The sequence below is a fragment of the Panthera uncia genome, chromosome A2 (genome assembly GCF_023721935.1).
Source record: "Panthera uncia isolate 11264 chromosome A2, Puncia_PCG_1.0, whole genome shotgun sequence".
Taxonomy (NCBI): Eukaryota; Metazoa; Chordata; class Mammalia; order Carnivora; family Felidae; genus Panthera; species Panthera uncia.
In genome coordinates, this window is record NC_064816.1 from 109,802,568 (window position 1) to 109,946,746 (window position 144,179).

A 144,179-nucleotide genomic window follows, 5' to 3' on the forward strand; every position below is an offset into this window, starting at 1 on the left:
CAGAGAGAGGGAGACACAGAATCTGAAGCAGGCTCCAGGCTCTGACCTGTCAGCACAGTGCCTGATGCAGGACTTGAATTCATGAACCGTGAGATCATGACCTAAGCCAAAGTCAGATGCTTAACCGACTGAGCCACCCAGGTGCTCCTATGCCTTTTTTTTTTTTCTTGCCTTACTGAGTGGCTAGATCCCCCAGTACAATATTGAATAAAAGTAAAAGAATTGTTTAAAATGTTTAATTTTCTAATTTTTTAAATCAGTTTTTTAAATATTTTTTTAATGTTTATTTATTTTTGAGGGAGAGAGCGAACAAGCATGAGCAGGGGAGGGGCAGAGAGAGGGGGCCATACAGAGGATCTGAAACAGGCTCTGTGCTGACAGCTGTGAACCTGATGTGGCCGCTTGAACTCACAAACTGTGAGATTACGACCTGAGCCGAAGTCAGAAGCTCAACTGACTGAGGCACCCAGGCGCCCCATAACTTTATTGTTTTAGCTGCAGGTTCTGGCAAATAGCAAAATTTGTCTGCAGCTTTCTCTCTTTCTACCCTCTCCCTCCTCCTGATGACTAGAACATCTGGCCCATGCATATTATTCAAAATGTCTGATTGTAGTCAACAGATGTGATTTTCAAAAACAAAAAGAATAGTAAAAGTTTAGCATTTCTCTTGGGGATTAGTGAGCAACGTTTTATATTTTTTCATCATGGCAGCATCGTGTGAGGCAGCTAAAAAATGGCACATTTTTTTGTTGGATGCTATGGACTTGATGCCCCCCCCCCCCAAATTTATATGTTGAAGCCTTACCTCCAATGTGACTGTATCTGAAGATAAGGTCTTTAGGGGGTAATTAAAGTTGAGTGAAGTCAGAAGAGTGGGGCCCTCTTCCCAGATAACTATCAGCTTTATAAAAAGAGGAAGACATCTCTCCCTCTCCCTGCCATGTGGGCACATGGAGAAAAAGGCAACTGTCTCCAAGCCAGAGGAGAGCTCTCACCAGACACTGAATCAGATGGCACCTTGATCTCGTACTTCCCAAACGCTACAATTCTGAGACAATAAATACCTATCGCTTAAGCCACCCAGTCTATGCTATTTTGTTATGGCAACCTGAGCTGACTGATACATTGGATGTGTGCCAGTGATACCCAAGGGGAAAAGCCCTCGCTGTGCTTGGCCAGCCCACGCTACATAAGAAAGCAATGGTGGTACATCTTGTCCTAAGGTCCTAGGGAAGAAAGCAAAGGAAGTGTGATTCAGTTTTTATGCTCGAGATCTCATTATCAGCAGCAGGAGAGATTGCTAGGGTTCCCACAATGTTTCATGACAACTAAGTGGAACACTCTACCTTGATCAGGGAATGCTTCCCAATATGGAGGTAGCATGAACCCTGTAAAAACAGAGGTCCACACAGACCAGCAAGCCCAGGGATACCTCGAGGGGTGGTTCTCGAGTTAGCATGCCTCGGAACCACCTGAGGTGCTTGTTCGAATTGCAGATACCTGCCCTACCCTTCCAGATGTGGATTCAGTAGGTCCAGCATTAGGACGAACAACTATGCCAGTTTGCACGGTACTGTCCTGGTTTCACTAAAACCACGCTGCTCGGGAAACACCTTAGTTCTGGGTTTAGGTGCTGGAATCTGCCCATTTAACAAGCATTACAGTAAATTTGGATGTGAATAATCTTCAGACTATCCTTTGAGAAATGCTGACCTGGAGAGTTGATGTTAACTTACAATTTTTATCAGGTGGAAGGAGAAGATGTTATAAAGAGCACCTGTGAAAAGAACTTGCTGGATTTTAAGCATATTCACTTTTAAGCCCATATTGTGGATGGGAAGATGACAACTTACATATTTCAGTAAACAACACCCACCAGACTTGAGCACCTAATGTCCTCCTTTTGCCAGTGCCCAATTTGTGACATTCATGGTAACTTTTGCTTCTGAAACACTGCTTTCCTTTTCACCCTTACTGCAGACATCATTCTTGTTGACTTCGACATCTAGGTGTCCTGCTTCTTGACTTCCTCACATTCTGTATCAATCAAAGTCCAGTCAAGAAACAGGAACGATGGCAGTAATTTGTACAGAGAGAATTTAATGTGAAGAATTGTTAGCTAGGTATAAAATTCTTAGCAAGGTAACTGAAAGGGTAAATTGAGAAGACTAAGTTATTGCTGCCATAGGTAGCGACCATCCCTAGGGTGGAGGAAAGAGAGGAGGCCAGGATTATCAAGTAGACAGTGAGAAGAGGGCCTGGAGAGCGGAAACCCACGCCTCCGAGGAGCAGTCTGCTCCGTGGTGCTGGTGTCTCTGAGATGGGCTCCAGAAAGCCGCTGCTACCAGGGTTGGGAAAACACAAACTGGACCCTTTGGCTGCTGTGGGAAGGAACCGCTGCCTGGGTGAAGAAGCATGGCTGGCGTAAAATGGACAGAAATGGGAAACAGGAAGGAGCAGGCCCCTTCTTCCTCCTCCAGCCCTACAGTCTCACTCTGGACTCCCCCACGGGCACGGCGTAACAGGGAGCCATGGTGGAAAAGCACAAGTGAGTTGCAAAGTTCCAGCCCTACTATCACAAGGGAAAGTACAGAAAACGAGCTTGGAGGTAAGAGACAAGGGTGTAACAATGGGTGCATCTCCTCTGACATTTTCTTCCACCTCACCTTCATTGGTCTCTCCCATGATCATATGCTAGAGATTGTCACCACTGATATCTGCATTACCTCTGGAACAATAATCCCAAGCATCTCACTCTCTGACAGCTTACTGCCATACCTAAGGCTCACCGGCTGTAATATTGTTGTTCCAACATCACTTTGACCTCATTAAGACCTCCGATCCATTGACACTTGATAGACATTCACCACTGAGCTTTTTCCAGCTGCACTTTCCTCCTTCAACAGCTTGGATTCCATGTTATGATAATCACTTCCTTCCCCTTAAATCCCTGAATTTTCTCTCCTTGTGTACTACTTGCCCATCAGAATGCCATATCTAGTTAAGTCCAAACAATCCAACCAGTTCATGCCTGCACCAAAGCAGCTGACCATAGACAATTTTCACTTTAATTGACCCTAAGTTTTGAACAGATTCTCAATATTCCTCAACAATTTGACTATATCTTCCTTGTGGGTTTACTTCTCTCCCTTCCCAAGTAAAATGTCACATTCTACAATTTCTCTTTTTCCCCCAGTCTCATTCACTCTACCTCTCTCCCCATCACTGCCAGCACTGACCTGCTCTTTCATTTAATGGCAAAACCAGAAACAATCATTGGGTAGGGCTCCCTCAACTTTCTGTCACTGGATAGACCAACCTGACTGTATCTGAGCCTATACTATTTGCTTTTCTTCTTGCAAAATGGGTGATGTGACTGTTTCTAACAAGGATCACCCCTTCTGTTTGGGCTCTGGCTTTCATCTCCTCTCTTCTTCCCAAGGACTTCACTCCTGCAACTATCATCTCCTAATTTCCTGGAATCAGCTTTTCCCTCTCTATTGGATTCTTCTCTATGGCTTATGAAAAGCCTCACAACCTGAAAGAAAGAAGGAAAGAAAGAAAAAGAGGGGAGGAGAGAGAGAAGAGAAGATGAAAGAGAAAGAAAGAAAGAAAGAAAGAAAGAAAGAAAGAAAAAGAAAAAGAAGAAGAAGAAAGAAAGAAAGAAAGAAAGAAAGAAAGAAAGAAACAGAATCTTCGAATTCACAAAGCCCTTTCAGCTACTAATCCATGTCCTCCGCTTGACAACAAAATGTTCTGGAAGTACCTGTGGTACCTATCTTTATTTCCATATGTCCTACTCTCTCCAGAACCCAAATTATTTGGGTTTCTATCAGCATTAACAAAGACATGTGTTGCCAATAATGATGGTCATTTCTCTTTTTTTAATACTCAAAACAATTTTTTTAATGTTTATTGATTTTTGAGAGAGATGGAGCCTGAGCAGGGGAGAGGCAGAGAGAGAGGGAGACATAGAATCTGAAGCAGGCTCCAGGCTCTGAGCTGTCAGTACACAGCCCAATGTGGGGCTTGAACCCACAAACTGTGAGATTGTGACCTGAACTAAAGTTGGACGCTTAACCAACTAAGCAACCCAGGTGTCTCTTTCTCTCTTTTTTAATGTTTATTTATTGTTGAGAGAGAGAGAGAGAGAGAGAGAGCAAGCACACACGCACACTGTCAGCGCGGAGCCCGACGCAGGGTTTGAACTCACAAACCGTGGGATCATGACCTGAACCTCAATCAGGAGCCGGAAGCTTAACCAACTGAGCCACCCACGGGCCCCTCTGTCTTATCATTCATGACCTCTCTGTGGCAACAGATTCAGGTGGCCGCATGACTTCTCTCAGTTTCTGAGACATTGGGTCCTCTGGTTCTTCTATCCAACTGGCGACTCTGGCTGAGTCTCCTTTGCTGACCCCCTCTCTTTCAGTTCCACCTCTAAATGTTGGAATGCCCAGAGCGCGATCCTGGGACCACTTCCCTCATCTGTTTCCAGCTCTTTCTCTCTAATCAGCCTCATCCAGTGACTCCTGATTTAAATATTCAGTTGTCTGTTTTTCCATCTCCACCTGGATTGTTTTCTTCAAGTTTCATTTTCCAATTGTTTGTTGCTAGTATATACAAGTACAAATGATTTTTGTATATTGACTATTTCCTGAGATCTTACTAAATTCACTTATTCTAGGAGTTTTTTTGTAAGATTCCATTGGACTTTCTATCAGGACAATCATGGCATCTGTAAATAACCACACATCTGTTCTTTCTTACCAATCTTTATGATGTACCTGACAAGTAATGACAAAAAGGAAACTGGTATAGCATGATTAATAAAAGATAAAAAAGATGAGCTCCTTCACCCTGGAGACCTTGTAGGAATATGGTCCTTAGATGTCAGCTGACAGGCCACTTCCTTGGAGAACTTTCCTGACCCCAACACCAGTGTCCATCTGTAAAATGAAGCAGCAGTAATACTAACCTCTATGAGTCAGGTAGGGCTTCTGTAACAAAATACCACCGACTGGCTGACTCAACAGACATTTATTTTCTCATAGTTCTAGAGACTACAAGTCCCAAATCAATTTCTTTTGTCAGGTGTGCCTTTTTTCTGAGTCCCCTCTCCCTGATTTGCAGATGGCTTTTTCCTCTCTGTGCCTTCACATGGTCTTTCCTTTGAGTATGTACATGTCTTGCCCTAATCTCTTCTTTTTATAAGGACACCTGGCATGTTGGATGAGGGCCCACCATATGACCGCATTTTGCTCTAATTACCTCCTTAAAGGCCCCATCTCCAATTATAGTTACACTTTGAGGTACTAAGAGAGGGTTAGGATTTCAACATATGAATCTTGAGGTAGGAGGATACAGTTCAGTCCATAACAAGCACCATAGGGATTAAGAGAGATTATGTAATAATAAATGGGAAAATCCTTTAAGCATGTAAAATAATTATGTTTTTGCATACCTGCCAAAATAATCTCAAATATAAAAAAAAAAAATCTATGGGAATTCAAGCTGGTGCAGCCACTCTAGAAAACAGTATGGAGGTTCCTCAAAAAACTAAAAATAGAACTACCCTACAACCCAGCAATTGCACTACTAGGCATTTATCCAAGGGATACAGGTGTGCTGTTTCGAAGGGACACATGCACCCCAATGTTTATAGCAGCACTATCAACAATCGCCAAAGTATGGAAAGAGCCCAAATGTCCATCGATGGATGAATGGATAAAGAAGATGTGGTATATATATACAATGGAGTATTACTCGGCAATCAAAAAGAATGAAATCTTGCCATTTGCAACTACGTGGATGAAACTGGAGGGTATTATGCTAAGCGAAATTAGTCAGAGAAAGACAAGTATCATATGACTTCACTCATATGATGACTTTAAGAGACAAAACAGATGAACATAAGGGAAGGGAGGCAAAAATAATATAAAAACAGGGAGGGGGACAAAACAGAAGAGACTCATAAATATGGAGAACAAACTGAGTGTTACTGGAAGGAGTGTGGGAGGGGGGATGGGCTAAGTGGGTAAGGGGCACTGAAATTATTGTTGCACTATATGCTAACTAATCTGGATGTAAATTTTAAAAAATTAAAAAAACAAAAACCAAAAAAACTATGGGTTATGGATGCCTGAGTGGCTCAGTTGGTTAAGCATCTGACTTCGTCTCAGGTCACAATCTCATGGTTCGTGACTTCAAGCCCCGCATTGGGCTCTGTGCTGACAGCTCAGAGCCTGGAGCCTGCTTCAGATTCTGTGTCTTCCTCTCTCTGCCCCTTCCCCGATAATGCTCTGTCTCTCTCCCTCTCTCTCTCTCTCTCTCTCTCTCAAAAATAAACAAACATTAAAAAAAAATTTTTAGGGGCGCCTGGGTGGCGCAGTCGGTTAAGCGTCCGACTTCAGCCAGGTCACGATCTCGCGGTCTGTGAGTTCGAGCCCCGCGTCAGGCTCTGGGCTGATGGCTCGGAGCCTGGAGCCTGTTTCCGATTCTGTGTCTCCCTCTCTCTCTCTGCCCCTCCCCCGTTCATGCTCTGTCTCTCTCTGTCCCAAAAAAAAAAAAAAAAAAAAAAATTGAAAAAAAAAATTTTTTTAATCTAAGAATTATAAAGAGAAATTAACAAATCCATAATGCTGATGTGAGAGACTTTAAATGTATCTATCTCCTGGCAAATTTTTTATCCAGCTTACCAATATTTTAGGAAGGATATAGAACACCCATACATACAACTGATAGGATTCATAAATCCTCAAACACATTCAAAAATGGACTATGAGGAGGCAATAAGCAATATCAGATATTTGCAGCGTCAAAATCACACCTGTCATGTTCTCTAATCTCAACACAAAATAAATTATAAATCAAAAATAGAAAGATAAACTCAAACCAAACAAATAAAATTTGCTTCTGAGTAACGTGCAGGTTCAAAGGAAATAAAATACAAAATATGAAATAGTGCCAAGAAATATTCAAAGTGCTTCCAATCACAACTTGAGAATACAGATAAAGACAAATTGGGGGCAAAGGTATAGCCTTAAATTAAAAAGCATTAGAATAGAAGACTTATTGAACATAAATGAGCTAAGCATTCAGCTGAGACTTCAAAAAAGAAAGAGTATCATTAACTCAAAGAAAATAGAAGAAAATAATAATGATAAAAATGACAACGAATACAATGAACGGTGACGCAACACAGAAAAACCAAGCTGATTCTTAGAAGAGACAGATATCTTACATAGCTGTCTGGCAAGACTGATGATGGCAAAAAGAGAGAAAAGGCGCTCGTACACAATGGACACTAATGAGCAAATGCAAGGAAATGGCTATTCCTGAGCTTGGGGAAGCTAGAGGGAGATTCTGGTTAAGAATAGCCCAGGCACTCACTGTTTTTTCCCCAGGTGAAATGAGGTCTTCCAGATGCCCGGCTTGGTTTAAGGTAGAAGAAAACCCAATGTTTTCAAGCATTTCCTTAAATAGAAGCAGTAAACAGTAAATTTGGGCAAATTCTTCCTAAAGAATAATGTGAAAAGGTAAGGAGCGAGCATGAAATTAGCCTTCTAAGTTCATCCAGACCACTCATGGGTCTCTGGTGGGTTCACATCCCCTTTACAGGATTTCCAGGATTAGGGGAAGCTGCAGCAACATTGCATTGGCTCCTGTCCTGTCTGGCCACTTCCTTTCTGCTAATATATATTGTATATAATATATGTATTATATATAATATATTAAATATATACTTGAGAAAAATATAAATATATAAAATTATTTATATATAAAAATATATATTATAATAAACATATATATGTTATATATATATTTAAGAAAAAGAGACAGCATGAGTGGGGGAGGGCAGAGAGAGGGAAAGAGAGAGAATCCCAAGCAGGCTCAGCCAGATGCGGGCTCGAACTCACAAAACCCTGAGATCGTGACCTGAGCCGAAACCAAGAGTCAGAAGCTTAACTGACTAAGCCACCCAGGTGCCCCTCTGCCAGGGTTTTGGAATGTAAATTGGTCATTTCCTGTGTGTGTGTGTGTGTGTGTGTGTGTGTGTGTGTGTGTGTGTATCTATGTGTGTTGTGTATGTGTGTGTATGTGTATATCTGTATGTGTATTTGGGTGTGTTGTGTATTACTCCTGGGGAGAGACGCCTGAAGGAGTGTGTTAATGGAATTTACCCAGTTTGCCCCTGACTGCCAATTGGCTCTGCCCCGTGGTTACTTAAACCTGAGCTGATGGCAGAGTGCCCTCAGACATGGCTCCCTGATGGCAGAGTGCCCTCAGACATGGCTCCCTGGTTTCTCAGAACCACACAGCCAAGGTGGTCTGGCTAAACGAGAATCCCTGAAGTAGGGGGATGCCTAAAGTTTGGGTCATGGACCAGTATCTGATGCCTAGAGCCCCAATAGTAGTAAAGTAGGAAAAGGTTGAGGGACTGAGAGTGCTTCACACCCCCATCGGACTTGGGATTGAAGTCCCACAGGCAGAAATTGGATCATAGCTGACTTTTGCATGTGGGAGGTAGTGAAAATGAACCTTAGAAATGTTTATTGGAGGGAGTAGATTATAAAGAAAAAATAAAAGTCTTCCTGACTATTATAATTATATATACATGAATACATTCTCACAAAATGAACTATGTACACATATAGAAAGTAAAATCTTCAAGTTCCTCTTTATTCTTTTCACCTTGCCCCTCACCCATGCACATCAACTCCCAGAGGGGATCTTGAGTCAATGGTGACTGCCCCATCCACTTTAGTGCATTTATATATGTGTTACATGATTACTTTTAAGTAGATTTTCTGTTTTAATGTCTGTGGGTCAATCTTCCTGTTCTTTTCAGATTAGAACCTTTAGCTCAGAAAGAAGAGTCCAGTCCCTGGAACTATATGGCTTGGTGAAGCTGGGGTTTGTTTTTGGTTTTGTTTTAATGTTTATTTTTGAGAGAGAGAGAGAGAGCACGCGCACGTGCATGTGATCAGGGGAGGGCCCGCACGAGAGAGGGACAGAGGATCTGAAGCAGGCTCTGTACTGACAGCAGAGATCCCAGTGCGGGACTCGAATTCATGAACCATGAAATCATGACCTGAGACAAGGTGGGACGCTTAACCCACTGAGCCAGCCAGGTGCCCCTAACTGAGGTTTTAAAACCAGAGTTCAGAGTCCAAGGGTCTCAGAAACACTTCTTTTTTAGAGGAGAGGCTTGTTTTCTAAGTGGAAAATTAAAAATGCAGTGCTGTTTTTGCAACTTTCTGGGAGTCTATAATTATTTCAAATCATAAAATATAATAATTTTTTTAAAGGCAGCATGCGGTTCAACATGTTTTCTTTTCCTTGTCTGTGCCAATCTGGAAGTGTGTGTCCAGATGGAACTTTCGTCGGCCTGGGTCTCTGGGTAACTGTGATGAGCAGACCTCCTTGCCCACCCACAGTATATGGGTAGCATATGTGCGAAATATGTTTTGCAACAACAACAATGAAAATAACAAACAAACGAAAATACAAACAGACTGACAGACTGTGGCTTTTGTCAAGATGCCTCTCTCTCTGATCACTCGCTCTGGGGGAAACCACCTGCTGCTTTGTGAAGACACTCTGGAAGCTTATGAAGAGGCACAGCGGTGAGGAACTGGAGTATTTGGCCGACAGCCAGTGTGGAACAGACCTGTCAACAAACACAGGAGTGAGCCAACAGGCAGATCTTCCCTCAGTGAAGCCTTCAGATGATGGCAACCTTAAAGAGGAACCTGCAGCCAGAACAACCCAGCTAAACCACTCCTAATTCCTGATGCTTAGATAGTAATAATGAGATAATAACGTTTCGCTATTTGAAGCTGCTAGATTTGAAGGTAACATGTTATACAGCAAAAATAACTAATACATACTGGCAGGGATGCATTACGGCTTTTGGGAGCGCTTAGGAACTTTTACTTTTGTAGATGCCTTTCTACAATTGCTAAATTCTATTTTGTGATCAAGTTGGTATAAAGAAAAATATAATCCAGGCTGGATTCATGATTATATATTCACCATTATTATGTTCATTTTTTTCTTCTGATTTTATTTTATTTTTTTTAACATTTGTTTATTTTTGAGAGAGAAAGACACAGCGTGTGAACAGGGCAGGAGCAGAAAAACAGGGAGACACAGAATCTGAAGCAGGCTCCAGGCCCTGAGCTGTGAGCACAGAGCCCAATGCGGGGCTCAAACCCATGAACGGTGAGATCATGACCTGAGCCAAAGTCAGACGCTCAACCAGCTGAGCTACACAGATACCCCTTTCTTCTGATTTTAAAAGAAATTAAAATATTTTTCTGGGTACTACAGTATCATGTGCCCTAGGCACTTGCCCTCTAAGTCCAATGGTTGTCAGTCTCGCACATGGGAATGGTATGGGAGGGCCACACAGTCACTGAGGAATACTGAATACTGAAGAATAAGTTACTAGCCCAGAGAGTCCTCAAATCCAAGAAAGAAGTCTAATACCTGGTAGAACTATTAGGATTTGGGCAAAATTCTACCGCAAACTTGTGGATCCTACTGGGTCTTGTATCTCAGGTAACCCGGAAGAATACAGACTGCGTGGGGAACTGAGTACACGCTACTCTAAGTTATTACTAAAAGGCAATGACATGGGGTGCCTGGGTGGCTTAGGTGGTTAAGCATCTGACTCTTGATTTCAGCTCAGGTCATGATCGCACGGTTCATGAGTTCGAGCCCCTCATCAGGCTCTGCGCTGACAGTATGGAGCCTGCTTGGGATTCTGTCTTCTCTCTCAACCGCTCCCCTGCTTGCTCTCTGTATCTTTCTCAAAAGTAAATAAAAATTAAAAATAAAAGGCAATGACATGCGCTGCACGTGTGAGGTCCACTGAAATTTGGTGTGTTGGGTATGACTACTCGGGCTGATGGTAGGCTGGGCAACACTGTGTTTTGGATTCAGTGTCCTCCTGAAATGGATATCTGATATTCAAAATTTGAATTAAATCTGGAGGTAGTAAAATATCTGGACTCACAGACAGTAGGACTCACAGGAGTAGCTGGCTTGAGTTTAAATCTTACCTCTGGTACTTCTTTGCTGGGTTACCTTTGGCAAATTTCTTAACCTCCCTGGGCCTCAGTTTTATGATCTGTAAAGTGGGAATAATGACAGAACCTACCTCATGGAGTAGTTACAAGGATTACATGAGTTAACACATATAAAACACTTGGAATAGTACCTGGCATAGACTAAGCCCTCACATTATTATTATCGTCATCAACATTTATTGCTATTACTGAGCTTTGTTGGAGCTCACTCTAACTACCGATGGGCATTTCTATTACTCTCCTGACGGACTACGCAATTCTGTCTCAGGTGTGTCAGCGCAGCCTTCTTATAAAAAGGAGCCACCGAGTGCCCTTTGTTGAATGGAAGGCAGTAGTCAGGAATACACCAACCGGGAAGACTCAGGTGGAGAGCCAGGTTCTTGGACAAGGGCAGCAGAGCACAAAGACTGATGATGCCTTAGTGCCCTCGAATGAACACTCTCCATCTGTGGCTCAATAGGCTCCACTTTTAAGATCCTTCCCAAATAGTTACACACCATGATTTGGTATTACGTGACGGCTATTGGTGGTAAACTGCCATCCTGGGGCCAAAGTTTGGAGTGTGTCCGTGGAAAGAACAGGGAATAATCAGTCTGTTAAGTCAAAGTTGGGCCAGCCATGCTGGCCACCTGGTACCTATTCACACCAGTTCCAGGATAACTGCCAAAAGTCGAATAAAGCCAAGTGGACAGTGGACATTTGGGTGTTGTAAGACAGCCCATGTTTGAGCTCAACAGTTGCCGAAAAAATTGGGCCCATCAAGGTCAAATGTGAATGGTACATATCGGTGAGAGTTTTATTAATCAACCTATAGAACATTGAGTGGGTTCACAGAGTATCAGGACGTGGTAGGCTGCACATTTTGCTCAGGTAGGTCTCTTTGTACCTCTGAAAACCAAAATATTGCTGCAGAATGGGGACAAAGTGAATGTAACCAGGCACAATCTCCAGTGCGTACAAAGCATATACTGCTGGCAGATGGATGATATCAGAGCCCTGTCCAGAGGGCAAGAGGGATCTGCTGCATACCAAAGGAAGCTGATATCTCTTCGGATTTGGAATTTGTGTTCTTTACCCCTGAGGCTTTGGCAGCTAGCACTCTACAAGGGCAAAGCTTCATCAGTGAGGACCCCAAGCCTAAAGCTTCTCCATCTAGGGTACATGTTCTGCTAGTAAACAATATAAGACATTGTCTAAAATAATGGTAAGCAGTTATATCACACAGATTATCTTCAAAGTCAAAATAGCTGTTAGAAAAGTAGAATCGTTGGCTAGATGGCTCCACTTGATGAAACCATTATAAATACATGAAGCTTATAAAGAAAATTATAACATATTATTGAAAGACATAAAAGAAAATCTGAATAAAATTTTCTGTTTGATGAATGAAAGCACTCATTGTCCATAATGTAATACACAAATTAATCACAGTCAAAAGGCCAATAAAATCTGTGTGCAATTTAGCAAAGTTTAAATTCTGAAATTTGTACGTAAGAAGAGGCTTTAAGAATAGTGAAGATAATTCTGTACAAGAAGAACAAAGAAGAGACATGCCTTACCAAATATCAAAACATATTAGGAAGACAGAATAATTACTGTGGTTTTAAAACAGAAAAATAATAGAATAGAAAGTTGAAGAGAAGATCCATGTAGATACGGGACTTTAGGACAGAACACAATCAATACTTAAAATTAACAGGGAAACAAAAGACTATCAGTAAATATTGTTGGGATAATTGATGAGCCTTTTGGGGGGAAATTTTTACATTAAATTGACAAATTTAACTACATCAAAAAAGCTCTGACAAAGCTAAAAGATAAGCAACGTTTTGGTAAAAGATGCTGGGCCGACCGTTTGTATCTTTCCTCCTTCTCAAGGCTCCACTATAACAATTGTGAAGTCATAATCAAATGTATAAACCCACAAGGGCAATGAGAAGGGAAAAGGAGATACCACTGGGAGAGACTTCTCTATCTATTTTCAGACAAGCACGGTGAATGGATGCTAAGTGATTTAGTGAAGTGGAAGAATTTCAAGCTAAAATCCATAGGGGGATAGGGAGACAGGACCCAACCTGCTTCATGAGCCTGGAGAGGCTTGGGACATGGAGGTATTAAGTATGGCTGAGGGCAGGGTGAAGCGGGACTCTGAAAACAAGCACAGTGGTTCAAAGTCTGCACAGAGTATGGTTCGATGGATCCCCAGAATTCTTCCCTAACTCCCTGTAGAGCCAAGGATCCAAGCTGCAGACAGAAAATCAGCAGTTTCCTCTTCAGAGAGACTGGGCAGGAAAAGCCCACATACTGACATCTAAGGGTCCCCAACTGCAACGCGCAGTGCTGTTCCACTGTCCTAAATTGAAGCCCACTGGCCATCAAGTCGGGTCCATGCCACCAGAGCTTCCAATCAGCATTGTATGGCCTCCTCTTGAAAATAAGTGATATTGAGCATCTTTTCATGTGCTTGTTGGCCATCTGGATGTCTTCTTTAGAGAAGTGTCTATTCATGTCTTCCCATTCCTTCACTGGATTATTTGTTTTTCGGGTGTGGAGTTTGGTGAGTTCTTTATAGATTTTGGATACTAGCCCTTTGTCTGATATGTCATTTGCAAATATTTTTTCCCATTCTGTCAGTTGTCTTTTAGTTTTGTTGATTGTTTCCTTTGAAGTGCAGAAGTTTTTATCTTCATGAGGTCCCAATAGTTCATTTTTGCTTTTAATTCCCTGGCCTTTGGAGATGTGTCAAGTAAGAAATTGCTGTGGCTGATGGGGGGTGGGAGGGAGGGGAAAGTGGGTGATGGGCACTGAGGAGGGCACCTGTTGGGATAAGCACTGGGCATTGTATGGAAACCAATTTGACAATAAATTTCATATTAAAGATTTTTCTTTTAATTAAGTACTAAAAACAAAATAAAGAAAGAAAATAAGTGATAAAACAAGGAACGCCAGGCATTTTAGAAGCTGCTCTAACATGAAAGAAATTCAAGCCAAAAGGAAAAATAAACCTGGCAAAAAAACCAGATAATTCAAAGAGAAGAAATATTTTCAAAGTCTTCTTTGTATCCTCAAGGAGATATTGGAAGATATTATACCAATATATGAGAACAGGATGCCATGAGAAAGGAACAATAATAGAATAGATAGTTCTCAGAAATTAAAGATATGATCATCAAAACAAAACATTCAATGAAAGGTTTTAAAGATGAGGTTTAGGAAATCTGAAAAGTCAAACAAAAAGAAAAAAGAGAAAGTATTAGGGAAAAGCTAAAACACACATAGAATTAAGGTGGGAGTTCCAATATTTGATGATGATGAGTTTCAGAATGAGAGAACAGAGAAAATAGAATGGAGAATAAAATAGAGAGAGGGGGAGATAGGTAGAAAGAGGGAAGGACAGGAGAGGGAAGGGGAGAGGGGGAGAGGGGGAGAAGGAGGGAGGGAGGGGGAGAGACAGAGAGAGAGAGAGAGAGAGAGAGAGAGAGAATGAGATCCAGAAATGAAGGGCATGAATGTCCAGACTCAAAGAATCTACTAAGTAGCTAACATCACAGGGAAAATATATCCTCATCTTCATGCAATTCCAAATTACTGTAAAATTTCAAGAACACTGGGTTTTAAAAAGAAAACGCCAAAAGTTTATAGAAAGTACAAACCACAAGTATCATGATACTATCAGACTTCTCAAGTAGTCTGTATCTAGAAGACAGTAGAGAAATATTACCAAAATACAGCAAGAAAATGATTTTTAATTTTTTTTAACGTTTATTTATTTTTGAGAGACAGAGACAGAGCATGAGCAGGGGAGGGGCAGAGAGAGAGGGAGACACAGAATCCAAAGCAGGCTCCAGGCTCTGAGCTGTCAACACAGAGCCTGATCCAGGGCTTGAACTCACGAACTGTAAAATCATGGCCTGAGCTGAAGTCAGACACTTAAGCAATGGAGCCACCCAGGCACCCTAGCAAGAAAATGATTTTTAACCACAACTAAACACCCAGTGAAATTAGCAACTCAGTGTAAGTGTAAAATAAGCTGTTCTTTTGTACACGGAAAGATATTAGAGGATGGACTTCAGCAAGACCAGTGGTAAAATAAGGAAGGGTCTAGGAAGGAGTGTGTGCAAAAGTCAGATGGGAGCCGGGTAGGGAGCCGTAAGGGGGAGGTCACCAGGAAGGGGGGGAAATTTAGAAATATATGGTCAGATGGAGCATTTGGGGAAAATACAGAATAGCATATTAGACCAGGGAAGAGGAGCTTTGAGACTTCAACAAAAACATAAAGCTGTGCTCTAAAGAAATTGTAATGATGATGTATGATTTCGCTCTACAGAATTATGACATAAATACTGATTGTTTGGCTAAGAGTAGTGAAAAGTATATTGGGAGGGTGAAAGAGGGGGAAGTAAATGTAATATAAAAAGGAGCACATTTTTATCTGTTGGGAAGAAACCACTGGACAATACCTAAAATTAAATAAATTAAGAAGTAGCAATAGCAGTATATTACTTAGAAATATGAAAATTGCTAATAGAATCACAGCTAAAAACAGCAAAATATGGATGACTCTGGGGATTAGGAGCAAAGGAAAAATAATTGAAGGGACTTCTTATTTTTATTTAAAAATATTACTGGGGCGCCTGGGTGGCTCAGTCGGTTAAGCATCCGACTTCAGCTCAGGTCACGATCTCGCGGTCTGTGGGTTTGAGCCCCGCGTCGGGCTCTGGGCTGATGGCTCAGAGCCTGGAGCCTGCTTCCGATTCTGTGTCTCCCTCTCTCTCTGCCCCTCCCCCGTTCATGCTGTGTCTCTCTTTGTCTCAAAAATAAATAAACGTTAAAAAAAATATATATTACTAAGGGCAGATCTAGGTTGCATGTTACTTGAAGTTCATATCATTGTTGGGGGGGTAGAGAGAGTTCTCTCCTTGAAGCAAAAGAATAAAATTTATAAATAAAAATTAGCTTTAGGGGTGGTGCCTAGGTGGCTCAGTCAATTAAGCAGCCAACTCTTGATTTTCGCTCAGGTCATGATCTCACAGTTTTGTGAGTTTGAGTCCCACAAAGGGCTCTGTGATGACAGCAGATGTAAAAACTTAAAAAAAAAAAAAATTAGTTTTAAGAGTGAATATTTACAATGAAAAGTGCCACAAAAATTACAAAGTTAAGAAGAATGCAAATACCACAGAGATTATTCAGTCCTTATTCAGCATGGGTGATTGAAATTGGTTATTACTGATAGTTTAGGAAAGCTTCTTTAAGCTTCACAGCTTAATATTGATAATGTCGTTTATATTGTTAGAATTTATGACAAATTTGGGAAAAGCTCTATTCACTTTCTTTAACATACGAGCAGTAAAATTTCAAGACATTAAAAACTTTCTTCTGCAATGACTGATCTTAAATAATCTTTATTTAAAACATTTTTTTTAAATATTTTTTAATTTGGAGCACCTGGGTGACTCAGTCAGTTAAATGTCCAACTTGAACTCACGTCATGGTCTCACGGTTGGTGAGTTTGAGCCCTGCATCAGGCTTTCTGAGTCAGCACCGAACCCTCTTCAGGTCTCCATCCACCTCTCTCTGCCCCTCCCCCACTCGCATGTGTGCTCTCTCTCTCTCTCTCTCTCTCAAAAATAAACATAAAAAAAAAACTTAAAAAATATCCTTTAATTTGAAGATACTCCTAAACCCATTTGTCATCCACATTCTGGCAGTGATATATTATGTATTGATGTAGTGATTTATTACAACAAATAACTTCCAGGCATGAATGAGAACCTAATCCTCTATAATACACATATTTGATCATTGGAAGGATGTTCTAGCTGTATACATTTCAAACTTTTTCTCCTCTCTTAGATACCTCCAGTGCTGGAAGAAAGGAGTACATTCATGTTGCAGGGTGACATGTGGCTCCAGACCTTGTGTCATGACACGAGGTGAGCTGTCAGGACAAGCAGAAATATTCCTGAAGGCTGGTCCTCCACTGTGATGGCCAACGGTAACTTCACTCTATGTGGAAGCAACTGTGAGCTACGTAAATATAATCCCACTACACCCAAACAAAATGTCTCCAAACTAAACATCCCCTTAGTCTGATCCCTATAATTATAGAACCCCCAACATGAAGGCAAGGAGGAGCAGAAAGAGACAGCAATCTCAGCAGATTTACGTGAACATACCCTGCTTCTGCAAATTTTGTGAAAACCCATGACTGTGTGCATACTTTGCTGGCACGTCACCGGGGGTTCTAGAAAAAACTCATGCAAGTGAAGGCCTGCAAGTTTAAGCTTCATTAGCCTCAAAGGAAATCCACTTTGGATATGAATTTATTATTTTTAACTATGTACACATATTATCTTGATAAAAACAGAATGGAAAGAGAAAATATTTTATATAACTGGGAAAATACTGGGATCATACATAACTGATAAAATATTAATATCCAGCATATATTTATTTTTTTTAATATATGAAATTTATTGTCAAATTGGTTTCCATACAACACCCAGTGCTCATCCCAAAAGGTGCCCTCCTCAATACCCATCACCCACCCTCCCCTCCCTCCCACCCCCCATCAACCCTCAGTTTGTTCTCAGTTTTTAAGAGTCTCTTATGTTTTGGCTCCCTCCCTCTCTAACCTCTTTTTTTTTTTTCTTCCCCTCCCCCATGGGTTTCTATTAAGTTTCTCAGGATCCACATAAGAGTGAAAACATATGGTATCTGTCTTTCTCTGTATGGCTTATTTCACTTAGCATCACACTCTCCAGTTCCATCCACGTTCCAGCATATATTTCTTAAAACCTCACACACTGGAGGGGCACCTGGGTGGCTCAGTCGGTTAAGCATCCGACTTCCACTCAGGTCATGATCTCGCGGTTTGTGAGTTTGAGTCCCACGTCAGGCTATGTGCTGACAGCTCAGAGCCTGAAGCCTGTTTCGGATTCTGTGTCTGCCTCTCTCTCTGCCCTCCGCTGCTCACGCTCTGTCTCTCTGTCTCTGAAAAAGGAATAAACCTTAAAAAAAAATTTTTTTTAAAACCTCACACGCACTGGAAAATGATAAATAAGCCAATAGCAAAATGGGTGAAAGGTTATGATCTGTGTCACAACAAAAGGGATATAAAAAGAGATACACAATTGACCAGAAACTAAAGAGAAGAATGATTTTAACAAACAAGGAAATGCTAATTTTTAACAAGATATGGTAACCCAGGATAAGCATTACTAAATATCACCACATTATGGGATCTTGTACCATATAAGTAACAGGTCTATGAGGGTAAAGGGGTTGTAAACATAACATTAAAAACTATGAAGTCTTGGGGCACCTGGGTGGCTCAGTAGGTTAAGCATCTGACTCTTGATTTCAGCTCAGGTCATGATCTCACGGTTCATGAGTTCAAGCCCTGCGTCAGGCTCCACATTGGAGCTTGCGTGCAATTCCCTCTCTCTCTCCCTCTCTCTCTCTCTGCCCCTCCCCCCTCTCAAAATAAATAAACTTAAAAAAAAAACACTATAAAGTCTCAAAGATAATATGCTAAAAAAGTAATTAAAATGAAACAAACTGACTACCCCCAAATATCATCACAGTTTCAAACATCTTAAATTCCTGGCACATCGGCCTTTGCCTGGATTAAAGACATGAAGTTTGCTGGGTGAAAGTGGATGTGGGAAAGATTTGCTGAATCCAAACAGTGGAGAAGAAGCGCGGTGAATGGGATCATTATATCTGCAGACAAATGTGACATCAGAGGTACAGGACTCATCATCCTGATTTTCTTTCTTCCAGTCTGGATTAAGAGAGAAGCCTGCTTTTGTTGTTGTTTTCAGTTTCCTCCTTTCTATAAAGCAGCAGCTTGTATGGCTCCAAATAAGACCAGATTCCAGGAAATGCTAGCCTGCTGTGCTTGGCATTATAGTCGATAGTTTCAGTCCATGGCAAGTGCTTTTCAACTCCACTTAAAGCAGAGAAAACTGATGTGTTAGGCTCTCCTTTTTGCTGGGTCTGCAGTCTTGTCTCTGATGGTAAAATGCATAAGCCTGTAGGCCCATTGCTCCTGTGGTATCACATCCATTTTGTTATCATTTCTTTCAAAAATCATTTATTGTCTCGAGATCCTCCTCCATAATTAAGGCTTTCCCTCTTTGTTTAGTGTGGGGGCTCTTAAAGCTAGTAGGATTGCTCATGTTTGGGATTCTGTATTATACACTTTTTTTTTAACTTCTAATTTCAAAATAATTATAGACTAACAAGCTGCGAAAACAGTAGGCATGTCTTTACCCAGCTTCCCCAGTAATAACTTCTTATGTAACTATAGGACTTATTAAAAGCAGGAAAGTGACACTGGCACATTTATTAAATATTTTCATCAAGAAAACTACACAAACTTGGACCAACAGGGTGATGTCATCACAGAGAAAGTGAAGGGGGGTAGGAGAAAGTAGATGAAGATATGCGTGTGTGTGTGTGTGTGTGTGTGTGTGTGTGTGTGTGTGTTTTCTGTACTCCTCCGTGGGTCACCATTTTCAGCTAGATGATGTTTTTTGTGTTCACTGGCAAAAAGCATGTTCACTTTCTTATCCCTTCTTTCTCATGACAGAGATAACAGAGCAGGTGCTTTGCAGGAAGACACGGGTGTCCTCCATCGGGTCCTCAGGCTGGAGGACTCCCTGATGGCCACGCTTTCCTTGGCACCACAATGCAATCTAAGACACTCCACCCACACATCCTCCCTTCCTCCCCTCTCTCCTGCACTTGAGGTTCGACCTGTAGTGGGGTGCTCCCCTGACTCCCCATTTCTGTCTCAGATGTTTTTCCTAATACATTTCCTGCATGTGTCACCCTGTCTTGGCATCTCCTCAGGGATTCCAACTAACACACACATCTTGGTGGTTTTAATTCCCCACTTATCTACTGCGTATAAACAAATTCCAACATCGCAGTCACATGTGATAATGGAAGAGAGATTGTACCATTTCCATCCTCCTCATAATTTTTGCAAACCCACACTTTATTTCCTCCTAATCTCCTCTATTTCACAAATTAAGTCCTTATGAGCCATCTTGGTTCAGCCTTAAACTGACATGGATGCCCCAGTGCCTGCTTCTATAGGAAACCCAACTGCACTAAGCACAGCATGAGTTTGGGGTCTTACTGAATATTCGTGTGTCACAGGACAGGAAGTCATATCATAGGGAGCATGTCTCAGCCATTTCAGTGGTTTTAATCCCATGGCCTCTTCCTCTACACAAGTCTCTTTAGCTCTTGGCAGGTGATGTCCATGCACAGATTTCTGTGAAGCCTAATTTAATCCTACCCTTTCTCCCTCATCCCGGTCCAGTCTGGTGGCCTTCCCTAAAAATGGCAAGACCAAGCACATGAATGAATAAATCAATGAATTTTATACAAGAGAAGAGTAGACTGTCCAGGAAAATAAGATGCCTAGAAGTAAGACTAATAGTTCTGGTTACCATGCCACTACATAGCATTCCCTGCCCTTCATATCCCCATCCATTCTTTCTACATGAAGGTTCTTCCCTCATGTCACAGAAGGCAACTTCCAGAACTTAGAGGATAAGAGAGCTAGCAGGGCTCCATTCTTTATATATATTTCTAATGAGTTTTTATTGTTAGATATTTTTAACTCTTTTACAGATGAGGAAACAGGAACTCAGACATGGTGAGTAACTTGCCCAAGGTCACACAGCTAATAAGAGATAGAGGCATGATTAGATTAGGTAGAGGCATGGGTTCACAGTATCCTAAAGGCTTTATTCTTTGCATTATATCACCACACTCCTCCCGCAATCGATTGCTAATAGATTGGAGGAAGGCTGTTTCCCTAGAAAGGGAGGGGTGGTCAAAATGTGGCAGATACTGTCAGGACCCACCTGGGTCCTCTTGCTTTCAGTCACATGCTCAGGGGTCTCCTACAGGCCAACAGCTTCTTGTCTCTCTCAGCTGAGGGCATTTTTCAGGCTATGACAGGCAGCTCAGTAAGCATGTGGGTGGCTGAAAGTACGAGAGAGTTCATGTCCTGGGAACAGACCTTATTTTCCCCTAGATATATCCCTTTTTCCCTTTCTCCCTCTTCAAGTGGGATAATTCTGAGGTATGGTTCCTCCAAGGGTGCCCAGTGGAACTAAGCCCCAGTTGCCCACAGCAATTACCTGTTCATGAACTTTCCCTCATTGGTTTTCCTCTCTTCCCCTGGCACTCACTGCTTCCTGGGATCACCTCCCAAATAAAGTTACTTGTATTTAAATTCCCCCACAGAGGCTACTTTGGGGAGAACCCAAACAAAAACAATCCTACATCACAGCTCTGAATTCTTTTTCTAGGCAACATTGCTGTGTGCTTTAATATATATAACATATACTGTAGCTCTCCTTCCCTTAGTGGCTCACCATTGTTAACTGGATATCCTTCAAGTCCTTAGCCTAGTATTCAGGGTCCTCTAGAATGTGACCACAGCCTCCTTACCTTACCCAGTCTCCTCTAGGGTATCTGTCCTCCAGCCACACCAGGTTACTCTGTTTCAAACATTCCCTAGCCATTTGTTTTCATAGGTGGTTCCAAAGCCTAGCAGCTCCCTTTCCAGTAGGTCTAAATACCACTTAACATTTGCACCTCAACTTTGCCACACACTAGGCTAATTGCTTGACATACTATATTAGTTAGGGTATCACACACTAGCTAATGTAACCTATTACAGTCATTTGCTATAACCCCAAATCTCAGTGGCTTACCACAATAGAAGTTTCTTTCTCACATGAAGTTTGATGAGTATTTGGCAAGGTTCCTTCTATCTTGTGGTCCCATCGTCTCCTAGTACTTTTGAATCCTCTGCTGGTTCTTCTGCAGGTGAAAAGAGAGCCATAGAGAATCACTTGGGAGGTCTTTATGAGCCAGGTTTAAAAATAGCATACATTAATTAGTGTTCCTCTCTATACCATTGACCATGACCCAGTCACGTGGCCTTAAAAAGACTCAAAGGATGCTGGGAAATGTAATCTAGCTTTGGTTCCCAGAAAAGCTACTGAATCCATTCTGGTGAGCATCTAATGTATTAATTATTTTCTGTCACAATAGATTAATTAATTTATTTCCCACAACAATCTTTTTAGGGTAGGTACTATTATTATAGATAGGTAAGCTGGGCACAGAGCAATTGAGCAATCTGCCAAGAATTATACAATAAGTACACGGCAGACCCAGGTACCTGAACCCAGGTAGTCTGGCTCCATCTGTTAACACTTGTACTTGTATTGCCTCTTTAAATCCTTCCTGCTCCAGTAAGTGGAGCTTAGATGGATGGATAAACTAATCAACCAAATCTTTCTCTTTTTTCAGAAACAACTTATCTGAGCTTTTAAAACCAACCAAGAATCACATAGCTTCATTTGGAAAAGACATCTTTGAAACTATCCTATCACTTCAGAGATGTGGAAACTGAGGCTCAGAGAAGTGACTTGTCCTGCAGCATCAAGACTGGGAACACACTCTCCTGATTTCTATTCTAGTGCTTTCCCCACCACCTCCTGCTTCCTCCCACAGCCCTATTTGTATTGTCATCATTTTTTGGCACCAATGGACAAGGTCATACTCAGTTAAGTACTGAGGCAAAGAGCTCTGCCCTCTTCTCTCTTGCTATCTTGCAGTGAATTTTCCTGTCACTTTCCAAATCTCCTCTAAATACCACATACTTTAGTGTTGACAGCTCATGTACCTTGTGGCCACAGATATTTCTTATTTGTGGTAAAGTAAGCTCATAAAGGGAAGGAAGAATTTCGCTCCAGCCTTGGTAGTGTTTGTGCATCAGCAAATTACCAGTTTTTTTCTGACACAGGTAGCAGTTACTTTTATTTTTTGGTCTTGCTTTTTAATCTACTACTTTCTAGATTCCCTTTCTGAGCCAGGGCTCATCGGGTTTGCACACATTTCTAAGCTTACTAACCTGTGTGTAAATACCCTGCTTCTTTGTCCCCTGAGAGGGCTTCTTCTTCCTGTGTTTTGCACCATTTCCTATAAGATTAAGCTCCAGTTCCCACTAAGGCAGCAGACTTAATGGTGTAGCCTTTAATGCCTGCCTTCCCATCTCAGTATTACTTGTCTACACTTCCTTATGAATGTTCCCTAACCTTTCTCAAATAAACTCCTTGCATATAATTCTTTGTCTTGGGATCTGCTTCTGGAAGAACCATGATTCTGAGTCATAAGAGGCTAAACTAAGCAGTTTCAGACAATTATGTGCAGGACTGTAAATTTTTTTGACGTCTTAATATACATAGTCCAAAACAGAACTCAATTTGCTGTTACTTCCACATTTGGAATGACCATCATTCATCTATTCCACTCCTTGAATGATGAGACTTATTCAGCAGGCTTTTCCTAAGATGATTTTTTTTTTTAATTTTAATGTGTATTCATTTTTGAAAGAGAGAGAGACACAGAATGCGAGTGGGGGAGGGGCAGAGAGAGAGGGAGACAGGATCCAAAGCAGGCACCAGGCTCTAAGCTATAAGCACAGAGCCTGATGCGGGGCTCGAATCCATGAACAGCAAGATTATGACCTGAGCCAAAGTCAGACACTGAACTGACTGAGCCATCCAGGTGTCCCTCCTAAGATGATTTTATTCAATTGTTTACTTCCTGGAGCCTAGACTCCAAGTTCTAATCTTAGCTCTGCTTCAAGCTATATGGGAGAGCTTGGGCCTTGTTCATCTGAAAAATGATATGGTTAAACTAGGTGTTAGATGTTCCCTAAAGTTCTAAGAATTTGACTCTATGGTTTCCCAAATCTTTTTGCTTCCTTTTCCCTATTGAGGGTTTCCCCAATTCTTGTATTATATAAGATTATAAACAATGCAAATGCCCATCAACAGATGAATGGGTAAACACATTGTGGTCTATTCACACAATGGAATATTATACAGCCATAAAAAGGAATGTAGTACTGACACATGCCATAACATGGATGAACCCTGAAAACATTATGCTACGAGAAAGAAGCCAGGCACAAAAGGTCAATATTGTATGATTGCATTTACTTGTAATGTACTGAGTAAGTAAATCTAGACATAGAATGCATACTGGTGGTTCCCAGGGGCTAAGGAGAGGAGGAGCAATTGCTCAATGGGTACAGGGTTTCCTTTTGGGATGATGGAAATTTTTTGGAGCTAGAGATGGCAGCTGCATAATATCGTGAATGCACTAAATGTCATTGAATTGTTCATTTAAAAATGGTTAATTTTGGGATGGGTCAGTTCATTAAGCGTCCGACTTCAGCTCAGGTCATGATCTCACAGTCTGTGAGTTAGAGCCCCTGTTTTGGATTCTGTGGCCCCGTCTCACTGCCCCTCCCCCACTTGCACTCTGTCTCTCTCTCAAAAATAAAATAAAAACATTAAAAAAAATTTTTTTAAATAAATAAAAATGATTAATTTTGTGTTATACCCACTTTACCAAAATAAAACATCTTGATCTATAGAATGCTGCTGAACTATTTTTTTCAGGCTACTGCTAAAGATCTTTATCATAAAAGTATAGAGAGTTACTAAAATGATACTTTCAATGGTAATGGTCAAAATTTATCAGACTTCTACTATGTGACTTGAACTTTACAATCATTGTCTTTAATATAGCAATTTCCATCTGTACTGCATAGATAAGGCCACTAGGGCTCAGAAGATTATGTCAATTATCCAAGGTTAGGCAGGTAGGAACTGGTGAAACTAAGACTTCAGGCTGTATCTATCTGGACATATATCAAGATAGAGTTAAATTCAACTTTATCAACATACATTAAATGTATATGAGCTAAATACTCCAAGTAAAAGGCAGAGATTGTCAGACTTCTAAAAAAGAAAAATGAGATTCAACTCCATGTTACTCACAAGAGACTCACCTTAAATATGGAGATGCAGAAAAATTAAATGTAAAAGAATGGAAAACACTATACCATGTAAACAGAAAGTATAAGAAAGCTGGTGAGGTTTTATTAATATCAAAGTCAACTTCAACACACAGAGTATTATTAGAGAAGGACAGTGACTTCATAATGATAAAATGAATTTCATTTAGATACTCAAAACTATTTAATCTCATCACATTTTTTATTGCTAACATCCTTGGTCACCACTGCTAGTGGAGGCCCCTACCATTAGCTGTTTTCTCCAAATCCCTATATTGTTGAGTCTGTTTACCCCTAATCCATACTTCTAAACCTCTTCGCTGTTCTTTCTGGAACTCTGGCTTAAGGGAAGTAAATCTCTTTCAATATAAATCTCCTTACTGATTTTAGATCAATAACCAACAGTCATAATGTACTTGGTCACTATGTTCAGAATCATTTTCTCTGTCACCATCTCCAAACCTTCAGTTTCCCTGGGGGATGTCAGTGGCCTCAGAGTGTTTTGTCCTTCTCAATGCAGTGAGCTTTATATCCATGACACATCTTCTAGTCATCATCATAGATAAATATCAGTCCTTGTCATCACCTAGAAACACTACACTCTGAACTTTTAAATTCATGATGTTTAATCTGGTCATTACCTGTTCTCCTTGCATTTGTTTATTCCACAATTATTTATTGACTGCACATAGTCAACAAATGTGCAGATACTGTTGCAGATGTTGGAGATATTTCAGTTCATAAAATAGGTACAATTCCTATATTTTTGGAAATTATATCTAGTGCTCCTCGAATTCTCTTGTTCTATTACCACATCTCTTCTCCCATCTCATTGAAGACATTTTTTTTTTAGATCAATCCTCCTCTTTCTTCATTACTTTTCCTAGCCAGCCAAAATTCCATACCTACTATTGCTTTCAACCATCTTGTCTATTTTTTTTATAACAGTTACCTTGTAATTTCCTTATGCTACATTTCCACTTTCAGGCAAGATGAAGTAACAAAGACATGATTTACTCTCCCCTCTTGAACAACTAAAAAATCAGATAAAATATATGAAACGGTTTTTAAATATTGGACATCAGGCAGTGTAGGATAGTGTTCACTGAGAGAAGGGATTATAAAAAGTGGACCCCATGATTGTCCCAGCTCACTGCTTGGCAGCCATAATTCAACAAAGAAGAAATCAGAACCAGGGAGTTGCTCTGAATTGATGAGATAGGATTGGGAATCTCTGGGGCCAAGTAGCTAGAGTCTTCGCGGCGTAGAAGAGCTGTGCAGAGAGAGAGGAATTCCCTTGAGTCTTCAGCTGAATATTATTCATCAGTGAGTACATGTGATGATACTATCCAAAGCCAGGAAAAGAACTACCCCAAGATCTCAGAGACAGTCCTTACAACTCATAAGGGGCCAGGAATAATTCATAATGCCACCGGCTAGAGTAGAAAAGTCGTCAAAAGCCCATGGGCTTTGGATAGAGTTCTCTGAATAATCTTGTTTTAGTAGTGATGAAATATTAGCCCTAAATTAAAGGCTGTTCTGATCTTACTGAATAAAGCTTAAAAGCAACCCTCAAAAAGAGGGGCCAAGATGGTGGAACAGCATGGAAGTTTTTGTGTCTCTCATCTCTGAAATGCAGCCAAATCAAAACTAAACCATCTTTCACACCTAGAAAACTGATTTGAGGATTTACACAACAATCTGCACAATGTGAACCACCAAACTCGGCAGGTATGTGGCATGGAGAGGTGAACTGGGGGAGAGAGAAGCCACAGAGGGCAGGGACCTGTTTCTACTTGCGGAGACAGGATGGAGTCGGGGGTGGGGGGTGGGGAGAGAGTATGGGAAAAGCACCCCCACTCTGAAAACAGCTAGAGAGAAAGATTCAGAGCGGCAACAGCTATAAAGGACTTAACAAAAAATGGAGAAAGGAGAAAGGAGAGGGTTTAAATTCCATTAAGACTCTATCAACAGGGAAAGCACAAAGTCTGAAACTCTGCAGCTCAATACCTGGTGGTGCTCTGGAGGGAAGGATGAATCCCTGGGAACAGATAGTGAGGTCTGAGGGGTCCTCGGGCCACATGGGGAGAGGTGGTAACCCTGCTGGGAGGACATTTGGTAGAGGCAGTGCACCCCTTCCCCCACCCCCATAGACAAAGGTCCCAGCAGACCCTGGAGAACAGCCACATTTGCTGATGTTGGAACAAGGAAGTTAAGGGTGAAACCTAGTACCAGACGTGTGTTGTGATTTGCCATAATCCCTGAAACACTGCTGCTACACAATCACGTGAAATTTTTCTGGGCTGGGCTGGTGCCTGGCTGCAGTCTTTGGGCATTGGCAGCAGCATGGTCCCACGAATGTTTCTGGGTGCGGCTGGCACCCTGCCAGTGGTCAGGGAGACCCTCCCCCAGAGGGTCAGAATGGGTCAAAGCTGCAGTCCCTCAGAAGTGAGGGGTTAGGAAACAGCCCCATCTGAGATAAAACTCAGGACAGAGGTGCTGCCTTGCAGCCTGACAGCTTGGTCACAGGCAGTGTGTTTGTTTGTTTGTTTGTTTATTGGTCACAGACAGTTTAAAAGTAGTAAGTGGACAGAGCCAGAGACAAAGAAGGGGTGCTTGATTGCCAGGTGGGGAGAGCACAGAGTTCTGATACTAGAGACTGGGTAGCTGGGTGATGCCATTTTCATCCCTCCTTTGCACGTGCATACACGCCTACACATGCCATTGCAATCCACCCCAGTAAGCTAAGCAGCAGCATCTAGTGGAGAATGGAGCCCCTACACTAAGCCCCGCCCAACTGGGCCAACTGCCCTCTTGAGGAACACCAAAAGTCTCTCCACCTGCTTGGTTTATGGACTATAAAGTGGTTCCTAGTTTGACTTCTAGGGTAAACCAGATGTAATTTCAATTGTATTTGATTCTGTTCACTGGTCCATCTATTCAATTTTTTTTGCTTTCTTTTCTTATTCTTGAATACATAAAGAGAAAAAATTCATTTTATTTTCCATTTTTATTAACAAGATTTTTTCTTTAATTTTTCTACTATATTTTTCACTTTTTTGTAAATTTTTTAAATTCTGTTTTACTTCCATCATTTCATTTTATTCTATTTTATTGTACCCATTTTTTCAAATTTTCAAACATTTTCCTTTTTTTGTTTGTTTTTTTTCTCCTTTCTTATCTCTATCAATTTTTTTCTGTATCAATGTTTTTTCAACAATCAGACTAAAACACACCTAGGATCTAGCATCCTTTATTTGATTATTTGTGTGTGTTGTTTTTAATTTTTAATTTTTTTTTTATTTTATTAATTCCTTTTCTTCCTTCCAAATTACAAAACAAAGGAATTCACCCCAAAAGAAAGAATGGGAAGAAATGACAGCCAGGGACTCAATCTATACAGATACAAGCAAGATGTCTGAACCAGAATTTAGAATCACGATAATAAGAATATCTAGCTAGCTGGGGTTGAAAATAGATTAGAATCCCTTTCTGTGGAGATAAAAGAAGTAAAAGCTAGTCAGGATGAAATAAAAAATGCTCTAACCTAGCTGCAATCTTAAATGGATGCCACGGTGGAAGGATGGATGCAGCAGAGCAGAGAGTCAGTGATATAGAGGACAAACTTATGAAGAATAATGAAGCAGAAAAAAAGAGGTAGACTAAGGCAAAGAGCGTTATATAGGAATTAGAGAACACAGTGTCTAATTAAAAAGGAATAACGTCAGACTCATAGGGGTCCCAGAAAATGAAGAGAGAGAAACAGGGGTAGAAGATTTATATGAGCAAATCATAGCGGCAAACTTTCCTAACCTGTGGAAGGACACAGACATCAAAATCCAGGAAGCACAGAGGACTCACATTAGATTCAACAAAAACCGACCATCAACGAGGCATATCACAGTCAAATTCACAAAATACTCAGGCAAGGAGAGAATCATGAAGACAGCAAGGGAAAAATGTCCTTAACCTACAAGGTAAGACATATCAGGTTTGCAGCAGACCTATCCACAGAAACTTGGCAGGCCAGAAAGGAATGACAGGATATATTCAATGTGCTGCATCAGAAAAATATGCAGCCAAGAATTCTTTATCCAGCAAGGCTGTCATTCAAAGTAGAAGGAGAGACAGAAAGTTTCCCAGACAGATAAAAATTAAAGTTCATGACCAATAAACCAGCCCTGCAAGAAATTTCAAGGGGGACTCTCTGAGGGGAGAAAAGATGGGGGGAAAAAAAAGACCAAAAGCAACAAAGACTAGAAAGGACCAGAGAACACCACCAGAAAGTCGAACTCTATAGGCAACATAATGTCAATAAATTCATATCTTTCAGCATTCACTCTAAATGTCAATGAACTGAACGCTCCAATCAAAAGACATAGGGTTGGGCACCTGGGTGGCTCAGTCAGTTGAGCGTCTGACTTCGGCTCAGGTCATGATCTCGCGGTGAGTTTGAACCCTGTGCCAGGCTCTGTGCTGACAGCTCAGAGCCTGGAGCCTGCTTCAGATTCTGTGTGTGTGTCTCTCTCTGCCCCTCCCCTTCTCATGCTCTCTCTCTCTGTCAAAAATAAACATTAAAAAAAAATTTTTTTTAAAGACATAGGGTAACAGAATGGATAAGAAAACAAGATCTATCTCTATGGTATTTATAAGACACCCACTTTAGACTGAAAGATACCTTCAGATTGAAAATAAGAATCTATCATGCTAATCGTCGCCAAAAGAAAGCCAGAGTAGCCATACTTATACCAGAAAATCTAGATTTTAAAATAAAAACTGTAACAAGAGATGAAGAAGGGCATTATATCATAATTAAGGGGTCTACCCACCAAGATCTAACAATTGTAAACATTTATGCTCCAAACATGGAGCACCCAAATATATAAATCAATTAATTGCAAATCTAAAGAAACTCATTGATAATAATACCATAATCGTAGGGAATGTCAACACCCCACTTAAAGCAATGGACAGATCATCTAAACAGAAAACCAACAAGGAAACAATGGCTTTGAATGACACACCGGACCAGATGGACTTAACAGATATATACAAAACATTTCATCCTAAAGCAGCAGAATACACATTCTTTTCCAGTGCACATGAAACATTCTCCAGAATAGATCATATACTGGGACACAAATCAGCCCTCAACAAATACAGAAAGATTGAGATCATACCTTGCATATTTTCAGACCACAACACTATGAAACGTATTATTTTTAAAATATTTGCAATACTTATTTGAAAGAGAGACAGAGACAGAGAGAGAGAGAGAGCATGAACAGGGGAGAGGCAGAGACAGAGAAGAAAAGAGAGAATCCCAAGCAGGCTCCATCCACAGCTTAGCTTGGAGCCTGACTCAGGGTTTGGTCCCATGACCATGAGATCATGACCTGAGCTGAAATCAAGAGTTGGTTGCTTAACCGACTGAGTCACGCAAGCACCACACTAATGGCCTCACTTTAATATAAGCCGCTCTTTAAAGGCCCTATCTCAAAATACAGCCATATTCTGAGGTCCCGGGGATTAGGGCTTCAACATGAATTTTGGGGGAGAGGACACAATTCAGTCCACAAGAACTTTATGCTAAGTTACATAAGCCAGTCACAGAAAACTAATTCTACCTCTATGAAGTATCTAGAGTCATCACATCCAGTAGAACGGTGATTGCCAGGGATGTGACAGGAGTAAACGGGGAGCTGCCTAATGGGTACAGAGTTTTAGTTTTACAAGAAGAAAAAATTCTGGAAATAGGTTGCACAACAATGTGAATACACTTAACACACTAAGTTGTATACCTGGAAACAGTTAAGACAACAAATTTTATCTTATGCATTTTTACCACAATTAAAAACAATAAGGAAGAAAATAGAGTATATGTGATTGGTCTACTTCGTCATTCCTGCCACCCTTCATGACAGCACCATCCTCACCTTCCTCAACGCCTTTATTATCATTAGCTAGGAGATCCCATTACCTCCAGGATGTCCTCTAGGAAAGTATTACCGATGTCTCCACACAGCATGATGAGACTCTTCCAATCTTCCCAAACCTGCTCATCTTTCTACTCAGCTTCTCTTGGTGCAGGTTATCATTCTCTTCCCACAAGTTCAAGCAAAATCATCTGAGTCATCCTCATCTCCTCTGTTCTGCCCCCATGCCTCCACTTGTCGTCGTTCAGCAAATCTACCTCTTCACTGTCTCTGGGCTCTGACCCTGTGACCACTGCCACTGTGTTGGCCACACCCAGTCCTTGCCCAGACAGCTTAACAGTTGTCTCTCTACCACCAGTTTTCTGCCCTGTGGCCCCACTCTCTGAATCCACTGTTTTAGTCCCTCTTGGCTGCTATAACAGACCACTATAAATTGGGTGGCTTGAACACAGCAGAAATTTATTTCTTACAGTTCTGGAAGCTGGGAAGCCTACGATCAAGTCACCACCAGATTCGGTGTTTGGTGAGGATCCACTTTCTGGTTCATGGGCAGCCATTTTTTCTCTGTAACCTCACATGGAGGGGAGGAGACAAGGAGTCTCTCCTGGCCTCATTTTTAGGGCATGAATCCTATCCATAAAGGCTCCACTCTCGTGACCTAATCACATCCCAAAGGCCCACCTAATACCACCACATTTGGCGATAAGACTTAACATATGAATTTTGGGGAGACGCAACATTCACCTGATAGCCTCCACCTTCTGCACTGCTGCCAGAGAGCTCTAACTCACAAATTTGATCATTCACTCCCCTGTTTAATGGCCCCCCCAGGATAAAGTGCAAATAAGACCACCCTGGACTGACCCTTGCCGACAGAGCAACCTCTTCTCTCACCCTCCCTCCCGCCCCCCCACCCTCCCCCCCACACACACACCTTGCTTTCACAGCCCTGCAGAAAGGATCTAACACAGCCTGGGCTGTGTGCCTCCACATCCCAGGCCACTCTCCCTCACTGTTTATGTGAATCGGCTCCTCCTTCTCCTGAATTGAGGCCTTTGTATAGACACGGCTTCTGCCCTGAGCAATCGGCACTCATCTCTTTCCACAGGATGTCCCACTCTGGGCAGCAGGCATCTTGGATGGTCTACACTTCCCATCTGGTACTGAACCCTGTGAGAGCAGAGACTGTGTTCTTCCTTCATGCTACACACATTTACTGAGCTGACATTGATTGTACATCACCGTACCAGATCTTTCCATCCTCATCACCAGTGCTTAGAGTTCTTGGCATGCAGGGAACTTGATAAATGTTTGTGGAAATGAATTTTAAATCTTTTCAGTTTAATTAGCATTAATTAATTCACTGACTTCAAAGCGCCTGCAGGATGTGAGGTGAGACATGGCCACTGATGGGGTGTATAAACTAAGAGGACAGGAGAGAGAAAGGAAGCAAACAGTTAACGTTGTCCAGTGCAGGGAAGCAGAATTTACCAACCAAACTATGTCACTTTCGGCATGAGGATTATTTTGAACTAAAGGCAGTCAAAACCCAGCAGATTCAGGAAAAGCTGTTTACCTCCCCATCAATGGCCCAAATTTGCTTTGGAAAGGGGCCTGTATCAGGAAGAAAGATTACCAGTGACAATTACTAGAGAGAATCTTTTCCTGAAGAAATGCCTCTGCCTTCCCTCGAACAGACTTCCTCCCGTTTACACTCCCAAACCCTACCCCTTTCCGTAGCTGCTTAGCCAGCAGCCTAACTTCCCGAGCTGAGATGTTATGCCCACTCCAATTACCCGGCTGCCCTTTGAGTCCTCATATCTTTATGGGGCTCCTTTAAGCGTGTAAGTTTGTTTTTCTCCTGTTAATCTGTCCTATATCAATTTAAGTATTAGCCCAGCTATGGAAGTACAGAAAGGAAGAAGGGAGAATTCTTCTGCTCCTACACCCGTCATGCCCCAAGGGATGGGGACCAGCAGGGCAGGGGCCTTGGTAAAAGCCAAGCAAGAGTCTAAGAGCTTGGCCTGCAGTTAATGAGAATTCAAACAGCAAATTTGTGTTTTCCTCTCCCTTGTGTCACTGGGAGACAAATCGAAAATGCAATCAGCGTAAGTGGAAGTCTCCACGGAAGGAGAGTTACAAAATAAGGGCTTGTCAGCAGGTCACAGCTTGGCCTGCGGAGACCATTTTGTGATTCTCTAAAATTCTGCTCTGGTCTTTTAGGCATGGAAATCCTCAGACGTAGAAAGAAGGATCATTTGCTTTGATTTTAGAATTGCTTGAACACTGACCAGTATCAATTAAATTTCTATGTCCTGATATCATTAAATCTACCTTCCAATTCACGATGTGGCCTCCATGTCGGGTCTTCCCCACGTACCCAAGGGCCGCTGTGATCCCTCATGGCTCGGAACCGGAAGCGTCAGGAGCACTGAGGAGCACTGCTCACCCCAGAGAAGGGAATATCACAGTCCAGACACTAATTACTCTGGGGCCAGCCTGCAATGCAGACAGCTCCAACGGCGAGTAATAGCACCAGCGGTGAGGCAGTTACCGGCACATGGGCTCCTCCACTTACTAGCTGGCTAACCTAGTGAGTCACTTCTACTTTCCACGCTTCAGCTTCCTCATTTTTAACGGGGGATAAAATTAGTATTTAGAACTGTTGTGAGGACTAAAGGAATGAACATTACATCAAGGTTTTAGGATTACACCAGGCTCCTAGTCAACGCTGTGTCAGCGTTAGCTACTATTACCACTTATCAAGACTGCAAGACGATCCAGGCACTGCCCTGAACCCCTTGTTTGGCTAATTCTATGTGTCACACACACTGTGTGTGTCTGTGTGACACTCCTCTGGTAAACAGGAGAAAGCAAAGGCATAGCTATGCTTACGTGGATAATATTTTCAATAAACAATGAATCAAACTCAAGTTTGCAATGCTTCAAACTCCTATCACTTACTGCCCCGGATTATAGTTAGTTAGGTACATGCTTTATCTCTTTTTGAAGAATGGAATTGTTTGAGATCAAGGTTCACATCTGACCCATCTCATCTGTGAAGGTGGTCTACGTGATGCTACAATAATGGCTCCCAAAGCTTAGTGGTTTAACGAGCCAAAACTTGCTCGTTCCGGCTGCCATCAGGGACCATCTCAACAGTTACCTCTTTAATCATCAAATCAGGAAAAAAGAAATATGATAAATTGTATGCTGGTCCTTGAAGGATGGTCTTGGAAGCATCACAAATGAATTTCTGCACAAATTTCATTGGCTAAATCACGTCACTTTTTCACATCTAATTTAAAGGGACAGGGAAATACAATCTTGCCATGTGCCTGGAAGGAAAACCAAAATGTTTGTGAATAGCCTCATTAACAACCACACTAACACAGCAGTTATCACCATGCACAGAGTAGGCATCCAATAAATATTCATGAAGTGAATGAGGTGTAGCAAGCATTTTGATCAGAATCTCAACTTGACTACACATTTGAATCACCTCAGAGTCTTTACAAAATTCCAGAAAGCCGGGCCACACTCCATACTATTTACATTGCCATCTCTGGAGGTATGACAGAAGCATCGGGATTTTTGAAAGCTCCCGGGTGATTTCAATGTGCAGTCAAGGTTGAGGACCGTTCGGTTAGACTGTACCCCAGGGTATCATTCCGCACAAGCCATCCCCACCTGAAAGCTACAAAGGAGTGCTCAGAACTGGGTACTTTGTTTCTGTTATGTGACATTTGGATTCCTGAATGGATTCAGTCAATGAATGGAATAAATTTAAGATTGCCAAATTAGTCATGTTTCCAGTAAGAAAATTGTCATCTCATCCTGGAAAACTCTGCATTTAATTTTATTCTCTATTGCTTGTTCTTGCCTCATATTCATTCAAGACCTGCTTTCCCAGTTGGACAGGAAGGTCTCTGAGGGCAGAGACCACACCTAGAACTTGCAGACACTCAGAGGGACATCTGAGTTGACCCCAAGTTGGGTCCTCAGTGCCTGTGGCTTTCCTGATACAGTTCTCTCTGCTACATGGCTACACTCTGGAGAAAGCCCTTAGGTTATCAGAGCAGAATGTTTGCTTCTCTGCTTACCCTTTATATTTTGCCATCTTCCAAAAGAACTTGATGTAAGGGACAGAAATTGAAATGCACTTGACAAAAGGCCATTGAAAAATTACAGGAGTAAGTAATTAGCGGCATATAATTATCAAAATTAATATTTAAATGTGAAACAGGCAAAACAATTTTGAGTTTTTATGCATAAAATATGTAAAATGCTTGATATTCTGAAATTGAGGGACTTTATCAGTAGGTCATTACCAATCCAACTTAATGTCTGCAATCCCTGCTTCCTCCAGTTTTGAAAGCAAATTGTGCAAAACAGGCAACTCCCAAAACACACAAGCGTGTTTGTTCCACAATAACTTACTTTTCCAAAAGCATTCTTAAATATCTACTTCTTAGCATCATTCTCCCTCCCCTAGAACTTCTGCCATGACTTTAGGTAATCTATTATCAATTACATGATCAATATTATCTAATAACAGATAATGGAAGGAATTCTCCAGCTCAGGGGATCCACAAGTTCGAATTTGCTAGTTCAGAAAGCTCCAGGGCTTTAGGAGAAATCCACAAGGCACTCGGAGACAGCAGAGCACAAGGATTCATGCATCCATGGAAAACATGTGGTCAGAAGTCTCCCAAATGCCATTTTGGGGAATTCTCCTTCTCCCTTTGATTTCAGTTACTTTCTTTGATCTGTTATTTTGCCTCTGGTCTTCAAAAAAACATATATATATATATATATATATATATATATATATATATATATATGGATATTTAATGTTTATTTTGAGAGAGAGTGTGTGTGCACGCCACCCAGGTGAGTAGGGGAGAAGCAGAGAGACAGAGAGAGAGAGAGAGAGAGAGAGAGAGAGAGAAATTCAAGCAGGCTCCGTGTTGTTAGTGCACAGCCCAACACGGGGCTCCATCTCACAAACTGTGAGATCATGACTTGAGCAGAAATCAAGAGTCAGACGCTTAACTAACTGAGCTACCCAGGTGCCCCTCTACTGGTCTTTTTGAAATTAAGCCTTAAAATGGCCAGGTTTCATTCATAGGGAGCATAATTTAATAAGAATAACCATATTTGATCAAGTTTATTAGATACATATCCTATTGAGAATAGAATTTACTATTGATTTAATCTTTGTTTCTCCCTACAGTGTTCTGAATAGTGTCTTACTCACAGCAAGTGCTCAATAATTGTTGAAGAAATAAATGAATTAATGTGTAAGTTATGACTCGAAACTCCTGGTATTTTTTAACCATTTGGGCTTTTTATTACTCTTACATATCAAGACCTAGCAGTGTTATTCAAAGTAGCCAAAAGGTGGGAGCAACCCAAGTGCCTCTTGATGAATAAACAAATGTGGTGTATACGTACAATGGATGATTCAGCCTTAACAAGGAAGGAAATTCTAACACATGCTACAACACAGATGAACCCTGGGAACATCATGCTAAGTGAAATAAGCCGGTCAAAAAAGTCTGTATGATTCCACTGATCTGAGGTACCTAAGGTAGTCAAATTCACATAAACAGAAAGTAGAGCCGTGGTTGCAGGACTGGGGAAGAAAAAGGGAGTTCTTGTTTAGTGGGCACAGAGTTTTTAGCAGGGGAGACTGGTTGCAACACAACGTGAAGATACTTAACACTATTGGACTATACCTTTATAAATGGTGAAGATAGTAAATTTTGTGTGTATTCTTACCACAGTCAAAAAATATGTACCAGGACCAACCTGACCCCCAATCGGCAAGTTATTTGAGGTGTTAGCCAAAAAAACTTAATTCAGTAGCTAGTTTGTACTTAGAAGAGCAAACAGCATGTGCAGGTAAAAATCATGGCGTGGAGGACTAGTGAAAGGAACTGGAGATACGTAGTCTAGAGAGAGATTTGTTTTGGAGGTTACTGATTTCCTCAAATACTTGAAGAGCTGTTTTGCGAACGAGGGATTACAGCTGGCCCAATTGCCCCCCAAAATGGAATGTGAGCTGAGTGAAAGCTTTTGCAATAGATTTTAGGGGCACCTGGATGGCTCAGCCCGTTAAGCGTCCAACTCTTGGTTTTGGCTCAGGTCATGATCTCATGATTCTGAGATAGAGCCCCATGTCGGACTTTGTGCTGACAGCATGGAGCCTGTTTGGGATTCTCTCTCTCCGGTGATCCCTGCTTGAGCTGTCTGTCTCTCTCTCTCAAAATAAATAAATAAACATTAAAAAAAGAAAAAAAAATGGATTTCAGCTCAAACTTTCTGTAAGAATGTTATTTAAATATTATATAAAACCCAGGCCCTCTTCCTTTTCTTTGAGACATTCCTCCTCATCAACACTCACCCTGTCATAATAACTTGAGTAAAAACATCCTCTTAACTGTCTAGTGTGTTTTGTCTTTCACAGGCGAGATAATCTTTAAGTAGGATACAGGATCACCATATATTTTCCCATCTAGGATAGTTTGGAGCATGAAGAGGATACCAACAAAGTAAACATATAATTTCAAAAAACACTTATTTTTTTTTATTAAGAACTATTTGTATGAAATTGGTAAACATATAATGGTTCTATTCAGATTTTATTCAAAATAAAATTCTAAAGCTAAAAATTACGTACATCAAAACAAAATCTTTTTATACTAACGGTCAAAATAATCCTTCAGATTATACCCAGAATGATACTAAAAATAATGTAAGCATTAAAAAAAAATCATTCTGGGTACATATTTCTTCATTTTAATCCATTTCCTGGCTGTATTTGTCTGCACAGTCATTAGTATCTTTCCAGACAGAATATGTGGCCCTATTTTTAACTTTTTCATAAAATTGCAATCAGTCTTCTTCACATTTATATTTTATGGTTGATGTATTTGAAACTGACCTTTTTCGGTAGGCCATATTTTTCATTGAGAAAATGTTCCTTCTACAAGTGTTGCTATACCTGGTAAGGTCAGAGCAAATGGTACTAAATGAAGGCTATCCGCAATTCTAATTATTTCGTATTAAACTGTGAAAATCTCTCTGCCCCAAAAGCCTCATGGGTCCTGTTTTATCTCCATTCAGAATGTCTTTCTTAGACAAATGTTTTTATAAGATAACATTGATCAAGTAACTTCTCTACTTATGATTCTATTGAATATTAAGCCAAATTAAGACGCTCCTCAGGGTGCCTGGGTGGCTCAGTCGGTTAAGCATCTGACTTCAGCTCAGGTCATGATCTCATGGTTCGTGAGTTCGAGCCCCACGTCAGGCTCTGTGCTTACAACTCAGAGCCTAGAGCCTGCTTCGGATTCTTGTCTCTCTCTCTCTCTCTCTGTCTGCCCCTCCCCCACTCATGCTCTATCTCTGTCACTCACAGATAAATAAACATTAAAAATTAAAAAAAAAAAAAAAAAGACGCTCCTCAATGTTCTGCTCTAGCAGAGGATATAAGTTTATCCAACTGAAATTAGGGGCACCATTAAAAAAATGCTTTCTACATGTGGAGATATTCCAAAAAACAATTGGACAATTTAAAAATTGTATCTTGTACACCCCTTGAGTGTTTATTGGCTTATTAACTCAGATCCTCCCTTGCTTTCATAGTAATACATTTCAACCTCTTCAAAAGCGGAAGTTTTTTGAAGCTCTATTTTTATGTATCGAAGGTTGTATGTAAAGATTTCCAACAAAATACAACTAAAAGGTAGAGGATTAACTTCTTTAAAACTTCTACACATCACAGAACACTTGCATTGATTTACAAAGCAGTTCTTAACAGCTAAAAGTTTTTTGTTTTTAAGATTTTATCTTTAAGAAATCTCTATACCGAGGACAGGGCTCAAACTCACAACCCTAGATCAAGATTCGCAGGCTCCACCCAATAAGGCAGCCAGGTACTCCTAACTGCTAAGAGTTTCTAAAAGCCAACTGATGGCAGGCAGGAGAGGGAGTGAATGCTGCCATGTTCCATTATTTTTCTTTATTTTTTTTTTATTCTTCTAAAATGTTTGTTTGTTTGTTTGTTTTATGAAATTTATTGTCAAATTGGTTTCCGTACAACACCCAGTGCTCATCCCAACAGGTGCCCTCCTCAGTGCCCATCACCCACCTTCCCCTCCCTTCAACCCCCCATCAACCCTCAGTTTATTCTGTTTTTAAGAGTCTCTTATGATTTGGCTCCCTCCCTCTCTTTTTTTTTTTCCTTCCCTTCCCCATGGTCTTCTGTTAAGTTTCTCAAGATCCACATAAGAGTGAAAACATATGGTATCTGTCTTTCTCTGTACGACTTATTTCACCTAGGATAACACTCTCCAGTTCCATCCACATTGCTACAAAAGGCCATATTTCATTCTTTCTCATTGTCACATAGTATTCCATTGTGTATATAAACCACAATTTCTTTATCCATTCATCAGTTGATGGACATTTAGGCTCTTTCCATAATTTGGCTATTGTTGAGAGTGCTGCTATAAACATTGGGGTACAAGTGCCCCTATGCATCAGTACTCCTGTATCCCTTGGGTAAATTCCTAGTAGTGCTATTGCTGGGTCGTAGGGTAGATCTATTTTTAATTTTTTGAGGAACCTCCACACTGTTTTTCAGAGTGGCCGCACCAGTTTGCATTCCCACCAACAGTTGCAAGAGCGTTCCTGTTTCTCCACATCCTCGCCAGCATCTATAGTCTCCTGATTTGTTCATTTTGGCCACTCTGACTGGCGTGAGGTGGTATCTGGGTGTAGTTTTGATTTGTATTTCCCTGATGAGGAGTGACATTGAGCATCTTTTCATGTGCCTGTTGGCCACCTGGACGTCTTCTTTAGAGAAGTGTCTATTTTTGAAAGAGAGAGCACACATGCAAGCATGCGAACTGGGGAGCGGCAGAGAGAGGCAGCCAAAGGATCCAAAGTAGGCTCCACCCTGACAGCAGAGAGCCTGATATAGGGCTCGAACTCATGAACCGTGAGATCATGACCGGAGCCGAAGTCAGACACTTAACCAACGGAGCCACCCAGATGCCTTTCCATTTTTTTCTTTAAATCAACAGCTTCATTACAAGAATTCTGACTTTCCGTTATTCTGTTCACATTTAAAAATCTATTTATATGACAATTACTACTTCCATTTTGATCAAATATTGCAACTTATGTGAATGAAATTATAAATATATATGTAGTATAACCAATTCCAAGTGTATTTCTGTGCCTTTGGGTTTTTTTTTTTCCATAAGAATATTATTTGAAGGTGCACAACATGGTGGTTTGATGCATGTACACATTGTGCAGTGATGTCCATAATCAAGCTATGTAACATACCCACAACCTCACATACTTACCTCTTTTGAGGTGTGGTAGGAACACTTAAGATTTACTCTTTCAGCCAATTTCAAGCATATAATACACTATTAGGAACAATAGTCACCAGGCTGTGCATTGGATCCCCAGAACATCTTCCTCTTGTAAGCGAGAGTTTGTATTCTTTGACCAACATCTACCCACTTTCCCCCACTCCTCAGTCCCTGGTAACTACTGTCTACTCTCCTGTTCTAGGAGTTCAGCTCTTTTACATTCCACATATAAGCTGACATAGTATTTTTGTCAATATCTCAGTAAAGCTAGGGGAAAGAAAATACATTTTATGACATGATTCAGAGGTCCTCAAGGTTTTGTGAGAAAGCCCCCTCAGTAATGTACATGATACTTGTTGAAGGCAAATTTCATTTGAGTTTCCTTCTCACTTTCCAACTGTTTCAAAGTTTAAGCTAAGGCAGATTGTGTTTTTACCACAAATAACTGAATTTGCCAAGGCTGTGGTTTCACTTTAATAGTGAAGAAATTTCAGATTTCAGGCTTAAATACTGAAAAGCTAGGAAGTATCAGCTCTTAACCTGCAAGCCAGCCATGTGCCTTTTCAGCATTACTTAAGGAAATGTAGGACAGCAGCGGTGATATGTATTTTAGACAGCACATTACCCAGGCTTTATCTTGACTCTGTCAAAGAGTGAGCGGTAAAAAGTCCTACTCTGAAGAAGCCCTACCCTGACCTTTTGTTCAGCCAGAAGAGATGGCATTATTTGAATTGTCTGAACCTAAAGCCCCATTTTCAGCATCTGGAGAAGCAACAAATCTCTATTGTAAAAAAAAAATAATAATAAGTAAATACATATGTCTGGATTTTCAGAAGGGTATGATTCACCCACTTAACAACAATGAACTAGTCTTCTTGTATAATTTCTGGGTTTTTTGGTGTAAAGTATAAATAGCAATTCCATGTTTCTAATACTCTAATAATAGATTGGAGAAAGACCAAGAAGGACAATTAATAAATTGAGAACTGCAACGAACTTATTACAGGAACAACAGCAACTGTCATTATTCCAAGTGATATTTTTTCTGTAAGAAAGGTTATCGAATAAATATGTGTAAACAAAAAAAGAATATCGTTTTTACCATGACACTATGTCCACCAGCATTTGTGTTCACATCATTAGTTTAAAAACTCAAAAACTGGGGCACCTGCACCATAGTACATCCACCCAGTGGAAAAATACGTAGTATGCAGCTGTAAAAAAGAAAGGGGAAGATCTCTGTGAACCGATATGAAGTAATTTCCAGGATACACTGTTACATGTAAAAAGCAGAGTTCAAATACAGCCAGAAAGAATATAAGAAAATATACATGTATCTGCTTACTTGTGAAAGAAATGTAGGAATGAGAATACCAGAAATTAAACTCTGTAGGTTTCCAGAGAGAATGAGTGGGAATAGGGTACCAAGAATAAGAGGTGGGGGGAAGTCACCTTTCTCTGAGCATATATCTTTTACAGCTCTGACTCTTAGAATGATAGCAATATTTCATATACCTCAAAACAGAAATAAAATAACCTGGAACATGGAAAAAACCCAAAATGGAACATGAACAGTAACAGATAAACCTACTTGTATAACAAATGAATAACACAGTTACCCTGGAGAAAGTGAGAGAGAAAAGGGACTAACCTAAATAAATTTAGAAAACATGATTTTAACTTGATATGTAAGATAAGCCTTAAAAAAAAAGCTAAAGACACTGTATACAAATGCCTGAGTCAATTTATTTCTAACAGGGATGTGGGCTAGCCCTTCTGAAACTCTTTTATGTGTACCTTAGGATTGAACAAAGAAGCAAATATAGATAAAGAGAGTAGGTTTCAGAGAAAGAGGTTACAAATAAAGAAAGAAGACAACCTCAGGGAGAATGAACACTATGGTACTGGATTAGTCAGCGTCAAATAGTGTGTGTGTGTGCGTGTGTGTGTGTGTGTGTGTGTGTGTGTAGGAAGATAGAGAAATAAATATAGATGTATGTGTACGTATGGGTTAGTACACACATACAATGTTGCTTGTCTGCTGGGTCAGCCTTAGGAGCAATGCCACGGTGGAAGCAATTAGTATATAGTACTGAAGTCAAGTTTAATTTCTTTACATAACCTACTGTTGTTATGTAAGATGTTTATATTAGGGGAGGCTGAATGAAGGGTGTACAGGAGTTCTCTGTACAATTTTGCAACTTTCCTCTAAGTTTCAAACTATTTCAAAAGTAAAAAAACACAAAAATCCTTGTTGAACCTAAGGTTTCTTATCTGAAAAATGAGTGGTTAGCACCATATGTTTTATAACATCTATCTTGGATATGAAATCATGAGTCACTGGTTGCCATGCTGGACAACTGTCACCCCTCTACCAGCAACACATGTGCTTGAGCAGTGAGGGCCATCTTGATTTACTAAGATGGTATTTTGTTTCTAAGGAAGGGGCACTGAGGTATATCCACATTACTTTGAAGTGGCTGTTGGAGTCTGTATTTCTCTAAGAAATGACTAGATCCCACCTAAAAGCTAGCCATTTTCTTACCCCTAAGTCAATGTTCAAAGTTTGAGTAAAAACAGAAATTAACCATTGAATAATTTAATCAGTTACTCAGATCTTATGGCAATATCAGTTTTAGTATCAATAACCAGCATTTATTGAGGGTCTGCTCTGTGCAGGGTATGTTGCCTGGCTGCATATACGGAGACATCTAAACCCTTAGAGCTGCACAATTGAAACTGATTATTGACTCCTTTCTTCTAGACAAGGACCCTGGGGCTGAGAGGGATCAAGTAAGTGAAAACCCCAAGATGTGAATTCTTTTAGGTACAAAGCATATGATCTTTCCACAGGGAAATTCTAAGCCTTTAGATATAAACAAGCTGAGGAAAACATGAACTAGCACCACAACAAAAATTGGGTGTCTTGGCACTCCACCCTGTTATCTCACAGTGGGGATGGGGAAAGAAATAATCAAATACAGCTCATGTTTCTTGGCCTCTTCTTTTAAACCAAATGTTTGTTATGCTTGGGGATGGGATATGGAAAGAGAGAGGGTTAGCCTTGCAAGCTCCATTGATATCATAGATGAAAGTGTATATAGCCCCTCGAATTACCAAGTATATGCATATTCGGATATGACTTTCCCATTAGCGCCATCCATATTGTACCACAGAAAAAAGTATTCTCTTCATTATTCACCACTTTCCTGTGATTTGTCCATTGGAGGAGAGAAGGTTCTTCTAGAAAGACAGCAAAAATCTTTCTTTAGACCCTTAACCCTAATGGGCTGTTTTTATACAACAATGCCATCTACTGGAATAACTTAAAATTACAGGACCCTCTAGAAATTTTCAGTCTCTTGAGCTTCGCTTTTAAAATAAGCTAAAAAATAAGATCTCCATTTTCATTTACTGTGATTAATGGCTCTGTTTTATTAATAAGTATGGTTTCATGGGTCAAAGCTCTGGTCTATTGCTGCGTATGCAATAAAACCACACAACAGCCTACCCATGTCACTCAAGGATGTCCTACCATGATAAACAAACATGCATATCTGGGAGTCCGCAGTTTTCATTTCAAATTTAAAAAAAAATTATGGCAAATAAATTGTTCTATGAAGAAAGATGGAAAGTTTATAGGGGCCAAATGGAAACATAATCATCAAAATTCTGCTAAAAAATCGTGATCCTTTAGATTTCTTTATATTTTCATTATTCACAATTGTGAAATCCTATCATCCTATACACTCTTTCTGCCATTTATTAATGATAATATAACCACGATTATATATCATCATTGTTGTTCTGAATATTATATATACACACACACATATACATCTACATATATATAATCATTGTTACAAAGATTTTAATCCTCAGGATTTAAGTCAGTGCCTATAAGTATTTTATTCTAGTTTCATTTGGACAACAGGGACTCCAGACATCTGTAAGTGGGGCCTGAGATCTCTTGTGGGTATTTACTTGTTCAACAAGCCCCTAAAACACCATCTATTAATAAGAATGGAAAGGAACAAGAAGCTAAATATTCCCCAACTCGCTCGGTTTCGCCCTCTTTCAGACTGTCCTTCACATGGATGAGGGGAAGTGAGGTGCTGGGGAGGTTGAATCACAAAACAGAAAATAAATTAAAAGACCAGTTTCAAAAGGCTTCTGAACCACGAGTCCTCCGTGGTCCCTTAAATATTTAGAAGCTGTGGTGACTAATTGGAAAAGACGAATTCGGATTTTGAGAGCAACATGAAGGTCACTGGAATTATTCTGAGAGCTTCTGCTTTTCCAGAGAAATTTGGAAGCCACAAGCCAAGAATGATTTCCCCTGAAATTATTCTAAATTCCTTTTTTTTTTTTTTTTTGGTTCTTGTTTTTTTAGAGAGAGAGAGGGCACAATAGCAGTAGAGGGAAGGAAGGAGAATCTTAAGCAGGCCCCACGCCCAGCATGTAGCCTGACTCAGGGCTCCATCTCATGACCCTGAGATCATGATCTGAGTCAGAATCAAGAATTGGACACTTAACCAATTGAGCCACCAAGGTGCCCCAAATTATTCTAAGTTCTAAAGCGAGCAATATTACTATAAATTAGGGGTTACTAGCAAGGATACTCAATTCACATAGCTTCAATTTGTTAGGGCTCTTTCCTCTTTACATATTTACTTGATCCTGGGTATAGTACTATGTGCCTATTCTGTAGAACCTGGAAGATAATTTTATTTTTAAAAACCTGTTATAGGTTTATGGGTGTTTTATATCTACTTCTCTGACACATTTCGGCTCATCATAATGGTTTCCTGGAGCCTGGGGCCTTGTTCAGGAATACAACCCCCAACGAGAGTATCATTCCTATGGGAGACTATGCAGCACTTGACAATATTTACTTCCCAGTGTGGTTCCCAGGAGACCCTCATGGGAATAAGAAGTAGTATGTTTGTACTTGACTTTGGAATTCTGTGAGGACAAACATAGTTCCTCATATATCACAGGAGGGAAATGAAGTCTCAGACTTGGAGGGACTTTGTCTCAGTAGCAGTAGGAGCAGAGGTTGGCATCTCAGCCTTCCTCGCACATGCACTTTTGTCAAGTTGTATTCTTGGTCTGTCCTTGTCGGCAGTGACAGCCAAGGGTGTGGACCTGGATGCCTGGGTTTGACTCTAGGTTCTGTATGTTACCTAACTGTGCACTAGAAAAACTGTTGATCTCTCCTTATTCCATATTCCTATCTGTAAAATGGGATGATGATAATAATGGTACATTATCTTATAGAGTTATTATGATGGTTAACAAATCGATAAAGCATTTAAAGCAGTGCCTGGCAAATAAAAATCCCTCAATAAATATCAGTTACTCTTATCTACATAGTCAACAAAATCATATACTAACAGGTATTCCAAGTACTCAAAAACATCATTTAACATAAAGGTATTGGCATCATTTAGATGGCATTAGTAAAATCAGCAATTTCCGTTTGATGGGAGTCTACTAAATGTCAGGCATGTTACCTATTTTCTCTCATTTGTTGTTTTATCCCCATTTTAAACATGGCAATTTGGACTCTCAGAGAAATTAAGTAACTTTCCTAAGGTCACAGCCACCAGCTGGCAAAACCTGATTTAAAATCCAGGCTCTTCCACTGCTAAAGCCTGCTGACATTCCAGCTGGAAGCCAGAGGACAACATCCTAAATGACATAAACCTTTGTGCATTGTTTATTTGATAGAACAACAACAGTTTGGCTTATAGTTAAAAAGATGCATTTCTGATCATGACAGGCCACAGATTTCTTCTTAACCAAAGCTTATTTTTAAAAATTTTTTAAAGTTTATTTATTTTGAGACAGAGGGAGAGGGAGGGAGGGAGGGAGGGAGGGAGGGAGAGGGAGAGGGAGAGGGAGAGGGAGAGGGAGAGGGAGAGAGAGAGAGAGAGAAAACCAGTGGGGAAGGGGCAGAAAGAAGGAGAGACAGAATCCCAAGCAGGCTCTACACCACCAATGCAGAGCCCAATGTGGGGCTCAAACTCATGAACCATGAGATCATGACCTGAGCCAAGATCAAGAGTTAGACACTCAACCAACTGCGCCACCCAGGCACCCCTTAACCAAAGCTTATTTTAAGATAAGTCATTCTCTGACAGTTTGAGTGGACCAAGTGGTAGACATTGTGGCAGGACCTGGAAAGTCAATGATGAAAAAGACACAGTCCCTGAGTTCAAGGTTCTCACAGGCTGGGGGAAGCAGGGAAGTCAAACCACTAGTGGGCAAATCATACTGCATAATGGACGGTGTTCCCAAGTAATGGTAGAATCAGATGCTATGGGAATATATTTCTTAGGAAGGGCACCAGCCCAGTCTTGTGGCATAAATGATGGGTAGGAAACATTGACAATTTTTCCCGGAGGAATTAATGCAGGAGCTAAGACCCTATTACCCATCAGGTTTATAATAGCACCAGCTAGCACATGCCTGTTACCTGTTCGGCATCACACACGCACCTAAGATGTATTATCTCATTTAATCCTCACTCCAACTTTCTAGGAGGGAGGGTGGTACCATTATTCCCATTTTGCAGATAAGAAAACTGAGGCTTTGAGAAATCTAATAAGTTGTCTAAGGTCACCTAGCTAGTAAGTGGCATACCCAGTATTTTAAACATGGTCTGTCTGACCAATATGCCCAGGCCATTAACCACTATATCAGACTGCCTCCATTCATACATTGTTTTATTGTGTTTATGGTAGATTAATATGAATTATAATTTTGCCTTCATAGGTATCTATCTTTTGCTGCTTCACTTGTTTCAACAAATATTCCATAAATAAATAATTTTTTTAAGAAAATTCTTACTCTCAACTATTAAGATAATAGGCTGAACCTACTGATGGCCTCTCCCTACTCTTCACAAAGACAGCTCTTGCATGGTTTCACATCTGCAGTGCAAGCACTTGGTAGACTTGGGGAAAGACCATTCAGTTTTGAATTGATTTGGTGGATCTAGGTCCCCAGTTTCCTATTCTAAACACTGTTTGGCATACTGGCAGCTCTTTGGTTAGACGGTTGTACAAGACAACACCAGGTTGTGGGAAAACAGACTTAACCTTGGTCTGATTCCTTGAGAAATCAAAAGGAGGCAAGTTGCTTAAGGGCCTCATGACATTCTCCTGTATCAACGTGAATCAAGACCAACCAGATGAGCAGCGATCCAAATAAGAGGACATTGGAATATTTAGCAAGATGTGATTAGCTGGAAGGTAGAATATGAGCAAAGCATGGTTAGTGCAACATTCAGTACCCAGCAAACTCTGCTTTGATGAAATTCTCTTATGGGACATAATAGTGGGGATGATCTGGCCCCTGACTCCCTTCCTTCTGTCATGTCCTACAACCTCCCTCTATTCCACTCCCTCTCTGCCAGACTGAAAATGCCAGCACACACGCTTACCATCCAGCCACAGTAAACTTCCTGCAGCTCCCTGAAGAGGTCATGAGCTCTCTCACCTCCCAGCTCTTGTACGTTCATTTGCTTCTCACTCTTTCCCTGACATGTGCTTTCCCCACATATCCTTGACCTCTGGCTTCTTACTCTTTCTTCCAGGTTAATTCACATTCAGATCCTCTCCAGAGATTTCCTTGCATCCTCATGAAGAGAATCAGGAGCTTTCTCTTTGGCCAAAGAGCCCTCTGAAAGCCTTTGTTCTTTTTCCTAAACCACTGCTCTAATCACGTTTTGCGTGTCTGGTTTCCCGATAAACCATAAAACCATCTTGTACTCACTTCACCCTCAAACAGTGCTTACTCTAGGATAGGTACTTAATAATTGAATGGATGGTATTAACTTGAGCCAATTAATCACTACAAAATTAAGGATAAAGGAATTTCAGACTCCACAAAGAAAACATTTAAGGAGTCTATCATTATAGGAACAAAGGGTTGGCCCAGTGATTTCCCCCCTGTTTAGGCCAGTTGTTGTATTTTACTGACCTAGATCAAAAACAGAAAAATTACAGGGAGCATTTAAAAATTTTTTTTAATTTAAAGCATTCAAAAAATTACAGGGAGCATTTACAGATTTCGTGGAAGTAACAAGACCACCTCAGATAGGCAAGGAAATCTTAACAAGAAAATGGCAAATACTCAAGATAAAACATGGTGGCCGACTCTGGATATCAAGAAAACCAAAAGGGGTCACTCTACTGTCCTGTCAGTTGCTAAATCCCAGTGCTTCCCCACCATGGAGCAGAGCTGAGAGGGCAAAGCATTTCAAAGGCTCTACATCTGCATTGCTGGCAAAACTCTTAAGTGTGGAAAACGAAAAGGCATTCCTCTCCTTGTTTATGGGAATGAAGTCCTCCAGCAAGTTTTAATTCAGGACTGTGGATGAGTGAAGTTGTCTGCTCCTATTTCCTTCTTGTTGCAACACTGCGAAACAGTCCTCAGGCCACAGAAAAATGGACCTGGAGGGTGTCTATCAGGCGGACTTCGTTATAACCACCCCCCCCCCCCCACCTTCTAGCAACTCTTGTTAGCATACATCAGGCTTTGTGTCTTTAAATTCTACATCTCTGCTGGTGGTGCCTTTTCTGCTTGCCTCTGGGGAAGTGATTATTGCAAATGTGCATGATTTTATCCACAATATACAGTATCGTGTGAAGCTTGCTTTTATTGCCTTCAGCCTTTTCTTTCTTACAATTTATTTTAATACGTTTGGAATTATTATCCCAAACATTAGCCAGCTGGCCCGCTGGGGTTTCCTTTGCTGGATTCCGGGTCTCTCTCTTTCTAATCCTCTCTTCATGGATAATCCACTCTAATGCTTCTTGGCTGTTGAGGGGGTTTTGCTATTACTACCTGTTGATTAGAAATTCACTTTGTCCTGTGTAGGTGGTTCTAATCGTTTGGTAATGAACACCTTATTTGAGTCAGCTGAGGTCAGAGTTATAGTCATGAGATTTTCTTTTTTTTCTTTCCAGGTTTCTGGATGCTTACTTGTCTTTTCAATTTTTTTTTTTCTCCTGAGCTACAATTCAGCTGGTCTTTCAAAACAGCCTCTCAGACCAAAAAAAGAAGAAAAGAGAAAGGAAGGGGGAAAAAAAGAACTGTAAGAAAAAAAAGAAGCTGTATGGCAAGGTCTGAGAAAGAGAAGGCTTTTATTTTCTCCTACAGCTGTTCAGTCCCCAGGCATATATATGGCTTTTGTCTTTGCCAACCAGTGGGCCTTCAGAATCCTTGCTGAGGGCTCCCCTGGGGAGAGAGCGGGGGACTCTGTCCCTCACACATTAACAGGGGAGTCTAGGAGGGCAGGCAGCCATTTTCATAACAAGCTCCCAGAAGCAAAGGGTCAAAAGAACCCAGCAGGGCTGCCTTGCAGCCCCCCTCTCCAATCCCAGAAGTCCACCCACAAGGCAGTAAGTCAGAAGCAGGTGTGTGACACGTGGCAGAACGCCTAAGCTGAGTTACTCCCCGTGGGAGTCGCCCACCAATGAGCCTTCACAGCTGCAGACGTTCTCCAGGATCCTTGGGGAGAACCCACAACGCAGCCTGCTTCTTTACGCCCCTGTTAGGAAGTCGGTGGCAGAGTCTCTAGTTAGTGCGTTTCTGTAGGGAAAAATCTGTAGCCTGTATTTGTCCAGAGGTGTCCACAATTTACCACAGAATAACCGCCGGCTACGTTTCACCTGAACATACAAAGATTTTCTTGTTTAATTGTTGCTGTTGTTATTACATGTTTCAGACTAACACTCTCCGCCCCTATTTCTGACAGCCCCAGGATGGGAATGGTACCTCCGTCTGTCTATAGCCATTTTGGAAGTGTTAAGTCTTCTCAGGAGGCTCCTACTTCCTCAGGGGAGGCTGTTGTTGGTATCTGGTTATTCTCTGGGTCTAGTGCATCGCCTGGCACTCAGCAGGTAATTAATACAAAGAGGGAAGGAGAGCCAGAGAGGAAGGAGGGCTGGGAGGGAGAGGAGGAGGAGGAAGGGAAAGGGAAGGAAGGTATATGTAGTCGTTAGGGAGACTGAGAAAACATAGAAAGATACGAAAAAGAAAAGAATTACTCAAAATCCCACTGAGAAATAACCTTCGCTAATGGATTGCTGTCATTACGCTTCCAGCCATTTTCTTTGCTTGGCTTCTTTGGCTTGTTTCCGAAGCTCAGATTGAGACAGGGGCGCTGGGAATAAGAACAAGCCCCTGTGCACCCAGAAAGCTCCCGGCTCCCTGCCGCCTGCTATCACTTTTCTTGCAGTGCAAAGCACCAGCTGAGGAGCAAGCCCAGGCAGGTCTGACCAGTCTGCGCCCAGATGGACCCCAGGGCTGAACTTTCCCCCTCCTTATAATGTTAAACATCTCGCCCAGGGGTGGAGATTTAATGTGGGAATTAGACATGCCACGTGTGAAGAAGCACGCCCTTTAAGTGTGCAGGTGAGAATAAATCCCTGCCCTTTCAAGCTTAGATGTCACTCCTTTCCCCCCTGAAATCCTTAAAACGTTCCCTGGCTATTGTTTGGGGAGACGGTCCGACACCTTGGCCATGACTGTGTCTCCCTTCTGCTGCAGCTGTTGCTCCAGGAAAGCCTTGCCTGTGCCTTTAAATTTTGGGTCAGCCTCATTTCCACTGTGACTGGGTCCAAGGATCTGAGTCTGGTAACAAGTTCACACTGCATACTCCACTCTCTATCCTGCCTTTTCAATTCACATTCTACTGCTGGTATTTTCACGAGTTCAGACTATTGAAAGGCACATTTTTATGGCTAGGTAATATTTTACTGTTCGAATACACCATGTTTCTCGAACCGTTTTCCTACTGTTAAGTGCATGACTGTTTTCATGTAGCTGTCTAAAAAAGATATTCTTCTCTGAGATGTTATACTTTCAGTGATTTTTCAAGAAGTAATAACGTGCATGGAACTTATTAGCCCTTGAAATTATATTGTGTTTAGCATAAAATGTCCCATGAGTTACAAAGTTGAATTAGTTCAAGTATACCTTAAATGAGGCTGTTACCTTCCATAAAAATAAAAACAAAAGTTTAATACAAATTCTGGAAATAAGAGGTTTTCTTTTTAAACATTTTATATTCTTTGGGTTATTGGTCATTTTGAGCCACTGGTTCTGCCTCCCCACTCTATGACACTTTGGGATTATGACTGTAATTCGATTTTGACAGCACTCGTCAAAAATCAGTGTACTTTTTTGCCCATAAATAATGATAACGTCAAAACTCTTTATTGATGCTATGGCTCTCCAAATATGGATTTCCTTGCCTTTACAACTTCAGATTCAACCCTTTTTGGCAGCTTGGTAATCACCTAATTGTTTTGGGAAATTTTCTACAGCTAAAAAGTTAAGATTAAATAAACTTGAAGATATGTCCTTATTTAATGTTGTATTTTGCTGCTGCCTCTTTCCTGATGAAAAAAGACTAAAAAGGATCAAGTAGATGTATCTAATAAGGGTAAGCAGAATGATATCCAAAGCTAGTTCTGAAATTAATTAAGCAAATTATATTTTCTAAAAACTACCAAGTTAATTGAGTTTGGTAGTTTTTCTTAGGAAACTGAGTAAGTTCACCTCTCCTACAACAATGTGGGTCAACAGTCCAGAAGAGACACTGACCAGATTGCCTATGTTTCAAGTTTAAACATTTTGGCACAAATATGACATTTTAAAATGTGTTTGATAAGGATCTGACATGCAGTCACTCTCTCCAAGTGCTCTCTCCTGAGAGAGTCATGGAGATGGAAAGAGACTCTTTGGGGGCTAAGGGAGAAAAGATGGGGCAGCTCTGAAAACCTCCCTCCTTTGAGGAGGGATCAAGAAGTCCCATATTGGGGGACTGCTCTTTACCCCTAGGGTTCTTCTTCTTGGATTTTACTGTAATGATTTATAGGGATAAGTGTTTTCCACTCCAATAGGCCCTTCTGAGATTATTCATCCCAGCATCCCCAAAGGCTAGCAGAATGCCTGGCATGATGAGCCCCATTTTAATATTTATTCTTTTTTTATATAATTTTTTAAACATTTATTCATTTTTGAGACACAGCGAGAGACAAAGCGTGAGTGGGGGAGGGACAGAGAGAGAGGGAGACACAGAATCCAAAGGAGGCTCCAGGCTCTGAGCTGTCAGCACAGAACCCAACACAGAGCTTGAACCCGCGAACTGTGAGATCATGACCTGAGCTGAAGTTACATGCTTAACCCACTGAGCCACCCAGGCACCCCTACATTTTAATATTTATTCTAAGAAGCAACAGGTGAACAGAGGGAACACAAATTTAGCATCTTAAAATTATTTTTTAAAAATCAAAACACTTTAAATATGGGAGTTATTTCAAGATAAAATGATTTGGTTAAAGACATTTACATCTTTCCGGGGACTTGTTAAAAAGATTAGCACTGATCAGTGTGCTGGTCCAATGAGACTTAATGACACAGTTGAACAACAGGCTTCAAGCACAGGTTTCCTGGATGCCTGAGTCATTCCACATGAAGTTCTAAATTGAGGTTGTGGTTATTTGTTCTATAAGTTAATGACCGGATGAATTTTTTGCATTTGCTGTCCTGAACAATTCCTCCTTCTTGCAGTACGTAAGTATTTGGGGATTGAATAAGTAAGAATAAAATCTTTCTGAAACACATAATTTTGACTTCTTCCTTGTCTTATCCCCCCTAAAGCCAGGATGCCTATGTGTAAGGTGGGAGAATTGCTGTTTTACCCATTTGACTTCTTCATGGGGCTTGACCTGGCCATTATAACATGTGGGATTCAAACAGATTGGGATTGTAATCCTAGGTTTGCTACTTTTTAGCTGTGCTACTTTGGGGAAAATTTTAAACTCCCTGCACCTTGGCTTACTTATTTGTAAAAATCAAGATGATAGTATCTACCACATTGGGAAGATGAACTATTCTGATCCTTTAACGTGCTTCACATGTAATGAGTATTCAGTAATGGTGGTTGCTCTCGTTTTTCCCTTTTAACTTGTTCCTGTGCAAATTTCCTCTTAGTACTTTGGTATTCCCTTTGCACCATTTTGTTTGTTTCATTGCAATATCAGCTGATGCTACTGTAGATGTTTCTGGTGGGCTATATCCTCTTTGTTGACCTACCTCCTTTTTGACCAACAGCTTGTTTCTTGACATATGTTAAGCCCACCAGGTTTAATCCCTTCATATTTGACCTGGAGTCCCTTCTGCCTCTGCTCTCTGCTCTGATCCATATGTGTTGGTTAATGGTTTTAATCCCACTTACAACTGCACTGCTAATAATACTTTGAAGTTCTCATTATCATTTTCGGTATTTATGGCTTCTTTAGGGCAAGACCACCACCTCTTACTTCTTGGTACCAAGCTCTTCAATGGTGTCCCATCATGGCACTCCAAATGTATGTGATGTTGATGAACGACCACAGGATAACAAATGCCTCTACCGGCACAAGAGCTGTTGTCAGGTGAGAGATGCTGAGAGGTGTTAGCTGTCCCTGGGGCATAAGGTGGTTAAACATGCCCTAACAAGAGTAAGATTAATGCCAGGGATAAAATGTTCATGGAAATTTAATGACACAAGATAGTAAATTTAAATACAAAAATTGTGGTTTCTGTATGTTGCAGTTATAGTAGGAAAAATGAAAACACATCACACATTTTCAGAAACCTTAGTATGACTCTGCTTCATTTCCTCTCTATTTCATTAAGACTTTTTACCTGAGGTTAGTTTCCCACAGTAGCTGTGTGTGTGTGCACATACACATGGGCATCTATGCGTGTGTGCGCATGTACACACACACGCATGCCTACTCTACTTCTGGCTTTAGCAAATGATGTGGGGAACGCATGACTGGCTTGGTGAAATTGGGTACTTAGCAATACTGAGACCAGATGCCCACTAAACGGAATGCCAACGAAAAATGTTGGCATCGTGTGCTTTTGGAGAGGTGACCAAATCTGATGATTTCGTGACAAGCTGGTTTGAGTCTGGGTGAAGTCACAGTCCATAAGCCCTCTGAACCTAGCAGACCAGGCAGAGCTATTAAATGTGAATTGTCAGAATCTGCAGCCTAGCTATTCCTATGCCAAGGGAATGGGAACAGAAGTTTTGATGAGGAGAAGAGATGGGAAACTTGAAGCCATGGGCACCAGATGGGGTTACGGGTGAGAAAGAGGGAATGATTGAGGGCCCAAGAGCAGATTCGGAAGGGGTGGCCTGGGGGCACCCAGACAAAAGGGAAGCTGGGGACAGTGCACACTCAGAAGGGTACTAGAGAGTAGCCCCAGGGAGGAAGAGAGAAACAGTAGTTTAGGCCAGAACCAGTCTTGGAGGACAAGGGAATGCAAGCTGCAGTTGTTGACCATTTAGAGTAGCTGATGAGGAAATAAAGAGAAATAGACAGGCAGATGGACGGAGCAGTCAGGTCAGGTGAAACTGTCCCTCTCCTCCGTCATCCTTCCTTGGCATCCAACATTGTGGAATGGGGTCTCCTAGCAATATCACATATCCACACTATGTGCTGAGAGCGGATCCATACTAGCAATAGAGAGGGCTGTTGGTGTGGAAGGGGATCCCCGATGAAGAATATGAGAATCTGGGACAAATGGTTTAGATCTGCTGGCCTAGATCCATGAAGCACCGAAGGAAGGGAAGGCTAGGGTAGCCAGATGGACGATAAAGGGATGATGGAGGGAAACTCAGGGAGAAGTCTTCTTGGATACCCATGGCAAGTGGCCTCTTCTGGAAAGAGGCCATACATTTTGACAATTTGACAACCAGGAAGTGTGGCATATTTTGTGATGGAATGAGTCTACCTTCAGGGGATTGAGAGCCTAATGCCAAGGTTACAACGTTTTGTTTTGTGGGTTTACTTAGAAGGTTGGTTGGTTAGCTTTTGTGTCATTGTTGCTTTGGGATTGTTTTTGCAAATCAAAATTTTTTTGGTGGGGGATAGCATATTTGGAGGCTAAAAGGGAGAAGTTAGGAAAGAGAGAGCAGTTGAGAAGCTATAGAAGATATAAGTGCAAGGCAGAAGGTCTACCCAGAAAAAGAAAAGGGTGAGATGGAGGGCAGAGCATTAAAGGAAGCCTGTGTGTAGATACATATATATTGGGGTGGTCGGTCACTCCACAAATATCTAGTAAGTGCTTAAATAGGTGTCGGGTCTGTGCTTGGATCTCCTCTTAAACTCAAAACAGTGGGTGCTTAGACGTCAGCCTGGTTTAGAAGCTTGGGTTGGGATTTGACTTTTAATGAATAATAAACCAAAGAGCAAATGAGTGAGGGCCTAGTGGAAATTGGCCAGCAGGAATTTGTAGTGTAGTGGGACTTACACGTCTGCAGAGTTAGCTAGCCCATGTTAAGAAATGGAGGGAAATGACTGTCTTCCATTTGTATTTCAAACAAAAACAAAAATGAAACCCAGAAGCGCTTTATAAAAATAGCAAGGTCTAGGAAAAAGGGCAAAGCACCCAGACAGATGCTCCACATTTCCAGGCTCCTCTCTGCCCTGGTGTTTCCTCATTGTTGTTAATAAGAACACAGCTTCCGAATTCACAGGAAAAGTGGAAAAGAAACACCAGATCTGCAGTTGATGGAAACCACAGCATACCAGTACAATACGGGGGCCTATTTCTAGCAATAAAGGCTGATGCATATTAACTCATTCAGCCAGCCCCATTGTTTATAATTCTTGCTTACATTTGCTGTCATGCACTGGAGTTAAAATTTACACCCTTTTCTGGATGCAAGAAGTTATTTTTATTTATCCTTCTTTGTTAGCTGTTTCACTTCACAATAATTAATCAAATCACCAAAGCAGCATCAAATTGGGGAGTGACGATTTATTTGCATTATTTGGCTTTTCTAACAGGGTATCTCAGAGGGTGAGGACTCTGCTATAATATGGCCCTCTTATTTTATGACAGGTTGCAATTTTCTTGTAATGTTAGATGTGGTTCATCTTGATAATTACGCTAAATTAAGTAGTCCTACACATTATAGAAATGTATGTTAAGATACATTAACGGAGATTAAGAATTTTAATTAGCTTCTACATATCATAGAATACATATTAAATAAGAATTCATCTGAAATTCAGATCCTGAATGTAATTCTATACCACTCAAGAAAATTATTAATGGAGACACTGGGGGGATCCCCAAACCTCCCAGCCTTTTCCCTGGTATGAACTGCTTTAATAGCTATTAAGACCACCTATAAAAGTGAAAAAAACCTATCTAGTTAGCAATTCATCTCAGATTTTCTCCTTTTTCTGGACTGACCTATTTCATGTCTTTCTCTCTTGCTGCTCAAGTATCCGGAACTGAGAAACTGATCAGAAAAGCAATGTGACACTTCCTGTGAAATCTTGGCACAAAGGGCCGAAGAAGGGAAAGACATAAGCACAGAGACCTACCAGGTGCCAGCAGCTGGTTTTGCTCTGCCTCGCCAAACAGGGCTTTGTATCCACATCAGCTCTGTGACCATTGCTTTCTCAGTGGGACTGGAGATCCTGGTGACAGTAAATGAGGGAGGCCCGGAAGGCCATACCCCACCCCTCACCGAAGGTCCTAGTCTACCGAATACTGAGTCTGGCACACGTGGTCACGATGCAGGAGTTGTCCTGCAGGAGTTGTTGCGACACGCGCCCTGGTCCCCTCCCAGCAGTGGACGACTATCAGCAAACTGGGCGATGAATTTAAAGGTGCCACCATTTAAGCAAAAAGACTAAAGAGTTCACAACAGGTTGATTTCTCTATTCTAGTTAAGTTCTGGTTTTGTTTTTTTGCGAGTAGTTAAAACCAACTTCGGGGGCGCCTGGGTGGCTCAGTCAGTTAAGCCTCCGACTCTTGATTTCGGCTCAGGCCATGATCTCACAATTTGTGGATTTGAGCCCTCCATTGGGCTCTGCACTGACAGTGGGGAGCCTGCTTGGGATTCTCTCTCTCTCCTTCTCTCTCTGTGTCCCCCCTGCTTGTGCTCTCTCTCTCTCTCTCTCAAAATAAATAAACTTAAAAACAAAAAAAAACTTTGCTTGCCATGGACCAAATTGTGTCCCCCACCCAAAATTCATGTTGAAGTCCTAACCTCCAGTATTTCAGAATAGCACTGTTTTTAGAGATCTGCCTTGAAAGAGGTAGTTAGGGTGAATGAGGTCATACAGGTGGGCCCCATTCCAATATGACTGGTGTCCTTATAAGAGGAAATTAGGACACCGACATGCACAGAGGAAAAACCATATGAAAATGGATAAGATGGCCATCTACAAGCCAAAGAGAGAAGCCTCAGAAGAAACAACCTGTCTACACCTTGGCTTTGGACTTCCAGTCTCTAGAACTGTTAAAAAAAAAAAAAAAAAATTCTGTTAAGTCACCCAGTCTGTGACACTTTGCTATGGCAGACTAGCAAGTTCTTGCTACTGTATCTTGTTGTAAATTAGCATTTCCCTGGTTACTGAAATCATTCTTTAGCGTTTGTGCTGAGGGTGGAAGCAAATGGAGGGTGGGATACACTTTAACCTGAGAGGAGAACTATAAACGTCTCATTTTGTCCTTTCTTATTATTTTTTATGACTTAGAAAACTTCATTTACATTAGACTTTATTTTTTTTTAAGTTTATTTATTTTATTTTGAGAGACAGAGAGCAAGTGGGAGGGGGCCAGAGAGAGAGGGAGACAAAGGATCTGAAGTGGGCTCTGCGCTGAGCCCATGTGGGGCTCGAACTCATGAACCATGAGATCATGACCTGAGCCGAAATCAGATGCTTAACCAACTGAGCCACTCAAGCACCCCTAGATTAGATTTGAGATTATGAAAAATATAGAAGAATATTTGAAGGAATGCCCAATTTTTTTTTTTTTTTTTTTTTTTGGGACAGAGAGAGACAGAGCATGAACGGGGGAGGGGCAGAGAGAGAGGGAGACACAGAATCGGAAACAGGCCCCAGGCCCCGAGCCATCAGCCCAGAGCCCGACGCGGGGCTCGAACTCATGGACCGCGAGATCGTGACCTGGCTGAAGTCGGACGCTTAACCGACCGCGCCACCCAGGCGCCCCAGGAATGCCCAATTATTGACCTTGCTTTGGGAACTGCTATGAGTTGGATCATGTCATGCAAAAATGCCTATGTAGAAGTCCCCAGTACGCCAGAATGTGACCTTATTGGGAAAAAGGGTTATTGCAGATGTAATTTTTTTTTTAATTTTTTTAACGTTTATTTACCTTTGAGACAGAGAGAGACAGAGCATGAACGGGGGAGGGGCAGAGAGAGAGGGAGACACAGAATCCGAAGCAGGCTGCAGGCTCTGAGCCCTCAGCCCAGAGCCCGACGCAGGGCTCGAACTCACGGACCGCGAGATCGTGACCTGAGCTGAAGTCGGACGCTTAACCGACTGAGCCACCCAGGCGCCCCTGCAGATGTAATTATTTAAGGTAGGATGAGGCATACTAGAGTAGGATGGGCCCCTGATCCAATATGACTAGTGTCCTTATGAAAGGGGGGGAATTTGGACACAGAGACTCAAACAGAGAGAACACCATGTGAACATGAATATGGCCACTGTCAAACCAAGGAAAGATGCCTGGAACACACCCTTCCCTCACAGCTCTCACAAAGTTTCAACTCTGCCAATACCTTCATTTCAGACGTCAGCCTCCAGAACTGTGAACTAATAAATTTCCGGGTTACTCAGTTTGTGGGGATAAATTTGCAATGCCATATACTAGAATTTCAATGGGTGGGACCCAGCTATTGGGAATGTTTTTTAAGAGCTCTCTTGTGATTCCAATCTCCAGCCAGATTTGAGAACCACTGAGCTAGGGCGTGATAAGGTGGAGATTTATATTCCATCATTAGACTACTAACTTGATAAAATCAGAAATATGGAACCATTGAAGATATCCCCGTGTTTAACTTCTGGGAGAAAGTATTTTTTTTTTTTAAGTTGTATTTATTTATCTTAAAGAAAGAGAGAATGAACGTGGGAGCACCAGTAGGAGAGAAAGAGGGAGAGAGAAAGAATCCCAAGCAGGCTCCATGCTGTCAGTGCTGAACCCAACGCGGGGCTTGAACTCATGAACTGTGAGATCAGGACCTGAGTCAAAATCAAGAGTCAGACACTTAACTGACTGAGTCACCCAGGCACCCCCGGGAGAAAATACTTTAAATGGCGACTCTTTCCCCAAGTTTGTATGTTTGTCTAAAACTGCATGGTGTGATCAACAGTGCTTTTTCTCATCAGAAGAAGAAACAAGAAAGCCTCCACTTAATGGGGCCTAACAGTAAGTATAGCTTCCCACAAGACAATTTTCAGACTCCTCTTCTTCCTTCTTACTGGCTGTGGCCCCTCATTCTCAGAACACACCTCTCTTTCCTCCTTGGTCTTCTCTTCAGTTTTTTTGGTTTTTTTCATTTTGCCTCCACATCTTTGGTTCTGCCCATTGACCTACCCCCTGCAGCAAATGGCCTCCACAGCCCAAGTCCCTCCTGGGCTCAGGTCCAGAGAGGCCAGTCCAGAGCAGAGCCCTGGACCTCCAGCTCCAAAAGGGGGGCCTGGACAGACAAATCCACCTATCTACCTATTCATCCATCCCACCATCCATACAATCCATCCTTCTATCCATCTACCATCCAAGTACCCAGGTGTCCAACAAATACATCTACTATGTTAGATATTTGGGAATAAAATGGTGGGCATGACAGCCACAGTCCCTTCCCTCTCAGCAAATCTAAAGTACATCAGTAAGGACAGTTATTGAACAGTACATATGGGATGAGGACTATAAAGGAGGAAAGCAGTCGCCATGGGAGTATATAGAAAGAGACTTTAACCTCTCCCTGAGTAGGCAGTGAGGGCTTCAAAGGAGATGAATTTTCAGCCAAGACATAAAGAAAAATTAGAAGTTGTTCCTTAGTTGGTATGACAAGGATAAAGGGTGTCAGGAAAGAACATGGTTGTTTTTTGAAAGACTAAAAGAGCTCAGAACAAGTAGAGCAGAGAGAGCAGAGGGTGGGAGCAGTTGGGGGACGCTGGCCTTCCTGGCAGAAGCCGTGTGGGGTACACCCAGCAGCAGGGGCTTGATCACAAGTACCCATGAACGTAAAACTGCTCAGGGTTTGGCTTCCCTTCGCTCTATTCAATTTGAGAGGTGGTTTTTGAGCACCTACGTTACAGTATGCTCAGTGCTGAGACTAGATGCTGTGGGGCCGTGGGGCCTGGAAGGTGTTGCAAAATCAAGAAAAGCCTTGACATCTGTGTTGGAAGAGCTTGGGGTGCACAGAGACGACAGTGTGTGGTGCTGGCTGATGGAACCAAGTGAGTGCCAGCCATAAATGGGGAGCATGATGGGGTGCAGAGGACTTCGATACGGGTAAATCTTCATCCATCCATTCATCCATATACTCTCATCTATTTACATATACATTTATCTAATAAATATAAATGAAAAGTGTTTAGCAGTAGAAAGCATCCCCCAATGGAACATGGGCATTTTACTAATTTGGGGGGCTTGATCTGGGGAGGAGCTTTGGTTTTGCCATAAGCATTAAACAGGATGCCCTCATGTCCTTTTGCTCATGGTCTAGACAACCCTCTTCTTCAACCCACTTAGGACAGAAGAGCAACTCTTCAACTCTTGAGTAGTCAGTTCTACCAGAGTGAAAAATGGCTAATAATTTCTGTAAAAAATGAAATAACAGTACGTGAATCAATATTTAGCATCCAGGAACTTCAGTCAAAGATGAGGGAACCATTAGGGCTAAATTATAGTGGAGGCCTAAACTTCGCTTTTATTTATCCTTTGCCTGCTGAGCCCTATATAGTCAAAGAAATTATTGTGTTTTTCTTCCATAAAATTTCAGCGTGCAAACTTAGCTCTACAGGGGCACGACTACAGCGTTGGGAGGGTTAATGCCACACAATCTGTCTAAGCAGCAAGAACCAAGAGGCTGATTATTTAACTCCATTTCCTGTAAGGCTTTTTTTCTTAGTGGGATGACTCAGTCCCACAGAAATCCGCAGTAGGGGGACCTAACTTGGGACAATTACATTGAATCACGCGCCTTCCCCAGACAATTTACTCTGCGGGGAAGTCCCCAACTTGCGCCTGCCATTCTTTCACAGAAGCCTTATTTTATTTTCTTTGCCTCAGTGGGAGAGGAAATGGATGTTATCACTGTTGTACCCAGAAGACCAATATATGCTAGATACATAGTTTATAAACATCATTTTAAGCAGACTCAGGGATTTTGTTTTTCTTTTAAAAGTCAGAAGGCCGCTTGGAAAGGTATGTATTGCTCCATTGGTCTTAAAAGGAAGTAAATAAACCGGGACGAAGTAGCTCAAGGAGAATTAGGGGGGGCGAAGGCTTGGGGGTGTAGAAAGGAGGGGAGACAGTGGGTAAGCCGCTGTCAAGATGAAGCCTCTGATGTACAACCAAAGGAATACCAATCACTGTATATCTTGTGACCAGAACTTAATTGATGTACATGCAACACTCATTTAATTTGCCTAATTACAATTTGTTCACACCCGCACCACAGGGCTTTGTTACAAATGATTCCCCAGCCCAGTCCACTGGGTGGAGGGTGGAGTATCACTCTGCAGTCGTTTGTGGGGGAAATTTGCATAGAACATCTCCTCCACCAAATTATTAATTGGCTCCCGGGGAGGCACCGGTTTCCGAGGTTCTGCTTAATTACTATTCACGTTGAGGTTAAACATCTGCCCGTGGTAAGTGCTGGTACCTGCTAACCCCTCTGCACCCGCTGCTGTCAGCATCGTGTTTACATTCACAGCTAGGTAGCTGGTGTCAACACATCCTTTCCATGAAAACAACAGCGAATGTTGCCGACACTGTTTATGCTGATCGTGGAAGATTGTGTGGGTAGAATGTAAACAGGGAGAGAGAGGCAGCGTGGGGGTCTCCAGTTGAATGCAGGGCCTCACGCAGTGTCAGGCATGGGGCGTTCACTGCCATGCGTCCCCTTCCCTCCCCTCCTTGGGTAGGGTGCAACACTACTGCCCAGTGTTGAAAAATACTCTCAGGGTGTCTTCTAGGCATCTCTGGAAATGTGTGATGCCCTGTAGGTTTCTTGGAAATAAAACGAGCCCTTCCCCCAGCCCTCTGATCCCACCAGGTTAAAAGATCTTGTTTTGGAAATGGGAAATTAGGCCAGTCAGGTTAATGAGCACGGTCATTCCCTGGTCTTCTCCACTCTTCTCCAAGGCTAAGCAATACACATCGCACATACAAAGTTATCTTTGCAATTGGAAAACCACATTTCATTTTTCATAACGCATGTTCCATTTAGCCTGCTAGGGAAAGACCAATTTTAATAGCAAGAAGAGATGGAAAGAAAGAAATAAACCTAAAATTACAGTTTGAAAAGAAATCAAGAAATGATCTAGAACAGGGGTCACCAAAATACAGCACACAGGCCAAATCTATCCCATACTGTCTGTTTTATAAATAAAGTTATATTGAAATACTACTATGCTCATTCATTTACATATTGTGTGCTGTGAACTGAATGGTCTCTTCACCCCCACCTTCCAGAAGAAACCATGTATCGAAGCCCTAAGCTCCAGAGTGACTGTATTGAAGATGAAGCTTTAGGAGGTAATTTAGATTAAATGAGGTCCTAAGGGTGGGGTCCCAGTCGCATAGGATTGGTAGCCTTAGAAGAAGAGGAAGGTAAGAGATTTCTTTCTCCCTCTCTAGGAACATGTGGAGGAAAGGCCATGTGAGGACACAGGGTGGAGGCAGCCATCTGCAAGCCAGGAAGGGGGTCTCACCAGAATCAGACCATGATCTCAGATGACCAGACTCCAGAACTATGAGAAAAATAAAGGTCTGTTATTTAAGCCACCCAGTCTGCGTTTTGGTGTTTGGTTACAGCGGCCTGAGCAGTCTCAGACATCCTCTATGGCCGCTTTTGGGCTATGGTGGACTTGGGTGGCTGGGTGGAAACTTCATGACATGCAAAGCCAAAAATATTTACTGTCGGGTCCTTTATAGGTAAGGTGCGCTGTCCCTGATGTAGAAAGCTCCCTTCCCAAACCGTATTTAGAAACTAAAGCTATTATATAAACAAAGTTGGGCAAAGCCCTCGAGATCTATTGGAAGCAGGGAGCAACGTAGCAGTTAGATGGGTGAATTTACACAGCAATTAACACAAAGATACAGATTAGAAAAGATACAAGTTGACACATGGCTAAATAGAGACCAAGATCAATTATTCAAACAGGTGGACTGAAAGAAATGAAGGAACATAACTGAAAATGGGTGAAATTTAGGGCAGAATTTTGCATCAATGAGTAATTTAAAATGGTAACTCTCTAAAACCAGGAAGAGTAACCAACTCCAATGCCTACAGCAAATAGGTAGTGTGTGGGAACCTGACAAGGTAGAGCATATACTCTGCCAAAGTGGGCAGATAGCTCAGCTCCAGTGGATTCTTGCCAGTTCTTCTGATTTCAAGAAAAAAGTCCCGAAGTCTGAATTCCTATTTGAAATCTCTCAATTATTTAAACTTCAAAAATAGTCCCAGGGTACCTGGGTGGCTCAGTCGGTTAGGCATCCAACTATTGATTTCAGCTCAAGGTCATGATCTCACGGTTTGTGAGATCGAACCCTGCTCTGGGCTCTGTGTTGAGGGTGTGAAGCCTGCTTGGGATTCTGTTGCCACCTCTCCCTGCCCCACCCCTGCTCTCTCCCTCTCTCTCTCTCAAGATAAATAAATAAGCTTTAAAAAGTTATACACATAAAAAACAGTCCTGGGAGGCTTAGTCTGTAGAGCATGTGCCTCTTGATCTCAGGGTTGTGGGTGTGAGCCCCACACTGGGTGTAGAGATTACTTAACATTAAATCTTAAAAAAAAATAATAGTCCAACAACTCTGTAGAGCAATGTGAATAAACCTCTTTGACTCATGAACCACTAGCTTGTAATGTTTTTGTGCTAATATATATTACATCAAAGCCTTTTTTTTAAAAAAAGAAAAAGAAATCAATTATTTCCTTTGCTGATTTCCCTAATAATCACTGAGGAGGGCATTCTTTCTAGAGACACTCGAGTTGCAGATAGGTTCAATTTTGAAGTATTTTTCCCGTGTTTCCAAATTTAGCCAATGGATTAACCGCTGGGGTGTCACTTAAGCCCCATTAGTCCTGAATTTCAGCAGGTGTAATATGTTATGATGTAGGAAGTTCAGGAAACATTGGCTGATAGGCTTTAATTGCACTTAATTGCTTTCATGTGAACAAATAGTATATATTTGTTTACATAGACACACACTTTTTTAAGTGAAAGCAAATAAGGCAGCAAGATCATGTTCTAGGAAATCTTTAGCTCCAACACCAATATGCCTGCAGAAAATCCTAAATGATACTGAATGATGACACCTCTTGTGGTCTGGATGGAGCAAGAGATGGTAAAATGTGTTGCCCTGTTTTGTTAAAGCAAAATTTCCCTTGTTTCTGACACATCAAACTTTTTTTTTTTAACGTAGTTAGTTGCTTTAAAATTACCATTTTCAAGAGAAATAGCTAGGGTAAAGAGCTGGAAAAAGTTGTTTGAGGCCAAAACTTTTAATGAAGGCAGAGCTATAACCTGAGGATCCTATGATTTGTGGGGACGTGAGATTGGGTTCTTTGAGGCCACTTTGTTTCTTTAAAAGCTGAATCTATGGATGGTATCTGACACAGAATTCATATATACTGGGAAACCTTTTATCGAGGGGATCAGGACCTCTACTAGCTAATCAGAAAGTAAGTTAAAGTGAGGAAACATTTTAAAAAACCCTGAAGATTCATACATAGCTTTAACATTTTATTGTAATGTAAAATTATAAATGCACATTAACCACCCAATTTCGTTTTTTTTTTAATTTTTTTAATGTTTATTTATTTTTGAGAGAGAGACAGAGCATGAGTGGGGAAGGGGGGGACAGAGAGGGAGACAAGAATGCGAAGCAGGGTCCAGGCTTCGAGCTGTCAGCACAGAGCCCGACGCGGGGCTCAGATTCACGAACCGTGAGATCATGACCTGAGCCGAAGTCGGACGCTTACTGACTGAGCCACCCAGGCGCCCCCAATTTAGTTTTTGATGGAGGGCCAGGATCTTGTCATGGAAAATGGGTCCCCGATTAGAATCCCCCAGTGTCTTTCTTACCCACCTACTTACACACCCAATCCTGCATGCAGTTTCGGGCTTGATGCTCTTCAAAATAGAATGAAGAATTAATACAAGGGTAATTCAAGAGTAATCCAAGAGTACCCTGGATACTTGAGTACTTCCAGACTATGACTATTTCCCCTAATCCGTCATACTTGTCCCATCCCAAATTTGACAGCAATTTTGAAGTGAATGTGTTTTTATTAAGTCTCTTCAGAGGTTTAGCTTTTGTTTTCATGGAAACCCCAACTTTATTTCCACGTTCATATTCTGTGGCTCTATAGAATATTTAATTGAATTATGTAATCATAAGCACTACAACTGGGATATATAGGTTTGGGAACAAATACAGCTAACTCTCGGTAAGTATTCGACTCAGGTGGTGCGAGAGGATGTGGGAAGTCCTGTTTGAGAGGAACCTACTCCTTGGAAGTGTTCAGTGAGGTCACTGTTCATGATTTACAAGAGAGAATGGAGAATTTTGCTTACTTCTGTATGTTGTTTAAATGGAGGCCAGCTAGGGGAACTTCTGTAGAGCATTGGGAAGAAGATCCCTTTCCACATGTGGAGCTAATATGATTACATGTGAGAATAATGATTCATGGTCACCCATAGTAGACACTGCATAAATAAAATGGGGCCCCTCCTCTGGGTCCTAGACTCATTGAGCACCTCACGATTCCAGGAGGTAATGCACAGGTTCCTCAAACTCAACCTGCGTATCTTATTTTTCTCCCCTAAACCTGCTCCTCCTGTGAGCTTCCCCACTTAGGTGACTGACACCATCGTCTACCCAGGACCTCTGCCAGAAAGTCGGCTCTCTTTTGCAACCACTATACTCAACCGGACAGTAAGTAAACCACGTCTGTTTTGCCTTTTAGACCTCCAGTTTGTCTTTTCCTCTCTATGCCCACTGCTTTGGCTCACAGACTTATGATTCAATGTTGCCCCCACTGTCTCAGTTCCATCCTCCACATATCTGCCAAGGTGATCTTTCCAATCTGCACTTCTGATGATCTCACTCCCTTGAATAAATCCCTTAATGGCTCGCCATTGCTGTCAGGATAGTGTTCAAACTCTTTCACCTGGCATTCACAGTTCAGCCCCTGCCAACGTTTTCAACATGTCTAAACACACATACATTCTTTACTCCAACCATACTGAACTACTTCCTTAAACACATCAGGCTGTTTCACACCTACGCGTGGTTTGTTCCTGTCTGTAGCACCTTTCCTCACCACATCCTCTGGCTAACTTTGCTCAGCCATTAGGACTCAGCTCCTAGGTCCCTTCATTCTAAGTGTTCCCTGAGCCCTCCTGGGGTATAAGCCTCTCCTCTGCACCACTTACAACACGTATTAAACTACTTATTGAATCTAGTTATGATTACTAACTTTCTTGTCTGTCTTTTCTATTAGATGATGCTCCTCAAATATATGGATCATATTTTTTTGTTATCCTTTGTGTCTCTTGCATGAATATAAAGACTGCAACATGCTGAGCTCAATAATTTTTTAGATGAATAAAAGAGGGGAAACTCATAAAGAGACTGCAGTATGCCTTCTCCACTAGAATACTCTATTTAGTAGTAAAGTGATATATAACCAAGCAACATAATTAAAGGAGAATTTAATTTATTTTATTTTTATTTTATTTTTTAAATTTACATCCAAGTTAGTTAGCAGATAGTGCAACAATGATTTCAGGAGTAGATTCTTTAATGCCTCTTACCCATTTAGCTCATCCCCCCTCCCACAACCCCTCCAGTAATCCTGTTTGTTCTCCATATTTAAGAGTCTCTTATGTTAAGGGGAATTAATTTTAAAGTACTTAAGTTTAAGGGGCACCTGGGTGGCTCATGTGGTTGAGCATCTGACTTCGGCCCAGGTTGTGATCTCATAGTTTGTGAGTTCAAGCCCCACATCGGGCTCTCTGCTGTCAGCATGAAGCCTTAAACAGATTCTCTGTCCCCCTCTCTCTCTGCCCCTCCCCCATTTGTTCTCTCTCCCCCCCCCCAAAAATAAACACTAAAAAAAATGATAAAATAAATAAAGTACTGAAGTTTTAAAAGTTTCTTAAAAGGTAGAGGAAGGCAAAGCATAGCTACAGGGGTTTTACCTGTACGTTAAGCTGGAGCACATCAATTACTACCATGTAATGATAATATAATGTTGTGGTTTTGTTATAGGGAGTTTGAGGTTTATGTTTAATATATGTATTCAACATACACAGATGTGGGGGAAAGCCTAATGTCAAACAAAGATGCTATAAAATGGTAAGCTACTGGGGTAGTGGTGGTCCTTATCTCTTTTGATTAGTAACAAAGATTCTGTATATATAATTATATATAGCCTGTGCATATCTATACAGAACAATGATATATATTTATACAGAGCAATTATATACTATATATTATTTATTATAAAATTGCTGTTTTAAAGCCACCATTATAAGACTTAATAATCTTGAGGCATAAATACCAGGTTTGACAAAAATGAACATTTGGTTTATCATTTTGCAGATGGTTTGTTAAGATGATGAAATGTATGTGAGAGAACATTACAACTAATCACCTAGCTAATAATTTCAATGCAAAATTGTAATGTTTGAGAGTAATGTGGAAAATGGAACTGTCAACAAAAGTTGTTACCTAGTTATTTTCAAACTTCAATGTACATGGGGATCAAATGAAGATCCTGTTAAAATGCAGATTCCAATTTAGGAGGTCTGGCATGGAGCCTGAGATTCTGCATTTTGACGAGCTCCTGGCCCACAGACCATGCTTGGGTGGCAGCAGTATACCCCAATCAGGATAAATTGAATGAATCCCTTGGGATGATTATTAAAAACATGGATTCCTAAAAAAAAAGAAAACAAAACAAAAAAGAACCCCATGGATTCCTGGACTCTCATCAAGTGTAAACACACATATACACACCTGAGCTCTTGCAACAAAACTGTGAGGGGAGGGGACAGGGTAAGTTACTAATATGTAATATGTAAGTATGTATTCAACATATTGTCTGTAGAAACTCACTGATATCACTATAAATCCCTCAGTTTCTAGGCGATCACTCAATCTGGGAGATCACTCAGTAAGTTCAACTTCTTACAAACTTCAGGTATTTTGGAAAAAACATCCAAACCAAAGTCCTTGGACAATTCCTGCTTTTTACCTTTTGGCTCTATCCTTGTAAGCACTGTGCCATGCCCAATTATGTGATGAAATAAACTAGGTATCCCAATTTTGAAGATTTCTAAATTCTTGGTTAAAATTCTATCTCAGAAATATTCAAAGTGGTCTTTTTAAAAAAAGTTTTTAATGTTTATTTATTCTTTAGACAGAGACAGAGCATGAGTGGAGAGGTACAGAGAGAGAGAGGGAGACACAGAATCCGAAGCAGATTCCAGGCTCTGAGCTGGCAGCACAGAGCCCAATACGGGGCTCAAACCCATGAACTGTGAGATCATGACCTGCGCTGAAGTTGGATGCTTAACCGACTGAGCCGCCCAGGCGCCCCCAAAGATGTCATTTCAAGTTTTCCTCCATCTATCCCAATATTTAGCTTGAATATGAAGAGGATATCTGAAATACTATGATTATTTTGGTTTTAAAAGAAATATTTCCCTCCCTTTTCAACAGTGTACCAAACTGGATAGATGGCCCCTTTTACTGATGGTGATGATGACAACCATGGTAATGAAAACAGCAAATACTTATGCAGCACTTCCTCCATGTCAGCCACTTTCCTAGTACAAGTTGATGTGGGATGGATTATCTCCATCTTACAGATGAGGAAACTGAGATACACTAGTACTATGCTTAAGATCACAGAGCTTGTCTGGACTTCAAGCTGTATTACAAAGCTGTAATCATCAAGACAGTATGGTACTGGCACAACAACAGACTCTCAGATCATTGGAACAGAACAGAGAACCCAGAAATGGACCCACAAACGTATGGCTAACTCATCTTTGACAAAGCAGGAAAGAATATCCAATAGAATAAAGACAGTCTCTTCAGCAAGTGGTGCTGGGAAAACCGGACAGTGACATGCAAAAAAAATAAACCTGGACCACTTTCTTAAACCATGCACAAAAATAAACTCAAAATGGATGAAAGACCTAAACATAAGACAGGAAGCCATCAAAATCTTAGACGAGAGGAGAAAGCAGGCAAAAACCTCTTTGACCTCGGCCACAACAACTTCTTATTCAACACATCTCCAGAGGCAAGGGAAACAAAAGCAAAAATGAACTACTGGGACCTCATCAAAATAAAATGCTTCTGCACAGTGAAAGAAACAATCAACAAAACTAAAAGGCAATTGACAGAATGGGAGAAGATATTTGCAAACGACATATCAGATAAAGGGTTAGTATCCAGAATCTATAAAGAACTTATCAAAACTCAACACCCGGGGCGCCTGGGTGGCTCAGTCGGTTAAGCGTCCGACTTCAACTCAGGTCACGATCTCACAGTCTGTGAGTTCGAGTCCAGCGTCGGGCTCTGGGCTGATGGCTGAGAGCCTGGAGCCTGCTTTGGATTCTGTGTCTCCCTCTCTCTGCCCCTCCCCCATTCATGCTCTGTCTCTCTCTGTCTCAAAAATAAATAAACGTTAAAAAAAAATTAAAAAAAAACAACAAAACTCAACACCCAAAAAATAAATAATCCAGTGAAGAAATGGGCAAAAGACAGGAATAGACACTTCTCCAAAGAAGACATCTAGATGGTCAACCAACGCATGAAAAAATGCTCAACATCACTCATTATCAGGGAAATACAAATCAAAACCACCATGAGATACAACCTCACACCTGTCAGAATGGCTAACATTAACAACTCAGGCAACGAAAGATGTTGGCAAGGATGCAGAGAAAGAGGATCTCTTTTGCACTGCTGGTGGTAATGCAAACTGGTGCAGCCACTCTGGTTAACAGTGTGGAGGTTCCTCAAAAAATTAAAAATAGAACTACCCTATGACCCAGCAATTGCACTACTAAAGTATTTATCCAAAGAATACAGGTATGCTGTTTGGAAGGGGCATATGCACCCCAATGTTTATAGCAGCACTATTGACAATAGCCAAAGTATGGAAAGAGCCCAAATGCCCATCGATGGATGAATAAAGAAGATGTGGTGTGTGTGTGTGTGTGTGTGTGTACACACACACACACACACACACACACACACACCACATACATACAATGGAGTGTCACTCGGCAATCAAAAAGAATGAAATCTTGCCATTTGCAACTACATGGATGGAACTGGAGGGTATTATGCTAAGCGAAATTAGTCAGAGAAAGACAAATATCATATGACTTCATCCAATGAGGACTTTTAAGAGACAAAACAGATGAACATAAGGGAAGGGAAGCAAAAATAATATAAAAACAGGGAGGGAGACAAAACATAAGAGACTCTTAAATATAGAGAACAAACAGAGGGCTGCTGGAGGGATTGTGGGAGGGGGGATGGGCTAAATGGGTAAGGGGCAGTAAGGAATGTACTCCTGAAATCCTTGTTGCACTATATGCTAACTTGGATGTAAATTTAATAAACAAACAAACAAATTAAAAGATCACAGAGCTTGTGAAAAATGGAGCCAGGATTTCATTTCAGTCTGACTCTATAGTCTGAGCTCTTGAACATTACAATCTATTGTCATCATTAATACTTGAGACTAAGATTTCTGGTTTCTAACCCTCTTTATTTTATAATCATGACCAAGTGTCTACTGATATCCCAGCACTTATTACTTTAACTGTAGTGCCCATTAATATGAAATTGGGCAGGACAACCATTTTCAGTTATGTTTACGTGCTTTCTATGACTCCAAAAGACATCATTCCCATTAATAGTCCTGATAGATCGGTGTAGTTATTACAATTTTCTAAAAGATGGTAGTAAAGATCTCAAGACATCTTTTTCATAATCTGCAGGCCTAACAATGGGAACTGAATTTTGGCATCTCCAAATATATGGCTGTAGACTGAAAAACATGGCCAACATACTTTGTAGCTACTCCAGTCAAAGAATGAAGTTTATTCATTCCTTGAATTTGGGCTGCATGTGACTTGGTTTGACCAACAGAATGTGGGAGAAGTGATGTTGTCCATGTTCAGAAGTGTAGGTTTCAAGAGACCTTGCAGCTTTTGCCTTTGCCCTTTTGGAACACTTCTGCCATTCTATAAAGAAGTCCAGTCCAACCTATTGGAGGATGGGAGGCCTTGGAAAGGAGAATTGAAGTGTCCCATCTGACGGGTCCAGGTAACTGTCATGGAGAGAGACATAGAGAGAAAGGCTCTCCATCCTCTATGGTAGCTAAGCTTAGCCCCAAGCTGGTCCAATGAAGGTGAATGATTGCACTCAAAAGAATCCTACAGAATAATTTCTCTGCCAAACTGTGGAATTATGGGAATTAAAAAATGACTCTTTTCGGTTACTAAGTTTTGTGGTTGGTTGGCCGCAATATATATGTGATACTATGGTTTAAAAAATAAATAAAATTTTAGGCAATATAACTATCTTTCTAACTAATGCTATTTGGAGAATTGTTCAATGTAATAAGGCGTTTTGATTCAATAAAGTAATTTTATATAAAAGCCTCTGACCAAATTAGAGATTTAAGGAGACACATTTACTCTTAGTGATTTCTAAAATCACATATTTTCATAACTAGCAATAGCAAAGAAGGCCATTAACTAAATGCATTGCTACAAATTCTGAGTTGTTATCATTGATTTTATAATCTGAGATTTGCAGCCAGTGGATAAAAAAATTTTCAGTGTCTACATTTTTTATAGTAAATTTGATAGTGTGTTAAAAATAATATAAATCCCCTCTTTTAGAAAAGATAATATAATATCAGAAATATGAATCTCCATTTAAGAAGGAATTCAACCACTAATTAAAAGGAAACTATGAAGCAATCTCCATGGATCTAAAATCACTTTGTTGTTTTCAGCTACTGTGTTGTAAATCCCTTCTTATGTTGGCAGGGAAACTTGTCAAATTGTTTTACTGCAGAGCTTGTCTCTACCCACCTAAATTGTAGACCTTTATATTTTTATTGCTGTCAAAAGTTTGTAAAATACGTTTGAGATAATTGTGGAAAATCATAAAACCTGCCTGGGGTAGGAAACAGTAATAGTTCACAAATTATACTTAACTGTTAATCAGTTCAGACATAAATGAACTGCAAATGAACTTACTTTTATTTTTTTCCTGCCTCAAGCTAAGCCCCATGTCCTCTAACACATTGTGATTTCTTATAATGGAAACCGCAAGCCTTCCTTTGTCTTTTCTCTGCTGCGGTAACCAACATGAGAGCGTCTGACAGTTTCAAAATCTTGCACTCAGCAGAGCATGGTTTATTACTGAGAGTAGCAGTAATCTGACACCGGCTGCTAATAGGCTAATAGCTGCATTACATGGTACCATTGCAATGTGTTAGTTATTTGGAAGAAGTTTTCCTTAAATCACATATTTTAAAAGTCAGTGATCCCATAAGCAACTGCTTATTTTTTTTCTAGCTTCTATTATTAGTATTTACTATGAACAATTAGTGATCTATCAAAAATTAGTAAAAATTCTGGTAGTGCATTACATTTCTCTCATTATCTCCCCAGAGCCTATTTATGCTACCCATCTATGCACCCATCTATGTAAGGAATTTTCTCATCTGCTGAAAAAGCATTGAAGAATTTCAATGAATGAGTCTCAAGCATTGCCTGGAATTTTAAGGAAAACTTTCGCACCCAGCTTAATCTGCTGTATTACTGTCTTTAACCTGGATAATATATTTCTTCTGGTAATTTTTCCATGGTCTGTTTTCCTTGAGAAACTGTCAATGAGGGTGTCGGCAGTTTTTAACAGAAATGTAGACAGATGGATGCCCCCACCCTTCTAGATAAAAGGATGTTGACCACTTTCCATCTATTTCTATGTCTTCTGTGAATTCTGAAACAAACCCTCCCCAAGATATCTGTCATTCTGGGTGAAGCTTTGCATCGTTATGGTTATCCCTGGCCCCTTGAACTCCTTCTTCTGTGATTTTAGCTGATTTTGAGAATGTCTTTACTCTCTTGAAACTGCTGTCCTTCCCTTTCTTAATTGCTTCAGCCTACATGTAAAATTCAACTGATTTCCCTGATTGCCAAACAAAGACAAAACACCTATTCCCAGAGGGCACTTGAGTGAAGCCTTGATGTGAATGTCTCAGGGAAATTGAGAGGTTTTTACAAGACTGCAACACATAGTAAACAACCTAAAATTACTTACTAGACACGCTTATTCTTTTACTTAAAATTAGAACAATCATTTTTTTAGGTTTATTTATTTGAGAGAGAGCGCGCGCGAGCAACTGAGGGAGGGGCAAACAGAGGTCGAGAATGAATCCCAAGCAGGCTCCATGCTGTCGCCGCAGGGCCCCATGCAGGGCTCGATCCCATGAGCCACAAGATAAGACCTGAGCTGAAACCAAGAGTCCTTCACTTAACTGGCTGAGCCTCCCAGGTACCCCGAAAACATTATTTTATTTTATTTTATTTTATTTTATTTTTAAAAAATTTTTTAAAGTTTAGTTTTTAGAGAGAGACAGAATGCGAGCAGGGGAGAGGCAGAGAGAGGGAGACAGAATCTGAAATAGGCTCCAGGCTCTGAGCTATCAGCAAAGAGCCTGATGTGGGGCTTGAACTCATAGACCGTGAGATCATGACCTGAGCTGGTCAGACGCTTAACCTGCTGAGCCACCCAGGGCCCCAAACATTATTTTATTTAAAAAAAAAATTTTTTTTTAACGTTTATTTATTTTTGAGACAGAGAGAGACAGAGCATGAATGGGGGAGAGTCAGAGAGAGAGGGAGACACAGAATCTGAAACAGGCTCCAGGCTCTGAGCTGTCAGCACAGAGCCTGATGCAGGGCTCAAACTCCCAAACCGAACTGTGAGATCATGACCTAAGCTGAAGTTTGACACTTAACCGACTGAGCCACCCAGGCGCCCCAAACATTATTTTATTTTAAAGGGCATGTGTGCCTTTAGCAATATATTCAAAATATGCAAAAGTCAAAAGCATAATAATTTTTCCTTCCACCCCTGACCCTCTGGCTACCAGTTCCCCTCCCGAGAAGCAACTACACTTAATAGTTTTTTGCATGTCCTTAAGAGCTCTCTTATCAGTGTAAAAACTGTATCAATGTATTCTTATCTTAAAAAAAAAAAAAAAGATTATACCACAACTTGCTTTTCTCATTAAATACTGAATTTTTGAGATCACATATAATCATACAAAACTGCCTCGGTGCGTCCTACTCATGGTCAGAGTATGTCAGAATTTATTTAATCAGTCCCCTTTTGATAAACATTTAAGCTGTTGCTTATCTTCTGCTATTACAAACGATGCTGGAATACATTTCCCTGCACACACACACACATTGGACACTTAAGCCTATATATATATGTATGATGAATCCCTGGGGACACACACACACACACACACACACACACACTCACAATTTTTTTGCTAGATATTATGAAATCATGCTATTTACTTTTTCATAGAGAAGAGATCATACTATAAAAACAATTTTGATCCTTGATCATTTTTCATTTAACGATTTGGGTATTTTCTTTTCCCCCATATTATTCAAAACTCTTTACACACGTTATTTTCAGTGGTTGCAAAACAGTGTTTCTATGAAGCTGCCATAATTTAGTTAACTGTCTTTTCAGTCACCAGTGTGGTTGTTTTCATCATTTGCTGTTTTAGATCATCCTGTGATAATTATCTTTGAGCAAAACTGCCTACGTTTCAGAGTGTTAACTTCTAGACAAGACTTTCAGAAGAGAAATCATTGAGCCAAAGGACAAAAACATTCTGACTGGCAGCTTTCTTTCTGGGAAAAGAGTCACAACCCACATCATTCTCAGCTCTGTAAGAGAATGCCTGGCTTACCACATACTCACCAGCAGTGCCATTTTTTTTCTTCTTAAATAAGAAGCTCTTAGTTATTTAGAGTAAAAATAGTATCAAGTTGTGGTTTTAATTTAATTTTTTAAGTTTATTTATTTATTTTGAGAGAGAGTGAGCCAGCGGGCAACAGGCAGATGGAGAGGGAGAATCCCAAGCAGGCTCCACACTGTCAGCGCAGAGCCGGATGTGGGGCTCGAACACACAAACCATGAGATCATGACCTGAGCTGAAACCATGAGTCAGACGCTTAACTGGAGGCTTCACCATCTGAGCCACCCATGTGCCCCCTAATTTTAACTATCTGTAAAATTGATGTGGGAATGTTTAGGCTTGCTACTTTTATAAATTTCTTCTTTTGTAAGTAGGAGACACATTTAGGTACATATATGGTTCTGTTTTCTTATCCTATATTAAAATTGTGTGTGTAGTTTGTACATTAAAATAGATTGTATATATATATACCGCACTTCTTACCAATTCACAGTATTATGACAATTTCGTTACTGTGTTTTTCACTTCCCTATGTAGGCTTAGGATAGGCAGAATTAGTTTTCTGCAGTGAAGAATTATTAATATTCACTCCCCACATCAACTTTTTCTCTTCTTCTAATTTTTAGGCTGGCTTAAAAATGAATTATGGTGGGAGCCCATTTTCTCACTTTGAAGTGAGAAATCACAGATTAGCAAGGAGAAGAGATTGAAATGACCCATATGGTAATGGATTAGAACTGGAGACATGGGTATAAACTCATATTTAGCTTAAGAGAGAGACAGATAATTATATATAGAAAATATGTATACATATGTGTCAGTGCATAGGTTGTTATACATATATTTCCTTCTTCTGTCTGCCTAGAAGCAAAAACACCCCAATAGCACCAAGCACACCTAGAACCTAGATCTTGGTTTCTAATATCATTCATGAATAAAAGTCATCATGGCTCCTTGCAGAAATGGCTGATTCCAGGACACAAGCAGGGAATACTCAAGGTGAGTTTGGAGAATCTTGTAGTACCAGAAACAAGAAAGGGATTTAAACACACACACATGCACACACACACAAAACACAACCATGGGTGCATGTCAAAGGGACATAGGAGCCAACTGAGAGTATTTCCAATGCTAAGGCTGTAAAAATTTCAGTAACAAATAAACTAAAACTAACAAATAAACTGCATTATAACCCAAAGAATAAACATCTCTGAGTCCATACAGATATAAAATTTAGAACAAATACATAAACAGGGAGAAGAGATAAATATCCCATTCTGAACTCCAAATAACTTATGTAGATACTCTGCCCTCAAGGACTTGGAACATAACACACCACTACTTATTATCAAGTATGGGCTGCATATGGTGACATGCCTCCAGGGTTGAGCATAAAAGGGAGAAACACAGAGTAACTTTACGGTGGAGAAATGTGACGGACACTATCTCAGTCAGGTGATCAAGGTCAACATCAACAGTGGTAAGTACCCTTTATATAATGTGATGGAAATGGCACTTTATCCCTTCCTTCCCAAAACACATAGTCTGGTCTAATCACGAGACAAATATCAGACAAAGCCCAATAGAGGAATATTCTACAAAACACCTGACCAGTACTCTCAAAGCACTCAAGGTCATCAACAGCAAGAAAAGTCTGAGAAACAGTCACAGTCAAGAGGAGCCTAAGGAGATATAATGACTAATTGTGATATGCTATCTTGGATAGAATCCTAGAACTGAAGAAGGACATTAAGTAAAAATTAAGAAAATGTAAATAAAATATCGACTTCAGTCCCAAATACTGTATCACTATTAGTTCATCAGTTGTAACAAATGTGCCATACTAAAGTAAGACGTTTAAATCATAGAGGAAGCTGAGTATGTTTGGGCTACATGGGAACTGTCTACCTTCTTTGCAATTTTTCTGTAAATCTGAAACTTCTAAGAAATAAAGTTTACTCAAAAAAATGTATTATGAAGTACTTATGAAATACCAGATGTTTAGAAAAATGAACTCCACTTCCCAGTTCAAGAAAGGATACTTACCAAAAGAGTTGAAGTCCCCTGTGTACCTCTCCTCATTTACACCACCATCTCCCTTCTCACAGAGGCAACTGCTATTTTTTATTTGGTATTCATTATTTCCATGCATTGACTGGTAGCTTTATGATATACTGTTTTGCATGTTTTAAAATGTTGTGTTGATTGCATTATATGACATCTGCTTTGGCAAACATTTCACTCGATATTAAGTTTATAAGTTTCATGTTACATTACAAAGCTCAAACTCATTTCTTTTTTTCTGCTATGGAGCTTTCCTGCATATGAATATACCCAAGTCCACGGATCCCTTTGATAGGCTCTTAGGGTGGTCTATTTCTGTTCAAAGTCCCTCTATTCCCCTTTCATTTGCCCATGCCCTAGGGATTTCCCATGGACTAACCCATTCACAGGACACTCCGCATCTTAGTCTAGCTTCCCAACTTTTCTCCCTCCCTTGCACTTGCTTCCGCCTCCCTTTCCTCTCATATTGGCCTTCTGGAGCTCCAAAGTCACTTCTCCTCATTATGCACCACAGTTTAGCCCTCATGTCTCCGCCCAGACACAAGCCCCAGACTGACTTAGTATAGTTACAAACCAGCCAAGATCTCAACTGAACAACGCATCCTCTACCTCTCTAGGACCTCCCATCCTGTGTAAAACTATGAAAACAAAAATCCTATGTTAAACACCGCTCTGTTCCAATGTGCTGTAAAATCATCTGAAAGAGAAATAACCATAAGCCTTTTACAAAAAGATATTCAATGACATTGAATAGCTCAACCTATTAGTGAGGAAAGTGAAAATATACTCTTAAATACAATTTTAAGCAGTCGACACAAAACAAATTTTCAGTAAGTTTCTATAAGTTCAGTAAGTTTCAGTAAGTTTCTATAAAGTACTTGGCTCTCTAAAACTTGGCAGAATTTGGAAATAAAGAACCACTTGGGTGTCAATCAGGTATCAAGGTAAGTTGCTCCTAAGTGAAAAAGAACACATGCTACTTTTTATGTAATTTCTATATTCTCTGAGTAAATCTATATTCCTCTTCTTTCCATTTAAAACCATCTACATGGATGGGATGCCTGGGTGGCTCAATTGGTTGAGCGTCTGACTTTGACTTAGGTCATGATCTTGCGGTTCATGAGTTCGAGTCCCACATTGGGCTCAGTGCTGTGAGCACAGATCCTCTGTTCCCCTCTCTGCCCTTTTCCTGCCTGTGTGTGCTCACGCGCGCTCTCTCTCTCAAAAATAAACAAACATTATGAATAAATAAATAAATAAATAAAACCATCTACGTGGGTAAAAGAAAAGTTTTGTCTTTGAGGGGATTCAGAAAGAGTAAAATTTGGACAAAAGTATCTTCCAGGTAAATGGAATCAGAGTTTGGAAATCCTTCAATTCTAAAACGAGGAGTAATTTTTGATCCTGTAGGTAGTCATCTTGGGGCATTTTCATTGCATTTCAAACTGGAGAGAGTAATATTCCTGGTATTAAGGTACAAAAAAATTAGAATTGAGAGTAGATTTGAATTGAGAGTATTTTTAAAAACTACATAAAACTGATGCTGTTCTCCAGATTAGGAAAACACTTTTAACTCTTAAGAAGGACAATAAGCTTAACAGAAATGGTATTTTTGCAGTAATAACCTGGCAACTGCATGTCAAATGTGTGAGAAGGTGACAATGTGTACGTGTACTTGCAGGGGAGAGGTGTTTGTGATGAGAAGAGCAGAATCTAGGCTAGAACAGTAATTTAGGTGTAAAACTATGAAGGTTGAGACTGGGGTAGGACAGTGAAAGTGAAGAAAGGTGGAATGGACTTTAACAGTGAACTGCCCACATCACTTGGCCAGAACCGATCAGGTGTTAAGGGAAAAAAGAGGGGTCAGAGTCATTTCACAATTCAAGTGTGGGGGATCAAGGGGGGTGGCACTGATGACAGGAGGGGCAAGCACAGAGGGGTGTCACTTAGAGCATGCAGGTGACACTCAAAGGGAGCCACACAGAGAGGGCTGGACACAGAACCCTAGATCTCCACATGGACAGCCAGGAGACAGCCACCCAAAGGAGACTGTAGAACAAAATAAAATCAGTGAAGGGGACGGGACAAAACTTAAGTTCCTTAACAGGGAAACTAAAGAAAAAGAATATTCACTTGTCAAATACAGCCCATATGGGGCTTACAGAAGGCTCTTGGCTGTGTCACACACAACAGCTCCTTTTCCTGATTTACACTGTTTACTTTCCACAGTGACATGACAGAACTCTCTGGTGTCCTGCTTTGGTAAGACTTGGAGAATCACCCTGTCGTTCCCTTGGTGGTGGAAGAATGTGGCAGCCTCAGGCCACGATTTACCCAATGAGGGAGGATGAAAAATTGAAAGAAAGTCAGAGAAAGAATAGCAAACTCCCCTGACTCACAAGTTGGATGCAGCCTGGTCCTGAAAGGACCCACTTCCACATGCTGCCATTTTCTTCTCTTCAGCTCTGATGAGGATGGACATCTGGCTCAGCTGGTCCTTGTTTCCTTCTTCTACCTCTAGAGTTATCATTTATTCTACCCATCACATGAGACTACACCTGAAAATTCTCTTTAATATCCTTTTATAGATCTTCCATAACTCTACATTTTCATACTACCTCAAGAAAAATCTACTCCCCACCAGAATTATCTATCCTGTCCGTTTATAAATTTATGAATTTACTGAATGCTCTGACTGAACAGATCTGAGCTGAAATTCTCCACTGAGAATGAGTCAGAATTGGGCAGCCACAGAACCACACTCTTCAGCCATTAATTCAGCTGGCATTAACTGAGCACCTACAATGTACCAATCGCCAATATAAGAGCCTGGGATGTAAATTCTAGTAAGACCATGTCACTGTTGCTGAGGAGTCTGAAGTGACAATGAGTGAGTCAGCTTTCCCAGGCTCGCCCTGGAGAAAGGACCATCAACAGAGAGGACGGCCTCCTCTTACAAGGATTTTTATTTTATCACTAGTGCAACTCTGTGCTCTGTGCTCTGTGCTCTGTGAAGGATCTAGATTGAATAAGGGAACCATGGGTTTTTTTGGTTTTGGCTCTGGTTAGTCAACGGTGTTACAAAAGTATGGTCACATTTAGAGTGCGTTATAAACATCGCGTCCAACTTAGTTTTGAAGGAGTTGATTTCTGTCCTGGCTGGGTTTAAAAATAAGTTGACTGTGGGCTTCAGTAAACAATCAAAGACAAGAAAGGTTTCACATGCAGATTTAGGAAATCGTTACAGGACTCACTGAATATGGAGATTCTATTCTTGCCCTGGGTCTTCGCGTCCTCTGTTGAGAATCTAAAATTCCTTAGGAGCCTTATCAATAAAGGGAAATAGCAAAAGTAGCTTCATTCCTTTCAGATGCTCTTTGGCACTGACATTTCTTTGCCCTGTAGGAAAATTAGGCAGATTGGACCGCGAGTCCTTAAATTAAAAAGAAATAGATGCCTTTATCCACGACTTCGTTTCACAGTAGAGAATCACACATAGGCAACATTACAGCCTCCTTTATGCACCATTGATAGGGTTTCTTGCCTACTTTTCCCTAAGGAGAGGATGACCGGTTGGTGGCCATCACCTCCCTCTCACCACCAGGGCAATCTTACTTTGTAATTCAAATAAGCCTCTCTCGAAAAACAAGTGGAGCAGCCTTAAATCTTCTAAGGCAGTTAAGCAAATTTTGCATTTTATGAGCGAGGATAATCCTTTCGCATTTTCAGAAATAAGTTTACAAGCCCGTGTGCCTGGTGAGCAATGGAAGCCGCGTGACAAATGGGGACACAGAGCGTCCTCCAGGCAATCTGTGTGACACGCAGTAAATCCTCCTGCTTTGGCAGGTCGGCCAGTGTGGTGAGAAAGCAAGATCAATTCTCCCCCGGCCTCACAAAGGATCCTTCATCGCTGATTGCCGTTAGACCAGAGGAGAAGCTTAATGAAGTAGATGCTGAAGGTTGACAGGAGTATTGGAAATGAATATAGAGAAAATGAAAATATTATGCACCAAATTGGCAGCGCAGAAGACCGAGCGACTATTAGTGGACACAAAAATAGAGCGTGGCTGAGTGTTCTCGGGCCAGCTGGTGACTGTAGAGTATCTGTGCGAGGAAGGAGTAAAATGAAAATCTACACATGGGATGGGGAGGGCTTGGAAATCCACGTTAGACCACAGAAAGCAGGGCATAAATTGGAAATTGAGGCCTGCCAGCATTTTGAAAAATAAACACAGTTATGGTGAGAGGGAATGGGAGTATCTGAGCTGGGGAGGAAGGTGAGAGCGGAAAGGCAGAGTAATGAAAGGTAAACACCAAGTAGAACCCGAGGGCAGAAAGCCTTTCCTCCCTTATCTCTGGCTGTTTTCTCCGCAGTCTGCTAATTTGTTGCTTGTTTGGTCTTTGATTGGCCACTGCACTTTCTATTCTTTTTCTTTCGCATTTTCCTTCTGTGAATTTGCACAAATGTACGTGAAAAATAACATTACAATTCAAGTGGAAAATTATTGCAAAACGGGGAAACATAATGTCTTACAGTTTTCACTGGCATTACTAGCAGGTATATCCAGAGAAATATCAGAGTGACAGAATGGGCAAATAAATGCATCGTAATTAATAAGGAGCATCAAAGTGGCAGGAGGCTACTCTCCTGTGTTCAAGGAATTACGGTCTGGCTGTTTGAAAGAATAAAAATATCACTGAAAAGTGATGAGAGATTCTCTCTCTTAATGAGAGAGAATCGCTGTCTATTCTGTTTAGCCGAGGGAGCCGGACCGCTGAGGGTAGCTCCTAGGGTCGGTTCCACACTGCTGATGTCAGCCACACAAACGGTGTGGAGACGTTGTATGTGGAGTACTACCACTGTCCTGAGTTCAGGTTAGGAGAGAACAACAGGAGCATGCTGCCTCATTCCTGAAAAAATCTCCCAAGGGAAACTTGGCTGCTCAGGAATAACTTGACCGAAATAAATGAACTCTGACGACATCGTCTGTCAGGAAATTAGAAACGAATGAACGGGAAGAGATCACGCTCTTAGGAGTCAATTCCATGGGCTAGACTTGTTTAAGATAGAAAGGGGGATGGCGGGGCGAGCGAGGTGCCTGGGGCTCAGTCGGTGAAGCATCTGACTTCAGCTCAGGTCATGATCTCAGGGTTTGTGAGTTCGAGCCCCTCACTGGGCTCTGTGCTGCCAGCTCAGAACTTGCTTTGGATCCTCTGTCTCCCTCTCTCTCTGCCCCTCCTCTGCTCTCACGCACTCTCTCTCTCTCAAAAATAAATAAAATAAAATAAAATAAAATAAAATAAAATAAAATAAAATAAGGTATCCGTGGACACAGATGTAGATATCTTTATCATCACCCTGACAGAGCAAAGGGCAGGAGGACCAGAATGTGCTATGTTAGCTTGATCCACTGGACCACACCAAATGGGAAACCAGCAGTTGGCTTGTAAGATGTCAGGGTTTTCTTGCCTGCCTCCATTGACAAACCTTCAGGTAAAGCAAAACTCTTTTCATTATCCTACAACAGGACTTGGAGCTTTGGTTTCAAATGGAATTCAATCTTCCCACGGGTAAGTACTGGTTTGCTTCTGAGACCGCTTGCCCGGAAGGTGTGCGGGTTTGCATCGTGGAGTTTTGCTCTTTCATTTCCCCAAAGGGTAGTCTCGGGAGTCTGAAGTCTTGACTGGAGGAATCTACATTCCCTCAGCCTCCCTCTGTTACCGGTTTCAAAGATTATGCCAAAGAACAGGATAGAGAAGCTAGCAGAAGGGACAAAGAAGGAGGGGGGAGACGAGGGAAACAAAATGGATTATGAATTTGAAAATTGCCAATTATCTTGTATCATACAGCTCAGAGCCCTGGCACAATGCTCAGCCACAATCCAGATTTTTCAGCTTAAATGGCTTTACATTCAAGCAAGCAAATTAACCATAAAATAGGGAGGGGGGGGGGGAAACAAAATATCCCAAGAAAGAATAAACTGCAGATAATAAGCACCAATCTGGTGTTGAATGCAGCCCAAGATACCAATTGTTTTAAGTCACGACAAAGACAGCTGAATGCTCATCTTGTGGGTGCAGAGCGAGGATGATTGCCTGCCATGAGTATCTTCTCTCACAAATAACAGTTTTTTCGCTCTTAATTTTCTGCTAAATTGGAAGCTAACTGCTTCCCACATTGTCATCGGAACACCTGCAGCTGTGCCAGATTTCTGCGCACCATTTCTTTTAGGTAAAACAGCACTCCGCTTCCTTCAGCTCCTCATTATGGCGAGGTCTTCCTTTCACAGCGCTGCAGCACTAATGATTCAGGCAGGCTGGTCAGTCATTAAGTGACAAGCAAATGATACCGTGTGCAACGTGTGAGTAATCGGTCTGAACAAATGAAATCACAGACTTGCCTTTCCCATCATTCATTTCACAAACAGTAGCAATGTGCTGCACAGCAGGTAGTTCAGTTAAAACCAGCCCTTGTAAAACAAATTTCCTGCAGCCGTTTTAAGTGAAGGCGCAGGGCTGGAGGCTTCAGCCCTGGCTTGTGCCCGGAGGAGTTAAAGGTTGGGGTGCAGGGAGGCGTGGAGAGGAGAGCTTGGTACATACATTAGAATAATGAAGGGTTTCGTGTCTTATTGGTATGTTTCCCGTTTGTATGGATCTCAGAAATGACTGTCGGATTAGCAAACCCAAAACATACAGCATCCGCTTCTCTGGGTGCCTTGTCACGAGGTAGCTGTTAAAGAGACTGAAGCGAAGTTCCCAAATAAATAATTCTAAATTTGGAGTCATGAAGACATCACTGTAAATCAGACGGACTGCTAGGAAGCTAGTGCTGCAAATCGCAGTGATAAAGAGCTTCGTGGCTTTTATTTTCACAGTAGATCCCCTTTGGATTCATCAGTTACTTTGCAAACAGCGCAACTGGCTGCTAATAGAAATCCAACTTGCACGCTAAAGCTGAAAATGAGTTAGGATAGCCTGGGGAAAAAAGATGTAAAATGAGAGAGGACGACAGAGAAATCTCCATGGTCCCAAACTTGGAAACTTCAGGCAGGCCTCTAGCTACTCTGTCCCGGGACAAGGACTGGGGTCTCCAGTAGGCTGCGCTCACACTGCCATCCACACTGGCTCTCTCCTGCCTGAGGCCCTGGCAGGTAGGGGAACCAACTACTTTTTGGTTTCAAGTGTGCTCTGAGTGTTTTGCAGGCACACTGTTGGGCTGCGGGACGAGAGCCCGGAAGGAGCGCCACATCAGCAATCTTCTTTCCACACACCATCAGGAATCGAACTGAACAGGGTCTCGTAGCTGGCACCTATTTTTCCCCTTTCTGGCAATCCCCATCTGGCTTCAAACTTACTCATCACGTCCTCTTAGGCAGCTGGCAAAAGCTCCCGGGAAGGGCCTGGGCAATCTGGCTTGACTGGAACTCATGTGATGTATGTACACTGAGAAGCTATGTGAGAGGGTAAGGAAGGATGCCCACGGCCACCAGCTCTGGCATCCCCCAGGGCTGGGCTTGCATTTGGGTCTTCCTGGATCCTTACAGATAAAATTTGGGGTCCACTGTTCCCGGATACACTGGATAACATAGAATGGGTCACAGGGAGTGAAAGGAAGAATGCTCCTCAGTCAAGAAAAGTTGAACATCATGGAGTTTCTTCTGGAATAAGTTCATGATCCTGGTCTGGAACCCCTTTGTGGATAGAATCAAACTAAGGTTCTTAGAAAAAGATAATGTAATACGGCATTCTTGCAAATAGGTAATAAGGGGTCCATTGCAAAGAAGGCATCCTTGCAAAAGGATGATATACTATACCTTCAACCCCACTGTCCATCTGGGCCCAGTGATGAGTTTATCAAAATAGGACTAATGCAGGGACACCTGGGTGGCTTCGTCAGTTAAATGTCTGACTTCGGCTTAGCTCATAATCTCATGATTGGTGAGTTCGAGCCCTACATCGGGCTCGGGCTATCAGCACAGAGCCCAGTTCAGATCCTCTGCCCCTCCCTTCACTGCCTTTCCCCTGCTCTCAAAAATAAATAAACATTAAAAAAATAAGACTAACACAAAGCTGTCTTTGACTTGCAAGAAGGGTGTACAGATATTAAAAGTTTCCCATGATATTGAATTAATGCACGCTTCTCATAGTCTAGAAAACTGTCGAAAAGACTGCCCCCTCTGTGCTTGCCCTCACGAGGGGTAACCACTATTATGAGGTATGTTGTATATTACCCCAGGCATTTTCTATGCATATACCCACACACTCGTGGATGTAATCATACTCCCCATCCCGTTCTGCAACTGATGGAGACACAATGGACACCTTCCCATGTCAACGCACGTAGATTTCTCTCATTTCCTCTAACATCTACAAAATTCTTTGACCTCTGGGTGCATTGTAAGTTGTTTTCAGTAGTCTCCACACCCAGTTATAGGGCTTGAACTCAAGACCTGAGATCAAGAGTCAGATGCTCCATTCACTAAGCCAGCTGGGCGCTCCACATTTTAATTTGACCACTCTCCCACCAGAGGATTTCCAGTTCTTACTCTACTGAAAACATGTACATTTTCTAGGGAAAATCCTTACATATATCTTCATGCATATGTGAGTATAATTGTAAGGTAAATCCCTAAAAACAGAGTTACCAAACAGTACAATCCTGGCTAATCTGACAGTGGGTTAGTTTTCACTTTAGTCTTATTTAACTAAATATGAAGATGAGAATTTCTTCATGCCTCATTTGTGATTCTCTTTCTTGTTTGTGGCTTATTTGCCCATTTTCAGTGAGGTTGATGGTCTTGCTGATTTATAAAAGCACCTTTTTAATACATGTTTATCCAGATTCTGTTATGAGTACTTTTTTGGGGTCACATTTGACTCTTTCCTAATGGTTTTTACCCTAAAGAAAATTTTGGTGGCTTATGCAGATGTAACCATTCTTAGCTCTTATGACTTTTGGAGTTTTCGTTATGTTTGAAAAGGCTTCTCTACTCTAGTATTATAAAAACAGTCACTTCTTTATTTAAGAGTGCTTATGGCTTTATCCATATGGGATGAGTTGTAGTTGAGAAGGGAGTGAGAGACCCAGTTTCACTTTGTTTCCACATGGTTGGCCATTATCCCAACACTGTTTGTTCTGTAGTCTGTCTTAAAGGGCAGTATGACCACCCCAGACTGTCATCTCCTAGACATATTTTAAGCCTGCTGCTTTATCGTGCATCTAGTCATGAACACTCAAAGCTACATATTCTTAAGTTAGGTCCTTAAAGGTCAAAACTCTTTACTTCATATAATCAAGATGTTTTAAGCTTATTTCAAAATTCTGGGATTTAGCAATTCTATTGGTGCCGGGTTGCCTTTTGATTTAAGAATAGAACACTGTTGGGGTGCCTGGGTGGCTCAGTTGGTTTAGTGTCCAAATTCGACTGAGGTCATGATCTCATGGGTCGGGGGTTCGAGCCAGCATCGGGCTCTGTGCTGACAGCTTGGAGCCTGCTTCGGATTCTCTGTCTCCCTCTCTCTCTCTGCCCCTCCCCTACTTGTGTGCTCTAAAAAAATAAACATTAAAAATTTTTTTTAAAAATAGAACAATGTCCACAATCTTGTATTCAGCTGCCTGAAATGCAAAAAGTTCAGAAAGCCCACAAGTTTTTTGTCATAATTCACTTGATGGCAAAATCTAAACTTACCCATCAGAAAGTTATTTATAGCCTCTATTCTACTTAGTCTGAATATCTATACCTTTCACTGTGGACCTCGATACACAAGTATGCACACTGTATATTATTCTTTACAAATTGAAAAGAGTATGAATTTCAAAAACATAGCTGGTCTTAAGGATTTTGCAAAGGGGATTGTGGCTCCATTAAGAGTCATTTGTCTTACAAGGAAGCAAAAACTTCCCAATAAGAGGAATGGATTGGAAAAGGTAAGGGTTAATGGGAAGAAGGGAGCAGGGAAGGGAAAGGATAAAAATTGCAAAAAACTGGAGCAGAGAAAATGCTTTCACAGATGACTTCCTATTTAAAGCTGCAAGAATGCATACCAATCAGACTTCAAGCTCACTGATATTAGTCTAAGGTTTTATTAAGTGAATAGCTACAAGGAAGCCACTCAGATCCCTTGCAAAACAAAAGAAACCAAAAGGGCACAGAGATATTTAACGTTATCAGTAAGAAAAAAAAAGTCATCATTACTATCATACTAATAAAATCATGTTGCACTTTTCCATTTCTTCAAGGATCTTGCAACGCTTCTTGGTACTATGGGTTTAGGTTTCTGTCAAATGGCAGGTCTTGGACACAGATTCTCCCAGACATACTTTGGGGTGACTCTGGGGTTTTCATTATGTTTCAGAAGTCTTCTCCACGCTAGTATTCTAAAAATAGTCCCCCCCCCTTTTTTTTTAAAGAATCTTAATGGATTTTTAGCACCATGGCATAGGAAGCCAGAACCCTCTCAGCTATGGCTATTTGATCCACAGGATCAGAAACAAAACAGGCAGTTGGCCTTTTCTTAGCTGAAACCAAATAGAAGTAAATAAATAGGAAGGGAAGAAAAGATCTAAAGGTTCACAATCTTGGTTGCCCATTAGAGTCACTGTTTAAAAAATGTCCAGTACAGGTACACTTTCCCTCAAACTTAAATGTGATCAGAATCACCTTGGAGCTCTAGTTCACAGAGTGCTGTGCCCTACCGTCAGAGTTTCTGATTTAGCATGTCGGGGCTGGGGCCTAAGAACATGCATTTCTCACAAGTTCTTAGGTGCTGCTGGTCCAGAGCTGTCATTTTGAGATCCTGATTTAGTTAGTATGTGGTGGGACTTGAGTATTTATTTTTTGGAATTCCCCAGGTGATTCAAATGTGTAGTCAGGAGGAGAACAATTGAGCAAGGCAGAGACTTTCCCTACCCATACCTGATCAAGATAGCCCACATCTTTCTTCCATACACAGTAACGAGATAGCCCTCTGTCTCAACTTTAGTGCCTTTTTTTAGGCCAATTTTTTTTTTTTATTAGAGAGAGTGAGAGCTTGAGGGAGAAGGAGGGAGGGAGGGAGGGGGAGAGAGAGAGAGAGAGAGAGAGAGAGAGAGAGAGAATATCTCAAACAGGCTCCATGCTCAGAGCAGAGCCCAGTACAGATTATGAGTACATAATCTCATAACCCTGAGATTATGACCTGAACTGAAATCAAGAGTTGGACGCTTAACCAACAGAGCTACTCAGGTGCCCCAGTACTTCTTATCTAAGGGGAGAAGGTTCTTTATGGGGTTCTGCAGAGAACAGTAATGATGCTTTATTTAAGGAGAAATGTTTTCCAAGTATACAAATAACTAGGTGATCAGGATATGATTGGGAACAAGATTTGGGGATTTTCCATAAAATCTAATTTAAAGCACGTACTTTTTCTCTCTCTGGTCTTAGAAGCATAACTAGAACATTAGAGAAAGTAGGGCTCCTTGTAAAAGGGAGGTAGAGAATTTACAATGGGCTATTGCTTGAGAGCCCACTATAATTTGGAGCATAACCCTGGGCATAAATAAATTTTGCTTAAAGTTGCAGTGCAGGAGAAATTCCAGAGACTGTGCAAATGATACCATTAGAAAAGATATGTACATAGTGATGACTGTCAGTTCATTTCTGGAAACCCAATAATCTACTCTTACAAAAGATTTTTTAATAGGATTGTAAAGATCAATGCCAACAGCGAGCTAGGCATTTGCTTTAAAATTTCACATTAACTCAAGATTTTTGTTTGTTATTCCTAAATGCTGGAAAAGGCAAGAGACATCCTCTAACACGCTAATTCACTCCCTGGCAGACTATGACACTAGACTGAGTTGATTCTCCCTTATTTGTTGATTTTTTTTTTTTTTAATAGTCTCTGGCAACATTGCTTGGCTCTGGGATAATAACCACTCGATACTGCCAAAAAGAAATCTGGGAATTTTCTGATCTGCCTTTGTTTGTTTTCCAAATCTGCTTTGAGGACATGTAGAATTGGTTCTGATGGATCATAAAGGTAAAATTTAGAAAATATAGATTTTGCTTAATGAAACAGAACAAAAAGAAATGCATCTTCAGAATTCACCAATACTGCAAAACTAGTTTATTTCATTTATTAGCCTCTTTATTTGTGCTTATATCAAGCCTTACCACACTTGCTATACATTGTATTTCACCGCAACGCAGTCTGAACTCAGGTAAGAACACTTCTGTTAACAAGACAAAGCAACGACAGCAAAGATTGAGGTCTGGCTTTACAAGGAAAGGCTGCATTTCGTTTAAGTAGCAAGGGCAGGAGTACTTCTTAATTCCTTCTCTAATGTATCTAATTGGGCCCAAGACACTGGGGTTGAGTCAATTCGCCCACTTGGTTGATTTATGAGACAGTGTTTCACCACTCACGTGAAAACAGGTTTATCAAGTAGTAGATTTATTTATTTGAAATGGAAACAGCTAGAAAGCTAAGAGGGGGATTTTAGTGTTTAACTGCGTTTCAGCCTTTCCCTGCCTTCTTGGTTGAAAACACAGGTCACTGCACTGCAGAGGAGAAGATAGGGTCAACATTGCTAATAGTCCATCAGTCCTTCATTCAGTGGCCAGGAACATATACTGAGGATTTCCTTTGAACTTCCTCCACCTATTTGAGGGTCATTTTGCCACTTATACAACCTCTACTGGGTAGATAGGAAGGGTAAGTAAAGGTAAAATGCAAACCATTCAGTTTTGCTCTTTGCTACTTGTAGGTTGGAGGCAGCTTAAAACAAAGCTTGCCTGTCTGAAGTCAAACTCCAATTTGGTGACAGATCAGAGCTCCTGTCCCCTACCCCATTCTCAGTTAACACTCTCACAGCAGGGAAGTAGACTGGTGGGGGCTCTGTGACATCCTCTCTGGCTGATCACTGCAAAGTCCTTAGTGTCTCTGATGGTGGGGCACAGCAGCTTAACTGGGAGGTTTTCTTTCTCGAATCCTTTTGGTTTCTCTCCTCACTGCCCGCCTACCTTGGCATGCTGTGACGCTGGGCTGACAGTTAGGGACTAGGACGCCTCCCTCTCTAGGTCCTGAAAGCCAGGAGAGGCCATCTTACTACAGAGTCTGCTGCCCATCACAGAGCCCACACCACTCCCCACCACTTAACACATCATCATAGAAACCCCTCTGCTTCTGCCCCAGTGTAAACGTCTAGGTTTCCCTTGGCTTGTATGAGTTTTGACTCATTTTCCAACAGGTTCCTAATCCCCTGCTTTTCCCTAATTCCCAGGAGCTTTGTCCCTAATAACTCAGGCCCTAATCCACAAAGGATTGTGACTTGCTCTCCCTTCTATCATGTTCAGGAATATGTATCTTAACAGGTTTGCTTCTTGCTTTTGACAAAGCTTAGAGTCAACCCTAGAATAATGTGTCATTTGAGACAGGCATTTGGGATGTTCGCTGCTTAGCATACAGAACCTGGAACTTCCCCTGAGACAACTATTTGATACACATAACTGCCAAAGGACAAGACTGGAGCACAAAGAAGCCACGCACATCAGTTAGGAAAAGGCAAACAATCCACAAGACAAAGGGGCGAGAGGAAATGAAAGGGTCATTGAAAAAAAGAAAACCATGGGGCGCCTGGGTGGCTCAGTGGGTTAAGCTGCCGACTTCGGCTCAGGTCATGATCTCGGGGGCTGTGAGTTCAAGCCCCGCATCGGGCTCTGTGCTGACAGCTCAGAGCCTGGAGCCTGTTTCGGATTCTGTGTCTCCCTTTCTCTGACCCTCCCCCGTTCATGCTCTGTCTCTCTCTGTCTCAAAAATAAATAAACGTTAAAAAAAATAAATAAATAAATTTAAAAAAGAAAAAAAAAAAAGAAAAAAAGAAAACCTGAAGTATCAATAAACATTTGAGAGGAACCTCAATCCCACTCATGATCAGGGAAATGTAAGTAAAACCACCATTAGATTAGCAACATTTTTAAATTCTTAAAAAATTTTTAAAAGTTGGATCATATAAACTATTGATAAGGATAGGGATGGGAATGAATATTTCCAGGTCCAGCTGGTGAGAAAGCAAATTGTCTAGTCACTGTGGAGAGGATACAGCAATGGCAGGGAAGCTGATGATATACTTGACACAAAGCCCAATATTTTTTCCCAAAGTATAGATCCTAGAGAATCTCTCAGATAGACACATGAAGTTGTTTACAAGGATGCTCATCAAAACATTGTTTGCAGGGTCAGAAAGAAGTGGAAACACTCTAAATATTAATCAACAGGAAATGGATAAACCACTGTATATACTTATACAATGGAATAGAATACAGCATTTCAAATGCATGATTTAGAGGTACATGTATCAACATGGATAATTCTTAAAAACACAATGGAGTATACTACCGTTTATCTAGAGTGTTAAAAGCACAGAAAATACTATAGTATGTTCACTGTTTCTAAACATATATGTATGTATTCAAAATATTACAACATAGACAGGGGGTGCCTGGCTGGTTCGGTGGGTAGAGAGTGTGACTCTTCATGGTGATGTTGGGTGAGGTTGAGCCCCATGTGAGGTGTAGAGATCACTTAAAATAAAATATTAAAAAAAACATAGAACAGGTAAGCATCACCATCAATACTGTGGTTACCTCTGGAGGGGGGGGCGGGGGATGGGTAAGGGTAAGGGCTGCAATGGAGGCTCCAATCATATCCAAAAGATGTTATTTAAAAAATAAAACAAAATGTTCATATATATTAAATATGGGTAGGCATGGATGTAAGTGCGTTTCTCTGTATCTGAGATAGTTCTTTCTCTTTTCTCATAATTATCACAATAACTTCCATTTGGTCAAGAATGGATCTTGCAATCTCTTGATAGGACAGATATACCTAACAACTCAACTCTAAGTTTCTTCTTCCTTTCTGGTTCTTGGGCCTCTTCTCCTGGGCTTTTACATGAAGCCCAGGCATGGAACCAAAATTCGTCAAGTGTACGTGCTGGGCAAATACGGTGCCTTCGACTACCAACTTCTCCTCAGGCTGGGCTACGAGTCAGTGCTCAGACACTTCCAGAAAACTCTTTTTGTCTCATTCTCCTTTAAATGCTACATAGGAAGAAACAAAAGGAGATGCCCCCCATGGCTTTAAGTCAAACCCTTAATTTTATTTGAATATAGTTTTTTGTCGTTTAATTACTGCCATTTTTTCTTTTCTTTCCTTTTTTTTTTTAAGCTTCCAGATTGCTGTGTAATTTTTGCATCTATGCAGATTAGATGAAGAGTCCAGGAAGACCAGCCACATAATTAAGGACAGAATGTAATCTTCACTTTTACAACCATCTTTCCCCACTTAAAATATGACATTTTTGGTTTTCTAATCATACATTTTTGGCTTCCAGGTTTTCACTTTAGGCAAATATTTTCTGCTCGAAATCTGCTGCACTGAATCTGCAGCCTCTCAAGTAAACATGGATTTGAGTTCACAAATTCACTGGCATTTTTGCTCAGAATCCAATTTGAGGAAGAAACAGTGGAGACCATAGGAGAAAGTCCTCCCTCATTCAGGGCTCTTCCTTGAGAGCGTCTGTAAGATCTCAAGTCAGACCTCGTTATAGATTTGGAAAGGCTTCCTTGCTGCACCTGGATGTCTTTTTGTTGCCTACCTGACCTGTGAGGGTGAATTGCTTCAAGAGAAGTCAATGCACCAACAAGGAGTGATCAGTATCTAGAACATGGGTGGCATAGCCACGTTTGGGAATTAGAGGAAAGTTTGATACAGGGAATATTTACAAAGATGTCATTAGGGTAAAGGAGAGCACAAGATTAGTGCCCATCACGCTGTTACCACCCAAAGGCTTCAACTGGCAAGAGGGAGGGAGTAGCCACCTACAGCCAGAGAGAGGTGTGCATAACAGGTAGATACTCTGACAAAGGTGCCACTGCAGGGAGGGGCCAGGAAAGAAAAACTCAGTCATGCCCTCCTTCCCTCCATCTCTTACTGGTGCTCCCTCTTGGCCAAACCAACCCAACCGGAAGGTCAGGAAACTTGTTGATTTCGGGTCAGCCTTCCTGAGCACAGAACAGAACCAATAAGGAGAGGGGTATCACCACACCAGCCTATCCAAAAAAGTTCTCTAAATGTTCTTAGATGTCAACATACTTAACGTTCCACATAGGCTAATGCACATTAGGAATTATTCCAAGGATGATATATTCCCCATTTGGCGAGTTGGAGAAGTCAATTCCTCAGACAATTTACGTATCATGTGGAGATGCTCTGATCCCCAAACTGTTCCTCTAGTAGGGGTTTAACAATCAACCAGCTATACTTTGGACATACATAGATGATTGATCAGAGGAAGAGGCAGCACATTTTGCACTGACCAGGGGCATAATAAAATAAGAACGAATGCAAATGGATATAATAATAGCTGATTTGTGACATAAAGAAGAGACCTTGCTTTATACTTCTGTGTTTTGTAAGCACTGACAGTGGATCTTTCTATTGACAGAGATGTCTGGATCATCACAGAAAAAGTGTATTAAATTTTCTCTAATGTTAAGATTTAGTAAAATTTGTATGTATTAGCTAGGATGCATTATTAAATTTGAAAAAAAAAAAAACATTGACCGGCTACAAAATACACCATCTCCACAGTAGAGGTGCTACTCACATGAACACAGCACCATTCCCACCCTCCAGGACCAAAACAAATGGTCCTCTTCTGCCAACTAGGAAAGTAACATCTCAGTTACTTTCCCTAAAAATGGCCAAAGCCAAACCCACAGGTGGAGACAGCCATATCCTACTCACCCACCTCAACCCCTTGATGGTCCTGTCTGAATACTGTTCCACTTAAACCTCCTCCTTCTCACAGTTAAATGGCATGACACATGTTTTGCATTAAAAAATTCTAATAAGTACAAATATAGTTCACAGAGCCTTCAGAAGAGAGCTTCTATGTAATTAGAAACTCAAAAAATGTTTTACTAAGAAACTCACATTTGAACAGAGCCTTCAAGGATGAGTGGATTCTAACAAGTGGAAAAGACCGGGATGGGCAAAGACTCCTGGGTCAGGGGAACAGCATCTGCAAAGGTAGCAAGTGTTGGTTATAAATGAGATTCAGGTACATCAGGCATATTCTTGGGCTACAGATTTTGGACTTAATTCGGTTAAAATTGGAATGCTACTGAAGGAATTGGGGAAGGTAATGACACAAATAACAAAAATGATCATTGAGATGACTAGCTAACCTTTATTGAGCACTTACTGTATGCCAGACATTGCTTTAAGTCCTTTACATGTGTTAATTCATCCATTCTCATAATCATCCTATGAAATAGCTGATCTTAACCACTACACTGGGTTAGGTGCCACAGGTGACTTCAAGGTCATACACTGTCCCTGAATTCATATCATCTAAAACTCATACAATTTTAGAAGATGCTTGAGGTTATTAGTTTATTGACTCTTCACAATAATGCCATGAAACAGGTTATTAGTTTATCAATGTATAGGCAAGGAAACGGTAGCCGACAGTCCAAGTAACTTGTCTGGATTCACACAACTAGTAAGTATCGGTACTGAAGTATTTGATTTCAAATGGTGTACCTCGAAGAGTCCTTGCTGCTTACCACCACTACACTATTCTCTCACTTAACAAATGTTTCTTGTACACTTGTTAGCTGTCCTTAACTGGGTTAAAGACTGGGGCCACAAAGATAGATGGGAAATGTCTCTTGTCTCCAAGGAATCCAGGTTTCGTGGAGAAGAGAGGGTCCTAGTCACAAGGTGGGGCATCCACCAGGGGCTTTGGGAACTTAGAACTGAGGAGTTCACTTTCTGGAGGGACATCCATGCGAGGTGGCCACTAACTAGGTCAGGAGGACAGCGCACTGGCCTGACTAGAGTTGGAAGAAATCACTGAGCATGAAGGCAACATCTGTAAAGATGAAGAAGTGTGAGGGAAGATATCGGTCAGGAAATGGCTGGGTTGGTTATGGACTGGGGTACAGCCTGGGGATGGTCTTAGCATTGGATTGGTTGGAGGGATTAGTGAGTGGGAGGCGTGGCAGGATTCTGGTCTCATGCAGTGAGGTAGCAAGTAGGGAGAGTCACCAGGAATGGGAGACAAGAGACGTTTAGAAGAAGGAGGTCTTGAAGGAAGACCAATGAAGTGTGTTTCAGACACATCCACTTGAGGTCAGCGTGGGACCTTCTGGTAGAGGTGTATGCAGTAGGCCATTGGAAAGAAGGTACGAAAGGCAAGAAGATGACACCTGTTTTGATAGCAAAGGTCTGTAATAGCCATTTGGAATATACCATATCATTTTATCTCTGTGAAAGCTAAAATAATTCCACTCCACACCGAGAAGGTGGTTTTAGAGTGCCAACACTTAAGATATGGTACGAAAGCCTGTGGAACTCCATGATGGCATTGTCTCAGGAAAGGAACAAAGAACTTTGGAATTTGGCCTCTTGAGGAGGAATTTACATTTGGAAAAAAGTGAAGCAAATTACACAGGATAAAATAATTTGCTTGAAAAACAATTGTACCGAAAGGGAAGAAAACAGCTTTTTAAATTATGGCTTGGTGCCGGCTCTCAAGATAATTTAAAGACGTCTCTCGTTTCCTTAAAATACTTGCTGAACAAGATTGCCCAATGAGGTAGAGGATCGTAGGTTTAGGTGGGGATGAGGGGAGACAAAGAAAGAAATAAATGGTTTTATTTTAAGAGCAATCAAAGGTAAAGTCCTGTGAAGGTCAAATGATTTGCAGGCCCAGCACTAGCATGAGAAAGGACCCTTGAGAGTGAGTGTCTCCTTAAACTTTACTCACACCTCCCCAGGCCTGGTGATCTGAGAATCAAACAAGGGCCGATTAAGCAGTAGGTGCGAAGAGGGAGGCCAAGAAGGAAGAGAATGGAGACAGGTAGAACAGCTCACAGGCATTTCTGAAGCCCATGTGTCATACCATGAGGACGTAGCCAGTGATTCTTTACCGTGCCTGAACACTGGAAACATGGAGAACTTTTAAAGATAGCAATACCTGGGGGCACCTGGCTGGCTCGGTCCATTAAGTGTCTGACTTCGGCTCAGGTCATGATCTCTCGGTTCATGAGTTCGAGCCCTGCATTGGGCTCCGTGCTGACAGCTGAGTCTGGAGCCTGCTTCAGATGCTGTGTCTCCCTCTCTCTCTCTCTGCCCCTCCCCCATTCATGCTCAGTCTCTCTCTCTCTCTCTCTCTCGGTCTCAAAAATAAAATAAACATTTAAAAAAATTAATGAAATAAAATAAAGACAGCAAGGTCTAGATGACCCCTCTGAAGATTCTGATTTCACTGGTCTGAACTGAGACTCTGCTACTAGGTTATTTATAACCTTCCCGGATGACTTTAATATTCAGAGAGGCTGTGAAAGTCTAACTTAGAAAAGATGACAACTGTATGCAGGGAATAAAAGGCAACATCGGCTCCAGAGAAATGTAAAGCATGTGACCGGAACCATCCAAACCTTTAGTTACTGAAAGCATTGCGATTTATTAGTAACATTATTATAATGTCCTTATAAAGTAATAAGTACTTTGTCCCCAACATAACCACCCAGGGAGAGAGGCCTTGGACCACTGAAATAAAAATTGTGTCCCTGAAAAACACAAAGCTACAAAATGGCACCCAGGAAGATAGGGAGTGCTGGATTATTGAAGATCAACTTCACAAAACTGGGGAAACTTCCTGAAGACTCTTGAGTAGGAACTCTATCGGCAATGACTTGTGAGGGTCGTCACAATGTGAGTGTGGGTAAAAGCAGAAAAACACATGTTTATTACAAGCATGTAAGCAACATGCAATAGATAATCCAGTTGTTTCCATGAATCCCGATATTGGCTATAAATTATAGAATGAGGGACAGAGTACTCTTTTGAAGCAAGTACAGTAGAAAACCAGAGAAGTCCCACCAAAAATAAAAAGGAGAAACCCACCCTCCTTTACTTTCCATCTTCATGGAAAGTTTTATGTGCTTTTTTTTTTTTTGCCCCCTTCCGTCTCTCGCCTTGTCTCCTGACACCCCCTAATTAGTGCTCTCGTCTCTGCCTCTGGCACCGTGCATGCTGTAGGTGGCTGGCGTGACATCAGATGCCTGCCCCTGCAATGCTATTAGGCACCCTGTGGCGCACAAACAAAAAGCCCAGAAAGCCTGACCCGACTATTTTCCTATGAATAGAACGTTTTCTTTATTGAGAGAAAAGGTGTTTGCGTGCATCTATTTGTATAGAAATGAGCTCTACATATAGGCATAAGTATAGGGGGCTTTGTGCATGTGTATTGCATGTGAGTTTCTTAGTCTATTTAAAAAGGTTCAGGGTCAGGAATATTTCAGTGTGTCCTCAAATAGGATTGGAAACTCCTGAAAGACTAAACATTTGTCCTCCACGTTTGAAAGACTAAGGGAATAGAGTGAAACTTTGTAAGAAGTAAGCTGGAATCAAGAGAAACTTTCTTGATCTTGAGATTAAAGAAGCTCCCAAGAAATAGGCGAACCCTCCCTCCCCTTCTTCCGTCTCCTTTAATGACATCCTAAGGTGGAAGTTCTCTTTGCCTTGGGGACAAAAATCTCAGAATTTTTCATCCCTCCAGTGTGGGATGAAAACAAATTTTTTTTTTTTTTAACGTATGGTCAGACATCCAATTAGGATTTATCCCCAGACTACCAAGGGCTGAACATCTTGCCTCGTTGATCAAAGGGCATTTTAGATCTCACAGAGGTTTACCTTCCAGAGAGCTGTAACACCACCCCACTGTGAGGGCTGAGATGCTAAAAGCTGAGAATGGGGGATGGTGATAATCAAGGCTGAAAACACTGCCACACAGGAGGATTTGCACCTCTGTCTTTCACGGGGTGGGGGTGGGGGGGGGGTGAGGGGTGAGGGGGGTGGGGAACATCGTTTGGAAAGTCCTAGTACTAATGCCGAAGGGATTAGTGTTAGGGCCAGCGTAGTGGAGAACACGGTGATGCGTTAGACCAAAGCCCACTCAACTCTCTATAGTTTAATGAAGTTGAATGTTGACGTATTTCTTGGGAGCTTCTTAAATTTGATGATGTGAGCTCCCTGCTACAGTCCTTGACCTGAATCTGGGGGGCAGACTGTCCCCTTTGCCCGGTGTCTATCAGAGATTAGAGAAGATACCTTCTGCTATGGTCTGAATAGCATTCTGTGTGCATTCCCCCGACCCTGCTAAAATCCATATGTTGAAATCTTACCCCTTAAGGTGATAGTATTAGGACGTGGGGCCTTTGGGAGGGAACATGGTCATGAGGGTGAAGCCTCCATGATTGAGGTTAGTGCTCTTCTAAACAAGAGGGTCCAGAATGATAGCTCATTCCTTCTACCAGGTGAGGACACAGAAGGTCTGGTCTCTGAACCAGGAGTGGACCCTAATCAGCTCCCAAATCTGCTGGCACGTTGATTTTGGAATCTCCAGCCTCTAGAACTGTGAGAAATAAATTTCTTTTATTTATAAGCCACCCAGTTTAGGCATTTTTGATACAGCAGCATGAAGAGACTAACACTTTCTTAGATGGTGGTGGTAAAAGGTGCTTTTTTTTAATTTTTTTTTAACGTTTATTCATTTTTTTGAGAGAGACAAAGCATGAGCGTGGGAAGGGCAGAGAGAGAGGGAGACACAGAATCCAAAGCAGGCTCCAGGCTCTGAGCTGTCAGCACAGAGCCCGATGTGGGGCTCAAATTGACAAACTGTGAGATCCTGACCTGAGCTGAAGTTGGATGCTTAGCTGACTGAGCCACCCAGGTGGCCATAAAGGTGCTTCTCATTTTACTACTATGGATGCTAAGGTGCCCACATCCCCATTTGCCTGGCACAGTCTCATTGAGCCCCTGTTGTCCTGGTGGAGGTTAACAGAACCTCCTCTCCCCCTCACAAGCACCCAGGTTTGACACCCTCTTAAAAACTGAGCTGGGGACGCCTAGGTGGTTCAGTCAGTTAAGGGTCCGACTTCAGCCCTGAACACGATCTTGCTGTTCACAAGTTTGAGCCCCACATCAGGCTCTCTGCTGTCAGCACAGAGCCCGCTTTGGATCTTCTTCCCCACCCCCCACCTCCCACCACTCTCTCTTTCCCAAAAATAAATAAAAATTAGGGAAAAAACTGAGTTAAACAAGGATTTGATGCTTATAATATAGGACTTGAAACTGGCTGTTACCTTTGGGAGCCTGGTTAACTTGAAGTTAGGAAGAACCTTTTCATTATTAACACTAATTGAGGACTTCCTCTGTTTTAAACAAGATGAATGATTTGTCAAGCCTTTCTGAAGTGTCTGCTCTTTGCTGGGTCATTCAGTGATACTGCGTAGACTCTCCCGTATGGCTGTGCAGGTGTTCCCATCACGGGGAGGGTGCACAGGTGAGGAGGAAAGTGGGGGATGGGTGTTTTCCCTCCAAGCACTGCATCCAAGGGATGCTCCTTTTCTTATTCCTACAAGAGCACAGCTCAGAGAACAATGGCCTTAGGCATGGTCCATCACAATGGAAAATGCACACACTTTTAAGGAGATGGGATGAACGTACCCTAAGTATCCCTAAACCCTACAGAACAATAGATAATTAAGTGCTAAAGTTGGAGTACCCCAGGCAGGGCAAGGTGTTAATCGATAAACACTGAACAAACAAATGAAGGGATGATATCAACTTTCCTAAATGCACCTTGAGTTCAGAGAAGAGTTAGACTAGAATACATTGTTTTCATGAAAACAATGGGAAACAATGGGAGAAAATGGGAACCCTAAGGAAAGGATGCATTGGGTTGAACAGACAGGGGGGATTTGTGGTGATGGGGTGTGGGAGGAACATTCTATTTCAAAAGGAGAGCATGAGTGTAGGAGTCCAGACAGTTCAACAGGCTGACACTCAAGAGGAATGAGAGAAGATGTCCATCATCTTCCTAAAAAATAGATGCAAAAGTTTGTTTCCCCTGTAACCACCATGTGTAATTTTGCCAACAGAAAAAAAAAACAAAAACAAAAACAAAAACACCTCGATTTTCCAGCATACATAAAACAAATAGCATAGTTAGTTCTAGAAACATCTTAGCTATTACAAGCCATGTAAGCCACTGGTTTGTTTTTTTTTTTGTTTTTTGTTTTTTAATGTTTATTTCTGAGACAGAGGGAGAGAGAGAAAGAGAGAGAGTGTGCACGGGAGAGAGCACAAGTGGGGGAGGGGCAGAGAGAGAGGGAGACACAGAATCCAAAGCAGGCTCCAGGCTCTGAGCTGTCAGCACAGAGACCTACATGGGGATCGAACCTGTAAACTGCAAGATCATGGCCTGAGTCAAAGTCAGACACTTAACTGACTGAGACACCTAGGCACCCCACCACTGGACTTTTTGATCTTTATATGTGAGTATGTGTGGGAGTTGACACCCATAAATTACCCAGCATTTTAGATATAGCTCTGAACACATTCAAAGCATCTCAATTCTTTGAGGTGATGAAAGAGTTTATGCTGAAAATTCCAGATGCACAGGAAGAACCAATGCCAAGCATGGACATACTAAATGCCAGGGGCTACAAACTCGGATGCCTTCAGAGGCCAGGCAGGTAAGTGTAGGAATGAAGCGGATGAGGTGAAAACAGTAAGAAATGGTGCTTGTGTCTTCTGGTGAGTGTGTAGCTCTTTTAAAGCATTCAAACTAACACTGATGTATATATGTATGTATGTATTTATTTTAGGTAGGCTGCATGCCCAGCATGGAGCCCAACATGGGGCTTGAGCTCAGGACCCTGACTTCAGACCCACTGAGATCAAGAGTTGGACGCTTAATTGACTAAGCCACCCAGGCTTCCCTCAAACTAACATTTAAAACCCAGTCAGCTAGGGGCGCCTGGGTGGCTCAGTCAATTGAGCACCCGACTTCAGCTTAGGTCATGATCCTGTAGTTCACAGGTTCTGGCCCTGCATCGGGCTCTATGCTGACAGCTCAGAGCCTGGAACCTGCTTTGGATTCTGTATCTCCCTCTCTCTCTGCCCCTCACTCACTTGCACTCTGTATCAAAAATAAACAAACATTAAAAAAATTGTTTTAATAAAATAAATAAAACCCACTTGGCTAATCAAAGAAATCATCTATGGGTTGAACTGAGCCTCTGTTTACCAGTTTGCAACCCATAGACCAACATTGGTGTTTCCCAGTAGCCTAGAATGCTTAAAAGTTTAACAGAAAAAAAGGTCTGTGAGACAAGGGTTCTTTATCTTTTTGTTCTCTGATGTATCCGATGGGCTTAAAATGCTGGTGCATGATAGGCACTCAATAAATGTTTATTGAATGAATGACTAGCCCATGTCCAAGAGACATTTCATATTTATTGTCAAAAAGAACTCAGTGACGATGAGGTTAGCTGTCTACATAGATAAAACGAAAATTGTTCTGTTTTCCTCATGCTTAAAATTTTGCTGTAGCTTTTATTGGTTAAGAACCATTGAATCTTTGATTATTAAACAGATCTCCCTTCTTTATTTTATTAGGGAGAAACTACCCAAGATTTCTACAGTCTCCCTTTGAGCTACATTCATAGCAGATGTACTTGAAACAAATCAGACCCCATGCAGGGAGATGTAAAGCCTTTAACACCACAGACAGAAAATCCATGCTTTTATAATGCAAAGGAGCTGAGATCAAATATTCTTTTTTTTTTTTTAATTTTTTTTTTAACGTTTTATTTATTTTTGAGACAGGGAGAGACAGAGCATGAACAGGGGAGGGTCAGAGAGAGGGAGACACAGAATCTGAAACAGGCTCCAGGCTCTGAGTTGTCAGCACAGAGCCCGACGTGGGGCTCGAACTCACGGACCGTAAGATCATGACCTGAGCTGAAGTCGGCCGCTTAACCGACTGAGCCACCCAGGCGCCCCAAGGTCAAATATTCTTAAAATCAAACTTTCTAAATCTTTTTTTTAAAGTATTTATTTATTTTGAGAGAGAGAGAGAGAGAGAGAGAGAGACACACACACACACACACACACACACGTGCGCGCACGTGTGAGTGGGGAGAAGGGCAGAGAGAAAGGGAGAGAGAGAACCCCAAGCAGGGTCCAAGAGGTCAGTGCAAAGCCCTGCGTGGGACTTAATCCCACAAACTTTGAGAGCATGACCTGAGCTGACATCAACAGTTGGATGCTTAGCCAACTGAGCCACCCCTGTGCCCTGAAAACTTGCTAAATCTTTAAATTTTTTTATGTTTATTTATTTTTGAGAAGAGAGAGAGACAGAGAGACAGAGTGTGAGCAGGTGAGGGGCAGAGAGAGAGGGAGACCCAGAATCTGAAGCAGGCTCCAGGCTCCACGCTGTCAGCACAGAGCCTGACTTGGGGCTTGAACTCACGAAGTCCACAATCATGACCTGAGAGGAAGTTGGACACTTAACTGACTAAGCAACCCAGATGCCCCAACTTGCTAACTCTTTTAAAAACAGTATCTACATTGGGATTACTGGAGTTCGCAGGGCCAACTGGGGGATAGCCATTCTTTGTCCATTCTCAAACGCTTTGACATGACAGTAAGAATGGTGGATATCAACGATGGTGGACATACTATGTATACTGTAAGCACCCCCAGATGCTCTATCTGAAAACACAGACTATTAGCTCCGGTATTACCTATCAAACAGTGCTGCACTCCATCTTCTGTGTCTAAACCACGCACATGCTGTCAATTTCATGTTATTTCTATTTGACACTTGCTTTGTTTACAGTGTCTACTTTGTGCACCTCACCAAAAGAAAGAAAACCAAGGTAATTGAGACATGCTTTAATAAAGACTGTATGTTGTCTAATTTAAAAAAACGTTCATTCACCTGAAGTTAAAGAAGCCCTCTTGACCTGGGTTAGATGATCTCAAATTCAATGCCATAACAGGCTCTAAATAACTCTGTGTTATATTATCAAAATAATATAGGGAAAATACCTAGCACAGAATCGCACAGAATCTGGAACAGAGAGGTAACTAAGTGGTGGCCATTGTCACTATTATTTTAGAAAATAAATCATAAGGTATGTCTTTGCTTTTTTCAAGACTGGGCAAGTACACCACTAGAAAGTAGTTCTCAAATGTAACGGAGCATGAAAATGATCTGATGAACGGGTTTTAAATACAGATTCCCAGGTCCCTTTAAGTCAGATTATCTGGGGATGTAAGACTCTTAAATCTACATTAAAAAAAAAAAAAATCTCCCTAGCTTCTTCTGATGCAGATGGTCCATGGACTCCCACAAGGGAACCACTGCCCTAGTAAATTTTTCATTGAGGACTTGAAATGTTAAGAAGCCATTATATTTTATCAGGAAAAAAATACATATATAATCATATATAATATCTATATCTATATTTATATCTATATCTGTATCTATAACTATCTCAGATATTCCTTGCATGACCAAACCTTAGTCAGGCTCCTGAATCCGCTCCTAAGTCCAATTATGTACTTCCCTGAAAAATTTGGTTCCATGTAACAACTAAGTCAGTTTAGTGAGAACTTTTCATCCTCCTTTATCTGATCACCCTCTGTATGTATCCTAGCAGATTCTTCACTCTTTGCCATCCCCTAGGTGATGTCTGATCACCCTGGCCTGTCTTCAGCAAGAATCCTGTTAAGCCAAGGATCCCATTATTACTGATAATTCCTCTTAGTAATTTTCCACTACCCCTCCCCCGCCCCCCTGCTCTTGGCTATAAATCCCCACTGTCCATGCTGTATTTGGAAGTGAGCTTAGTTCTATACTGTGGTCTCTTATACCCTATGGCAATAGTCTTGAACAAACTCTGTTTTTACTTCTCTAACTATTGTTCAGCTCTGGTTTTGCTTTGGCACATACATGTGTACGCAGGCATGTGTACAGACAGCCACATTTCTAATTTTCAATGGCTGCTTCTTAGGGAGAAAGACTTTTACCTTATAGGCATTAAAAAAATTTTTTTTAACGTTTATTCATTTTTGAGAGACAGGCAGAGCGTGAGCGGGGGAGGGGCAGAAAGAGAGAGAGACACAGAATCCGAAGCAGGCTCCAGGCTCTGAGCTGTCAGCACAGAGCCCCAGGCAGGGCTCAAACCCATGGACGGTGAGATCACGACTTGAGCTGATGTCAGATGCTCAACCGACTGAGCCACCCAGGCGCCCCTGCCTTATACGCATTTTTAAATTACCATCCTGAACTAAAATGAGTGACCAAAGCCAATAAACCTCTCAAAAAATTTAGCAGGAAATCCTTTAGACATAAAAACTTGTAATCTCAATACTGCAATGTGTTCATTGACTTCTGTAGGATGGAAAATATCAGATGCTACTCATTTTTGAAAAACTGATCTGAAAACTAGCCTTTGTGCTCAAAGAGAGAGAGAGACAGACACAGAGACAGAGAGACAGACAGACAGACAGACATAGAAAATACTGAAAAAGTGAAAAAATTTCTGAAATTCCCCAGGATGAACCTCAAAGTCGCTGTGTGCCTCACACTCCCCCACCGTGAACACCATACTCAGAGCTTGACTGTATACAAATATTTGCACCATTTCATTAAAAGACTGGAGGGGAGCCCTGGGAACTCCCTATAAAGGAGATTTCCTGTAAGGGAAAACAAGGGAGATCCCCTCTGTAACAGGGGAGGCCACTTGAGTCAATGGGAAGCTAATTGCCTTTGGGTGTAGGGGTGTTTGCTACAACCTAGGGAGAGACATTTTTACTGATGCTTCAGTCTGACCTGTACCTATAATCCTAAATTTGAATAATTTAGAGGAAAAACTCTTTCATTCTCTCCTTTGATTCACCATCTTCAGGGACAGTCTATCAGGAAAGCTGAGTCCTCAAACCTCAGAGATTTGGGAGACTGAAAGAAGGCTGTAGAAAATAATTCTATCCCACCTGTGCAAGGATAAAAACAGTGACATTCATTCTTTATCTCCCTTTGTCTCTCAATCATAGAAAAAGATGAACCGGCTGGACCCGCTAACATTTTTCAGAGCCCCGCAGCTTTAAAGGACAAGTCCCCAGAGCGTATGCCTAAGATTAGGATAGACTTATGGGACACTTGCTCCTTTTAAAATTTTGATAGGCTAAGCAATGCTAATTGTCAGAATTCATGGGTCTCATCCATCACTGACCAGCTACATTAGGATGATTATGGTTCTATTATAAGTAACAAAGGGACAGAGACTTTCATGTGACATAGAGAATGACAGGATTGTTAGTTAACAATCCGCATAACAAGACAGTTCCACACAATTTTGCAGACATGGCCCCTGATACACACACAAATGGGTAAAGGAAACAACATCTCCTGGAAAAGCCATGTTATAAATGAAGAAAGTAGATATAAAAATTAAGTAAAACTATCCTGCTGACCAGTGTCTTCCAAAAAAGTGCCCGCCCAGCACAGCGCCTGGTATATAGGGGTCACAACAACGATCTACTAAAGGAATTAAGACATGATTTGAGCTATGGAAAATGCACTGGGAAAAAAAAATACTGTCAGGAAGGTACCTATGCATTTTTCCTGTCTCTTTTTCCTCTTCTGTACTCTTTGTATAAGTTTTCTAAAATAAGCGCATATTTCTTTTATAATTTCGAAGAGCAAATAAATATAAAGGCAAACAAGGCCTTTCTGTTTCTAATTTCTCGGTTTTTCCCAGGTGAAAGCTTTGAGGTCTATTTCCCTATTGTTGGGAATTACTTTCATATCTAACCCCCTGAAGAAACATTTTTTTCCAATATTGAAAATACAGCTCTAAGGGGGGAAAATGCCCTTTTGCTTGGAAAGCTTAAGGTCAACTAAGCAAGTTAAGATCAGACTTAACAGAAAACTTCAACTAGGCTTGATAGTAACCTAATAGGAACAAATAAGTAAACCAGGAAAATCTGTCCACAGTAGGAAACGACAAGACTTCATTAGGCTAGTGAGCTTCTGTAACATTTACTGCCTTATTTTTTTTATTTTCTAATGTTTATTTCTGAGAGTGAGAGAGAGAAAGAGACAGAGTGTGAGCAGGGGAGGGGCAGAGAGAGAGGGAGACAGAATCCGAAGGAGGCTCCACGCTGTGGGCTGTCAGCAGAGAACCCAATGTGGGGCTCGAACTCAGGAACCGGGAGATCATGACCTGAGCTGAAGTCGGGCGCCCAATCGACTGAGCCACCCAGGCACCCCTTCCTCGTTTTTGTTTTAAGCAGGCATCACTCCGAGTGCAGAGCCCAATGTGGTGCTTGAACTCACTATGTTGAGATGGAGACCTGAGCTGAGATCAAGAGTCAGATCCTCAATGGACTGAACCACCCAGGCACCCCCATTTACTTCCTTATTAGCCTTTTAACTGGAAGGGCTGATGAACCCTTTACAGATTGGCTACGGGTTGCCTGCTAATCTGTAATTTGCAGTTAATCTGTATTCATTCATTCCATCACTTGTGCATTGTCATCACACACTTATCCATCATGGCGCTCTTGTATGAGGCTGGTTGAAGTTCAGGCCAAATTCGTGGCAAAGAAAAGACTCCTCAAGTTCTTCCAGTCTCAAAAGATTTTATGAACAGTGCCGACTTTTCCTTAAAGTGAAAGAATCTCATCAATCACAAAACCTAGGCTTCAAAAGGCAGAGCTCCTCAGCAACTGAAACGCCCTTGTGGAGAGCACGTATGGCAGCTACAGCAGGCTCTGGAGATCAGGACCATCATGTGAGGTGCTAGGGATAGAGAATCTTCCATTTATGTAACAAGCTCTATTTACATCTGTATAGAAATTGCTAAAATCCATCCATAGCTTTGATCACTTTGATCTCTGTGACTCCCTCTCCAGTAAATATGGCGGAGTGTCTCATCCCCCTTTTACAGACAGGTATGTTGAGGATCCCAGAAATGGGGTGAGTTACCTTCCTTCACACTGTTTGCTGGGAGACAACCGAGGAGGCCTGGGAACAGGGCTCAATTTCCTTTCAATAGGGCACGCTGCCTTTATATGCCCTGCAGGAATTTACAGAGCCAAAATGCTCACACCTATGGCACAGAGACATTTTCAAACGTCACTGGCACTAGGTGAACAGTCTCCAGTAACTGATCCAACTTGATGTGTCCATGGGCAAGTGATTTTCTGTTAGACATCATCATCATTAGCTTTCAACAGTTACAATTCTTGTCCCTTTAGCCCAGAAAAACCGACAGCGAAGCTGTTCAGGCAGTTCTGATCCAAATTTCACAGATCCAGGAGGCTTGGTGTTTCCATGTAAGGTTCAGTAAAGCGTACAGACAATTGGCCGTGGGGTGGCACTGAATGGCTGACCCTTTGGAGGTTTGCTGTTCCGTTCTGTCATCTGGCGGGCAGCTCTCAAGCAATTACCCGTGGCCACTTAGTGACAGTATTAGGAAAGTTAAGTTGGGATCGCTCCCAACTCCTAATTTACCTCAATAAAAATTCAAAGTTAAAAAGAAAACTAGCTTGGCTGCAGTCTCTAAGTGTTTTTGGAAAGGCACAGCTGGGGCAGGTGGGTGTGAAGGAAGCCATCAGACGGAGAACTTACATTAGCCAGAGATGCCGGGGGAGGACTTGGTGTTGCCCCACGAGCTGTTTGCAGGGGGCAAAGGAGCTAAGAGTTTTAAGATGTGTCAGTGGATAGTTTGTGCTCATCCAGAGAGTGCTTCTCTTTTACGGATGTTCAGACTAGACCCTGTGATCTCTGCCCTGTTCGGGCATGTTTTCTTCACTCTCCTTGGATACTGCATCTTAAACCCTGGGCCATCAATGTAAAACTGCAGGACTCTATTTTGTACCATCAGGAAATTCTTATTTCTACGTGTGATTATTCAGGCCTCTACAACTAAAAGGCCAACTTATCTTTTTTTTTTTTTTTTTAATGTTTCTTCATTTATTTTCAGAGAAAGAAAGAGAGAGACAGAGCGTGCGAGCAGGGGAGGGTCAGAGAGAAGGAGAGAGAGGAAAGAATCCCAAGCAGGCTCTTCCTGCCAGCACAGAGCCTGTTGCGGGGCTCAATCTCATGAACTGTAAGGTCATGACCTGAGCCAAAATCAAGAGTCAGACTTTTAACCGACTGAGCCACCCGGATGCCCCAAAGATCAACTTCATCTCAATTTTTAATCCTGAAGGCTGCTTATTTGGTTTTAAAATTATTTTTGATTTCCAGAACTTTATAGCAACTATAATAAAAAAGAAAAAAAAAAGAAAAAAGTAGGAGGGACAGACCCATTCACTATGCTACCTGCCCCAGCTTTTGCTTTTCCTCCATTACTTTCTTCTCAGGGGATTTAAAAAAAAAAAAAAAAAAAGAAGTCTTCCATCAACGATGCTGAATATTTCATGGCACTGGGGCTTCAGCACTCCAGCCATGATAAAGTGGCTGGCTTTTGGAGGGTGACTATGGTATTGAACATGAGTGAATACCAGAAGGATCCCAGAAATCCTCAGCTGGCAAACGTTGAGCCACTTCCCCACCCTAGTGCACTGTATGCTCTCCCACCTCCCGTGGCTGGCTTCCAAGAATTCTTGACGTTGACAATTAGCTCAGCTCCTTATAATTTAAGCAAGACTTAATTTAAACAAATGGTTCAGTTGCCATCTGGGAAAGGCCTGGCAGAGAGTTAGAAAAACCCCCTAAAATGTTTAGTCTGTTTTACCCTGCATTTTCCTAATATTTTGCTTTATGTGTCTCTTTCTGGTTAGCAGCCATTATGGAGTCTTCATTCTCTCCTTGCCCACTTTCACCTGTTCAGCTTGAATTTCGGTACTCTTTTCTTTCCTCTCTAGCTTCTCCTTCTTTGCATCTATTTCTTCCTTCCCTTTCTGATGAGCAAGTAGTGTAGCGTGCAGCACAGGCCCACTGGCTTGGTAAGGAAGGGTCCCATAGGAAGAGTTGCTTACCTGTTCTTGTCCACCCCGGGCAGCAGAATCTTAATAAGTAGGTAGGGGAGGTACAAAAGTATTAACTTACAGTGAGAAGTGAAATCACAACCGGTTACAAATTTTAAAAAGCTGAGACATGCTAGAAGCAAAGTAAGGAAAGCAAAAATAAACAAGTGGCCTCTGTGCAGTAAAGGAAAGCATCCACAATATAAAAAGGGAGGCTCCTGAATGAGAGAAAATATTTGCAAACCGTGGCATCTGCTAAGGGTTAATATCCAAAATACATTAAAAACTCCTGCAACTCAAAACCAAACGATCCATTTTCAAAATGGGCTGAGGATAGATATTTTCCAAAGAGGACATACAGATGGCCAAGAGACATGAAAAGGCGCTCAACATCACTCATTGTCAGGGAAACATGAATCTATCACCTCACACCTGTCAGATGACAGTCATCAAAAAGACAAGAAGTAACAAGTGATGGCCAGAAGTGGAAAAAGGGAACTCTCATACACTGGTGTGGGATGTAAATTGATGTAGCCACTACAAAAAACAGCATTAAGGTTCTTAGAAAAATTAAAAATAGAATAACCATGTGACTCAGCAATTCCATTTCTGGGTATTTATCTGAAGGAAATGAAAATGCTAACTTGAAAAGATGTATGTACCCCCATGTTTATTATAGCATTATTTACAATAGCTAAGACATGGAAACTACCTAAATATCCATTGATGGATGAATAGGTTAAAAAATGTGGTGGGCGTGTGTATGTGTGTGTGTATAATGAAATATTATTCAGCTATTAAAAAAAGGAAATCTCGTCATATGATAAAATGGTTGGACCTTGAGGGCATTACACACTACGTGAAATAAGTAGACAGAGAAACACAAATACCATATAATTTCACTTATATGCACAATTTTAAAAAAGAAAAAACAAAAAACAAAAAAACAAAACCCCTGAACTCCTAGATACAGAGACAGATTGGTCGCTGCCAGAGGCGGGGGATGGAATGCGGGTAAAATTGGCAAAGGGAATTAAAATGTATAGACTCCCAGTCATAAAATAAGTAAGTCAAGGGGATCTAATGTACAGCATGGTGATTATAGCTAATAATACTGCATTGTGTGTTTGGAAGTTGCTAAGAGAGTAGATCTTAAAAGTTCTCTTATTATAAGAAAAAAAATATTAACTATTTGTGGTTATGGATATTAACTAGACTTATTGTGGTGATCATTTTGCAATATATATACATATCAAATCATTACGTTGTACACCTGGACCTAATATAATGTTATACATCAATTATATCTCAATAAAAAAATTAAAAGCTGGCAAATATCACATCACAAAATCCAGAGACAGAGCATTATATATACATAATTCATATATAATAGTTAAAATAAAAATGTATTGTATATAATATATATTAGTTGACCAGCCGATCATGATTTTTTCCTGTATTTTTGGCTGTGTACCTTTTATATAATAATGATTTTGTCATACCAAATAGGAAAAACTCATTATTCTTAAGGTCATGTGAATTTTTAAGATGGTTGTCAAATTTAGGGAAACCCTATCATCTTTTTTTAAGTGTAAGTCTTAAGATTTCAAGTAGTAATAATTTTTAATGCTTTAAATCGAAGCCACTTATGAATTGGTATTTGATAGATGTCCATATGGTGGCCCATTATGAATTGTTTTTTTTTCTTCATTTTTCCCCATTTTTTAATTTGAGTATCATTGACGTACAATGTTACATTAGTCTCAGGTATGCAACATAGTGATTCAACTTCTCCATGAGACATGCTAAGCTCACCACAGGTGTAACTACGATCTGTCACTATACAAGGCTATTACAGTAACATTGACTATATTCCCGATGCTGGGCCTTTTTATTCTTGGGCCTTATTCATTCCCTAACTAGACCCCAAATCTCCCGCTCCCCTTCACCCATTCCATTCCCCCCCCCCCCGCCCTTCCCTCTGGCAACCATCAGTTTGTTCTCTGCATTTACAAGTCTGATTCTGCTTTTTGTTTGTTTATTCATTTGTTTTGTGTTTTAGATTCCACATATAGGTGAAATCATATGTGGTATTTGTTTTTCTATTTCTTTTTAATTTTTTTTTTTTTTTTTTTTTTAATCTCAGACAGGATACAACTTCTGCTTTGATCTGGCACCAATGAGAACTCAATTTTCTACCTACAGTATTAAAGTTCTGATGACTGCACGCATTTTACACAGATTAGCTTCTGGCTTTGTATGTTGCAACCCTAACTCTCCTTCACTACAGACACACTTTGGTCTTGGGCAACTTTGCTTTACAATGTCAGGTGGGGAAGCAAAATAGACCAGGGGTATTAAAGGCCCTTCCAACTCTAGGAAAATCAGCAAAATTTTGTATAACTTATTCCTACGTGAAATACTTGGGAACCAAATAAGTATATCCTATGAAATCCAAGCCAACTCTATCTGCAATTAACTTTCCTCTGGCTGGATCACCAAAGTGACCGTTACCACCTCCAATGCCACCAGATGCAAAAAATCATGGGAATGAAAGTTGAAGAGGAAAAAGAGAATGGTTCTGATGACAGTTAAAACATTTTTCAAATTTTACAAAAGCATGTCACATGTGAATATATTCCTAGGTCATGCCTAGAGGCTTGGAAGAAGCCGTGCAAATGCACAGCTCTAAACCTTCCATTTTATTTGCTTTCCTACAGTTGAGTAACCCTGAGCCTTCAGCTTTACCAGCTCCGCCATGCATCTGCTTCGGCTACAGAAAAAGTTTAACTTGTGTTACTGTTTTTGAAACAGAAAAAAGCTTAAGGGAACGAGAGACACCTTATTCTGTAGGAAGAACTGCATTCAGTTGCTTCTACATATTTATGTAGATAAAAATAATAATGTTTATACACTGGCTGTCCGTACAGACGCGGCTATTGAATAGCATTTCATGCCCACCGACAATGAGAGGCACACGGTCACAGGGAGAGGGAGGGTAGCTTGCTGGGCCAAGGCACTGGTGAGGCAGGGCTCAGCATGTGTGAATCACTCCAGACCCCAGGCAATTCCAGCCTTGCTTTGGGTCCCCAACATTGCCTAAGATGTGGAGATAACCACCACCGGATCTTTGGCAAGCGACTCCCTTCAAAACAAAACAAACCAAGAAACCAAACAACAGTGAGGCCAGCAACCTACCTCTTTCATCTCACCCAAGAACCTCATCCTTTCTTTGCCAAATCCAGTGACCCAGCAGACAGAAGAAAACAGAGTTCTTTTTTGTTGTTGTTGACTGGGTGGACAGGCACATCAAATTCTTTTTATCGTACATGTCCCTCTGTAACTGGTTCTGATGTCATCTGCCTGGTCTCACACTAAGAAACCAGTACAAACTCTTCCACAGCAGATTAGAGAACATGGTCTGCTCCAAGAGGGTCCTCGCGGGTGGTCCACAACTGAACATGGGGAACAGTGAAGGGGGGTAGGTGTTCCTTTGTTCAGTGGGTATGTTCTTTGCTTTCAGAAACTGTGCTCTTTGTGTTTTCTGACTCCAGAGAGTAGAAGGGAGAACCCCAAACACCAACTAACGTGTAGAAATGAAATAGAACATCGCAAGGCTTTTCCCCGCAACTATTTCCCACTCTAGTTTCCCTAACAAAACAACATCCAAGAATCAAAAAACATAATTCGCCAATGCATTCGCAAACTCATTCATAAATATTCACTCACAAATATTTCTCAAATGCCAGCATAGAAGATTTAGTAGTGCACAGGGCTAAATTCTGTCCTTGTGGCCACGATATGCTAGTAGGGGAGACCCTGAGCTGGGAATGAGAGAAGAGCTCAGTGAGCCCTGGGGGATGGTAGAAGGTGAGAAGGAGAGGTAGCCTGGGTTACAGCCACTGGAGTTTTGAGGACCACCATTAGGGCTTTAGATTTTATTCTAATCCATTGCAAATTTGGAGTGGCATGATCGGACTGACATTTTAGAAATCCCACTATGGCCGCTGTGCTGGAAATGGACTGTAGGGGGTACACAGAGCCAGGGAGCTCTGGAGGCTCCTGGAATAAATGCCAAGGTTGCTGAAGGTGGCTTGGTCGGGTGGTTGCTGTAAATCTACCTGTGTGCAACAGTACAAAGAACTGAGAACTAACTGATACACTTAAATGACTAGTGTTTGGTCAAATCTGGACCCAAAACCCCTGCCAAGGTCTGCAGTGGCCTCCAAGTTAAATCTCCAGTATTTTTTGTGTCTAGTTCTAATCTTAAATCTGCAGAGCTCACGTGTCATCCTATCAGGGGTCAGACTGGCAGACCAAGAACCCGTGCTTCCCTTATCCATTTATACAAACCACACAGAGGATTGCAAAGCTTTTGGGGCCACACAGACCTAGGATAGAGTTGACACCCTGCCACAGATAAGTAGAGACTGTGGATAAATTTCTTAACCTGGAAAGTCTCAGTTACCCCGGGTGGAAACGGAGAAGCTGATGCCGGAGAAGCTGATGCCGTCAAGTCGTAAAGAGGAACAAATGAGACAATTAAGTAAGTAAGGGTTTAGCAGAGTAGCAGGCATTCGGTAGTAATTGAATCCAAAATGGTGGTGAAAATGGCCACTTTCTGCCCTTTGGAGGAAAAATGACTTCTGTAATTTTCTAATTACCCAGGGAAACATCTTTTGAAACAGTACCGATTCCTAGCCCATCTCCAGGAAATTGATTTCATCCGACCGAGTCTCTTAGTGTTTTCCAAAGTAAGGAAGGTACCAATTGTGACATCAGAGGGGCTTGTTAAAAATGCAGGTTCCCCAACAGGGAACTGCAAATCACAACCACAAGGAGGTATCACTTCACACCTGTCAGAATGGCTAAAGTAAAAAAAAACACAAGAAAGAACGAGTGTTGGGAGGATGCGGCGGCGGAAAAGGAACCCTTGTGCGCTGTTGGTAGGAAGACAAAGTTGTGCAGCCACTGTGGAAAACAGAACGGAGATCCTCAAAAAATTAAGAGTAGAATCACCACATGATCTGGTAATTCCATTACTGGGTATTTACCCCCCCAAAAACCAAAAACACCAATTCAAAAAGACATATGCACCCGTATGTGTATTGCAGCATTATTTACTAACGGTTAAATTATGGAAGCAGCCCAAGCGTCAACCATAGATGGATAAAGAAGTGGTATATATACAAAGGAATATTATTCAGCCATAAAAAAGAGTGAAATCTTTCCATTTGGAACAACACAGGTGAGGTTAGAGTAAGTCAGTGAAGTAAGTCAGAGAAAGACAAATACCATATGATCTCAGTCATATGTGAAATTTAAGAAACCAAACAAATGAACAAAGGAAAAAAAAGACAAACCAAGAAACAGACTCTTAACTCTAGAGGATGAAGTGATGGTTACCAGGGGGGAAGTGGGTTGGGGGATGGGTGAAATAGGTGAAGGGGATTAAAAGTCCACTTCTCATGATGAGCACTGCGTAATGTATAGAATTGTTGAATCACTAAATTGCATACCTGAAACTAACATAACACTAATGTTTTTTAAAATGCAGATTCCCATTAGTTCCAACTAGAAATTCTCAGGTGAGGGGCAGGGATCTGCATTTAAAGCTCCTCACAGGGTGGTGGTTTCTGGGGAATTCCAGGGAAAAGGGACCCCCAAGACCTCACCTGACTAGACAAGTTTGATCCAATTTCATCCGTTTTGTGAAAAAAGGCCCCTCTACCTCCATGTGGCGACCACAGGAGGTTCAAGCGCTGGTGGGAGCAATTCTTCACTCTAGGGAACATTTCAGTCGTTTCGTGCCCCCTTCCCCCACCCCCGGGCCAAGTCTGCCCTTCACAGCCTCCAGGGGCTCACTTTCCCAACCACAGTGACACCTGCTGAGGCAAGACGGTACATGCGAGCTGGGAACCTGGCTCCTTGGCCGAGCATCCCCGCAACTGCGCGGGGCAGGGCGGCTGCGCGGGGCAAGGGGGCCGCACGGGGCAAGGGGTGCAGGCCAGTCGCCTGGCCGATGGACACGGGAGGCTGCTGCCCGGTGGGGGGGAGGGGGTGCGGGGGGGGGGGGGCGGCTAGCGGAATTTCAGAGTAGAGCCCCTCTGGCTGCGGGATCTCCCAGGAAGACTGCTTCTTTTCGGAAATCAAAGGAGCAGCGCCCTCCAGCGCCCACCAGGCATAGCGTTTGTCTGAGAAGGAGCTTCGTGGAAACGGAAGGAGGCGACAGGTCCAAAAGGAAAAAAAAACCACTTCAGTCCGCCAGTGCTCCCAGCCAGCCAGGCCCGGGAGTGCTAGCACTCCCCCTGTTTCTGGGTGTCTCTGTGCCCTGCTCTGGTCCATCCGACCTACATTCCCGTCCTGTGGCGAGAATTCCACGGGAGGACAGAAAACACTAGGCAGAGTGGGCAATTTCCCAGCTCAACCACTGGGGAGGCAGATAAACAGGGGACAGAGAGAGGGGAGAGAGATCCAGAGTACTTTCTTGGAAAAGTTTAATCCAAGAAGAGGAGGGCAGCAGGAGGGGAGGGCAGTGTGCTGAAGGAGAATCCTCGTGCACCACACTTCCCTTCCTGCCTTTCCACACCCACGCCCCCCATTCTCTCCCTGCCCCCCACCGGGTCCCACAGCCCACTGCCTGGACGCAGAGGACTTGATTTTGACATCTCTCTCACCTAGGGTATGTAGTGGCTCTGCCTGTTCTAACAAATCCCATAGATGACGGGGCTTAATAGAAATTTATTTCTCAGTGTGCTTGGGTGGCTCCGTTGATTAAGTGTCCAACTTTGGCTCAGGTCATGATCTGGCAGTTGGTGAGCTGGAGTCCTGCATTGGGCTCTGTGCTGACAGCTCAGAGCCTATAGCCTGCTTCTGATTCCGTGTCACCCTCTCTCTCTCTGCCCCTCACCAACTAGTGCTCTGTCTCTCTCTCAAAAATAAAAACACTAAAAAAAAGAAAAGAAAAGGAACAGAAAAGAAAAGAAAAGAAAAAAAAAGAAAAGAAAGAGAAAAAATTTATTTCTCATGGTTCTGGAGCCTGGAAAGTCAGGGATCAGAGTGGGGTTCTGGTGAGAGCCCTCTTCTTGGTTTGCAGACTCAAGTCTTCTTGCTAGGGCCTCACAGGGCAGAAAGCAGAGGGGATTAAGCTGTGTCTTCTCAGAAGGGCACTATTCTGGTTCATGAGGGCTCTGCACTGATGACCTCATGACATCTTCAAGCCCCGCCCCCTGCAAATACCATCACATTAGGAACCGGGGCTTCAATATCTGAATGGGGGGTAAAGGGTGACAGAAACATGCAGATGGTAAAAGGGCTCAGTACATCTTGGGGATCCTGAGATAGAAATAGTATGAGGCTAGTACCCTTTGCCTTACATATATTATCACCTTCTGCTCCCTCCATTGTCAGCTCTACGGGATAAGGGACCTCATAAAGGTTTCTATTCCATGTTTTATTTCCTGTTGTGCCCCGGTGCCTGGCACATAGTAGCTGCTTAATACGTATCTGTTCAGTGAACTGTTGTTCTAAGACCCACTAATTTGGGGCTGACTCTGTGCTAGGTGCTGTTGTAAGATCTTTGCATGCAATCAACTCACTCATTACTCAGAACCACCCTAGGAGACAAAGTTTCCAGGTAAGTGAAGCCAGGCACCCCATCAATAATGTGCATAAGGTCATGCCCTAGCAAGGGGAGAAGCTGGGGTCAGACCCAGGTAACCTGGTTCTAGAGTCTTCGTGGCTCACCGGGGCCCCACACTGCCTCCTGTGAATGAATGAAGGGATCAAAATTTAGGTTCTCTGGAAAAGGTATAGGCTTTTGGGCTGCAAAAGTTCTGAGTAACAAGGACCCTTCTGACTTAGTGCTGGGGAAGAACTGGAGCTCCTAGGGTGTCCAGGCTCTGCAGACAAATGCTCTGGAACCTTACCTACAGGAGTGAACCCCTAGCAGCTTTTTACCATGCTCAGGGCTGTCTGTGGCAGTGGTTCTCAACTTTGCACCTTAGCATCACCTCTAAGAGACTTCAAATAAACAAACAAACAGACAAAAAATCAGTGGAGCAGGCCACCTCCCACACAAACACAATCAGAAGCTTCAACAGTGGGGGGCGGATGGGGGGCACAGTTGCTTAGGCATCTGACTCTTGATTTCCGCTCAGGTCATGATCTCACGGTTCGTGGGATTGAGCCCCACCTAGGGCTCTGTGCTGACAATGTGGAGCCTACTTGGGATTCTCTCTCTTCTCTCACTGCCCCTTCTGTGCACATTCTCTCTACCGAAATCAATAAAGTTAAAAAAAAAAAAAAAAAAACAGCAGCAGCTTCAGGGGTAAATCCCAGTCATCAGTTCTGTCCTTCTGAATATTTCCCAGGTGATTCCAATACATAGTCAAAGCTGAGGACCTGGAGGGGGAGAGGGGTCTGCAGGGAAGCTAGAACCATATTCTCAGAGAGTAGCCACCGATCACATGACTCAGAATCCCTGGGTTTGCTTGTCAACAATACACATTTTTGGGTCCCCTCCAGATTTATCGAATTGAAATCTCTTGGTGCGACCCACAGGATCTGCTCAAAAGCATAAACAAAACTTCCCCTTGATTTTTATGCACTCGGAAACCTGAGAACCGCTGGGGCAAGTGGTTTTGTTTTTGGTTTTAGAGAGAGAGCACGGGGTGGGGGGCAGAGAGAGAGAGAGAGAAAGAGAGAATCTTATGCAGGCTCCATGCTGAACTCAGGGCTCAATCCCACAACCCTGGGATCATGACCTGAGCGAAAATCAAGAGCTGGATGCTCAACTGACTGAGCGACCCAAGCACCCCTAGAGCACCGGTTTTTAAAGTGCCTGCTAGCAGCAGCAGCAGCATCCAGAACTTGTTAGAAATGCAAACGCATTGGCCCCAACCCAGACCTCCTGCTCCGGAAACTCTGGGGGTGGGTCCAGCAGTCAGGGTCCAATGCGCCCCGAGGTGAAGTAGGTTCTTGCCAAAGTTGGAAAACCACTTCCTTAGGTAATGGGCCCCAGATCCTAATCCCAGCTTGGTCACTTCCTGGGAGCGTGGCTCTGGGAAGGTTGTTTATTTTCCCTGTGCTTCAGTTTCTTAATCTGTTGGGGGAAGAGAGGTGTGATTGTTTGAATTGTGTCCTTCCTGCGCAAATTTCTATGCTGAATCTTCACCTCCAATACCTCAGAATGTGGCCTTGTGTAGAAGCAGGATCACTGCAGACATAGTAAGTTAAGATGCGGTCATACGGGAGTAGGGTTGGTCCCTACTCCAGGGTGACTGGTGTCCTTATAACACAGGAAAATTTGGATGTAGACAGCCCTTCAGCGACAAGTCACTTGAAGAACAGTGCTATGCTCCCACTAGCCAAGGAAGCACCAAACACGAAGACCCGGAACAGCTCGTTTTTCCCCAGCGCCTTCCAAGGAAGCATGGCCCTGCCCACACCTTCATTTTGCAAGTTCGATCGCCAGAACTGTGATACAACACACTTCTGCTGGGGAAGCCGCGCAGTTTGTACTACTTTGGTATACTTGCCCCAGCAAACTAATAAGGGGGTCTTTGGGAGGAGGCACAAAGCACAATGCCTGCTGCTAGTGACTTCTCAACAAATGTTCAATTTCATTATTATTCAAAAGGAATGAGATTCTGTACAGCGCCTCCTTAAGTAGGAATTACATCTGAGGAACGGGAAAAGGAACAAAGCAAGACCTTCAACCCGGTGGACTGAGGCTGGAGCGGGCGGGAGAGGTGGTGCACGCCAGGCCTACTTGGCCCTGGCCGGAGGCTAAGAAACACTGGACAGATGGTCATCAATTCTGGTCACCCCTGATCTGGACAAGAACCAAATGAGGGATCCAGAGGCAATGGTGTGTTCAGCTCTGATGTAGCTCTCTTCGTCTTGAAAGTGCTCTCTATGGAGGCTTCCATTGCCTTCCATGAATTGTCCCAGCCCTTCCAGGTCAGAAGCATCCCTGACATGGGGACCAGAGTCCATTACCAATCCCCTGATCTACTCAAACCCTCCAAAACTGCCTGTGTGTGTGTGTGTGTGTGTGTGTGTGTGTACTCGCGGGTAAGGCTCATTAAATCACCTGAAATGGCAATAAATGAAGCAGAACGGAAAGTTCCCTTTCCTCAACACTCACCACATAGCTACCTGGCTGCTAGTTAGACAATGCCACCCTGAAATAGGAGCCCAACCTCTGTAAGCAGTAACTTCTTTTACTTCTATTTGTCTGCCAGAGTGAAAGAAGGAGCGGAGTGTGTGTGTGTTACCTAAGCATTTGGGCTTCCACTGCCTTCCTGCCAGCCCCCTCATATCCAATGCCAGGCACTGGCAATTTGAAGGTCATCTTACAAGAGACTGCACCCCGGTGGCTGGCAAGCCAAGTTTATCAGGGAGTGGGGTATCATGCAATCTCTTTTTAAAGACTGTACCATTTCTTGCAAGTCATTGAGGAGGTGGAGGTCATCTGAGAAGAGTCATCCCTCGATGGGAGCTGCTCTGTGCCAAATGGAATCTTCCCAGCAGACTGGCATCTACTGCTCTCTTAGGACCTGTGCAATTTCATGGCAAGTTGGAGCAAGTGATTGGGCTCCAGTCATACCGTGGCGTCCCAAGTATGACCTCAGGCCAGCTGTTAGTTGGCCTCAGTAGTTATACTGAGAGGGCTCTGCTCCAATAGGAAGCTAGCACTCCAGCCAGCTGCAAAATTTAAATTAAAACTCCCCACCCACATTTTACCCAGTTCTTGAATATCCTCCTTTCCCTTCAGGCAGCAAGAGAAGTCAGGGGCACTGGTTTCAGGGAAGAAAAGAGTGCTGTGTGAGCTTGGGCAATTATGTGACCTCTCTGAATTTGGGGGCTTTAGTTTTTCTTCTTTAAAATGGCTTTCCTCATGAAGTTGTGAAAAGTCAAGATTATGTACATGAAATGGTTTGTGAACAATAGAGAATGATACACATGTAAGCATTGTATATAGTAGAGCAACTGATTATGGCCTTGTAAACATATCTTGCCTGTAAGGTCAGGGTTCCTCGACCTTGCACAAGTCTTTAAAGAATACAGTTGAGGCACGCCTGGGTGGCTCTGTCAGTTAAGCGTCCGACTTCGGCTCAGTCATGATCTCACAGTTCGTGAGTTCGAACCCCGATTCAGGCTCTGTGCTAACAGCTCAGAGCCTGGAGCCTGCTTCGATTCTGTGTCTCCCTCTCTCTCTGCCCCTCCCCTACTTGCACTCTGTCTCCCTCTTTCTCTCTCAAAAACAAATAAAACATTAAAAAATTTAAAAAAAAAAGAATGCAGTCGAGTTCAACAGGAAAAGTAGCAGACTGAGTAAAGGCAAAGTCAAATGAACTAATAATATTCAATGGGCAGCGATTTATTATACCTTAGGTCATTTAATCCACACAAAATTCGAGTGAGAGAGAAATAACCAAACGGTAAAGCTGAGGTTCTCAAACTTTCTCAGTTCATGGTGCTCTTAGTGTGTCAGCATCCCTAGGAAAAGAAATACCTGGCAGTTCTATTTATTCCGTAGACAGGTTCAGACAATTTAATGCGCATTGCTACCCCAACAACCAAGCACCTGTTGGGTGGGCCCTGCACAGCTCCTCAGACCTGCCACCTCATTTCTGGTTCCATGTGGACTTGTACACAGTATTATTTTATTCACAGTAGAATTCCTAGATTTGATAGCTGAACACCTAGCTGCATTCCCTAGATTTCACAGCTGTGATTTGATGATCATCACAAGGAATGTAGTGATTTAATACTGGAATGGAACAATCTCGAGCCAGGGGTTCACACGGTGGTAGACAGATATTACTGTGCTTCCCTGAAAATTTAAAAATACCCCCAGAGCCCCTGAGAATTCACGGCGATGCCCTAGCGTGTTGAATTCAGTGCACAGTTTGGGAACTGAGATAATACACTCATGATCAAAGTTTGAGGGAACTTCGGGGCGCCTGGGTGGCGCAGTCGGTTAAGCGTCCGACTTCAGCCAGGTCACGATCTCGCGGTCCGTGAGTTCGAGCCCCGCGTCGGGCTCTGGGCTGATGGCTCAGAGCCTGGAGCCTGTTTCTGATTCTGTGTCTCCCTCTCTCTCTGACCCTCCCCCGTTCATGCTCTGTCTCTCTCTGTCCCAAAAATAAAATAAAATTAAAAAAAAAAAAAAAAAAAAAGTTTGAGGGAACTTCAAGTCAGATCTTCTCAGATTTTAACAGGCACAGGAATGGCTGGTGGAACTTGTTTTAATGTGGATTTTGATTCAGTAGCTCTTGTAGCAGGATTCTTGCACAGAGAGACGTGACACTGAGGCTCTTGTGTCGAGGGAGCAACTTTATTCATCTTACCGGCAAGGGCTCAGTGGGTTGTACCGGAAAAATGGAACCCCGATCACAGAGGGGCCTTGCCTTTTGTACAATGTTTGTTCCTTTGTCTCCCACACGTGGGAGAGTCTGAATGGGCGGTCCTGTTACAAAATCCTGAGGAATGTGGCGCATGCCCACGTAGCCAGGTTGCCACCCCTGGTCTTGAGATTTTCACCACATTCCTTAGGGAGGGGCTCCACCACAGCCTGGGGTGGGGTCTGAGAAGCACTTTTTCTAACAAGCTCCTGGGTATGGAAAATGCCACTAGTATCTAACACTAATATGGAACATGCTTTGAGTAGCGAGGTTTTGTTTTTCTTTTTTAATGTTTATTTATTCTTGAGAGAGATAGAGCGTGAGCGGGGAGGGGTAGAGAGGGAGGGAGACACAGAATGTGAAGCAGGCTCCAGGCTCCGAGCTGTCAGCACAGAGCCCAACACAGGGCTCGAACTCACAAACCGTGAGATCATCACCTGAACCAAAGTCTGTCACTTAACCGATTGAGCCACCCAGGTGCCCCGAGTAGCAAGGCTTTATATGAAGCAGTCAGGAAAGATTGGGCAGCCAATGTAACCATCCAGGTCTCCAAAGCCCATGCTCTTTCTCACAACCATACTGTTTCCCACATAACTAAAACTGTTGGTTAAAATTTTAAACAGATTTTTTGTTTGTTTGTTTGTTTGTTTGTTTACTTAGAGAGAGAGAGGGAGAGACCATGAGAAGGGGAGGGGCAGAGAGAGAGGGAGGGAGAGGATCCCAAGCAGAGCCTTGCAAGGCCTGTCACAAACTGAAATCACAATTCGAGCAGAAATCAAGAGTCAGATGCTGAACCAACTGAGCCACCCAGGCGCCCCTAAAAACACCTCTTTGCACCGAAAACATCTCAAGAATTCTCTCTTGACCTTTCGCTCACATCACGTCATCGCCAACCCACGCAATAACAAGAAAAGCTAAGCAAACTACACACCAACAACTCTTCTTAAATCCATTTGAGAACTGAGGCCACAGGACAAGCCCCCTGCCTCCCACACTGCCAAGACAAACAGATACAGAGAATGGCGACTTACTGAGCAGAAGCGCCGCGGCAGAAACTCCCACCGACACCAGGGCTCTGTCGTCCATCTGTAGCAACACCCAGAGTGTAGTTGACAAGTGGCTGGAGGCCCAGTGCAGGCAAGACGGAGAGTGAAAAATCCAGGGAGGTTTTGGTGAGAGGTAGTGTAGCCGGGAGCCCTGTCAAGTTCTCACAAGCAAGATCAGAGAAAAATCCCCTCCTGCTTCTGCAAGGGGGTGGGGGGAAAATAGCCTTTCTTAAATACACCCAGAGAATTCTATTCTTCTCAACAAGGCCTGCCCTCCAGGGCAACTGTTTTCCTGATGAGCCTGGGGGAAGGGAAGTACTCAACTCAGCCTCTTCCAGCCTCCCAGCCTCACCTGAGTGCAAATAAAGAAGCTCTCTTGAAGGCCAAGGCCCAGGGGCACCGAGACCTCACAGTAGGACGATGGAATGCTTCTCTTCCACCAGTGCCGTGTGTCTCACTAGGGCTCCAGTGTAACAACCCGGACCGCTGCGAGAACTAAGCATCTCAAGATGTTTAAGAAGTCTCTAAGGAAATCCAAAGACCACAGGGGAGACAAAAACAAGAACACCACAGGAAAGCTTAGCCTCTAACACCTACAGCTACAGAAAACAGGAGACATAACCCAATGTTTAGATAAACCCTCACACTAATGGCTTATTTCCCTCAATTCCTTTTTTTAAACTTTTTTTTTAATGTTTATTTATTTTTAAGAGAGAGAGAGAGACAGAGTATGAGTGGGGGAGGGGCAGAAGAGAGAGAGACACAGAATCCGAAGCAGGCTCCAGGCTCCGAGCTGTCAGCACAGAGCCCAATGGAGGGCTCAAACCCACGAACCACGTGATCATGACCTGAGCCGACACTTAACCAACTGAGCCACCCCGGTGCCCCTCCCTCAATTCCATTTACCCAGTCTGTCATGTGCAGCTTCTAACAAAAAACTAGAAGCCATACTAAGAGACAAAAACCTCACAATGTGAACATGAGCCCCTGGCACATGTTCCACTGTTCCATCAGAAGTCACTTACAAAACACAAGTTCAAAACTAAAATTATTGAGAATTTCAAGATGGAAGCCTCAGAGCTTCATGGGCCCTTTGAAGCACAGGTCTCTGTGTGCCTGCACTGGTCCCTTGTCTGCAAAACCACCCTGCATGCCAGATTGAAGACTAGTTGAAAGGGCGGGCCTACGCAGGCCAACTCCATCTTGTTCTGTGTCCTTCACCTTGACCACGCCTCCTCCCCTTGAGTAACTTCCCGCTCACCTGCCTAACAGGACTCAGACCCTTCCCCAGCCAATCGGCTGAGGCCACAGCCATTACTTCACAACCGCCCCTAGGCCCCAATAAAACCTTTGTCCTTTTGAAACTCGCTCTCTCTCCCCGGTATCGGTATCTCACCGCTGCCTCGGTGCAGGTAGGGGATTGAGCTCAAGCTAGCTCGAATAAAGTCTCTTTTGCTTTTACATCGGACTCGGCTCCCTGGCGGTATTTGGGGATCACGAATTCTGGGCATAACATAGTTAGCATGCATAACCCAGTGGTTGCTCAGAGCTGAACTCTGCTCCAGATCCTAAGGAAAGGATCTAAGGAACTAACTTCTGGAAAGGACTGTGTTTTGAGCAGTCGGCTTACTCTAACAACTCTGTTTCCCTGTAAATCATAATAATGTTCCTGGGCCCACCTCCAGCTCAGCTGGCCCCCGGGAGCCCAATTACTTTCTCGCTGGATGCATTCCCTCACCCAGAGGGTAAAGTCATTGCCCTGCCTGTAGATCAGAGCCCCTGTTCCTGCATACGCCCTGCTGTGCTCCATCACCCATGGCAGGGATAGGTACATGACACATACAGACTCAGCTGTTTTTAGCAGGAAACTTACATGAAACTGCGTGGCATCTGCAGAAGCAAATCAATTGAGTGACATTCCTGTAAGGTACAGTATTTACTTAAAGCAAATCAAAGCTATTTGGTAAGACAAACAATAAAACACAGTTAACAATGTCTCATAGCAAAGAGGAGTTACCTCAAGATCGCTGATAGCTTTTCATGACAAGGAGAACAGGAAAGAATTCAGGAAACACTCAACAAAGCCCTGGTCCCACTGGGGATACCCGCTGGCCATCAGATTTTAGACAACAAATCATAGTTCCTGCAGCATGTTGGAAGCAGCACAGCATCCCCGGCTAGGAGAATCCTCCGTGGTGGCTGGCCAGGCAACAGTAACTGTAACAGAGGCAGGTACATTGCTAAATATCATCACAAGTGCCTTGTTGAGGGTGGACCCCGGAAAAATGAAAGACGCTTTAATTCTGCCAAGTTCCAAAATGGATTTAGATACGTAGAGGCTGGAGCTAAACTTTGGTGGTGGGGACAAAAGAGAGCTAGCTGGGAGAGTTTGGTTTTCTCCTGAGGGAGATGCACCAGAGGAACTGAGTGGGAAGGGAAGCCTGCATTATGGGAAAATGGCCAAGGAGGTTGTTTGTTTCTTTGTTTTAATACAGGGATGTCTTGAATTCAGTGTGAAATTGTATGTGTTGCTGTAGTAATAGGATGGTATGAAATACTGATTGGGATCCATTTCTGACTCCAGAGGCTACAACAAAGTGCTGGGATAACAATGGATATCAACAAAGTGCTCAGATCCTTCAGGTCCACCAGGGTTACCAGCATTCACATGGAATCCATGCAGACAATGAGCTAGACCCAACAAAGTTAACCAACTCCTTCCATGGGCATACAGATAGGTCTGGGTGCAGTGAAGGAGTCAGCTTGCACAAAGAAAGGTTTGGTCTTGCTGTGTTCCTGGATGGTAATCTCTGAGCCCTTGGAATGTCCTGCCTGATAGGAGTATATTTGTTTACATGGGGGCCTTGGGTCATACCAGATAGTCGATGCCAATAGTGTGATTTATGCTGGGGACCTTGGACCACATGATATCAGCTTGATATCTAAGGTCTGGAGACTGAAGTCAGTCACATGGGCAGGCAGCCATGCCTACATGACTGACTCCCAATAAAAATCTTGGACACCAAGGCTTAGGTGAGTTTCTCGGGTTAGCAATTCTCTGTGTGTGTCAGCACACATAGTTGCTGAGGGAAGTAAACACTGTCCCACGACGCCATTGGGAGAGGACAAATGGAAGCTCATGTCTGGTTTCTCTTGGACGTTGTTCTATGCACCTCTTCCCTTTACTGATTTTAATTTGTGTCCTTTCACTGAATAAATCATAATAGTGAGTATATTGGCTTTTCTGAGTTCTGTGAGTTCTCCTAGAGAATCCTAGAACATGAGGGTGGTCTTGGGGACCTCCCGAACTGCAGCCTGTCTCTTCTTTCCCCCACCAGGTGAATGCAGAGGAAAGAAAGGCTGGAGGAACCGACCATCCCCACCCTCTCTTAGTTCTTCAGGCCCAGATCAGGGGTCCCTTCCCTGCCCTGAGAGGGGTGAAAGTGGACATGAGAGTCAAGCAGTAAAAATGAGCAGGATGGAATTTTTGTAACTGGAATTAGGCCGTTATAGTAACGAAGTGAATGGAAAGGAAGAGTAGGTATGAGATGTGGAGGGAGCCTTCCTGATGCTTGAACAGAGCCCAGGGGGAGGAGTTATTTTTAAAAGTTTCATATTTACACCTTCCCATTGGGAATGCCTCAGTGAAGTTGGCCTTCTCACAGATCCCCTTCTGCACAGCACAGTCGATCTCAACCCCTGACTGTACTTTAGAACCACCCAATGCACCTGGGCCTTGTCTCCAGAGATTCTAATTTAATTTGTCTGGTCTAGAGGTTTGACATTAAATTTGTTTTTAGTTAGCTTTATTGCTAAATAAGTGACAAACAATGAAATTACCAGTTTGTTGAGCTTTGAAAAATGTATACAGAAATATAAATGCTACAATAATCATGATGAAGAATATATCCATCTCCTGGAAATGTGCCTGATTGATCTGCGTGGCTTGCAAACAACATAAATTTATTTTTCCCAGTTCTGGAGGCTGGAAAGTCCAAGATTGAGGCACTAGCAAGGTCAGGGTCTAGTGAGGGCCTGCTTCCTGGTTCATAGCTGGTACCTTCTCTCACATGGTATCCTCACCTGGTGGAAAGGGCTAGTGATCTCCCTGGAGCCTCTTTTTACCAGGCACGAATCCCATTTATGAGGGCTCTACCCTCATGATCTAATCACCTCCCAAAGATCCCACCTTCTCATACCATCAACTTTTGGGGTTAGGATTCATATAGGAATTGGCCAGGAAGGCGTGGGGCACATTCAGACCGTAGACATTTCCTTGAACATCGGTAGAGTCAGTAACATTCCTTTAACCCCTGGCTTCTGACAAACAATGATCTAATTTCTGTCTGTATAATTGTGCCTTTTCTAGAATTCATATAAATTGAATTATATATCATGTCATCATTGGGTCTCATGTCTTTCACTTTGAAATTCATCCACGTTGTGCTTATCAGTAGTCACTTTTTATTGCTGAATATTTGCCAATCTATGTATATACTGTAGTTGTTTGTTTTTGTTTTTGTTTCTTTGTTTGTTTTAATCCATTCACCAACTGATAGATATTTGGGTCTGGTCTGAGACCCCTGATTGAAGATTGCAGATTCACTTTTTTCAGCCGGGCAGAACAGCTCAGGTGCATTGCAAGCATGTGAGCCACTAGATGGCGCTCCATGTTCACATTGAACTTGTCAAAATTCAGCACAACCAGAACCTGTGGGCTTTCCAGGTGCCTGAGCTTTTAGGCACCACGTGCCCAGAGTCTGAGGTCCACCCTACTTTTAGGGACCTATGAAGGTTTTAAAATTGCTTTTAAAATCAGGAGGAAAAAACGAATATAATACTCCTGGACTTCTGGAATATATTCATTCTTATACCAATATGCTTCCATACATACATAATTTTTTTTTAATGCAGGAAGGGATCCATGAAAGCAAAGTATCCAAGGTCCACAAAAGTCCTAACATGGCCTTGATTATTTCTCTGCATCACATTTAGAGTGTGGATCAAAAACGTCATAAAATTTAATACAGTTCCCGGGGTGCATCTCTTGTTATGAACATCTTTCAAGATGCATGCATTCACAAATTTGCTTCATTCAATAGAATCATTCTCAGTCAAATTCCTCTTGACCTTTATCTCCTAAATATCTCTCCAATCTGTCACCTTCCCCGTATACCCACGCTGCCACCTAAATCCAGGCCACCTGTACCTTTCTCTCGGATTATTACAATAGCCTCGTACTGGCCTCCGTGCTTGCAGTCCCTCTATTAGCAGCCAGAGCACATCCCTTAAGAGCGCTAAGCTGTTAGCCTTCGTGCACTTCCACATATTTCGTGCACAGGATGCCCCTTCCTAGTCATTACCCTCACCTGATAAAATCCACCTCCCCCTTGAATGCCCTGCTCCCAGGCTCCGGCTCTCTGCAGCCTCTCCTGGCTCCTCTCAGCAGTCTGGCTCCCCCATGGGCTGCCTTAGCTGTACCATGTTTGTGTGTTTACATGTCTTTTTCCTTTTTCATGTTATGAGGTGTAAGTGTAGGTGCGCGTATGCGTCTGCATGTGCACATGTACGCATGGGACCACATTTACAGAGCAGCCATTAGATGCAGGACTCTGTGCTACCTTTTTTATGTGTCGTTTCAGTTAATTTCTCATTTAGGTGACCAACTCGTCCTGCTTGGCCTGGAACTTTCTGAGTTTTAGCTCTAAAAGTCCTGTGTCCCGGGAAACTCCTCAGTCTGAGGCAAATGGGGATGGTTAGGTATCCTACACAATAAGCCCGTTATACAGAGGAGAAAAACAAGGCTCAGAGAAGTTACAAAACCTTGGCTAAGTCCATAAAGCTAATTAGTACTGGGACCTGGCTGTGTCCCTCAGAAAATCAGTCCTTTTTCCAGCATGGCGTGCTTCCTGTTCATGAGCAGGGACCATGTCTTACTCAACTTTGTGTCTTCATGCCTGTCATGATTCCTGCATATATGAAATATTTGATGGATGAGTGATTCAATGAACAAATGAACTCTCCAGGAGAGAATCAAAACAGTTGTTACTTGGCGACATAGTGAATGAACCAAGCCGTGTCTCCTCCCTCTCTGTGGTTCTGTGTACTCACAGAATGTTAGAAAATTGGGCTTAGAGAAAATAAATGACTTGCCCAAGGTCACACTTCTGGGAAGAAGGTGGAGCAGGAAACAGAACTCAGGTTTCCTGACTCATCCTCCACAGATTTTTCTACTGGAGCACTGAGTGAAATAGACCAAAGGGTAGGGAAAACAGTGGGAGAAAACTAGACTATTTTTTAACATCTAGCTGAAGACGCTAAGCAGCTCTGAACTGCTAGGATCTGCACTATTAACAAAAGACAAAACAAAACAACCCCTAAGACTAGGAACTTTTCTTCAAAGAAAAGAAAAATAAACCTGTCAAAATATTGCATTGTCCATGTCTGGAGGGCTTACTACAGGAGCACGAAATGCAGGAAGTCCCAAATTTGTCACCCAGAGGGTGGCTTTTTTCTTGTCAATCCTCCCTAATCCCACTCCAAAGCAGTCAGGTCTTGGGTTCAAACCAACCTGGCATCTCCAAAATGGAGGCAATGTTTGGAGATCAAGTGGCCAGGCAGTGCCAGCCAGAGAAGGGGTGATGCCCCCCGCCCACTGCCTGCACAGCTCTGAAATGTCCGTTTATCTCCATTTTTACAAGCAGCTCTTGGCTTCCAGGCCTTGTTTGTGCTTTGTCCCCCGCATTTATGGATCTCTTTGATTCTGAGGGAGAAGCTCAGCCCCGGGCAAATGGGAATTTCAATGCACAATGGAGACCGGGTTCCTCTAGGGTGTTGGCTGGTCCCAGCATCTCCACTCTGGCTTTTCCAGAGAAGCTGGCCCCACTGCTGCCTGTGGCACAGAACAAAAGGAGCCCAGTGGCAACCATTGGGGTCAATACAAGTGCCTGAGGAATGGAAAGCTGATGATGTTTTCCTTCTTTTCCTTCTGGATCTGCCCTCAAGGCTCTTTCATGGGAAAGACTGGAAGAGGGAAGGAATAATCCTTTGTCTTTGCATTTCGTGCCTTCCTTCCCCCCACATACTTCAATCTAGTGGGTTACAGGTGGCCCATTGAGTCCACACCTGGGAATGTTCCAGACGCTTGTCAAAGGCTGGGAAACATGGCTGTTCAGCCATTTTGAGAGTTGGGGAAATTCCCAACCTGCATGGTGAGCCAGCAAGGTAATTCGCTCTGGCAGGACTGTTGGGGTGACAGCGTAGAGGCGAAAGTTGAGCAGAGGACGAGGATTCCTAGCACCCCTAACCAGCGAGAGTGCTGTTTCTGAGCACAGCTTAATGTCTCCCACGGTCTCCTCTGAACCCTGGATGGAGATCCAGAGCCTCGCGGAAGAACATGAGACGTGGTCCCTGGACTGAGTGCCACTGGCACAGACGTGAGTGCTGGCACAGACGCGAGGCTTGGCTTACCTGGAATCTGCTCTGGGAAAGGGAACTTGGATTCCCAGGAGCAATAAGCGCTCAGGAACATGCTGGAATTGCTACCAGCTCCTTGAACAGATGGACACCAGAACACTGGGAGGGGCCCAAAGGGACCTCCCTGGGCACACCGCCGGCTCCAGGAGGTTCTCACCTCTCAGGCAGGTGGTCGGCTTATGCCATCCTCCCCCGGGGCCTTGAAGTGAACCCCAGGCAGAGTTCGCCCAGTGATGGAGACTGCCGCTTGGCCCCCTGCGGCCGCAGCGCCTCTGGGTAGTAAGAGGCCGGGTCCGGCTTCCAGCAGCCACACCCTACGTGCCCCTAGCCTGGTTTGGTGCTGAACGCTGACAAATCAGGGGTAAAAGACAGCCTGTTCTCTGAGGAGGGGAGGGGAGGCACAGGAGCGCACAGGCTGTTTCACTGGAGGGGGTATACCTGGGGGGTTGAAGGCTCCCCTCAGAGGGGAGTCCAGGCTGGCCAGGGGAGGGGCTGAGACCTGGGGCCTGGGAAGAGTCACTTAACTGAAGAGCAGGGACTTGATGGGGGGGGGGGGGGGGGGGGGGGGGGTGCAGCCCAGGCCCCGAGGGGAAGGTGTGTCCGATTCACCAACCTACCCCCAGGGTTAGCACAGCGCCTCCTAGGCCACGAGTACCTGAGTACATGCTCTGCCACTGGTTATTGAATGAACAGTCCAAAGGCTTGGGAGCGAGGGTGCCTGAAAGGTGTAGCTCCGCTGGACTGGAGCCAACCTGTGTCTCTTGGGGAGTGGGGTGGGGTTGGGGTGGGGATGGGGTGAGGAGACGTGTGGGGTGGAGGGGGGGGGAGTGGGTGGGGATGGATGGAGTGGGAAGGGGAGAAGCGTGGGGTGCGGGTGAGGTGGGGAGAAGGGCGGGATGGGGGTGGGGAGGAGAAAAAGGTGGATGGGGTGGGGGTGGGGTGGGGAGCGCGGTGGGGGTGGGCAGCAGTACAGCGACCACAGAGGAGAGAAGGAAGCGGGGATCAGATGGGAAGCGCTGGATCCTCCGTGTTTGGGATTTTCCCTTTCTCCTGAGGGCCAGTGGCGGACCCGGCAGGAGTGGGGACTTGCCCCAGCCATCCCATCCCCGCCCTCGCCCTCCTCACCCCCTTAGGAGACCACAGATTACAGCGCCTGCCTGACCCCTTCAAGCGTCAACATTCTGTAGTCCGGCTCCTTTCTCGTTCTTTTGATTTCTGTATTTTAAAAAATGCTCTGCATTGTAGTGTAAAAACAGAGAACAAAACCCACTGGACCGAGGCCCAGTAAGGACAGCAGTAAAGCCACTGCTTCACTCTCTGCCGCCGGCTTCTAACAGGGCCCCTTTGTGTCGTTTGATTTAACCCGGGCCCTCAAGAACACGCATTTTTTTAAACGGAGATTTAAATTCTGCACAGAATCGCCTCATGCCCACCAGGTGTCGCTAACGTCTCACATTTTGGTCATGACCCAGTCAAAGGCCCCCCCCCCCCCTTCCCTCAACAATATTCGTTAAGCATCGAAAGAGCTGAGCGCTTTGTAGATAGAAATTCGTTTTTCCCAGGATTGTTCTGAGGATAAAAGAAAGTCCTTTCTTATAATAGATAAAGTTGGTACAATGGAAAATTTGAGTTGCAAGCCTGGGACCACGTTACAAAGCTTGTTTTGTGGGCCTATTACAACGTGGGTTTTACGCTATGGCAAAACCATGGCTAACTACAGCCTTCAGAATCGTGATGACAACAATGTAACTCATATTTCTGCATTTCTTCTGGGAAGGGAAGCCTGAATGAGAAGGCAGCCAATGAACGAATCTGTGAAGTCAAAGGTGAAGGTGTGGTACTTAGAGGAAGAGTGTCATGGGCCTCAGTTGGTGGCCCCATGAGGTAGCCTGCTGACCCAACGGGCTGGTGTATGTCGGGTGGAACTTGGAAGGGCTCAGTGCTGCGCAGTCATTCTACACGGCTGTGCCAAGGATGCTTAGAGCATGGACCCAGAGGCCTAAAGGATCGTTATTTAGTTTAAATCAACCCAAAGCACATACCCATCCTACACAATGCCCAGCTTCCACCTTTGACCTTGGCGAAGACCCAAGAAGTGGACAGGCATGAATGTGCAGTGTACCTAGCGTACCAACCAGACCCACCGGCTCCCTCATGGATATTTCAAGCTGAGCTCTCGATATTCTCCTTCAAACCTGCTCCCTCTAAGGCTCTCTCATACCAGATAATTACGATGGTATCATTCCAGTTTCTTGAACCCAAATCCCTAGGGTTAACCTTGACTCCCCCCTCTCTCCACATCCAGTATGTCAGTACATGCCATTGTCGTACCTGCCTTCTCAAAATATCTAGAACTATTCTACGTCATATCACCCCACTGCCCCCACCGGGTGGAGATCACCATAGTATCTTGCTTAGATTATTGCAAGGACTTCCTAACCGATTTCTCGGTTTCCATCTTCACTCCATTTTTTTGTTCTGTTGGGAATTCAGCAGCCAGCATGATCTTGTGGAAACACAAATCGGACCACGTCCTTCTCTGCTTGAAACCTTCCAGTGGTTTTTCCTTTGAGGTAGAGGAAACCTCCAGGCTTCCTGTGTTCTGGCCTCATCATCCCTGGCCTCCTCTGCTTCCCCCCCCCCCCCCCCCCAACGCTGACTGACTCCGGCCACACCAGGTTCCCTGTTGGTCCTTGAATGACAGGTGTACCTTCAGGATCTTTGCACTCGCTGTTCCCACAGCCTGGGATTCTTTGCCCTCAGGGATTTGCATGGTTGGCTCCCTCTCTTTTTTCAGGTCTTCTCAGCAAGGCGATATTATATATTCCCAGGACTGCCATATTGAAGTACCACAAACTGAGTGGCTTAAACAGTAGAAACTTATTGTATCACAGTTGTGGAGACTGCGAACCTGGAATCAAGGAGTTGGCAGGGTCAGTTCCTTCTGAGGGCTGTGAGGGAGAACCTGTTCCAGCCTTCTCTCCCTGGCTTGAAGCAGCGGTCTCCATGTTCACATGGCGTTCTCCCTGGGTGGTCTCCAAATTTGCCATTCTTATAAGGACGCCGGTTACACTAGGTGGCCCACACCACAATGATGTCATTTTAACTTGATAACCTCTGTACAGACCTAGTCTCTGAATAAGGTCACATTTGGAGGTCCTAGGAGGTAGGATCTCAGCATGTGAGTTTGGAGGGGAACAACGTAACCCATAACAAAGGCCTTCCCTGGTTGCCATATTGACATTTCACTGACCTCCCTGGCACTCTCCTGCTTCTTTTTTTTTAAATTTTTTTTTTTTAACGTTTATTTATTTTTGAGACAGGGAGAGACAGCATGAACGGAGGAGGGTCAGAGAGAGAGGGAGACACAGAATCCGAAACAGGCTCCAGGCTCTGAGCTGTCAGCACAGAGCCCGACGCGGGGCTCGAACTCACGGACCGCGAGATCATGACCTGAGCCGAAGTCGGCTGCTCAACTGACTGAGCCACCCAGGCGCCCCTCTCCTGCTTCTTATCATCTGAGGTACCACTACATGTTTTACTTGTTTGTCCTGTTTATTGTCTGTCTCTCCAATTGGAATGAAGCTCCATGAAGAAAAGGATATATATTATGCTCATGGCTGTTCCCCTATCACTTTGAAGACTGTCATGTAGTGGGTGCTCAAGAAATATGTGATGTTTTAGATACAGATGATGAAGTGTGTTGCAGATGAATATTAGCTCACTATAAGAAGGAGAGGGAGAAGGAGAAAGAGTGAGAGAGAGAGAGAGAGAAACTGTGTTACTGGTCGATTTAGGGAAGGAAAACACTAGGCAAATGTAACCTGAGGTCCAGCGTGACCGGTCCTGCCTTCTCTTGGCCTCACAGAGCGAACCGCTTCTCAACCCAGGGCTCAGTCTAGGCTCAGTCCCGTAGCACTTGCACCAACTGATTCTAAATGAAACCAGAGAAAATTCCTCCCCCGCAAAGGACACAACTAAAGAATAGTAGGCGTCTATCCTTCCCAATCTCTCATCAGATTTATGGCGCTTCTGTGTTTCCAACAGGAAGCACGAGGCTTGTTAGTTGGAGCTGCTGTCCCGGAGTTCCGGGGCCTGTGGGTGGAGCAAACAGGGCAGCCCGGAAGGGGGTGCGGGTGGGACCAAGGAAAAGCCCTCCCGGGAGCTCAGGGAGGTGGTGGCCCTGGACCAGGTGTGAACAGGCCCAAGGTCTGATCTGCCTTTTCTCTCTTTGTGTTAATCTGTTAATGCCAGTGTTAATGCTAACATGAGTATTGGTGGGATTTGGGGGTGATGGTGGGGTTCGGAGCCGACGGCCAAGAAAGAGTTCTTGAAGACGTCTTTGGTGCAAAAAGGTGATTTTGTTAAAGCACAGGGACAGGACCTGTGGGCAGGAAGAGCTGCACTGGGGTTGTGAAGAGTGATTGCTTATAGACCTTCAGGCCGGGAGGGGGGTTAGGAACAGCCTAAGTCTCTACGGAATTTTGGAAGCAAAGTTTCCAGGACCCTGAGGGGCTAGCTGTTGTTAGGAAAATACCATTTATTACTGTTTAGTAAAACCTCAGTCATGAGACCCTTTAGATGTATATAAGGGGCCATATGCTCGCCATATAATTGCCAACATATACTTGAGGGTTAAAGATAAAGGAGGTTTGCAAAGAAATTTTTATATGTTTGAGACTCACAGGTTCCTGGGGGGGGGTCAGGATAATGTTAAGCCAAGACTCCCTTGTGCCTCTAGCAAAGTGCCATCATCGAGGCAGCTGAGTTCCTAGAGGGAGGTCACTCCGCCTGTTTCCAGGACTTGTCAGTGGGCTGTAGGAAGTAAGGGAATTTAATTTTTCATTAGCTTCTGTTTCCCCCATCCCCCATGGCAAGCACTTAAACCCCCTTACGTCTCGAGGAGGGTGATATTAGGGCTCCAGGAAACAGAATCTATAGGTTTCTGGAGATTAGGTTATGGATAAGATTGCCTTTTTCTTGCAGTTTACCTAGTTATCCATAAACTGAAGGAGACTCCTGTCCTGCGTGACTGTGATCTCTATCAGCCAAGTCTGCTTTCTTCCTTTCCCCTGTTCTTGGAGTGCCCTCGGAACATCACACATCTCACCTGGGGAGAGGGGTGCTGTTAGCTTGTACTTTGCCCTCAGCTTGCCCCACGCTCCCTCATTAGTGTGACCGCAACTTTGCGGGCTTTATGCAGACATCTGTGCTCAGATCAATCAGCAGACATTTAGGGACTTGCTGCTTTGTCCCAGTGTCGTGCAGGGTTTGCGGGGACTAAAAGGAAATCACGTTATTTGTATCTCACTTTAGCATGTACAGAGGACTCTCATGTGCACTGTCCCTTTCACCGTCACAATTGCTCTGTGGCAAAGATGTTGCTAATGATCTTGGTAGACAATTGAGAGCAGAAACATAAGAGAAGTTCAGTGACTTTTGCCCACAGTCGAGTAGAAATGTGGGTGCAAATCTGACATGCATCCAGTCTTCCCCTCCTTCTTTCTTCCCCTCCTGCTCCCCTCCTCCTCCTTCTCTTCTTCCTTCTTCCTCTTGTTCTTCCTCCCCCTTCCCCTTCCCCTCGTCTTCATTCTTCTTCCTTCCCCTCTCCCCTTCCCCATCCTCCTTCCCCTCTCCCTCTCCCTCTCCTTCATCATCAGTAGAGTTCTTGCTTGAGTGCCTACTATGTACCAGGCATTGTAGTAAGCACTTTATATGCATCGGATTTATTTTTCATACAACCCTGTGTGAGGTGGGGGCATATTAACCCCCGTTTATGATGCACAGGAACAGTGGCTAAAATCGAGGTGGAAACTTTCACTAGTTCTCTCAGTTCTTAAATGTCTGAGCCTGATTTGGACCTGGTAGTGTGGCCACAGACGTGACACTATAACCCTCAAGGCAGCCTACACTGGATGGGAGGCAAGACAGCACAGGGTGGTTCCCCAAAGAGTGACGGGTGGGACCTGCTGTAAGAATTCTGATAGGGATAAAGAGGTTCTGTAAGATAGGGTCATCCAGGAGGGCTTTGGAGTGGACAAGTCTTATCTGGGAGGGACGGATGGGCTCCTGGGCACAGTGTGTTTAGGGGTGGAGAAGAGACTGGCCAGACCTGAGTGCCGGATCCAGGTGGGGAGGCTGCAAGAAGGTGTTCTGGGGCCAAGTGGCAGGGCTGCGAATACAGAGGCGGCTGAATGAATGCGGTTTACCCATACCGTGTCCTCGCTTTACCCTTCGGGAGGCGGGAGCCAGCTTGGTACTCCGAAGCAGGCCCCACTGCAGTGATTCCAGGGACTTTTATTTGGTTGTTTATTTCTGGCACTCATCTCTGCTAGGACTGTGGAGTCAGCATCGGGCACAGGACAGGGAAGGGGTGGGGCTCCTTTGCAACACCCTCCCCCTGCCTTTTCCCTTCCAGCTCAAGGCAGAGGCAGAGCCAGGTCCACTGAACACAAGGGAGCATGAGCAGTTCTTATTTCCCACATCAGCCAAGTCACTTCCTTAAAAGAAAACAAAAACAAAAACAAAAAAACAAAGCGACACAAAATCACTTAGCCCCAGTGATCACAGCTCTGCACCAACTCTCTCAGAAGCCAGGAACTGAAAGGGACCAGAAAGGTCTCCCAGCACAGCCCTCATCTAATGAGCAGAATGCTGGTTGCTTTCAGGTCCGTTTACACATCTCTGGTGGGGAAGAGCTCATTATACTTAAGGCAATTGTGGTGGCCTGGGCTCCTCCAGGTATGGGCCCTCCACCCCACTTATCTGTGCATTATTATTGGTCTTGCTTTAAGATTGAACACCTTGAAAGCAGCAAATAAGCCCCACATATGCTTAGCCATTATTTATTAGGAATCGAATAATCTCCTCCCCTCGCCCCCCAGAGAATATCAGTTTAAAGGAGGGGTCCCAAATTCTTAGTCTCTTGGGAGCATCTGCGTGGAGAGGAGCCCTGGAGAGGTAAGTAGAGGCCAGAATGTGAAGCACTCATATGCTACTGAGCTTTAGTTCTAAAGCCGGGGGGCGCTTTTGCAGGATTCTGAGCTGGGAGATTATGGGGGGGGGCACGGAATTCATGGGGCTGCATGGTGAGGGAAGGCCACAGGTAGGTTACCATCATGACTGAAGTACCAGACAGCAATGGTCTGAGCTCACTCAGGACAAGGCGGGGAGGATGCTGGTGGAGAAGCTGATGAACAGGGGGTGTTGGAGTTTGCGGGAGGGGGGTGGTCAAGACGGACCCCACACCCTGGATTTGGCCTGGTGGTGGCATCACTGTATGAGATGCTGCCAGAGGAAGGGACTTCTGAGTTCTGAGATATTGGAGAGCCACTGTGGCCATAACACTTGGGGAAGGTCTTGGCATTGCCTTAAGTCTCCCACGTGGGCTAATTGTTTTTGAGACTCTGACCTTCCTGCTACATTGTTTTGGTTCCAGTCAGGACGATAAGAAGAAGTGTACACTTCAGACATTTTCTCAGAATGCGATTATTTTCACACAAGTTCTAACCGCCTCTAACCACACACAGACAACATGGGAACCTCCAAACACCTGCGAGCCAGAAAAGGGCCTTCAGGGAGGAGGGCTCAATATCACTCCCGGGGATAGCAGCTCGGACAAGCAAGGCCCCAAGGCCGGGACTGCCCATGGGTCTTCCTGGGGAGAAGTGCAATCCAGTGAGGGGCGCCTGGCCTTTCTACTCTCCCCACTTCCATGTTGGAAACCTGGGGATGTTAGAAACAGCCCCAGATCTTGGGAGCAAGTCGACCACAGGTAGGCTAGTTCTTCTCTTCGAGGGGAAAATGCCCAGCCCCACTGAGAAGTCCTGCAGCATGGTGTAGTTCTGGCAGGAAATAAACGGTGAGGTGGTGTGGTTAGCCAGCAGGGAAGGGCTTGGAACATTCCCATGCTCTCCCTGCCTGATCTCACCCTGGAGTGGAAGGGCCATTCGAGGAGGGCCCGGAAGTTCCTTTAACTCCAGGTTGGGGCAAAGCCAAGGGCTCCGAGGTGGCTGCCAACCTTACTATATGGGGCTGCTGTGGTGAGGTTCCCTGAAAAATAACCACAGGGAACCCTAACCCAACCCCTGGAAGATTCCCCAGCCAGGGGAGAGGCATAATCAAGAGCCACAGTAGGGCTGAGGAGTAGGTCGAGTCCCTCCTGAGCAAACATCAAGTCCCCATAAGAGAAACAAAATGGAGGGCACACCTGGGGGGCTCAGTCAGTTAAGCATCTGACCTTTAATTTCAGCTCAGGTCATGATCTCACAGTTCATTGAATTCGAGCCCCGCATCAGGTTCCTCGCTGACAGTGTGGAGCCTGCTGGAGATGCTCTCTCTCCCTCTTTCTCTGCCCCTCCCATGCTTGCTCTCTCTCTCAAAACAGATAAACTTAAAAAAAAAATAAGAAAAACTTTTTTAAGAAAGAGAAAATTGAAAGGTGCAGTTGGACCCTGGGTGTGGCTGGAGGAGGGATCTCAGCTCATTTCCCCAGGAGGGACTTCATGCTTCTGATAGTGCCTCTGTCTTGCTTGTTGGGTGTGCCTTTCTTGTGCTGGGAAAGGATGCAAACTGCTCTTGGCTAAGAGATAATTGCAATGCCTTCTTGAACAGGAATACTTTACTAAAGAACATTAGCAAGTCTAAAGCTTTATAGGAATCTTGTTTGTTTCAAGTAGTAAATGGAAAGCAAACACACTGGGCAGCTCAAGTGGGAATCCGGAAGATCTCAGTGGAGAACCAGACCAGTCATGGAGCTCTCTCCCAGTCCCTAAAATAGGACTTTGTAGCTAGCACACTAGGAGCAAGACCAGAAATTTCATTCTAAAGTTTGCTAATTTGGGGGCACCTGGGTGGCTCAGTCGGTTGAGAGTCCGACTTTAGCCCAGGTCATGTTCTTGTGGTTTGTGAGTTCAAACCCTGCGTTGGGCTCTCTGCTATCAGCACAGAGCCCACCTTGGATCCTCTCTCTCCCTCTCTCTGCCCCTCCCCCGCTTGCACTCTCCCAAGAATAAATAAATAAATAAATAGGAATCTTGAAAAAAAAAGTTTGCTAATTTAACAGGAGGCTTGTTCCTCTTCCCACTTTGGATCCTCTCTCTCCCTCTCTCTGCCCCTCCCCCACTTGCACTCTCCCAAAAATAAATAAATAAATAAATAAATAGGAATCTTGAAAAAAAAAAAAAAAGTTTGCTAATTTGAACAGGAGGCTTGTTCCTCTTCCCAGTATGGGCGATCCTGGTAAAGAGAATTTCCCAACTATCTGGAGCAACAGGAATTTGGCTTTCTTCTGTTCCCTTCTGAAGCTGGAGCCTGGGGCTTCCGTTCTCCCTTCCTCTGCTGCTTTGCTCCAGATGTAGGCCTGCCCCACAGAGGAAGTGATTATAGATGAGGACACAGGCCCTACAACCCAGTGGTCTTCCTCTCTCTGCTCCCTGGTTCTCTCAGAGGCAGTGCCTATGCTCTCACCTCTCATTTTCCCTTGTCACTCAGAACTGCCACTTCTGGGTGACAAGAGCCTGAAAAAATCTTCCGGTCTTTACCTTTTCCCATATAAAGACAAAGTCTTTTCATGGATGTGTGACAACAGGTAGCTTCATCCATCAGGTACTCTGCAAAGCCAATACTACTGCCCACACGGACTGAGGGAAAGGGCAGTTTATCAAGAAAGAAGCGCCTTGGGAGACTTTATTAGCTTAGGCTAAATTCTTCTGAGGTAACATCCCCAAATACCAGGGGCTTCTAATGATGATGTTCCACGTCCTTCCCAAGCTGGAGACTCAGGTGGATGGAAACACCTTTTCCCGGAACATTGTAGGCCTTGTGGCAGAAGTGACATGCCAGCACCCGCTCCCTTGTAAAGCTTTAGTTTACAAGCTGCACAGGTCACTTCTCCCCATTTTTCACTGGACGCAGCAGGACATTTGACCACTCCTGAGTTCAACATGGTGAGATATACAATCCTCTTGCGGGAAGGGATTAATTACCACGTGCCAAAAACCAGGCTTGACATCAATGAGCAGGATGTGTGATCCTCCCATAAGAAGGGGTAGAGATTTTGAACAATGACGTGGTCTAGTTTTTCCACTTTCGCGGAACATCAGTATTACCCTGTGCTTTACCATCCCGCCCGCACCTCTTGTGGGGTCAGGGCCTCCCTTTGAGACCTAGAGCACTGCCGCCAGGGCCGTGAGCTTCCCTCAGTATCTGGGCTGATAAGGCAGAGTTGCTGATCCCAGTTGAGTATGGTGGGGGGCGGGGAGGACAGAATCGGAGAATCCTGATGTGATTTCCTACCCAGGGTCCTTGGGTTCTCCAACGGCTCAGGGGCAGCATAAGTGATTCAGAGCTTCAGCGGCTGCCTGGGAATCCCTTCACCTGCCTGTAGCTCTCTCGGTGAGCATATGAGTTCCACACAGTGAGAACGTGCTGCCAGACATAGGCTATGGAGCCCATGAACATCACAGACACAGGAAGAAGCTATGAGGCATCAACAGTATCTTTAACATAATCTTATATTTGGAAAAGCAGTTTAAAAAAAAAAACACTTGAAAATACAAGATAAGGTAACAGTGACTTATAGAAGTGTTCACCTTATATTGCTTGGCCATTTTTTACATATAAATTATTGCTTACTAGCTTCGATAAATGCACAGCACAGTCCTATATACAGAAGCAGAAAGCGTGACATGGGAGAAAGAAAATACTGTTAATGGCAATTCTGGTAATTCCACAAATGTTTCATATTTACCAGCTCTTATAATGGTGGAAAACTACGAAGTGTAGTCCCTGAGAAGTTAGGTAGACACCCTGATTGTGGGTTTTCTATCTTCTAATTTTTAACGCAAGCTGACAATGTCACAGCAGTCCTAATTAATGATACATTAAAAGGCAAGAGTCCTTGCTTCAGGGCATCAATTTCATCCCAGTATTTAATAACCATGTAATACGAATACAATAAATAGGCTATGCAAATAAATATTCCTCTGCTAAAAAACGTTTAGTATATACAGCTTTGCTTTATACAGTAGTACATTTTCATCTAACTTTTTGGCAATTTTTAAAAACTTTTCTTCCCCCTACTACTTTTAAGCACAATGGCCCGCTCATTAATGAGCAGGCTGAAATTTTAAGGACATGTCTTTGAAGCATTTAAAAAGAACGCCGTGTTAGATAACTGCAGTGGACCTGATCTTCCCCCTTTTTAATGTTTCTGTCTAGTTTCTTGAGCAGCGTGGATCAGCTGTGCCATTTCAGAACACGAGGTTTGAGATCTGCGATGTGACAGCCATAACGAGCCAAAGGGGCTGGGGCTGGGGCTGGGGCTGGGGCTGGGGCAGCGGTGAAGCCCAGCTCCGGGCATCAGAAATCACCAACCCCCTCTTCCCTGCAACTGTCTTTCCCTACCCAGAGGCTAGCCTACAGGATGCAACTCCTTCTGCCTGCCAACTGGGACGGCTGGCTTTTTCCTTTATCCTCATTATTCTGAATTCAATGCACGCTCCACCCAACTTGCCTGTGGATATGGGTCTAGGGAAATGCATTAATCTAAACAGAATTAATGATACTAAAATAAAGTGAACGTGGGTCATAATACTTAGCACTGTAACCATTTGGCAATTGTACAGATGATAACAAAAAGTGAATTTAAAACACTGTAGCCTTTGGAGCATCTGGAAATATGTATGAAAAAAAATTTCAGGAAGGTTGCAGTTTTGCCCACAAAACTGGTCTTGTGCTACCTTGTAAGCAGGGCCGGTTTGCCGGGATACAGACGAATCCATGAGCCCACAGGACTGCCTGAGGGTGGTGCCGTAGCAGAAAGGACCCACTGAGAAGTGCTGGGGCACCACTTGCTGAGGAAGTTGGCAGATTAGAGATTTTCAGAGTGAATGGAGATTTTATGGAATCGCAACACTCTAAGAGCAGGAAAGGAGCTTCGACATCTTGGTCCACCCTTCTAGCCAGAACAAAATCTATTTCAAAGAGGCCTTGGCTAATGTTTGGAAAGGGAATCCCTATTCACAGGGAGCCTCACGGCCAGACGGCTCAGCTTTGTTCAGGAAAGTTTCATGCGGAGCTAAAGCCATTCCCAGTTCTGTCTTCAATTCTTGAGTTCCTGTTTTACGTCTTCACAGGGCTTCTGAAACTTTTGAGTTGCTGATGCTTGGGAAATCTCTGGAGACGGTTGTTAAAATTCACAAAGATTTGGAGATTCTGACATTCGGGAGACAGGAATGAAAAAGCAAATGTAAACTAAACCAAACCCTCCCTTCCCTTTGCTGCCCTGAGAGCCACATGGCCATGGCTGGAGGAGACTGGGCGAGCCCCACATTGTGCCTGGCTTGTTTCTACCCACGACACGTGGAATACTGACTACACCATCAGAATGAGTTTAAACGTGATGTATGTGTGGATTCATTTGGTTGTGTACATATTTGGATTGGGATCTAAGCAGCAGGTGCTATGTTGAAATAGTTCTCCACTGAAAATTAGTCCTCGAGAGGTCATGTTCTGGTTGGAGTAATGGAGATCTCCTGTGAACAGACACTTAAATTGTAAAACGTCGAGACAATGTCAAAATGGCCTTACATGATTAGACTGACCAAATGATCCTCTCCAGCACAGAGAAAAGGTGAGAACATGGGCTTGTGCTGTACGCCCATGCTGTCCCCAATAATTGCCAAGGGGAGAGCTTCTCCAGTGTTTGATCAGCCATGAGACGAACCGGTTTTTCCTAGTCCTGATGGCTCTGGTCTCCTCCAGTGGGTCTCTGTCCATTCCCAGTAGCCTGGAGCTGATCCCAGTAGCCTGATTCCCAGTAGCCTTGAGTGGACCATCCCCGGATGGTCCCTTTCTGTAAAACTCTGTTAGTTTTCAGGATTGAAGTTTACACGTGCTGGGACAGACCAAATCTCTTTGAAGTCCTACCCAAAATTTCCTCCACATGGTACCTTCCAGCACGCTCTCAAGCTCAGTGTGGTTCTCGAGCTCAGGAAACAGCACTGCTAACAGGGTATCAGAAAGCATTGGGTACCCAGAGTAATAAGGTGTTAATGGGCCAGAAGGAAGCAGTTCTGTGCAGACACCCGAGAGATGAACAGGCAGGAGAGAACTCACACGTGCAGAAGATGAATGGACTGAATTCATGAAGGAGGGCCCTTGTATTTCAGCAATGCCCACAAGCTTTTTTTGTTCATTTTAAGCTCGGGGGAAATTCTCTAACCAGTTCTTGAGAATAGCATGAGGTTTTCTCTACTGTAGGAGCCCCCATCTCTAAAAATGGGAATAAAAAGTAGACTCGAAGACTCTGAGACTCTGGGGGAAAAAAGACAAATTACAGAAGAGCTCTGGGCCTTGATTAGGAGTGGACTGCAGGACTTTGAAGTGTCCAACATAATCAGACATTTGGGTATTTTGGGGGTTCTTGGCATTTGTTGAGAGATAGGCAGTCACTACTAAATACCTTGCTCTTCTCTAGGGAGTGCTAAGTGCTTCACACACCAAATCCCACTTCACCTCCCTGTGTTGGCTGTTACCGTTCTCTGCGGTGGGCAAAGGAGCCTGCTGGAGGATGCAAAACACTAGGGCATTGCCAGGCACAAGAATGTAGACCTCTGGGACTCTGTTCCCTTGATAAACAGTTACTGAGTGCCTATAATCTATCAGGCGCTGTGCTTTTTCAAAAATCGTATTGTTCCCGTAAGAAATGCGAATCTTCTTGCACACGTAAAGAAAATCTCCAGAAACTGAGCAATGAGTCCACTTCTTAAAGATTACTATTTTTCCTTACTGGTAAAGCAACGTACTCT

At 42.8% G+C, this 144,179-nt stretch overlaps 1 protein-coding gene across 2 annotated transcripts in view; it reads right to left on the bottom strand.

Moving 5' to 3' along the window:
- Positions 1 to 140,896: 140,896 nt before the first annotated feature.
- The window catches only part of RAPGEF5 (Rap guanine nucleotide exchange factor 5), a 225,900-nt gene continuing 222,617 nt past the window's right edge, over positions 140,897 to 144,179 (bottom strand). For both annotated transcript variants that reach the window (XM_049642887.1, XM_049642886.1), the window contains one exon: positions 140,897 to 144,179. This exon is cut by the window's right edge and continues 816 nt beyond it. The gene's annotated coding sequence lies outside the window, so the exon portion shown is untranslated.